Source organism: Apteryx mantelli, chromosome 14 (assembly GCF_036417845.1).
Source record: "Apteryx mantelli isolate bAptMan1 chromosome 14, bAptMan1.hap1, whole genome shotgun sequence".
NCBI classification, from domain to species: Eukaryota; Metazoa; Chordata; class Aves; order Apterygiformes; family Apterygidae; genus Apteryx; species Apteryx mantelli.
The window spans coordinates 1,492,398-1,614,293 of record NC_089991.1 but is presented as its reverse complement, the minus strand read 5'-3'; the positions used below and the strand labels follow the sequence as shown (position 1 = coordinate 1,614,293).

The 121,896-nt window shown below is 41.3% G+C and overlaps 1 protein-coding gene and 1 long non-coding RNA gene across 4 annotated transcripts; both read right to left on the bottom strand.

The window, feature by feature from the left end:
- Positions 1–277: 277 nt before the first annotated feature.
- On the bottom strand, positions 278–72,739 carry NR3C1 (nuclear receptor subfamily 3 group C member 1). 3 transcript variants are annotated; one of them, XM_067305128.1, is made up of 9 exons: positions 72,631–72,739; positions 69,212–70,400; positions 27,554–27,717; positions 23,181–23,297; positions 17,809–18,087; positions 14,622–14,766; positions 5,063–5,193; positions 2,142–2,299; positions 278–1,199 (listed from the first exon to the last, which is right to left on the bottom strand). In XM_067305128.1, exons 2-9 carry the CDS (start codon positions 70,384–70,386, stop codon positions 1,047–1,049), a joined length of 2,322 nt encoding a protein of 773 aa, XP_067161229.1. In that variant the 5' UTR covers positions 70,387–70,400; positions 72,631–72,739; the 3' UTR covers positions 278–1,046. The 3 variants fall into 3 exon arrangements, with proteins under 3 accessions (XP_067161229.1, XP_067161230.1, XP_013801434.2); XM_067305129.1 differs by lacking the exon at positions 72,631–72,739 and adding an exon at positions 72,492–72,517; XM_013945980.2 differs by lacking the exon at positions 72,631–72,739 and adding an exon at positions 71,402–71,574.
- A 24,787-nt stretch (positions 72,740–97,526) lies between these two features.
- Positions 97,527–106,814, bottom strand: LOC106487212 (uncharacterized). Its single transcript, XR_001293031.2, has 3 exons — positions 106,761–106,814; positions 98,820–98,906; positions 97,527–97,849 (listed from the first exon to the last, which is right to left on the bottom strand). It is a non-coding gene; the product is annotated as an uncharacterized lncRNA (long non-coding RNA).
- Between the last annotated feature and the right edge of the window lie 15,082 nt (positions 106,815–121,896).

Sequence of the window (121,896 nt, the reverse complement as noted above, 5' to 3'; positions counted from 1 at the left end):
ATGCATATTTTCCTGAAAATTTCCTGATGGGCAGTCAGGACTGATCTTCTTGGCATCAATGCAGCCCATGACTCTTAAAGTTATGGCTGTTGCATTATATGCAAAAATCAGGCTTTTTTTTTAATATATAAAATAACCTGCTCATTTACATCCAGTTAGGACTGGGTTAATTGTCTATGAATCTGCATATCCAACACTTTTGCACTTATACCAAAAGTATTTATTTCATTCGTATCTATTTAAATTAGATTTGAGAGTATTCTCCCACCCACCCTGACCCTTAAAAAATGCCTAATTTTTACGGTCTCTTTGACAGTTGAAAGCTATTAGGTTAGAAAAGCCCAACCCATTTTCACATGAATATCCTCAAGGATTAACGTCTAGAGGTCATTTAGGAAAGCTACGAGCTGCCCCACCTTAAAAAACCAGCTGTACAATAGGCATCTTGAAGTATTACAAAAAAATTATGTAAGAAAAAATGAACAAGCCTAGTTCACGGTATATAAAGTTAAAGGAAATTGCTAAAACCAGACAGTAATAGCTATAAAAGGCACAACTTCCCTTTTCTGATATACACTTGTAAACTTTCTTCAGGTTACATGCATAAACCAAAATGCTACCTTAACTTTAAAAAAAAATTCCAAAACACTTGACAAAAAAAAAAAAAAAAAAAAAAGCCTAGAAAATTGTCTCCAGCCAACTGCAGAAATTAATTAGCAGAATGTTCATAACACAGCCTCAGAGCTTGTCACCGGTGGTTTTGATGCATCCATGGTTGTTGCACAGGGGGAGAAACATAATTTCTGACAAATAAGATTTATTTTCCTTTCCTTTCTCCCCAACTCTTTCTTGAATGTGAGAAATCCGCTGCTTCTATAGCCTAAATCTTGGCCCTCTGTAAACCACATGTAGTGCATAATTACAAAAGAAACACCGCTGCAAGGACAAAATTAATGAGTCTGGTAGGTTTTTACTTTCTTTTTTTTTTTTAAAAAAAAAGCTATCATCTGACGTTTTCTTAAGGCAACCCTTTTGTATTAAGGCAGTCACTTCTGATGAAATAAGAGCTTCTTGATATTTCCATTTGAATATTTTGGTATCTGATTGCTGATGATTTCTGCCAACATCTCTGGGAACTCAATACTCGTAGATTTATCCAAAAATGTCTGGAAGCAAAAGCTCAGAAGATTTTCAACCACCTACAAGTGATAAAGCAAAGAATTACTTTCATAGGAATGCATACAGAAGCACTATTAATATAGATTTTTATTTCTTAGTAACTCCTGCCTACACTGCCAGTCACAGGCCAGAACTGGGACAATTTTGCCAGCTACCTTCAGTACTCCTCACACTACTCGGATAAGATTGGCGACGCTCAGCAGACGCACTCACAGTCATACCCATTTTATTTAGCAAGTCTTGTACATGCATCCTAATATAGAACAGGTGAATAGACCTTGCAAAGTCTTCAAAAATACTGAAGAGATTTTGTTTTGATTCCCATTTTAGCATGTAAGTAATACAGATGTGGATAATCTTAACAAGGCTTTGATCCAGCTTTTTCCAGGTGCTTGGTAAACTAACGAGAAAAAAGTGATTTCTAGAACCCGAGGTTTCTCCTGCCTTATTCGGTTTAAAGACTACTTTGGACTACATGTACAATTTAGACTACACAGCACAAGAGGAGACAGCCTGAATTATGAAAATACTTGCAAAATTAAACCACTACTAATACTAAAAATAGCACTGATTCATTACTTCAGCATACTTTCAAACACTTCCATAGATTCTTGAACATCTTGAATGTCTTTGAGACAATACTGTTTTGAAACTTCAGAATTCCCCCACTATTACAGAGTAATTTAAAATTTTTGAGTTAAGCCATTTTAAAGTAACATAATTTTTAAAAACTAAAGAGATTTCAATTTAAATTAATTATAAAATTAATTGCTGTGAAGTCCAAAAGTACTCTGAAAGCACAGTCAATCTCTTTCAATTTGTCTTCTCTACTTGGACAGGAGGGGAGCATATCTCCCAGTATTTATCTCTTTAAATAAGAAAAAAAAAGGATAGAAGAGATTACTGCGATATCCCTAAACTTATCTATCTAGCATGTTTACAGCTTTCATTTTAAAACTCACATCATGCATAGAGTCCAACAGTTTAGTCAGTTGATAAAATCGCTGCCAGTTCTGACTTGAGTTCCCTTCTCTCTTCACTATGGCCTTTCCCAGCTCTTTGATGTACGTCATACGAATTTCTTCAAACAAAGATTGACTCTTCAGGCCTTCCTTAGGAACTGTAACATTGACATTAAGCTTTAAGACATTACACATCTATGGACTGTGTCATTATGTAAGTTCTGTTACATTAGTTACACAAAAATGGCCAAAAGAAATATAAATCCAGGACTTAAATTCTGATTTACAAAATGAAAGCACATCTGAGAGACAAGGAAAGTGAGAGGAAATTGAGACTGCAGGACTAATTGGACAAATAGCCTTGGACCTGATAGCAAAATTTAAAAAAATTCCCCCAAACCAACCCAACAACAAATAGAGGGAAGAGACCCAGAGCACGGGAGGGAACAACACTGAGGGCTGGAACTGCCTCGACAAAGAACAACTAGGGCTGGGAATTCCTGTGTTCTCAATGTGTGGGAAAGAATGCGAAATTGGAAAGAATCCATGAAAATTCTGTGTGCAGAGGGAAAAATGAGGATCAAATAATGCGTCCAGGCAAGGGAGTAACAAAAAAACTGGACAACAAACTGGCTGCCGGCGCAGAAACCCTGGGAGTAGTCGGGGAGGAATCAGGTCTTGGACAGTTCTTGGGAACAGGGGTGGGAAGGCAGGATGGCACTGGATGGACAAGGAGCCTTGGATTAGAAACCTGGAGGTGGCCCATATTCAGTCAAATTCAAGTCAACGTTAAGTCCCTGTGCCCATGTTCTCTTATTAGTAAGGTCTTTCTAAAGGCCAAGAACTAGTAAACAGTAAACAAATCGGGCGTGTGGACCCAAGTGGTCTTGAAGATGTTCGATTCAAAGCCTTGGATCACCTTGGTGAACTGACAGGAACGAAGAGCTAAAGATGGAGAAGAGAGAGAACCGAGACAAAGTTGACTGAAGGTAAAAGAGGAGGGACAGTGGAAACAGGCCACAAAAAGGTGACAGTGCCCACTTCATCCTGATCTTGTTAAAGTTTTCTTTTTAAAAGAGGTGAGATTTCAAAAATGTTTAACCTCGCACATTGCAGAGGAGGACCATCATCGCATGCAGAGCAGTGTGCTGAGCACCATGCCCACTAGTCTCCCAATGGCCTGCCTCGCATCCAAAACACTTGAGGAATTGCCAGGAGGGATTTTAAAAACTGCTTTAAATCTTCAGTTTCAAACATCGTACACAACACGCAACAGCGCGGAGCTAAGCCTGGGCAGGTTTCCTTTCGAAAGGACCTTTGCCGCAGTTTTGGACGTGGAGTGCAAAGCTCTGCTGGGGGTGCTCTGCCGGGCCGCCGCGTGAGCCGCCCGGGAAGGGTCCTGCCTGGCCCACCGGAGCGGCGCGGGGCGAATAACGGCAACCCGCTCCGCCGGGACACCTCCCCTGCACACGTCCACGACCTCTCTGGTTCGCAGCGGATACAGTGTTTGGTTACAGGATCCTCCTGCGTTTATAAGGCAAAAAGCCTGGAACTACCAACATCTTGTTTGTTTAAAAGAATTAATGCTATTATTGACTAGAAAAATTAAACATACGGAATATTTAAGCCGTTGGTATTATGAACTCTTTAAAACTTTAAAATATTTGCTTTTCAACACGTGGGAGTCCTGTGCTAAAAAATCTGTACTTGTACTGCTGTTATTGCTGGATACTTTTAAAGCATACTACCATACTATGCCTTGTCACTGCACTAAAACAAAATAGTTTTCTGTCAAATAAAAGAAGCAACAACTCCAGGAAAACTACAGTCACTGCCTCAGAATTCAGCTTCGTCAGCCCTCTGGAACTGGGGGTATTAATACGATGCTTCAAATGTCGCACGGGATGGAAGTTCTCCAGCACAGATAGGCACACAGCTTTAATTGCTCAAGCAGATTGAACTGTGCAAGACACGGTTACTGATGCACGCCTGTTCACATATACAGAAACACGATTCTTTATCACTTTAAGCAAGTCGCTGGATTGCAGTAGAGCCAGGGTTAAAACTGAGGTCATTAGGTAGCTACCACTGTACAGCCCATAAAGAGAAAAGAATCACTAGGTACAAATATGAATACTGAATAAAAATAAAATTAACATTGTGAAAATTATTTGCATAATGTTTCATATTAGTGTATTTCTGTATATTCTAAAAAAGGACTATTTTGACACTGTACTTCGACATTTCATGCAACAGAGACCCATAGAGTTTTACTACATCAAGACTTTTTTTTTTCAACTACAGCATATTTCATTGAAAAACATGCAAAACCCATCACATATTATATTATATAAATACATCTTATGATATGTAGGATAAATCCACCACATTTTTTAGTTACAAATACAAAAAGTTGTAGTCGTATTTAACAACCAGTTTTTAAGTAACTTTTGGGGGAGTTAAATAACTTTTGGCAGGGGGGGAAGGGAAGAGCAGCTTCACTGGACCACAACTTGCTCACGGTCTTTTTTCTTTTCTTTTTTTAAGATTTTGTGAGCATAAAGTCATAGATTTGCCCATTTCTTGAGATCTTGAGCCACTCATCCAGTTTATGCTTATGAATCTATGATTTTTTGAAGCTTTTTAACTGCAGGCTTGAGTTAGGCCTCCCTGTTGCAGTCAGGAAGTTTGGAATACAATCCTTAATATCTTAGCATGAAGAAGACTCAGTAAAAGTCTTGCTATATCTGTTAAAAGCAGAACTTCCCTCAATAACGCTATATGGTCAGGTTCCCGTTGGAACATTTTGGCTTTTATTTACTGTCAGATACCTAACACAACATTAAACTACAGATGGAGATCTCATAATATTGGCAAGTTAAACTTACATTGTTTGCATATATATTTAACTATTCACCTACCTGTAGAGAGGAGAAGCAATGTTTTCATGCAAAGGTACTCTTCATATGAAACTTGAAGGCGGGACAGCTCTCGGGCAACCATAAGCATATGTTTGCATTGTTCATACATACAGGGTAGATTCATTCTCTGCCTGAGAAACAAGAGCATAAAAATTAGTTAAATGTCTAGATCTCTAAAAAGTCTAAATCTAAATTTTTCCATGCTTCATTCCAGAGCGGTGGGGGCTGTAGCGGCAGATGACAAGCTTGTATTTCATCTGTCTTGCAGAAAAAGAATCTTCCATTTTCTCCAGTGAACTCACTTAGGGCGAGTGTCTTGGTCACCACATATAAACAGTGGCCTTGAACAGTAACAACTAGAATATGAGGTATTCAATCCCAGGGGTATAAAAGCCGCCTGTCTTCAACAAGGACTGAGCAGTAAGCGCTGTCTTTTATCAACGGAAAACTTGTGCCAGTTCATCACAAACCTCACGCAAAAATCAAGTTCAATCACTGTTTGACAAAATTCTCCAAGTCTGGCAGTCCCGAAGTGTTTAATGGTTTAAAGAGCCATGAAGAAATGATACACTAGAGATGAGATTTTTCTATTTTTCTAGTTCTCCTCAATATCTTTGAGAATTCCACCTAGTCTTAACACATATTAGCTCACTAGTGGCAACATCAGCTTTTCTTAACTTCCCTATTTTCAAAGTGACTTTAATCTTTCACTTGTACCTTTTTATGTTCTTAAAGAGATGCTCTGCATTGCAATTAAATTTTATTATCTGTAAAATGTAACAATAAATTTTCTAACCACAACTAGAAAGAAATGTCAACAACCAAAGGAAAATCCTGGAAAGCTGTTACCTGGAATCAAGATGACAAACACTACATATTTATAGATTTATTTTCCTTTTAGTTTTTTCTATTTTAATGAAACCCTGCATCAAGATAGGAACTCCTCTTTTTGCTTAGTACCTCAGCTGAATTAACAATTCTCTTTACATGTGCTGTTATAACTGGCTACAGTGAGTACTGCAGGATTACAGTTTTGGGTGGGAAATAAGTATCAAGGCCAGATTAATTCTGAAGGACCTAAGAGATTTATGTGCAACACAAACTTTTTTCATACAAACTGTTGGAGGAAAGGAGTATGTTTCAAATGCAGTGATAATCCAATCTCCCTACAGTGATGCTAGCAATTTATTTTTCTTTAATGATGTGTCACCTCTTTCAAAACACCTATTCAGTGTTATAATCTTAAAAAGCAACAACAACCACCACCACCACCACACAACCTCAAAACCCACTTAAATCCCTGTATAACATAAGAGTAGTATTTGGTTATGAAGTTGCACCAATTCCTCCAAAGATGCGATAATTTTTCAGTTCTCCTTTCCTGAGCCCCACACGAGAATTACATAATATAACCTCAGAAGCATGCTGGAAAGCATCATAAACCTTATTAAAAACAAATACTAGTACAAGTCTAGAAAAGCCATCATTTCCAAATGCATGCTGTTGGACCACTCCTCCTGAAGCGCACTAGGACTATCTGTGGCACTACCCTACACGCAAATGGTATCTACAGCTACACACATGCATGCACAGACATGAACCTAGGGCGGTATGTTAAGTTCAATAATCAAGGAGTAACAAAGAGAATATGAAGGACTCACAAGATGTCATGCACAGTAGGAATAAATGTAAGATGTTCAGATGTAAGATGTTCCCTAGGGCACTTGACATAAAGCACTAAGCACTATTTGGCTCTTTGGCAAATTTTCTGCTAACCCCTTTGGGTTGTATCAAAGGGCATCTTACATATTTCAAATTGAGTAACTTAAACACATTCCATGACAGGGCTCAGCAGTTTTCCTCCTGTAAAAATATTACCACTTCTGGGCAGAAGGTTGAAATAAATATTATGAAATGGATCAGCCTGTCATTTATTTCCATCTGCTATAAATGCAATCACCACCACAAGTCTGAGAATCTACACAAAGGCATGCATTTTTTTTTGGAAATACCAAGGCTAGGCAAATTGCAGTCCTCAAAAAACTAGTGAAAAAACCCAACCCACCTCCCTTCAGGCAAGTCTGAGTAAACAGATGAGCTCTGCACTATGCCCTGGAGGGCAACAGACTGAGGCTGCGTCAGAGCCCGGGGACGCTGGCGCAGCGGATAGTCCTTAGCGCTGGAGAACAGTCTGGGAAGAGGTCCCGGACGTTCCCCTCGGCGGCCTCCTGGCACGCGTGCTCGGATGAGCTCAGCCGCTGCGGTGGGCACGGTGGTGGGAGGGCGTTGGGGAAGGACGCTCCTCCGCTAGGCGCAGACCCGGTGCGGAGCTACGACCTCAGGGCTCTCTCTCTTACCTCCTTCTCAGTTTCACTATTACCCTATGGAGGGCATTTCACAACTGTACGTGGTAATTTAGCCCCATGTAAGCTAGAGACTATGTTTAAACTAGGTACTAAGCTAATTAAAATAGGTACTGTACTTAGTGATGGCATTGCACGTGATTTTTTCTTAGTAGAAACCATTCACAGAACAGTGTTGACTTTGCAGAGCCTTCAGAAAGCTCTGGTGAAAACCAAAGCAGTTCATCCGCGGGAAGCGGCAAGGTTTGACAAGCATTTGCATTCTCGCAGGAACCACCGAGCAAGTGCTGAGGCCCGAGGCGACACCAGACAACCAGCCAGGGACAGCGCGAGGCGCCGGGCAGAGCACCGTAGCTCAGCCTTATTGCAGCCGTCTCCTTCCATCTACGCTGAGCCTTACACAGCCGACTGCTGACATTTTATCACGTTTGCAGCGATCCTGCTTTGGTGATTGCCACTCTAGTCTGATTTAAATCACCTCGTATTCCTCCTCTTTTTTATCAGGTATCTCAGAAAAGAAAACGCAAGTTAGGCACTAGGCGTACATTTTAGCTCAGTGAAAGCCTATGTAATCCACACTTAAGGTACAGATGCCTTCTGTGTGGGACGAATGTTGATGACAAAAGCATGTGATGATTTTCAACACTGCTGTGAGTCACTTAGTTCTGCTAGGTCTATGAAAGAATGAAAGCAGTAAACAAAATACTGCTATTCTGAAAAACAGACAATACTGATTCCACAGAACTAGTTACAAAAGAATGTTAAAAAAATTCTGGGAATAAGAGAACTGATAAAAGATGGTTCATAAAACCATAAAAGCTGTTATTTTCTTTATGTTCAAATAATGCCAATACAGATATTCAGAAGAGCATATACTACAAGTGAGATCAAGGATTTGACCTAAGAACAGCAAACAGCTAGGATGATGAGCATGCAAACATAGTCAAAAATCTAAGACACGGGACTTTCAAAAGCTTCTTTCTAAAGCTATGCAGCAAATAAATGACATTCTTCATTTGATGAATGCAACTGTACATTACTTACTGCTTCTCACTGTAATTTTATGTGCACTGTGACACAAATGGGAGGCCTTAAGCTGATATAATAGTAGTGCCAACTCTAACAAAAGCATGTTTTGAATCACAAATTGTGGAAACAGTTATACAATACTACAAAATCACAGGTTTTTACAGTCCCCAAATACTAAATGATGGTCTAAAGCCTAAAATTTATTGAGCTGCCAAGCTTTTCAACAACTTGAATTGATTTTTATATATATAAAATATATATTACATATAAAATTGCCAGCTGATATAGACACACCCACATAATAAATCATTTTTGTTTAAAATGTAAAATGATGAGCTTACTGAATATTCAGACACTAATCCACTAAAGCATATTATTTCTACCCAGAAATGAAGTACAGAAATCTAAATTTAAAATATTTTCCAAAACCTTAGAATAACTCAAAATATATTGTTGCCCCGTCTTGATTAAAAGCAGAACACAATTTTTTTTTTCATCCTACCTGTTTGGAGAGGAAAACCTGTCAATGGCTTATTCACACTTCTTTTTTCCTTGTGGAGAGAATTCAGTTGTGGAAGGAAATGCCAATTTTATGTACTAGAGGACTAAGCTGTGCCTATATAACTCTATGGCAATTTTTCTATCAACTGAGGTGGGAACTGGATCAGGCAGTAATTGCCATTCAACAGTTTATCAACTGCAGGAGAGCACTAAACCTTTCCCATTGTCCTGCCTAGGTTTACCATCACCAGCTCTTCAAAGTCCTTTATTCTATTCCTTCCTTAAATCCTACAGCTGGAAGTGGCTGAGTGAACCACTGCTACCTTCACTGCCTCATCAGAGGACCATCTGCAGCAAGTTACTTTGACTACCCCGAGCCCAGCTACCACTATTTAGCTTGTAAGAGTTGAAGAACAAGACAGAGGCCTTCATTTCGAGACTTCGATTAACTGGAATAGTTAGGAGCACAGAAAAATCAGAGACAGAAAGAATGTCAAAGTGACTTATATTCTTGCAGAAACGATAGCCGGATCTTCAGAAACTCATCTTCCCCTCTTCCTGGTTTCATAGACAAATTAAAAGCTTAATTTTACAGATGTAGCATCTGAGTTACTGTTTTCCATTTCCGCTTTCATATGAACATTAAGCAAATGAAATTTATATGTTCATCCTTTATGAGGCACACAAAGTGGAAAAAAATGCTATATATAATACTATGGATCAGTAAGGTGAAGCTTACAACTATGGCTCTGCTGTGGTGAACCATCCTGCAACAAATGCTGGGGAAATAATTTATCTTCATAGCACAGCAACTTTATAATTCATCCTACTCAACCCTACCAGACATATTACCTTAGGATAACCAATATGTGATAAACAGTATCCAAATATATTGGAGAATTTTTGTGTTTTTTTCCCTAAATAAATGATAAAAGTACAGACATAAAATATTCAATAGGGAATTCAATTTTTAGAAGACGACTGGTCAAAGAACTAGGCTGCCAGCTTAAAACTGAAGAAGAGCAGAGTTTAGTTATCTTCTCCACCATAGACTGCATTGATGATACTCCAGGAAATTCAGTTATGGAGGGTTCTACATAAGTATGAATGAATTGTGGCATTCAGCGCTATAACAACTAAACTTTCTAAGCACTAAGCAAAACACGTCCACTGATTTCTGTGAAGTTTTCTGTGCGTTCACATGGAAGACGTTTGTAAATGCTAAGGATCCGTTAGCTGAAAATGTAGAATGACAAGATTCCTAACAGGTTAGACAGGTTCTTTACGTACAGCCCAGTAACATGTGCTTGCCTGAAAAGCGTCCACGTGAACAAGTGGATCTTGCTATTCCATATCTAAGTAGTAGCAATAATTTTACAGGGACAATACTGCACAGGGCTGGTGTAAGGAAAAATGCATGAAAGACTAATGGTACTCAGATTCTGCCATGGAACAAGAGAAGGACTTATCACCACAGAGAATTCAGTCTTAGAAAAACATTTAGCACAGTTAGGTCTGCTTAAATCCCCAGGTTCTGAGAACCCTTCACAGAGAGAGTTTCTCTTCCTGAAGCTCAAAATATTGAGTTGTACCCAAATATGAGTAGGACAAATCTTCAAAACTCAGAAACTGAATAAAACAAATGTTTCTAAAAAAGCATTTAAAAATCAAAGACAATCAAAATACAGGCTATTGCACTTATCTTTAATGATACAAGTAACAGAGCTGAAGGGACTGTATTCCCCATTATTAACTTCCCCTGCCCCCATTAATAATAAGGATGGGACCTTAGCTCTCAGTGGGAGATAATCTGCGACAACTCAGCAACTTTTCCTGCATTCGTATCACCGAATACTTTACCTGCGTTACATTGCTGCAAGCTACAGGTAACGATGGCGCAAGGGAAGTGGTTTGAGACCAACTCTAGTTTATTACTGCAATGAAGATATAAAGGAAGAAGTGTGGTGATAAAAAAAAGAATGTGATTACAAGCTGCATGTCTATTTGGTTTCTTGATTTAGGATTTTTGTCATAAAACCTACAAATACTACAAACCAACACGTCATTTCTGGCTAGAAATGCACTCTGCAGTCTCTTCCCTTGTACCAGTCATGTTCCTCAAGTGTCACAGCATAATCACTGACAATCAGTGTTTTCAGGAAACTATTTCCAAATGCTAACTTCAAAGAGGGAATACCTATTAACACAGATTACAGGTTTCTCAGGTTTTCTGATACTAGAATTGACTTTGGCAATATATTTAGAATTATATTAAATAATGTAATCTTAACAAAAATACAACTCTGAAGATGCATTTAAGAAAAGAGCTGGTTTTTTACTCCTCAACTTGTTTATACTTACATTTAAGAAAAATAAATACATCTTCAATTTAAAGGCTGAAGCTTGAAGAGACAGAAGACCTCCTGGAACTCCTGTTTTCTAATTCAATATGGACAAAGAAATATATAATTTTGTTCCATTCCTCCACTGAAATGTCTTGAAACTGGAATTAATAAATACGAGGGCGAAACAAATTCTTAGTTACAAATGAAAAACGTTCATATAAAGAACAGATGTGTGGAAATGTCATTTGCAGATCCCCAAAATTAAAAGTTTGAGCAACTTATGCCTCTTTGTCTTTACATCGAAATTGGAAACTATTGAAACTATTGCAGACAGCTTCGGTTAACTGTAAAAATGACCCTGATCCTAAATTTCAGGCAATAAAAATTAAGGTTGTGATTCTGTTACACACGCAGCAGCTAGTGGTAACTGTCTAAACATCTGGTTCTCACATCAGGTAAAGTTAACCTACCCCTCTGTGTCAGACCTGTTCCTAGCATACCGTAAGCATTAAGCGGAGTAAGTGCTTTAATGGCAGAGGGGGTGTTTGCTGGATGAAAGATCACTAAGATGCGTCTCAGAAAGTAGCGTTAGTGACACCGTCTTTAACTCCGTACTGAATAAACCCCAGAATGGCTTTTAGAGGACACTGTGTGGCCGAACTGTCTTTGGAAGGATGCAGCAGGCAGAGAGGGAGGACACACGACTACTGCAATCCAAATGCTTTTTCCTTAGTGTACATGAAGCCTCTCTTGCCCACGTTTCAGCATCAGGAATAACGTTTCCCCAGCGGCACTGCCCTTCTGGTCTTCCCTGAAGGTGTTGTGCTTCATAAACTGTCTTATAACTTATGCAATGGTTTTATATATTATTCAGTATTTGCCATGCTTAACTCAGACGCGGCTGTATTTTACTGATGAATGGTATATACAAAGTTATAACCACAGAGAGATTCACGGGGAACCTGCAGCACATTGGAGGAGGAAAAGTCAGAAGAAATTGCAGTTCTCTCAGTGTACATGTTTTACTGAAAACAAATGTCATTTTGTATAAACAAATCTATATTCCAAAACCGTAACTAGAATAAAAATTGAAAATTAATACTTAGTAGAATAGGATAAGTCTTGCACATTTTTTTGAGAATACAGAAACATTCTTAACTGAAAAGCTTTGTGGTTTTGACCCTGTGATAAAACAGCAGGAGACCTCTGACTTAAAGCAAATTAGATGCTATTACTCTTATTAGTGACAATATCTGTTATTTGAATTAATTCCACCACATGAAGACTATTTTATTCCAGAGACATATTCTAAGGATTTTAATAAACATTAGTAGAGAGATGGGCATATCTCTCCTGCCCCTCACCTTTTTTTTTTTTAAACTAAATAATTACTACAAAGAAATGATTAAAGTTTATAAAAGCCTCGGCAAATACTTACACTGAAAACATTAAGGGGAATAAATACATGTACAATTAGAAAGGTCTGAAACATAAGTGGCTAATCTCTTAGAAAATATAAGAATTACTAGCTTTTTTTTTTTTTTCTAACAGAAAAGATTTGGGACATGTGACACTGAAGTGCAACAGGAGCAAAAATATTAAGACTACTATCTTAAAAAAAGCCAAAGGAATTAGTATTGCCTCCATTTTAAGGATAGAAAAATGGAGACAGTTAAATAGTCTGATCACACAGTAAGGAAAAGCTACAGTAAATTCAAAAATCTGAAATAAACTGGAAAGCAGTTGCTATCTGTGTGACAGGACAGCTTCCTAATCCACTCCTAAACATTGACCAACAGACCCTGCAACGTACCGTCTTCCCTATCTGTCTTTTCTGGACTGCAGCTTTGTAAAGCAACCTCAACTTTGAGCTGTAAGTTTGATAAAAACTAAGAACTCAGAAAGACCCAGCATGAATAACACATTGTCGCTTGTACCTCTTTTCAAATTATTCTCTGAAATTGTGATGCTGAGAAAGTTTTGTGACGTACGTTTCAAAAGCCCCTATACAGCCATGTTTAATAGTTTCGGTCCCCACAAACGGATAAGACAAATGGCAATTCCTTAGTGACAGAATCATACTAACTGAAATCTGCAGACAGATAAACTAAGTTTTGAATGGCTCCGGCCGGCAATCTCAAAGATTTACATCTACAGGCTATTTTCAGCAATTAATTCAAAACACAGACAAAATGCCTGCACAGGCTTTACAGATATCGCTGGCCTCTCTGGAATTGCAAGACTGAAAGATCACTCGAAAAGTTTATTAAAGACTGCTTGGACATTCTCCCACCTCCCAGAAGAAAATGACTTTTACAAATGAGCTGAAGGACACAGAATCTCAGAAACTGCTTCAAAGTAAAAGGCAGCACAGTATGACAGTCTATCAAGATTAATTCCAGAATACTTCCCAGGATAGGAGGGTTTGCAATGGAATATTTGCTCTCCAGACCGGAGGCAGAAAGGCATAACCTGATCTCATCTGTTACTACACCTTTTTAGTAGTATCTGGGGAGCAACATAACCATGCATATATCCACACAAAATGTTTGCAGCTATTGCATCTCAGATTAAGCCTTCTGTCTACCATCTCTACAATCCTGAATGTTCTCCTCCACTCCTGTACGACACAGAATTACTACAAAATTACTATTATTTACTTGAAAAATACAAGAAACAGGATGCTCAGCTCAAGAAAAAAAAGACCAAACATTCTAGAAAATTAAGTTCGTCTTGAAAATTGATATCAAATTCACCAAAATAAAACAGAGCTACATTGTTTCCATTTGTAATCTTGCTTTTTTTAGCCAGATTTTAAATCAGGTTTAGATAATTAGATCAATCCTATAAACGTTCGACTAATCAAGGATTCAGTTAAATTGAGAGAACCATAGTATTACTTTTATACAACAAGAGTACAAATATATAGAACATTATGCAATTTGCCAAACTTTGCTTTCCATCCCAAACAAATTTTTAGCTTTAGCTTGTTAGCTCAGATAAAACTAATAACTATAGTGAATGGTGCAAGAACATTTACAATATGGAACATTTTAGTACAAACACATACCCACAAAAACTTGATAAAAATAATCTTAAGATCTAAAATACTGTTCTTTCATATGACTTATTTAAAAACCTTAAGCAATCTGTTAAAAGAAAGTAATGTTGCAAATGACAAACTGATTTCTGACCTTTGCACGAGTTTGTTACCTAACGATACACCTTATGTAGGATTTGACCTCTAAAGCGCAAAACAGAAAAATACTACAGTCTAGTATTACCCTGATAAACTGGGAAGATGACTTATATATGACTTACTCATTAATAATCAGATCTGGTGCAAAGCACAAGAGACTTCCATTTGATTGTTTATATGATCTCCATCCTAAAGCAAAGGCCATCAGGAACATCCAAGAGTACTGCAGAAGGGTCATTTGGTCATCTAGATGTAAGTTTCGGAAACCTGGAAAAAATAAAAATTGAGGTTTGACAGTACTGGTTGCAAAGAAAAAAAAATTTTTAAAGTATCATGGTTATCATCAGTACAACCTATGTATTACTAATGTATATTACTATTTTAAAATGTGTATTTCATAACAATTTCTGTAACTGTGATGACAGCACCCGAAACGACAAAAGAATGCATGTCAAATTACAATCATTTGATTCTATCAAGTACTGTACTTTAGATTACATTCCTGGAGAAAGGAAAAAAGAATTTATAACAAACAAACAAACAAAAAAAGGTTTCTTATATGAAAGTTCTCATTGACTGAAACAAAATGCACTTTGAAAGGGGTGCAGAATTTCAGCGCCATTTTCCAGCTACCAAGGTTACATGCAAGTGCTTAGTATACCACTAAGGAATCCTTCGCCAACGCAAAAATTTGCACATGTAGAAATTAAGCACTGCAACCACAGAACTCAAATTATTTTTTCTGGGCAGTATGACAGACTACATATGAGACTTCAGAGGTTTGAACAGAAGCCTTTAGCATAACCCAATCTTGAGCTGGTTTGAATGTATAACTGTTGATGATATAACACAGAAAGATATGCAAAAGAAAGCAGCATAAAGAACTCTTGAACCTTCCATTACCCATTATATATGCATTTACAGGCATAAACTTTCAAAAGAAATTCGCAGGGTCCCACCCACAAAAGCAAACGCAGCCTGAAAGCCCTGGATTCTTACAGTCAAGAAGGTAGTTATCTTCTGGATGAATAGAGAGTGTCAGATGGGTATTTCTTCATAACTATTACAGATATTAGAAGGGAATGTAATATTAAAAAAAATAGAAGATGTGTGTGAACTTATCACTGGAACTGATGGTCAGTTAAAGATGGATTAGAAAGACAGTAATTATATTTAATATAGACTAAAATTCATTTGGCTATCTTCCAAAAATAACACTATTTTTTACTTCTTGAGACAGCACTTTACTGGGCAATAAATGGTTTAGCTTCAAATTTTGTTCTTATTCAACAGTGTTTTTATACTGAATTTCAAAGGGATGCCTCCCATTGCTCATCATCATTAACTACTCCTAATCTTATAAGGATATACAGAATGAATAGAAGCAATGAAGGCAACAAGGAAACATACAAAATCTTAAAATTGGTCCCTTGAGCAGGCTTAAAATGTAGGCAGCTTTTAATTTTCAAGAGTAGTTTTTATCAAGTCCTGCCTACATTTAACAAGAAAAGACTGTGCCACACTGAATCCTATTAAAGTCTAAATTCAAGTTGATTTTACTTAATTTCATTAGACACCTGACATCTAAAGAGTTCAGCACAATGCTGTTTCCTGAAGTTGTTTAAATAGATAGCATACAGTGGATTATTACATACCAAAATCTGGTATGTCTGAACAACTTCAAAAAAAGCTTTTGGCTTTGGAGACAGCAGTAACTAACATTTACTATTTCTAAAATACCAGCAAGGAATTTCAAAGTTATTTCAAACTTACTGCGTCAAATTTTCAAATCTTTACTCAAACCTTCCTCAGGAAAAAGTTGTTTTGAAATCCTAACTGTAGGATTGCAGGATATAGCACGCAGCAACCAATGCTGGATTACTGTTAGTCTGTTTGATGTGATACAATTGATAAAAGTATATATAAATTAAATATTCTCATGAAAAAGAACCTTAGTAGTCATAAATAGGACTATAAAAGACATATGAGAAGAACAGTTCCTATTAACATAATTATTAAGTAAAAGATTGGCTTCTCATGAATAGTATATGTTCTAACATGAAGAAGGGCTTGCCTACTTTGAGAAACTGTTCAGAGGAGATGATGAACACAAAACTGTTTCATAAAAATTATATCTGAATTTGTATTTCAGAATAGTAGATGGTCTCCTAAAGACTTACCCCAGAAGAAAGTATGCACATGTGAACTTTACCTAATGTGGGCTTAGCTAATCCAGAGTAACTCCCCTTTGCAGAAAAGCCCTGATGGACATATATATCTCTCTAGTCACATCTCCGCTGGCCATACGTATTTGGGTCTAGTCTTTCTTTTTCTTTATTAAAAAGACATTTTTAGTGGGTTTATTTCCCCTTCCTCAAAAGTGAGACCATGAGGTAAAATGGAAGAATAAATTTCACGATCAGACTTTTTTTTAGCTGGCAGACCTGTTACGTGGTGTTACGGTTGGGCAACACGTGCATTATGAAAGTGTGTTTGGCTAGGGTTTTCGAAAACAGATAGCTAAGAGTACTGACTAGAAGTGAAGGTAAGAAAAATATTTCTCGTCTTTGTCCCGTCAGTAACATACTGATCTTCAACTTTACTGTGTCCTTGACCTTTCCCACAGACATACAACAGGACGATATACATTATGTCCAAGGCTGAGATTTGACATTACTTCCTTCTTCTGTAAGGCAATTGCTAATTCTGTCTTCAGAGAGGAGACATAATAGCAATACGCCTTCCTATTTCCCCATGTGACAGCCAGTTTAATAGCATAGCTTCAATGCTTGAGAGAAAAGGAACATCTTGACTTCCACTCTGGACCTGGACACTCAAATGACTATTCCCAGTCACGAAAAAATTACAGATATGCTGAAGGGTAGGAAAAAAGAGCCATCCATGAATATAGTCCCAGGCAAGCCAGTATAAAGGATGGGTACTGCACCAGTCTATGAAAGCCATGAGAAACTCACTGCTAAAAATAATGAAGAAATATTTAACTGAGAATTGAGGTGGAACTACAGCTAATTAAAAATTAGTTGCCTATATTATTTTAAAAAAACAATCTGTATTTTAATATTTTTATAACACTCAATGGTCAAAGGGTTCAACTAAAAGGACCTCGTTTGTAATTTTTTGCACCTGTATTTTTTCTGCTTTTCCACCCCAAAAGTATTTGAGACAGGAATCAACTCAGATATTACTAGAACTTTATCTGTGAAGGCCTTGAAAGACACCAAATACAAAGACAGACTTTTAACTATAACGAAGAGACTGCATTTTTTAATTAATGTATTTGCATATTACCTGGTATTGCCTTTGCCCACTTTACTGCAGCTACTACTTGCCGTCCTCCTAGCATGTTGAGAGTGGACAGTATACGCCAGCTTGAGTCGGGCACAGTGCTGTCATAGCCTGAATACAGAACTTCTGGTTCAATGACCTCCAGCAGGGAAACAAGGGTGGGGGTTAGTTGTGGCAGTGATGCAGGAACTATGCTCTTGTTTGCAGGATTTTCAGACGCATCCCTCGTTCCCGTTACACTAGCCTGCTGAATTCCTTTTATCTTCTTCTTTGTTTTTCGAGCTAGGAAAGTTTTTTTGGAAGTCACAGGTTAGATAACGGAAAGAAACCACACAGTAACAGAAAGAGCAAATGCTGCTTTAATTTTCCTGCATTTGCAGGAAGCCAATTGAAACTTTTAAAGCATTTTTCTCATAAAATTGTAAATAATTTCACTCTAATGCCAACTAAATGTTTTGTGAAAGTACTCTTAAGTTTTAATGAAAGGCACATTTTCACTGATGTTTCAAAATGTTAAATAACATTTCTTGGAAGGCCTGATCCTAACATTTCTTTTACACACAAAATTTCAATGAGACTTCATGTAGCAGCATGACACCTGTTTGAAAATGCTTGTAGGACCAGGCACTTTATAATTTGCTTAATATATTAACTATAGAAACCATGCAGAGGAAAGGAAAGTATATAGGCAAGGGTGGGAAGTTAGTGAATCTGTGGAGCCAGGGAAAACATTTTTGGGAAAGTGCTGGGCAGGAAGAGACATTTTCTTGCCAACTGCCTTGCATATAAATCACTGCTGCAGTAATTAAACCATAAAATTCATATGCCAAATAAATAAAACATCACACAGAGATGTTAGCTGTAAGCTAGAGAAAGCTGAAGCAACAACTTATAAGCATATTGTCAAATAATGGAATCTCCTACTTGGCTTTCAGCTCTCTTGCATGTAGTCTGCAAAAGTGAATATACTATTTAACTGAGACTGAAATAAAACCCAATTCTTTTCCTATGTCTCAATTAATTAATTAATTGATTTCTATTCTGGAATTTCAGAGATGGACCAATAGCACATAAAAATATCATGTAATGTGGTTCCTTTGTAGGAACCAGAAATTTAATGACCAATGAAGACTCTCTAATTATCAGAAATTTATCACCTTTGTAGATTAACAGAATATAATAACCCCCTCCTGACCCCATTTCTCCCACTGGCTAGGACTGAATTTCCAGAAACTTAATTGCTAAAGATAACAAATTCTCTGCAGACCTTGCATAAATTGCAGTTTTTCAAAGGTTTATATACTGACCACATTCGCACAGATTTTCATGGGGGAACAGCAAGAGTCATTTCCCTGGAGCTTCTTGTTACTCATCTAAATTTTGAAATTGCTGCTCCAAAATCTATTGAACATTGTTCCCCCCCCCCCGCCCTATTACATTACCCTTGTTCTCAAAAGCAAATGAACTGCTTTAACTTAAATTTACAAACACATGCCTTCAGCTTAACTCTGACACCTGGTATGGAGAATTTCCAGCCCAGAAAGTCTGATAAAATTATAATCAAAAGAAACAGATCTGATAAGAAAAAGTATTATGCAAGAATTTATTAGGCTGTGCTACTAGACCTGACCTAGCTGCATAGTTACAACTCTCAAAAAAAGAAGGTTGAGATAATGTATTTCTTTCTAATTTCTTTTCAAATATAAAAAATACTACAAATTTAAAGCCAACTTCTTAAGGCAAATTACAAAAGATAAGCCAAACAGATAAACCCAGCAGGGAAATAAAAGTATCCAAGGTGTTTTGTTAAACAAACTAACAAACAAAACCCTGGAATCCAACAGCATCCTATGGGCTTCCTAGCGTATTGCGCTAACTGCGGAGCGCACAAACAGCTGCCCAGCGGGCACCTGGCCTGCGCATGGAAGCAGCGCAGGCAGCTCATGGTCTTAGGAGATGAACCCAGGGAGACAGAGAAGTTCTTCAGTTAAGTTTTAAGGGAAACTGTAACACCCAGGCTAAAAGCCCCACTGCAGATCAGATAGAGGCAGATATTGTGGCAGGACGGCATGAAGCTGGTAAACAGGGAAACAATCTCCCAGACGGGACCTCTCCACCAGACATGGCTACGTAGCCCCTGGCGCAAAGGATGGGTCTTCAGACCATCACAAGAAGTGGCAGGCAAGTCGGCTGTCATTTGTGATGCCATGCTGGCTGGCCTGCCAAAGGCAAAGGGGTCAACACTCATGAAGCAGCTAGACAGTCTCTTATGAAGCGCTGAGGAGGAGCCAGTGGTCATAATCCATGAAAGTGCCAGCGACACAGTGAGGAACAGGAAAGAAGTTCTGGAGGGAAAATTTAGGCAGCAGATAGAACGTGAAAGACTAAAACCTTCACGGAAACACTACCCGAAATGCCCACTACTAAGCAGAGGGCCAAACAGTGTCAGAAAGGCTGGCAGAACATGCACATCACTTCTGAAAATAGGAGAAAACAAAAAGGGTGCCAAAGAGTCTCTAGGGACATTTAATGATGAAAGCGTAAAATGAGAATTCAAAGAAATAAAGGCTATCGTAGGAAATACCATTATTCTACTGTATAAATCTTTGGTACTTATAGCTTGATAGTTGTGTATTTTTCCATCCCCCCCCACTCCATCTCAAAAAAAGCAAACAACAGAAACGAGAAAGTTTCACAAGAGTGCTAAAGAGGGTCAAAAATAGGACAGATGACTAAAAAGATTAGAATAGAAAACGATTAAGTAACATAGTTCTGGTGTATAAAGAACCATTTTTGTCTCAGTATGAGAAGAGATGAGAACTAAATTATCACATGGTAGATTTAAAACAGAAAAAAGGCAGTATTCCACGCAACACCTAACTGAGCAATTCACTGCCATGGTTTGCTGTAGATGTCAGAAACTTACATATATTCCAAAAGTGATTGGACAAGTTCATGGGAGAAGTCTACCAGCAGCTACTGAACATAAACTATATCCAAGAAATGCAGGAGGTAAAGATGGCTGGAATGCAAAGATGATGTATGTTGAAGAGAGGCTAAGCGAAAGGGACCTTCAGCCTGACGTGACAGGACTATTCTGATCTCTTGCTATTCATTAACTGGTTTGCTTATAATCATTATTTGGTAGTTGCTCAAAGTGCGCCTTTTATGCATTTAGGATACACCTGATGGCTTTTCAAAAAGAAATTACTGTCTAAAAAGTATGCAAATTTAATTATTATCTTCTAAACAACAGTAATTCTTGAACTGTGATCCTAAAATAGCCAAGATAAAAGGAACACTAACTTTTGGGGGTCTGTTCTGCACTTTATGCTGCCTCTCAGTTTTCTCTTCTACTACTACTTCTGTACGACCAATTTACCATCTGTTCAGATTTGTCTGATAAATCACTGCTTTCATAGTTCTTTCCTTTTCACTGTTTCACACTACCTTGGGTTCTTCCATTTTTTGCATTGCTAAGTTTCTAGGTCCCTTTTCCCTCTCAGTCAAAAAAGCTATTTCTTTTTTGCTTTTTCCAACAACATACATCATATCCATCCTCCAGAAAAATCAGTATTCTCTAGGACTCTCTGTGCCAAAATTCAGGCAAGCAAAGTATAGTTGGAAGGGCTCCAAACTACACATGGAAAAGTGGCAAGTGTCTGAGACATCGTTCAATTTTCATTTTCTCTGGTGCAGAAAGGCAACTCATGCAACATGTCCTAGAGCCTTTCTGAGGTTAGCTATATTGGAGTCTACTTTAAAAAGAGTTCACATACACTCATACAGGAACGAAAAGGCTTAATATTAAGTAGCATACATATAAGATGCTTTACTCATGTAGATTAATTTACACATTTGAAGTACTTCAATATACATATTTTTTAAACAACCATGAAGAAAAAAATAAGAAAAAAAAGTCTTAAAACAAAATGTATTCTTTTCCACCTTGAAATGAAAATTGTGCCTTTCTGTGTTACTCTAAACTTTCTTTAGGCTTTACTGGCCACAGCAACCCCAGTAGGGAATACACGTTCCTACCCTGGACACCAAGCCTAGGTAAGTGGACTCCCCTGCCATCACCTTTGAAGTGCAAGGTCCACCCGCTGGCAGAGTCTGGCAAGCTGAATCTAGCCCCAGTGAGACACTCACTCACAACCTCACTTACTTTTAGCATTTATTTTTGAATACACTGGTGTAGATTTTGGCTGTTAAGACACAAACCCTTTTTTCCTGCATACAGATCACAAATAATATGTAAACAAATCAACCCACCCCCACAAATTTCTACTCCAAAGTATGGGATTTATTTGTAAGCATGCGATATGAGGGGAAGCATATCAGACTGCGTTGGTTTTTTTCCCTTCTGCTGTGAAGAAAGGGGCATGTAGAGCCACCTGCAGGGCAGAAAAACTGATGATTCATCAGCCGGAGAGAATTTAAAGCAGAAAAGAGGAAGAAAGAATGTGCTAACATAGACTCTTCCATGAGCATTCTCTCTTTAACATAACTTTGCACTTACTTTTTACCAAAGAACCTTGCTTTTCCTGAAATGAAAACTCTGTTTATATTTGCATCAGACAAATACATTTTTGACATTTTAATTTTATCCGACAATTTTCATTGTACAGGTATCACCAAGATAACTATGCTAGGAAGTACTGTATTAATTGCTACAACTCAAGGAAAAAATATCGAGCGTAAAATACATCTTACAGCAGGAAGAATGTTTTATGCCATTTTACAACTGCTGCTAAATCTCTAGTTTATGCGGTCTTCAGTTTCTCATTAGCCATCCAGGATTTAGCAGAGAGCAAATACATAGTATATTTATATTTGTTTACTATACTATGCTTACTAGAGAGATTCTGACAGATGCTTAAGGACAAGAACCCACAGCCTGAATAAGAAGACCTTCTTTTTCTTCGGTTTGAAATAGAGGCCCCAGTCCAATTTTAGATCCATGTCCCTGGGCTTCCCCCTTCAAGTCGCTTCCCTAAGAACGGGCATGCACAATATTTCCTTACAAGACTTCTGTTAGAGTTCTGCTGTCTCCGATTCAGTGAAAAAGAAAACAAGATATGGATATGTGCTGACAGGAATAAGAAATAACCCTATTTTTTGTGGATGACTCACTTATACCGAACATATTGAAAGACAGAGCTATTGAGTAAGGAGACGAAAGTATAGGAGAAATCTAGATTAAAAAAAAGTCTTTTTTTTGCATTAAAATGCTTATACGTACTGTAAAATGTGATATGTAGTTTTAACACATTAAAATGGTGCTCAGATGCTTGGTTTAGCTTCATAAGCAGCATGACAGTCATTGCACATGACTCAAAAGAAAAAAAGGGATTTAAATATTTTAAAGTTACCTTCTAGGTTCATGCCAGCTTGAAGACATTTCCGGTAGCGGCATGCTGGACAGTTTTTCCTCCGGATTTTGTCAATAATGCAATCATTTCTTCCAGCGCACAGATAATTGTGCTGCCCTGTATTCACAAAAACAAACAAAATAGCCAGAAACCCTACAGTTAGTAGTCAGTATCCATATGATTTCCTACTTCTAAACATCCAACACAGTTCTTTTACTTATGCACCAAAGCCAATAAATGTAGGAAGAAATCTTTTTTGCTATTCATCAACGGGCAAAATCTATTTTTAAAACTATTTTTCTCTTTAATTTCTCAAAGCTATCCTCTAAATGCTTCCACAAGAGATGTAAAGAAATTCATAAACACGTTTTATAAGTATTAATTTCAAAGTTTCTACAGATATATGGACAGAACGTTCATTATTTTAACAGTCAAAAAACTTCCTCATTGTTTTTAGAGGCTGAAGTGGACAAACTTAAGTTCTCTGGCATTTTTATGGATTCACAGATTCAGAACAGAGTTCAGCATAGAAATATGGCAAACAGAACTAAAAATAATTGAATTTCTTAGCTCTTAAGAGTAGGGCAACAGTAGACAAGAATGCTATTGATTCTTAATTATTTGAATCGTATGAATAGTTGCCCAAAGATAACCGTGTAGAAAAAAATCTTATTAAAAGACATCCTCTTCCCAGCTAGGGATCAAAAAACCAGGTGTTTTCACACCTTTGATGGGGATAAAGCCGATCCCTAGGCTTTTACGTTGTATTTCAAGGTCTTGATAGTAAAATAGTGAGAGAAACAAAAGCATTTTCCAAGTACTGAGTTATTAACAACAGAGCGCGATTGCTGTCCTAAGAATCTTCTCGCAGAAAGAGCTTGATGATGGAACTTGTTCCAAACCAGCTATGAAAGTTACGGGTATGCAAAGTCCATTACTATGGCTTTAGTCAAGCTTCTTTCCAGCAAAGTGTTTCAAGTTTCTTGATATTCCAAGGAAGCCCTGAGCATCTTCCTAAATGAACCCCCAAAGCCTTTTCATTTAAAGAAGAGGAAGTCTTAAGGAGCCTTTTGTAATCTTTGTGTTCTAAGATAAATTAGTAAATAGACCTATCAATCATCGTATACCATTAAAAGTATATTAATACATATAAAGCAAATATATTTGTATACACACATGAAACAAACAGATAAATATTTGTAATCACTGCAACAGAGCAGGGAGTATAATTTCACGTTTCACAAAGATGTTTTACTCAGATCATGGTATAGTAAATACTGTAAATAAAGATACTTCAGCTGTAGATTTTTCTGAGCTGTCCCTTTTTTTTCCCTCACAAAGGGCTTCATCTTCATGAAAATATTGCTTGGTTTCTTACATTTACTATTTAGCCATTCTTGCCCTTTTTTGCTGAAGGCTACATTATTTCTTTATATTACATTACATTAAAACTTTCTTGCCACATCAACATTTTGTGAAAAAAGAAGGGAAGCTGATTCCACATTCTGCTTCACTTAGTCTGAACGCTGCCCAGAAGACATGCCATTTGCACAGAAGAATGCATTCCAGTTATATTTGCTGCTTAAAAAACAGACAACGATACCAAACAAATAATATAGCGGTAAAAATTGGTAGTGAGCAAACTGAGATGTTTCCAAGATAATTTACTGCAGAAATGAGCAGTCTACAGAGAGCCCAGAGTACAACCTTGTTCTACATCTTACAACCCGGAGCACAAGTATTTGGCTCGAGCTCTGAGTGCTTTGAAAATATGAAGAATGCAAGACTCTCTGGAAGAGAACGGGAGTAGCGAAAGGCTGTTCTGACCAAGCTTGCATAGTATGTAACCTGTAGTATAGCACTTAAGGTCAGTGTCTGCTGAGGGGCACCTGGCCTACCTGGTGTCCAAGAACCAGTATATAAGCTGCCGGCATTACCGGCATCCAAACAGAACAGGCAAGCATACCTGTCCTGGCTGGCCAGCCAGTCCACTAATCAATCGTTAGAGCATACTGGCTTATAAAAAGGTCAGAAATGGTGCAGAAAGGATTTGGAGCAACAGTGCTACAGAGACAGAATTAAACAGGCTGAAGCAGCAGCACAATTTGGAGCACAACAGGAGGCAGAGGTGCTGGGAGGGAATTTGAAGCACGGAGAAGGTGTGAGGAGCTGAAGCAAGGTGAAGAAAAGGAGGTGGGGAGGAGTGACGAAGATTTGGCAGGAGGGTGGGGGTAACATGTTGGAAGGTGAAGAGGGTTGATCCCAGTACTGGAGAAATTGGATCGTGAGGGCTCTGGGTTCTGAAGCACTGTGACAGTAAGAACCAGATAGCTCTGGCTGTGCCGGTTCCTCAAGACAGGACCCGGGGTTGAGTGAATAACTGTACATAAACGTGCAGTCACTGGTCCATCTCTATCCTCTCTCTTTTCCTCCGGTTCTGCTCTTTACTGAAGGAAATATACTTTATACTAATTTTTGAGATACTAATAGTTCCAGTATCCTGTTTTTGTCACAGTGTGTATGCGTATAGAAAAAAGCACAAAAAAGACTTTCAGGCTAAAGGCTGCATAACCAACATGCAGTTTGGTGGATCTGTACACTAATGGATGTCTAGTAGATATTAATACAAAGGATACTGGAGAAAAAAATTCTTTCTATATGTATTCCAAATAAGAAAAATGCCTATTAAGAGATAAAAGTGAATTATTTGTTTCTTAAGTCAATCTTAAAATGAATAGATCCTGAAAGAGCTCCTGAAAACATCCATGGTATTTAATCAGAAGAATTAAGGTTGAGATAACCTGTGAAACAATAAAAATGAAAGTGAAGGTAAGTCTTGAGGAATTTATTGCAATTCTTCTGCTACAACCTTGCTTTACATACTTAAAATTAATACAGTTTATATAAGATGTGGCAAGATTGTGTCACTGATCAAAAGAAATTATTGGATAGGGTTTTTTTATGTATCAATACTTTCCTCATTTCTTTAAGCTTGAGAAGGACAAAACTGTCGCTATGATATATATTCAACTCCTACAAAATACTTTTTTTAGGGGATATTCAGTGACCTTATTTTAATGCAAGTTACAGATAATTATTGGCTCCAAACAAAGAGCCTGGCTCTAAACGGGAGCACAACTCCAGATGGGACCAGTTGGGAGGCACACGGCTAGCTAAAGCAGCTCAGCAATTGCAGAGACAGCTCAGCGCTTTGCATTTGAGCTAGTATTGTCTCTTGTTATACTTCAGAAACAGCTCCGGCTTGCCACAGAACGGACATCCTTTTTTGCTGCGTCTAGCAGGAATGAACTTGACTTCTCTCATCCCTCTGAGAAACTCTGGAATTCCATAAAGTTTCCTACTGCATCATTAAGAGAGCTGGGAACTTGGAGGAAGCGCTTCTTCTGAGCACTGAATCCTGATATATCTTAGTCAAACACAGCCTCCCTTTTCTCATGTGAAATCCAAATTGCAAAATGGTTGCAAAAAATAATAGTCTGATTCACTTCAAAATATCTAGTAACAACTGCATCAAAAGGGCATGAGACAAGAAACCTTGTAGAAGATTTTTTTTAACTAATGATGACATAATTTTAGGATACAGGAATCACTGTCCTTTGAGAGACACCGAGAATATATTTCACAATTTGTCTGCATCTCTCTGGTTTGAAGCAGAGTCAGGCATTGAGGTACAACCTATTTCATTACCTAATGGCTACTTATGCAGCTCCCAAATCACACATTACTTACAGGGTCCAATTTAGTTTTCCAACATTTCTATTTTCTAGAATGATTTTCTTCCTGTTATTAGAGAGAAATCTCAATGGTCCAAAACCACGCACACATTTCTGTTACCCCTAGCATATCACACATGGACGTTTACGTAATATAATCAATACTGCTTACACAAAAACTGTACAACTATCGTGATCATGCATATGCGAGATTTACCAAGTTTCCTGTACAGTATTATACAAAAACCAGCTAACATTAAAATTAAAAGTCACAAACTTCATGAGTCCTGTCTCCTGCACACAGACACATATCTGTATATAAATAGGACAAATAAACAAAAACAGCACAGTCAAAGAAAAGGAAAGAAACAAAAAGCCAAGATAACAATACATCCTTTTACACTGTGAGTGAATGGGAGCATTTTATAAATGTAAATGCAATCTATGCTTCAGATAATCACACCATTATCAATGTTATTTTACTATGAAAAGAACAGTGATATAACGCTTGGGTTTTTCCAGTAGGATTCTACAAATAACATGGATTCCAGTGAAGTTATTAGACTGTTCAAAACAAATTATTTTTACGTATGTGGATTTTATGTTTTTAAACAGCAAATTCTTCAAAACATATCTTACCTTCCACAGCTCTTTTGAAGAACACTTTGCAGCTGCCACAAGTAAGAACACCATAATGGCACCCAGAGGCCTCATCAGAGCAAACCAGACAAAGCTTGGGAGGTGGTCCCGTCGTTGCTGAGGTCGTGGAGGGAGAAGAACTTACATCTGATCTCATTCCAGGGCTAAAAAAACAGCATAAGGATACTTTTAATTAAAATGTATGGATTACTGTCAAACATATCATGCATCACTGCAAGAAACTGATCGCCCTTATCCTCAAATACTTAAAGCTCTGTACGCTTAAGTTCACTAGACTTTGAAATTGTTAAACAATGAATTTTGTAATGCCTAAGTAAAGCCAGATAGATTTTTCACCGCCTGTTTGACTTGGTCAAATTACTTTACACATCTCTGAAGCCATGTTTTCTGTGGCATTACCCTAACCTCTTCAATCCACTCAAACACACGCTCGTTCCACACTGTCGTCATTACTGTCACATTCCCTGCAGTAAGTCCTACAGGAGTTTCCTTTCCACCATCATCATATGGAGTTCTGCTGAGACACTTCTATGCAAGAGGCTGTGCAAGTTAAGTTTATATACATCTATATTAATAAATAACCTTTTCTCCCAGCATTTTAGAAAAAGAATATTTATTCCTAATCTAAGGATCTGTTTTCCTACGTAAACATATACGCCATCTTCAAATGAAGAGTTAGTTTTTTAAACTATTGTTACTGTTAGAACCACAAACAGGACCCATCATAAACACCTTCAAGCTGCTCCCAGCCGTAAGGGCAGAACCAACAACGGTTCTGACAGAGATCACCGGCCAAACGTACCCAGCACATGCGAACGGTCCAGACAAACCTGATGAATTACCTATTTAAGGCTGCCTCAGCACCTCCTTGTTGAGTTCACTTATACAAAATTTAGACCATTTAAGCATACAGTATAGAAATTTCATTTAAGTGTTTTTCACATAAAATTTTGTCCAAGAAGGTTCCAGCCACTTTCCAGATGAGACTAGAAAATAACACTTTTTTTAAACCTTTGAAGCCTTTACAGGGAAATGCTCCAGGGCATCCATATTTCCTGATGTGGACTTAAAATTTTAGTGGGGGCTGGCTTTTGCATTAAAAATTACCTTTCCTCAAGAAAATCTGACCAGACTTGGTTACACATTTAAAAAAAATCATAGTTCTCAAACATTCACAAAAACTCAACTTCCAGTTCAAATTAGAGTGCTCCAACATTTCGAAGGCCTTAGTTTTGAATAGATCCCCTCCGAATGTCCCATCCCCACAGAGCAACTGAGAAATATCCAGCCCAGTGTTTCAGAGAGTCCAGGAACTTTCTCTGCAATGTTTGCTTACGCTCAGGAAGGAGTTAGATGATAAAAGCAGATGCAAAGAGCAGGAAACCTACAATTCAAATACCAAGAGGAAAAAAGTCAAATGAGAAGAAAGAAATGTTTCAACAAAGTCCGTACTTTGATGAATATGGGACAGAGAAAAGTGAAAATTACTGAAGCTAGAGAAAAAAGAATTAGCCATATAGGCACACAGAGACCTCAGGTACACGCAGAAAAAAAACAAAAAACAGAGGCTGAGATGAACTGGGGGAGAAGGTGACCTGGATCTAAGCTAGAGCAAAGACAGCAGAGCAATAAAAGAAAAAACGGACAAGAAGAGAACAGCACAAGAGGCTAGAACATGCTGGAAGAAGGGCTGTGATAAGAAGACTGAAGAACAGAAATTAGGCCAAATGAGAAGAATAAGACTGGAAGGAGGAGTGAAGGCTTCAATAGAAAGGGCTGGCAGTGAGAATGAAGTGGAATGAGTCAACACTGAGGAAAAGGAGAACAGAAAAAGCCATCGAGGAAATAACAGTTCTTTCCAAAACATGGAAAAGAACTGAAATCTGTCATATCACTCCTTTGCTTTCAGAAAATAACTGTGAAATACAGTAATGTTTCCTCCACTGTGTTCCTCTACAAAGAGAGGCTGACAACTATCACCACCATCATCAGCTACTCTGTCAACTGAAGTGGCAGTCATTTAATGATTCTAATCATGTCTATGATCCACATGATGGATTTTCTGTGTATTCTAATTACGTTTTCTTCTTTTAAAGACTAAAAAATTATGCAACTATAGAAAAAGAATGTTAAGGTTGCACAATCAAGCACTCAACATCTAAGCTCAGAATGTAATCCATCCCAGTTACCTTTACTTGGTGTCCTCACATACATGCATCTTTAATTACACGCTCATCATAATTTTTACAAAGCTTGTCTGCCTTCTTCAGTACAGAGGTGATCTGGGAATGAATAATGTAATGTAATGAAGCTGCTTTTTGTATGGTCCTGTCTCCCCCAGTGGAGGAATCAGCAGACAGAAGCTCATGGTTATGGGTTTGCAGGAAAAGAAACCTCATGGTGAAGGCAGCTGAGAACACAAACCTACTCTTGCCTCCACAACAAAGCTCTGCGTGATGGTATTTGATTAATATCAACTAAACTTTTGGGAAACAAGCAAATGGTGTGTTCCTGTCTTCTTGATGTAGAATTTGAGATCCGACATACGATTTGAAGAAACGCACATTATAACCAGAAGGCAACGGAGCTGTGCTTTGAGCACGCCACTCAGCTCCTCAGTCGAACAGACCATGCATTCTGCAGCTCTGCCCACCACACGCCTGGAATTAGTGTACCTTTTCGAAACAGATATGCGTATTGCATGCAGTAGGCAGGGCTGCTTTTCACAGCAAGTCCCGGCCTTACTTTGTATTCATAAAGATAAGTCTCCGTGCTCCTTCGGACTGCCTCAGGAAACACAGAGCAGGCTGCTAAAGCTGCCAGCGCAATTCATTCAGAACCACAGCCTGCTGCATAATCTCAGATTGCCTCCAATAATTGGCCATGTGTGGGCTGCAGCTTGCGTATCTCTGATCAGGATAAGACTCAATATCATAAGAAATCAGGTTTTAGGTATTTCAAAGTAGGGATTCCAAAATTACTGAATAAATTCACCTGAGTTTAGTATCTTTGTGCGTCAAATAAAAATTGAAGTCTGAAATGCTCAATATAGCCCTAAGCATCGAAAAAGCCCATCTCTCTGCAGAACTGGATTTATATAATGTGAAGCACATGAGGATTTTGGCCACACAATTAATTACAATCAACAACAAAATACTCACTGGCCTCTTACTAGTCGAGCCCAATTCGCTCTTTGCATTCCACGAAGCAGAGGTCTGGACAAAACGGTAGGTGGTCGATACAAGGAAAGGCTCTATCATAATGCAGGCCCAGACTGGGACCAATTATGGTTGCATACTAAACTTCTCAGTGCTTCGCTTTGCAACTTTAATGAAATTCTTTATATGTGTTTTGTGAATAATATTGCTAAGGTGTAAAATTTCCTCCTGCAAGAATGTACAGACAGAAGCACCCTATACCTAAACTGGTTTCACACGCTCTGTCACTTCAACAATCAACCTCACTTTCAGGTTTGAGACTTCACATAGCAATAGCGAAGAAGCTTTTACAAAGAAGTCTATGAGAAGCACATGCCAGATGCTGCTGACACTGACTGCTGTTTGCTTACAGAACGTGCATAAATACCAGAGATTACCTTAAGCATATGCAAAAGATAAAACTATACTTTACTAAGACTCCCAACGAAGAATCTTTTGCTTATAATCCTGTAAGTGTAGCAACGCCTTAAAAATAACACAGGCAATGTCAACATCCTAAATTACTATCTCCTTTACTATACTGCGGGGCAGGCCTGGTTTTTCACTAAGATTTCAGAAAGGAATCTGACGATAAGAGGCAACTTGAGGCTTGGGAACCTATATTTGATTCTTCGGTCCCTCCCAGCACTCCTGTCTAATTGGACAAATAATTTAGATGACTTCTTCAACTACAAAGCTTTCTTTCCTTATCATGTGAGACATGCATTAATTTCTTGTATTCTGTTTTTCTGCACCTTACAGATCTATTTGGAAAATGGAATTAAATTGTTTCTCTACTTTGTAGTGTCACAAGCAAAAAATTATATTACTAAACTGGGTGATGATTGCTTACCTCAAAAAGAAACAAAAAACTATTAAAAACAGTAGTCCACAGTAATCACTGACCATTCAAAACCTACTCTAATTTGCTTTATTTCTAAAGTTTTTAGGCCCAGTAGCTCCTTTTCTTATACTAAAACATCTCAGTTTAAATGCTGAAATATACAGCTAAATTTTCAACAGTGCTGGCAGTCTGTAATTTTAAGTGAGGAATATAAATTGAGAACTTCTGACCATTAAACTGTTTAAAAACAGAAAAAGATGGAAGCATCTTTCTAAAGACAGTTTGAAGACAGCTAATTTAGATACAAAATTTAAATTCTTTATACCTTATAAACTTATGACAAAAGCATTTTTAAGGAAACATTCATCAAGTGTCACAGAAACTATGGTAGTGCCAAAACATATTCTACTGAAACTGTTCAATCACCTTTAATTTTTAATAGGGCTCGTTTTCTTTATGAGCACCATAGAAAATGTAATATGAGAAAGAAAACAGATGATATGACTTACAAAACTAAAAATAAATTATTACATTGATTAATAAAGCAGTAGCCAGCAATCTAATCTGGGCTTCTGGCGTATCTTTTCAAGCTTGGCTATATCAGATAAGGCCACTATTTACTAACTGTATGGAAAACTGCCAGATACTGCCTGTTCCCTGGTTGTGTAAAATAAAATTCTGTCTGCCTGAAATATGGAGAACAGTATGGATTATAGAGCATAAGAACCAGATGCAAGAATTTCACATATCAGACTCTAAGCTAAAGTGAATATGTAAGAAATGTGATAGTTCTGTATCTAAAACAAACTGGCTTGAGGTTTAATACAAGTCTTTTACCTATACAGTATTAGGGTGAGGTAGTAAAAGGCAGGCAAACACATACTAAGAAAGGAATAAGAAGGGGAAAATACAATCCAAGTGCTATAATAGCTAGAAAGTATCTTTTTTATTATTAGCAGAAAGGTTTTTAAAGTCAACAAAAACCTAATAAACTATGATCCTTAACTAAATGAAAGAAAAAATAAACATGTACAAAAGAGACTGAAAAAAACTATTTTCCAAATGTATATTTCCAAATTTTCAGAGTACCAGATTCGTAAAACCTTTAATTGTTTTGGAAGGAAAGGTATTAGCTATTTAAAAGGTAGTGAACTCCATCCACATGTATTTTTTGAAATTATTTATATTATCTAACTTTGTTTGTATATTTGCATTTGTTTGCCATTTCTAGTCAAGGAAATGTGGAGGGAAAATGGAAAGACTTAAAGAAAAGAAGATGCAGCTACAGAAACTAGCTCTGTAGAAATTATGCCGTTAAACTAAAACCATTTCATTGTTAATCATTGACCAGAGACTTTCAAACCAGGCTCAAGGTTCAAGCTTTAATAACGAAGGGCGTGATAAAATTTGCGGTGGTGGGAATTTTTATTTCGCAGGGTCCTCTTCCACGGAGGGCCATTTTTTTTTAGCGGGATCCCGCCTTTGACGGGCCAGGCGGCCGCTGAGGGAAGGGTTAGGGTTAGGGTTAGGGCCAGGGTTAGGGTTAGGGCCCCGGCGGGTGGGTGGAGGAGGCTGGAGCTGCCCGGCAGGCGGGAGCAGCAGCGCTAACAGGAAAAACAGACAAGTGAGTCAGAAGCATAAACAACAACAAGCCTCTGGCAAGATTATTAAAACTGAGATATCAGATACGGTTGATCATAAAACTGACAACCCTGTAATTAACTATAAAAATTTGAGCAGAAAGATGTGACTGATAAAGTTCTTCACTCTTCTGAAGAAGCCTTTCTTCAGCTCGCTTGTTCGCTACTGGGAAAAAAATTTGCTTTTTCTTTTCCTGCTTTCTTCTGTCTTTACTGCGAAGATTATAAAATCTCGCTGATACAACACAGGATGCATACATTCCTACCCATGTTACACATCGATAAACACTATAATATTATTTAAAATACATACTACATTCCTGTTACTTTACGTTATTAAATGAAAAAATCTCCAATGAGATAATGAAGAGACAAAAACCCTTCAACGACTGTAATTATTAGTCATTTACAACCTACAATTTACAACTCTTTACTAGTGAATGAAAGCTTAGAGTTATAGCTTCAATCACATTTGATACTAAATCACGATAAGATCTAATCCACTCCGGCTTACAGAGCAGTGGAAGAAACACCGCGATGCCGAAGCACTGGCACCGCCGGCCCATGCTAAACTGGCATTCGAGCAAGCACAGTATTACGGGAACCAAAGACGCTGCATCCTAAACTCAGGTGCTGTGTACGAGACAGCAATTTAAATGCGAAACTCCTTTTAGTCCCCTTTTCGATCCCTTTAGCTGAAGTGAAATCTGAAGACTTGCCCTAATCTCTGAAACAGGACAGCATGGAAGGCAGTGGTCAGTTGTGAAAGTTAAATTCTTAAAAAAAAACAACAAAAAACAAAAAACAAAAAACAAAAAACCTAATAAAGTTAGCCCCAACAGCAAGTTACACATGTGCAATGAGAAAAAAAAACACTTGGTTAACAGTTTAAAAATAAAGTATATATAAGGAAAACAACTGTAAGCTACAGAAGAGGAAAAAGAGCATCTCAGGAAATCTATGGTGCTGCTAGTCAAAGTAGAAACTGTCAGCTCAGCATTTTTCACCTTCTAAAAACCCACCCAGAAGAAAAGTTCAGAGGAAACACATAATAAAGAATTTTCTCAGACATTCAGACAGCTAAGGTATTCCCTGGTGCTACCATAAATTACAAAAACAGAACACCTGCAACTGGCTCCTGAAAACCTCTAAGAAAATTTTACTCAAGTCTGATTGCCAATTCTGATGAAAGAAATGGACAGGATATATCAAGGGTGGGAAAAAAAAACAGCTCAAAGATTGACTAAATTTATCTAGGTTCCAAGTACTGTAAATAAGTCTATTCATTTTGTTCCTACTTCTAATGTAATACTTCACATATAAGAGTTGCATTCATTCCATGCTAAAGCTAGACCGCAAAATATTATACGCCATAAATCTTGGTTCTCCAGCATAAGCCACCTCAGTATTTAATTAACGTATTTTTAAAAGCAGGTTATTTATCCATATAAGTAGTATCATCAAAATAACAGTGAAAAATTACTTTCAATGTCACTGCCATCTGGGCCTCATTCTTAACTTTTATCAATAAGAATAATGTAAACATTCAGCTGCACACACCAACCAACTACATTTTTTGAATTGCTTATTTCTTTATTAACTAGAGAACTGCTAATTACTTTTTGATACCTTCTTAAGCAGGGAAGTAGTTTTCAGATCAAGCAGAAAAAATTGTAAAGCAACTCTACTAGAACTATAAATATCTATTAAAATATTAAAATAAATTATATTCGCCAGTTGAAAACAATCTCAAAAATGCATTTTGCTGAGTATTTAATATTTCACATATGAAAATACCATATTGTTGCTAATTTTCATTTCTTAATTACTATGGCATAGTACTATTTAGTATCAGATTGTACAGATTTTGCACAGAGAAAATAAGCAAGGGATCACATACAGAATGACGAGCTACTATTGCTCTCCTTTACATAACTACTTTGAGAGACTCCACTAAAACGTTTGGCTTAAGAGACTCGACTGCCATTTGGGAGATCTCTGTGACAAAGCCAGGACAGAACCCACATCCCGGTACTCTAGAGAAGCGCGTTACAACGGTCTCCTGTAACATAATCACTTAATTTGAAAGAGATTGAAAATTGGGAAGAGCTGTTAAGAACCAGTGTTTCCCTTCCGGACTGTCTACGAACTCCAGCCCATACAAGTCTCTACCCTTCTGTTTATCTGGTAACCACCAAGAATGCACAAAGCTCAAATATTGTCAAAGAAGATTAAATACACTGCAATTTATGTCAAAGTCAATGGCCTCTCGGGATGCTGACTCAAACATCCCTACTGGCTACCTGAGTGTATAAAAAAAATCCCCAAACCAAACCAAATCCAAAAACAACCCCAAATAACTTTTATACAGAACCTATCTTTACTTAAGCTATCTTTCCTGCTTTTTATTTAAAAACAGAACTGAATTGTTTTGGTAGAAGAACTGTTCTCAATTACAAGCACATTCCCAATGATGCCATAATAAAATAAATATCTAAAACAGATTACAGTATTTAACCAAAGTCTTCAAATAAAAAGATCCAATATTACTGTTCTATAGCCCCTCTGAAAGTCAAGAAGATTAACACCACTCCTTTATCACTCACCTAGATAAACGCCTTAACCATGAATGGACAAAGCAGGGAAGCAGATTTTGGATTAATGATCTTGTTTTGTGTACATGCCTGTAACAGTACTGATAGCCAAGATAACAACAACATGAAGAATGGGTAAAAGAGAGAGGCCATGCCCAAATTTGCTTCATTGCTGAATACAGAAACTCATTGCAGGAATGTTATTTTAGAGTCAGGTTGGTGGGTATAATCATGCCTCCTCCTGAAGTCGTCTCTACATCAGAATGTATTTTATAGCAAACTTAAAAGAAAATAAAGTACTAGGATTCTAATTCACAAAATAATTTTAAAATGAGACATACCTAAAGCAGCAAAGTCTCCTAATTAACCTCTGTGTCTATGGACCGACACATATCTTACCACTCACTTTAATGCAACTAAAACAGACTGTATGATTCATTGCTTTGTATAAAGTTGCCCCAAATTATGTAAACATTTTTTGCTTACATTTCCAACAACTCTCATATGTCATAGCAAGGACATTAACCAAAGCATCAAGACTGAGTTCAAAACAAAAAAGTGGTTTCAGACTAAATTGAGGAAAGAATATACATATATCCATAATGAAGTATTTTGTTTTCAAACAGCAAGTGTATTTTTATGCATAAAGCTAAATTAGAACGCATACCTTTGCCGTAAGTACTGTTGCACCGAACCACCCAACGCCTTGACACTGGCAAGGTTTTGATCTCTGCACAGCCAAGATTTCTTACGGAGAACCTGAACTGCAGACCAAAACTCCGTTCTCCGTACGTGCATGAAGAAATAATACTTAATTGAAAAAAAAAACAACGGTATATATAAACTCTGAACATATAGGAAATCACGCCTTTCCCCACGTCTGCGTCAAGCACGTGCCTCAACACGCAAAGCTCTAGCGAAAGCCATGGGGAGCGCGAGCAGCGGCAGCTGCCGGCACCAAGGGCCACCGCAGCTCGCGGAGCGGCGCCGCGCGCGCCCCATAACGCAGGCGCAGCACGCACGCGCACGCCAGTTCACACTGCCTCCCACGCCGCAGAGCTGGAAACATTAGGTGTAGGCGCTTGGTAGAGCTTCAGCGACGAGCGCTCACGGGGAGCTCATGTGTGTTTTTATAACGGTAGGAAGAGACGGCAGACACTGCCGCGCTGAGCGCGCGTCTTTCACTTCCTATCAATTACGTCCTATTAAATAAAAAGAAGCTCTGAAAGCACAGGCAAGCACCAATGGAATATAAAGAAAAGGAGCTTTTGCACAGGTTCTCTGGAAAAGCCCACAGAGAGCAAAGCGGCGGTATTCAAGCCGCCCAGGCTCCCCACGGACGCGGGGCTGCTTCGCCTCTTCTTCAGCTCCGCGTGGCATTCGTTCGACAACCTGGGGACGGCAACCCCGACCCATCGCAGGCCTCGTGGCCTCGTCTCAGCATCGCCCTTTAATTAACATGCCAACGCCAGGCGTCTGAACGAGCCCCGGGGAGCTTTCCTCAACCGCTGAAGTCGCCCGCCGCCGCAGCTCGCTCCAGAGCCGCGTGCACCAACGGCGCCGGTTCGACTTCCTTTAAAATGGCGTTTGCTACCATTTTAGAGCTCACGCAGGAGTGAAAAAGAAACACTAACGCAAGTGAGTGACGTGATTTTTTTTTTTTTTTGGATACTCTCCAAAATGTAAAGGTTTCAAGGGCACAGGCAAAGCTTTCTTGGAATGGATAAATGGTAATTGATGTTGCAGCTGCAACCTTAGCTGGAGCTCCTGGGATTTCAAATGTACTACAGCCTTAAAGTATTTATGACCAGAATATGATAATTAAGTTATATGTTCTAAACTTTTACATTTATTACAGTAAAACAGCCAAAAAAAATCTTACCTTAATTTCTACATGAATCAGTTTACTCATATTTTTCCAAAGGTCTTTTTTTAATACTGTCATTGTGCATCCTTGCTTCCTTAAATAAATAGACAGTAAAAGAGTAACAGAACATATTTCCCTAATATACATTTTACTTAAAATATGGAATCAAATCATCACGGGCCATCCTAATTCCTGATGCTTGGCTGGATGGCAAAATATGCATTTGATCGACATATGAATTTTACATATGGTTGTGGATCACCCAAGAACTCAAGTGCCAAGACCTCAGCCTTGCAGACGCATCCCGTCGTAACGCACGTGGGCGCGTTCTGCGTTTATAAACTAAGGTGCAAGCAGGTGTCTCGGCAGGAGGAGACTGCAGTTGGGAAGACGCCGCAAGACTATCTAACATGCAGTTAGTAGAAAAGGTACAAAAATCACTCAGAATTTGATTTATAAAGGTCTACTTTCATTTTAAACACAATATATGAAATTGTTCCTATTCCATTCAATCTCTAGATGCAGCAAGCGCTCTTTCTGATCTCAACGGCTATGGAGATAGCTGTTCTACATGGGTGGCTCCTTGTTAGAAACTGTTTCTTAGTTTTCTGATATTAAAACACTGAACCTTGCAAACAAACCCAAAGCCAATGTACCTGCCAAAAATTTAATATCTTAACAGACTTCCTTCAACACTCTAATTCCATTCCGTTAGAACACCAAATTCAACAAGACAACAGCATTCTTGCACACAGAGTTTGTTGTTATTAAAACAGACCAATGAGCTTGAACCAGTCACAGCAACATTTTGGTTTAGCCTATATAGTCAGCATGTATCTGAGAAGTATTTTACTTCTTATGACAGTGACCTTATTCATGTCGCACCACTTAAATTAAACTGAACTTAAATTAAAATACTAACCAGGATCGGTCCCATTAATGACCTCAGCGTGAGAGCTATGTATACATTGCTTTAGTTTTCTCAATGTGAGTGTTTCTGCCAATCACAGGACTATAGTCACAAGCTGCCAAAATGCTGTTGCTAGAAAAAAGGCTAGAGACATCTGGAAAGCTGACTGCAACGTACACAGAAAAAATATTAATGTTACTATAAGAAGTACAGTGAAAGATTTAACTGCAACAGTCAGAGAACAGATATTTTAAAAGCTGAAGGATAATACTGGTATAATATCACACTGAATCATATATATAAAGCTATAAACAAATTTAGACTTGTAATTAGAAAGCGTATTTCTGCTATTTAGAAAAAATCTGTAAGACTCTTCTGCTACCAGTATAATCCTACAACAGGAATCCTGACACTGATTTTTATGAATGCATATACACAATCCTGTTCAACATACCTAGTCTATATAATTATTTTCTGCTTTGCTGTAAAAAAAAAAATCAGTAAACAAAAATAAGAAAGTAGATATAAAAACCTAGCTTTTCTACGCAGGAGGAGGAGGAAGAGAAAGGAAAGAAGGAAACAGAGTAAGAGAAGCAGAAAAGAATTTCTCCTTCTTCTTTCTATACAACTTAAAAAAAGCTCTGTGTAAAAGTGGAACTAGCAGTACAAAAGTCAAGATGGTAAATTCTTCAGGGCATAACGTACATTTTCCTGTCCGTATAAAGCCTCACGCAATGAGGCTTTATTCCTGGCATAGGCTTTCAGACTTTGTCAACAAAAAGACTACATTTACATGTGAACCAGTTTATTATGGAACATTAACCAACGTGTTACATTCTAGGCTCTGCTTCAGTGGAAATATATGAAGAAGAGGGAAGGGAATGTGTGCCAATTTTAGATTTTGGCCTCTGTCCATTTGATATGGATCCAGAATGACTTGGTTGACTGTTGAGTCATAGGTTGTTCAAGTGACATTATTTTACATTTGACTAGTTATTGTTCTTTAAACTTTGAACAGGGATCAGAAGCTCAAAAAACACCAGCGAACAAAGTAAAAGGAGCCAATGCACAGTTTAAACAAGATTCTCAAACAGCAAAAAGGAGTTTCCTTAAATGACTACTTTTAACTGGGATAGCTAAAAGAAAAGATCCCACCACACAATTTAAAAACTTCTGTTATATTACCTAATATCTGTAACACACAGTAATAACTTCAAAATGTCAGAAGTACTTCTGAGATATCGTCCTTGTTAATATAAAGGTGGGAAAGAGAAGCAAAGCTTTTCCTGTCCAAAAACGTAGTGAGTGAAATGAGTACTATGTTTTTAAAAGATATAGCAATAATATATCCTGAATTATTAAATCAACAAGGTGCATACTGTTAATTCACGTTAGCCAATACTCATTATAAAATTGAAAATAAAAAAAAGAAAAATCTAAACATTACCATTTCAATACTGAATGTGTACTTCTAGTAGGGGTAAGAGTAGCCCATAAATAATATGGGTTTACATTTAACATAAGTGTGTATAATATAGGCATGATCGAAACTGAACTTATTGTACAGATGTACTGCTTTAACAACAGAAATTTTTAGTGAATCTTGACTGCTCCATTTATTTTCAACAAGTCCACTTGACTCATTTTTTCCACTCCATTTTACCCCAATTTCAGACAGCAGGTATGTTTTCAGTAGGTTTTGATCCCCTCTGAAGGGAATGTTTTACATTCAATTCAATGTTATAACCAGTTGTTTTCAGAAAAGCGATCAGTAGTTAAAGAAACTGCTGGAGGAAGAATGTTGGCCTATCTTTAATAAGAGAAATGCAGTGTAGTACAACAAAAGTAAGTATCAAGAGAGATTGGCTTTATTTCAATAATCTAGGAAGGAGGGAATCAGCTTTCATAATAGCTTCTGAGACAAAAAGAACAAACAAAAAGCAACAAAAACATGGTATCTTGGGTACTTTGCTGGAGGAAAAAAATAAATACTTCTGATGATTTTGAGATCTTAATTACAGATGAAGATGACTGTAAGACGTTCTTCATGGTGCGAGAGGCCAGAATCAAGGTTCAAGGCCAACTCAATTTAAGAATTTTGTAAGGTGCTAGCCCAGATGTGTGTAGATATGGCCCACACATATTCATGAGCAATTAAGTCACTTAAAAAGGTAATTAACGACTTTTTTTGCTCCATTAGAGAGAGAGCAGTAATTCTTGTAGGAAAGATGGGGAGCAAATCCAGAAATTCCTGGTGACTTAAAAATCAGAAAGTAGCTGAAGAACAAAGAACTATGATCTCATACTGCTAAGTTCCCCAAGGCAAAGGCTAAGCCCTACCACTGTGAATACTACTGAAAGGTTTTCTTTCATTTTTTAAGTTCCAGTCTTTGGTGCAATTTATTTCAATGCTTCTTCATATCCAGACCTGTGTATAAATACATGTCACAGCTTAAAGCTTAGCAAACCTGTCTAAAATGTATTCTCCTAAGTCTTATATAAATTTTTAATGCCTTTAATAATACAGCTTAATTTTATGTTTACCGGCCTCTGCCACCTTTGATGCAAAGAATATATACAAAACTACTCTTAAAAAACCCACATATGAACAGGAAAAAAAGTAATAACTTGTTTAATGAAACAGAATCAGCCACCCAAATTTTTGTAACATTTCAAAAGGCCAAATAACACATATTACCATAGACTTGTAAGAGGCCTATAGCTCTTGTACGTCATTTTCGTGGCACCTGTAAATCAACTTTATTGAATTATCTGGCAGAGTGCTTTAATTACTTTTGTCAACACTGTTAAGCAATTAAAGATAAAATTTCTGTTATAACATGCATACTTAGTAGGTTGTTATCTATTATGTGCTTTTATTTCCACTTGGCATCCATATGTCACACTTGAGACTATCAAGATGTTTCACCAAGTCCTTGTTGTTTCATACTCCTGGACTTTAGAAGAGCTCCTTTTCTCATCTTCTTTTTTGCCGTTATGTTTAGGCCTTGCTCTCTGTCTCTCTCTTGTATTTTTCATATTACTTTAGCCACTTTCCTCGTCCTCTTCCTCTCCCCCTCCTCCTTAGCCATAGGAAATTGCATTCGTGCCCTGCCGAATCTCGCATCGTTTCCTGGCCACATTGTTAATCTATGCCTCTTTGTATATTTTCTCTTCCTGAGAGGCATTCACAGCTCCTCCCAGTTTAAACTCCATCTGCAAATTTCATTAGCAGGCTGTTTACTCTCTCCCATGTAACTATCATGAAGGTGAACAAAAAGACAACCCGAGAATCTGCACACACCTATCTACATACAACCCCTTTTCTCTGGGAGCACCTTCTGTGTATTAAAGACTCTTCTGCACATTTTAAATTAAATTATAATGATAGTAAATGATCATTTAAATTTATCATTTCAAGTTTTAAATGGTGGGAATTCCAACATTCTTTTGGAAGGTTATTAAAAACTTTCCTGGTGAGAAACTATTCTTTCCTTTCCTCAATTTCAGTGTTAATTACAATAATATCCACCCTTATAAAGACTTTGATGGATATTACAAATCTTTTACAACATATCACTATCTATCATCATCTTTCACTCTCAGTCTGGTCACTCAACTTTGCTACTAGACCTGCTCGTGATACCTCAAACAGAGAATTTTAATTGATTGTAATAAGTCATGGTCATTGTTCAAGATTTACTTAATGCAGTATATATTGCATTCAGTTCTTCAACCAGTTTTTAAGTCATTGCTGCCTAGTTTACATACATATCATATTATATGATAATAGAATTATCATAACAATTATTAAACTATTAAAGTATGAAGATAACAGATTGAAAAGATCACATGGAAAGATGGAACTGGACCAAAAATTGGACAGATACTCAGCTGATATAGTCTTACTGCTTCCACACAGTTCTCTAATTAAAGCAGGTTCCAGTAAGACAGTTGAAGTGCTCCTTAAGAAATAAAGGAAAAACTATTTACTATTGAAATATAATATAAGGTTGAATTCACCGCATGATGATTTTAACAAGAAGAAGCTAGAGATCATGCTACTCACCATCTAAAGAAAACAGATGTTTGATCCAAATTTTGGAGTCTATCAATTAGCCACTAAGTCTTCACTATCCTTAGAGAATTATAATTATAAAAGCTACTGTAAAAACAGGTATTTCATCAGCTTCTCAAGTTTTTCAGGAAACTGAAGCAATGTACAAACACTACTTTTTAAGCTGCATCTAGGAACAGTTTCAAGGCACAGAAAGTGCTATAAGAAACTGAAAAGTGCATACGTAGGACCAAAATCTGGCAAAGCCAAAGACACAGGCTGGAGGGAGAGGGGAAGAAAAAGGATGGTTTATCTGTCAGCTCCTTCAAGCATTTCTGCTACCTGTCAGATGAACAATCAATCAATCCTACCTTTTAAAAATAGTTACATAAAACAAAGAAAACAAAGATACCCATGTCAATCAAACATCACTGAGAGCACCCTACTGCAATACAGCGTTCCTTTACATAAATCCTAGCTTCACATTCAGCTTTTCCCCTAACGAGTCCTACAGAGGCAAAACAAACCGGCATTCAGAGCTCCACGGCACAGGACCCTGTTGAAGCGCAGCGACAGCTACGCGTAAACGAGTAAGAGTCCAACTCCAAATAATTTACTGTTATGTTTTTAGTTAGTTGAGTGCACCTTCTAAGAAAGAAAAAGTTTAAGAGTATAAATGCACAAACATTTAAGAAGATTTTACTGCTCTGATGGACAGTCCAGCTGCAGGCAATGATCTTCAACCAGCATGTGCTGACGCCCTTTTCCTAGGTATATTAAAGAAAGATGCATCAACACCCTTGTCCAAATGACCAAGAGAGAATCTTCCCTATAGAAAAGGTCAAATTTCTTTTCCCATTAATAGCTGAAGGTTTAGTATGGAAGAAGAACCAAAAGGAAACAACTGAAACTCAAGAAACCATGTTCTTGATATAACTGTAAACCACAAAAACAATAACTATTTTTTTCATAGAGGTGGAAGTTCAAATATAGATTTGTTTCAACGGATGCACTTGTTGCTGCCCCTTACTATCAGGATCAGATGGGTTCCTCGCTCCTGCTAATCCACCAGAGCATTATTCCTTTTTTAATTCAGATTCTCAGTAGCCTCTGATGACATGTAGTTATCACAGAACGATTTTTCAGGAGAAATAAATAACTGCAGGAGCACAAACTTGCATTATTTCTAGTTTGTGCTAAAATTTTATTAGACTATATAGTCTTTGAAGTAGTGACTAAGACACGTCCGACATTTCTGTTATATCACTCACATGTTTCATCCGAGAAACATTAAACAAAGGTCAAATTGATAAACAAGAAAGTTTGCTGATAGGAACAAACTGAACATTGATTCCACACTTAACTCTTTCAGTAAACTCCTCTCAAGGCCTGTGGTTAAACACATGCTTTAAAAGGAATTCGCTCTGAATAAATTTATGGTTGTACATGCAACGCCATGGTTCTTACGCGGTTAGGTATTAGCTGTCAATGTGAAGGGCACTTGCCCTTCCTTTCCCAAAAGCAGCCTACAGATTTTTCTTTTTTATCACACAGTTTTTTTTAGTTTCTAACTTGCCTAAAGGAAGTTTCCTCAATCTAACACATTAGTGACAATATAATAAGGGGATCTAGCTGAGAGAGATGAACTAGATTTTAAAGGGTAAAGTCATATTTGAATCATTTAAAATGGATACAATGTTAATGTTTCAGTGTCAAGTTTCAGATTTTTTAAAAATAACTGAGACAACAACAAAAAACCCTACTATCTCTGAAAATGAAAAACAAAAACAACCAAGAATTAATACATCCTAAAAAATAAAAATAAAAAGATAAAAATGTAAGACAGTTTTGGTCCCAATTAATTTCACCTAACCTCAGGGACCAAAAGAGGTACTTACTTTAGAAGCATAGCTACAACGAACACTTATCTAGTCAAAACAGTGAAACACTTGACACCAAAGAATAATTCAAGCCCTTTTCTCCCCCCACTGCCTAATGTAGGGAACTGAACTTCAGATAATTATGCTCCTAAATTAGAGATCTCAGCACTCTTAAATTTAGATGAGATTAACTAAGGCCTGAATATAAATTATACACGAATTACAAGTTGTTATTTTAACAGTATAAATATTAGCATAAATATTGCCCTGATATGAAGGAATTATTTTCTTAACTGTGGGCTCATGCATCAGTTCCACCATTCAGCTGCAAGTGCAGATATGCAGGTATTCACATGCATTATAAAAGTTTCACAGTATTTTTTCATCCATTCAATGCATAATCATTCTATATAGTTTTTCCTACACATACAAGAGATTTTCCTGTTAACTCATATTCTATTATTTAAGGAATAAGAATTGATTCTGAAAGCTGTAGAACTATTTTCACTTCTCAGTAGCTTCTAAAGCTGTTCATGCTGATGCTCGGGGACTCTGCAGTTCCAGAAGAAAACCAAAGCAAGCGCCGTCAGAGAAACGTACCAATTGGCCTCAACTGATAACGCCAAAACGACGAAACTGCAAACTTTCCTTATTTAAGCTACTTCTCTGTATTTTGGAAGCTGCAGTGTTTTAAGCAGCTCAGAATGGATGCAACTTTAACCAATTTTCCACTGCAACAGTCCATGAAAAAAATGCCAAATAGAGGCAAAGGTCTGTATTTTTTCATCTTAGTTGTAGATGGCTTGAGTGAGGCCAAGAACTGGAGATAAGCAGGCCAGCCTTTTCAAGGAAAGAATGATAAGTGTTTCCCTGGATTGCTTATTCTTGCAATTTCAATCACAAGTCTTGCAGCAGCTGGCATTTTTCCTTTAGCTCTGCTTAAGAGTTTACAATTGTTAGAATCTCTCTTTTTGGAAGAAAATCTGTACTGAGCTGAAAAACATATGCACCAAAGGGTTAAAAAAGCAAAGAAGAACATCCACTTGAGTATTTTTCTGCATCTCATGATTAAGTCAAGTCTCAAATCCTGGTATTAGTAGTACTTTTAAGTTTTAAAAGTAAAACTTAAAACATTAAGTACTTTTTGATGAAGGGGAAAACAAACGGCCTGAGGACTGGTTCCACAGCTTGCTGCTAATACTGTTTGAGAAGATTCCAGCTTTATACTAATCGAGCATGTTGTTACTGCACAGTAGGTGGTTATGGACCAAACTTGGGTGCATATTTGTGTCCATGTGCACAAACCGTATACATACATGCAGGCATTTTCCAAATTCTAAGTATTAGGAGAATATAGTATGTTCAGATGCCTGAAAGCACAAGATATTACATAATGCAGAGCCTAACAAAGAACTAATTACAGTCTTAACTTAACTGCATATAGTGTGTGTTCATGTTCAGCTTTCTACCTAAAATTCTCTTCCTACAACTCTCAAGACATGAAATAAGCTGTTCTTTACTGCTTTCATAGTGTAGCACCAGTAGATTGCTAACTACACCTTACAGTGTTCTCAAGTGACCAGCACCACAGAAATAATGAAATTTATTCCTTTTTGTTGTTAAATATTTTTTAATAAAGCCACCAATTAGTAACACAGCTTTCTAAGCATGATAAGGACTGCCATTCACAATAAAGAACGAACTTAACATGACCAAAGAAAGCGCTTGAGAAATACTGACTTGATCATGGAGACCGGAAATGCACTGGGTATGCTTTGAAGTGCTAATATGGAACATTTATTGTGAAGATAAACATTCAAAATATTTAGAAATAATTTCTATTATCTCTTTCAAAAGCAGTTTCTTAATTTATTCTGAATTATGATACAAAAACAAAAGTTTTCACACGCAGGTTTAAAGGAAAGCTTCCTCCACACCCTTCTCATAAAATAAGCATTTTACTTCAAATTTATTTGAGATAACCAGAAACAAGGCTTCCATATTCAATCCTAAGTCTTCTAAACATCTTCACTGTTTTGATTTTCAAAAATACAGAATGTTAGGTCTCTTCCTTAGACTTGCTAAAGCCTTGTAACAAACTCAGAAAACGCACCCATTTATTCAAATCCAGAATTCCACTCCCTCACCACTGCTGCTGCAAAGCAGTGCTAGTCTCTATTTTAGTATTCAGCTCTCTTACCCCCAAGAAGGCAAAACAAGCCCAGTAGTTGCCAGAAGTACAACTGCTATTACAAAACAGTATTACTTGGATGAGGATAGTCTTGTTTGAACAGATAAGCATTTTTACAGATTACAGAAAGAGATAAAATTAAGTTGGAAACCGGATTCTATACAACAAATAAGTAAATTAACCACAAAGAATATCCGTGTTGCTGTTTCAATTGTATTGCCAAGATACTCTCGGATTTTCTTTTGACTTCAAATTAAAGGTCAACAGAGATTGTATCTAAGATTGCTGTTTAAGAAACAATTACTGTAAAATTCCCTGTAAAAGCACATTTGCTTTAACACCCAGTCATAATTTCTTGGTATATGTAATATTAGGTTAAAAGGATACCACTAAAATAACCTGCCCATACAGCCATCCCAGACTGAAGAATGCATGAGCTGGAAGGAATAACACACACATTGTGTTAGTGTCTTTGCAGAAATCCTTCCCTGTTCAGAGACAGAGGCACAACTGTGAACCCTAATCCCCGTGTTGAAGTTTTTCTAGAGTAAGGATTTGCTTAGGAACACCTAAATAATATTTTGAAGGGAGGAGGGAAAAAAAGAGATCCAGGAAAGGGAGCAACCTTCCTAGCCAATCTATAGTATAATTACACAGGCAACAGGATCAGTTACAGGCATTCATTAAGTCTGGTCATTCCACAGCTTACAGTGCAGCTATATTTAACTTAACATTACAGAATTAGATCACTCAGATACTGGAAGAAGTCTGGCCACACAAGTGCAAAATGCCAGGTTACTGAGGCTGGATACGTCCTGCTATCTAAAGCACTTCACTTAATATGTTCTCGGTAACCTTCTCCTACCTTGTAGTTCAAAATAAGCAGAAAATACTATTAGGAAAGGTAATTTTCCAAGTAAACTCTCAGTTTCAGCTGCACTAAAAGCTGGTGGTCAAGGAGTGAGCACAGAGTGGTTCGGCACGAGCGAGTGACTGACTAGCAGGCTGCACACTAACCTCCTGCGCAGGACAAGCCCCAAGCAACGCTCATGTCTTCTATGCACAGAGCTCCAGCTATGAGTTTTTATGTACCGTGAATGTCTTAGTAAACTGGGTCAAAGTTAGTTTTCACAAACAACGAATGGCTAATCGAGGTAAAGAAAAGGAGCGTAGAACTGCTTCACAATTCTAAGGGAGACCAGTCTCAAGACAAGGCACTTATTTGCGATACTGTTTCTTAAAGGCTTCCAAGCAAAGACCAAAAGCTTCCCTCCAAAAGGTATTACGCCTTAATGTCTGATTAGCCCTAATATCCTTCCCCAATTTAATATTTATGCCAGGAAAGCTATTTAATTGGAGGAAAAAAGTTTTATTTTTTGTATTTGAAAGGAAAGGAAATGACCAAGTAAAAAGGCATTCTTCTAGGTCTGAATGCAAGTCACAAGTTTCAGGATCGCAGGAGGCCAGCTGGCACAGAGCCTATTTACAGTAAGTTGTTTACTTGTTGTCTAACCAGCAATAACTATAAAGTGGATCCATGAATCCAAAAGAATTAAGGTTGCTGTTGAGAGAGGAAGGAAGAACAAAGCAGACAATGATTAAAACATTCACAGCTGAAGGCTGCTGCAGTTAATTCTGTGTTAGCACAGCACAGCGTTTTTTTAAAAGGTGCTTAGCAAACTTTAATATTAAATTAAAACCCTGTTGTATCTAAGCATTTTTGCCTTGTTTGACACAAGTAAGAACTGTATTATTAATGATAAACAATCCTGCTTGGTATATATTCCTTATTTAAAAGTCCACTGCTCTGGGCTCTGTATTCCTTGAGCAGGGTGCAGGTAAGCAGTGAGCAAGTACAAAGTCATGCGACTTGCCTGAAGACAGGCAAGTTGCATGATGTTTCCGTTATGCCAGGCATTCTCACAGCTCTTGGTTATTTAACAGCAATGTTTCTTTTGTTTAGCCCTTGTGATTCAAGAGGAGAAAAAAAAAAAAATTGTGGAATGGGTGCTTGTAAATATTCCAAATGACAAAAGGCAAGTGAAACCAGCCTCACGTACAACGCTTTCAAGGCGGTTTTACTAATTGCGAGATTTCAAACGAGCAGGACTGCCGCCTAGGCGTTAGCTTCGTCAGTCCTGCTGATCAGAAGCGCAGTCCTGGGATGGCTCTGCGAAGCACAGCCGGGGCAGCAAGGCCACGCGCGGGAAACATCCCTCCTCTCTCGTCCAAACGGGGAGAACCAGCAGCAGCAGCTCAAGACTCCTTGAAGCAGCTCCTTCTCCCTTGTGCTACTAGACGGGGGCAGCAGCTTCAGGGGCGAGCTGCTCGCTGACACAAAGGCATTCGGGTGGTGGCTGCTGCTCGAAGGTGTCCAAAGGAGCCATCTAGGAAGAAGACAGTGACACAACGGCAGCATCCTGGGGGCTGCCTACCAGTCCCCGGGACCGGTATCACAGACTGCTGTAAACCCCTCTTGGTCTGGGCATTTTTAAGCCAAATGAAAGTCTACTGTGTAAAAGCATTACATCTGTAACTTATTTTTTAATTCTGCATAGATATCTCACTCTTCTTAATAAACCTAAAAGGCTTCACAGATTTAAAAAGCTACTGAGTATGAAGTTTGACTCTTACTCTGTTACTCATTCATAGAATAGCAGGTGCTAATGTGTTGAACTTGCATCTGCATTTGATGTCAGCGAGCGCTAAGCCCACTCATATTATTGCAGTCGGAAATCATGCCTCAGAGGAGGCTCATTAGCAACACTCCGACCAGGTCTCACGGGCTGGGATTGATCAACGGACTTCAAACCCATGCCTGCAGATGCTTTCCTTATATTTGCATATCTACACTAAACTAAAACTGGTATGTTACCTATTCAAATAATGTTGGGTATCAAATATTGTCCTTCTATATGTACATTTAATTAGATGATAGATTAGAAGGTAAAGCTTCATTTTGAAAATAGTAAAATATTCTGGTCCACAGCTACAGTAATTGCCAGCTGCTGGCATAATGCAAACAAGTATCACTAGGATGGGAACAAAGCAGTTTTCAAAGGCCCAAAAAGCCTAATGATGTGAATTCCACCACACCTATTCCGACAACTGCAATCCTATTAATTGCTTATTTATCAAATGCAGTAGCACAGTTTAGAAAGACTTGCTTGAAGGAAGTTAAAATTTGGAATAGCAAAAGAAGGTGTCAAGACAAGAGGAAGTGGTGAAGCCAGAATTTGCAAAGAGGAGGTTGGAGGTAGTTATCAGACAGGAACCAAGTGCAGAACAGCAGAGAAGGCATCTCTTTAGCTCCCCCCCGCTCCTGGGAAGGAGGAGTTTGCAGAGACTGAAGAGTCAGAAGGTGACCCTTGGGGAGGGCGACGGGCCACGGGGCAGAGCTCCAGCCGCCTGCAGCCCCGGAGCACACGCAAAGGCCGAGGCGGTGCCCACGTGCCGACTCCAAAGGCTTTAGGAATTAATTGGTTGGGTTCCTTGACAAACGTCTTGGAAACCATCAGTAGAGGAGACTCGGGCAGGTGTTGTTAGTGTTGTACCTAGCGCTGGCTTACGGCAAAGGGATGACCAAGGAAAGTATTACCGCACCAAACAGACAGAAGACTCTCTGCCTCAGCAATCTGCAGTGCAGAAAAGCAGATATTAAATGTAGAGGGACAGGAAGCAGAACATTTTCAGTTTCAAGAACCACAGCAGAAAGGAACGGGCAGACATCTCTCCCGCGGACGGCCCGGACGTTTGCACGGAAGCCAGGGAAGTGACTGTGCGACGGCTCAGCTCGGTGCAGCAGGGGCACGGTGACAGGTAGCTGCGGGGGGGAGCCCCGGAGCTGCACAGAACGAGGAGCTCACGCAGCAGAGGGCCGATGTTACTTATTACTTGTGCACGCACACAAATAAAAAGACAGGGGAAGTGGACTATGCGGAAGAAAAAAAAAAATTGTCCGAATGCTGAATATAGTTTAGTTTTCTGAAATAATGACAGTCATAATTTTTTAAGTTTGGCATTCCACACTGAGAATTCACTTCATATGCCCACATGCCTGGCATAAAGGAAATCATGTACTTAAAAAAAATTAAAAAAAATTCTTACTAGCTTCTCTTTTTCCTCCCCTTTTTCTTGCCCTTTCTCCATTCCTCCCTTCCACTCCCCTTCTCCCACAAATCATTATATCTCATCTTGATTTTAAAATAGTCTGGTATACACCTGGCTCATACCTCTAAACAATTTTTTTCCCCCCAATATTTGTAATTCCCCCATATGTAAATTCAGATTAAAAAACCACATGCGGACACACCTCAAACACACCCTCTGCTTAGTTTTCAAAGACTTTTTTAAAGGCAATTACAAGAAAGGATTTATTGGAAACATTGTCATCTAATTTCCACCAGTACATAAAAGGAGATACAATTCATCTCGCTTTCTTTCCACTGGCCTTCCTTAGGAGCACTAAAAAGATTAAAAATAGAAAACTTTCAATAGCTTTTTAGAAGGACTAGACTCATCGACAGTAGAGAGGTAGAAGATATCACCATCTGAAAGAACAGCAATATCCTTTTGCATGTACATGTACAAAATTCTTACATTTTTCTGCACAATTGCTCATTCACGTAAACTTCTTTTATGCCAACAGCTTCCAGAAGAGCTAAGCATTAAAATACATAGAGCTATATTTAAAAAAAAAAAAAAATCCACTCAGAGCAGTACGTATACACTAAGAGTGATCTTGTCTTCACTGCATCTCTAATAAGAGAAAAAGGAAGCAGAGACTTGACTAAACCAGAGATCCAAACCAAAAAAAAAAGTGTGTTGATGCTAATAAGTGTTATAAAACTGCTACAAACATCAGATATTAGACTCGGATTTGAGATGCAGGATAGTAAAAAAAAAATATAATAACCCCATTGCTCCCCCAAGTGCCAATGGTATCACGATATCATTTTTTTAAAGCAAGATCCTATAAATAAATAAATAAATCAGATAACAAAACCAGACGACAAGACAGACACCTGCAGAAAGAGGAAAGTGGTAATGTGCTCTAGTTTACATTCATTTCACCCAGGAATGTAAACTGAGAATAATGGAGGCGTAGTAACAAGAATGCCTCTAACTGGAGAGGTCAGCGGGATCCGACGGCACGGCCCAAGCGGTACGGCTGCGAGGGACGGATCCCAGGAAGCCTAGGCACGTGACAAGGACAAAGAGCTCTTCCTTCCTCAAGAAACTGAGGTATAAAAATGCAGTTACGCAACCTTGTTTTTACATTACTATGAACAAAGTTGTGACATATAGTAAAAACCAGGCTGCTCAAACACTAACAAGCAAAAAACCCCACTTCTTTTAAAGTTATCTGAAAATATCTATTGACTCAGCTCCAGGAAAAAGAACCAGAGAGCAAAGCAATGGATAGTGGTGTGAAGCAACATCCAAGACAACGTCGTCATTAGCTTGCGCCCAGCCTAGTCTCATTTATACTCACAACAATTTCTTTAAAAAAAAAAAAACAAGCTGGAGGAGCTAATCATAACAGCTGTAACAGCAACGCTTACCAAACATGTATTAGCCATTAGCTTGTGCGTATTAGGGTTAACTTAGTTTTCACACTGTATCAAAGGCCAAGTCCAAGCAATTAATACTGTGCATTATCTACATGTTTCGCCTTTGTAACTAATCCGTTTAGCTTATTTTCCAATAACTGGTGCAGACAAGAAGCAGAACAAAATATACCTTGTATTTATTTATAGCAGCTGTTTGTTCTGCTGTCCTACACTCATTCTCTATACGTTCACTGTGCGGTCGAGCTGGAGGGAGAAGCGGCAATATAAGTTGAGCTCTTGCCCTTGTTGCTATGGTGTCTAAAAATCTAGAGATCATTAATGTATATCTTCATGATACTGCACGAGCTTGAGAATTCTTCCTCCCTTCTCCTTTAATTAAGTAGATAATAATCAAGGTGCAAAGACCAGAACCAAAGTTTTTTATGGGATACAGGTAACCAGAGATACAGATAGACAGGCTTTTAGTGCCTACTTTCAGCCTTACGTTTCAAAAGTCACACAGGAAGTTTAGGGAAAACAGGACTTTAAGGCAGTCACCTGAGACCCGGGTTAACTCCCATCCTGTATTTCATTCCTCCTGCAAAAAAACAGGAGGATACCAGTAACACTCCATACGCACTGAAGCCCAATTCTTGAAGGTGCCTTGGAAAGTGTCGAAATGGAAAAGGTGAGTATTTGCTAAGCCTACTGTTAACTTACAAAAACAAGTTATTTCCACACTTCTATTTTCTCAACGAGGAAGAGTGGTTCCACCAGAAAATGAATCAAAGAACTCGCTTCCAGTCCTGAATTGCTGGAGATTAACGAGATGCAGATCTTAGCTAGAAGGTAAAGCAAAGAAAGGATATTTGCTTGTTAGCCTTCAAGCAAAGAAGAAAGAAGAAATAATTAACATGATACCTCTTTCTGCTTAGAAAGAATCAGAAAAAAGAAACTCAGGACAGAAAATACATTAAGGATTCCAAAATACATTCACTGTTTATGCATCAGAAACAGCTTTACTCACTAAAATTACAATTCTGGGACAATTGTTTAGGATTCCTAATCAGGGAAAATTTATAGAAATATTGAAACTTTGTGTATGTTCACCTAGCATACAATAAGTTATTCAGCCAATCCTCTTAGATTAGTGGTGAGAGGACTGCCTGGATCCCATGGGAACAGCCCTGTTATTTTCCTACTGGACACCAATGACTGTCCATGTCCATTCCAAAAAAACAAAAACAACAACAACAAAAAAACCCAACAACCCCACCACACCAAACAAACTCCATGCTCTTTCCCAATATCCAGCTCTCTCATCTTGCAAGGAAACTCACATCGAACCCATCTTTGACATGTGAACTTTAAAAGTACCAGGAGGTATCACTTACAAAGAAATAAGAAACAATCACATTCTATATGAAAGAGTATCTATAAGTAAGAGCACTGAATTTTATCCTTTGGTTTTAGAAGGCAAATACAAAGAGTAGTATTAGAATGGCTATGATATTGTTAATCTCTAAGTTTTCTTGACTAAAACTGCAATATACACTGTATTTTTTGAAAATTTTTCTATTAATCTGTATTTATTGTGTTATTATAAATGTAGTGCAGTTAAGCTGAAGAGAATGCGGTGACGTAAGTGCAAAGAATTTCAAGTTTTGCAGGAGCGAGGGCCTGACTGGTTTTGGTCGTTACAGCCAGGCAGCACAGAGCAAAAACAAAACTCTTGAATGTTGCTACAGCAATCTGAAGTGGGGGAACAAGGACAACCTGGGAAAATCACCGAAGATAATATAGGTGACAGAGTTATCTAACATAATAGAAGACTTTAATGTTTAGATATCTTTGGAACTATGACTACTACATGAAAAAAAGTGAAGGACGGTTTCCAAGCATTTCCCGAGGCAGCGTTCCGAGTAGCCTGCTTTCTAGAATTACCTTGATTTACTTGTAATTTTTCAAGACAGAACAAAGTATGAAAGCAAACAACACACACACAGAAGTAGAGCCCTGTTTGGGGTGGGTGGGCAAAAGCCGTGTCAGTCCCACAGAAGAAATTTGCCTGGAAAACTGCAGTAACTGACGTGTCCGTGGAAGCTTCCACAACCCGGGGAAGGCTGCCAGCTTCGCAATCCCATAAATATCCTTAAGTAGTTCAGAGTTTAGTTAAGGAGTTTCTTACAACATGATGGCAAATCATTGGTGCTGAACCACCACTGAGATTTTAAAGTGTCCAGGAAAGGTTACCTTATAATTAGCAACTGACGGACAGGCACCATTTAGTAAGTCACAAGTGTTTGGAAGGGCTATTTCAAAAGGACGATTGCACTTATGTGGGAGCCAACTAACCTTTACATCTTTGAAGGGTTTTGTTTTTTTTTTTTTAAACTCTAGAGATCTTTCAAATACGCAATCAAAAGACCAAAAAAGCTATTCCATTCCGCAGAAGAGCACAGTCCTGTGGCAGCATTTGCAATCCAAGCGGCAGCACGCACCACAACTCTTTCAGAGTCATTATTTCATTTTCCATCGCACAGACTCGGATGGAGAGTTATGCCATCTTCACAAAAGCAGAACCACTACAAATAGTTTTGAGCGGGAAAAACTCAAGTGAACAAAGCTTTATTGACCACATCTCCTTTCTTTTACAGAGAACCTAGAAAGAAACTCGGACGCAAAAAAGAACCCAAGTTTGTTCTTAAACAAAGAACAGGCCAAAAGAATATCCGTCTCTCCTCAAGACCTGAACAGTCTGGGTAACAAACATTTCTGCATGAAAACCCCCAAACTGTCCCAGACTTGCACAAACAAGTGGTAAACTGGATGCTCTCCTACTCAAAGACCTCCGAGCATGCAGATTTTTTTTACAACACTTACATTTTATACCAAAAATTCTGGCACAAAGTTTCATTTATATTAAATCATACAAATAATGTTCAAATAAGTTGGGACTTCTTTGAACAGACTTGTCTCCTCTAAGCTATGGAAAGTTAATTCATTACAAAACTTGCTAAATTGTTTTTTTTTTTTTTTATTAAAACGAAGGTGTCAGAATAGGTTGTCAGATTGGAAAGCAGCAGAAATGGGGATGGGGGAGCTAATAGAAATAGATTCTTGGAAAGGGCAAAATCCATAAAGTAAAAAGGAATGAATATCAAGGAACTTTGGAACAAACTAGGACTTGGATTTAAAAAAATTACTATCTCCCACTGAAATCAATGGGGCCGAATGACCTTTAAGAAGCCTGGTCTGAATTGTAACAAAACAGAACAGGCTAGATAAAATGTTTGGTATTTTTTCCTGAAAGAAGCTAGTATTAAAGTAGCAGCATTTTTTGTCTAAAGACTATATTTGTGATATAGGATCTCTTCCATACTTCCTGCTACTTCAAATAAGAGGAAGAGAGCAAAAAAATTTAATAACCTTTTTTCTTTTAAGCCTTAAGCTTATCAGTATCATTTGATTTTGTCAACACAAATAATATAGAAAGCATTACAAGAATCACACTCCTTTCCACCAAGAAGGAATGACGTAATATAGAAAATTAAAGAATGATAGTGTGCCTTTTTTGCCCATCACAAACTGCATTTTAATCTATGTTTACTTGGGAATTTGAGTAAGGTAGTAAAAGCAAGCTTGCTTATTTTATTCAAAAATAAGTACAACTTACAGCCTTCAACTTTCTATGTTTTATTCTGTTTCAAACTACTCTTTTTATAGCAAGTACCTCTTTGATACAATAATTTAACAAGTTCATAAGGCTTAATCCTACCAAGCTAAATGACAACACAGTAATTTATTTTCCTGACATTAAAAAAAAGAGTGAAAATAGTACCACGCTTCCATCTCAGCACAGCTTGTTTCCTCTGGAATCCACCAGAGGTGATCACTGAAACAAATAAATGAATACAGCATTATAAAAATAACTCACTAATATGTCTTTGGAGTTTCCGCATCAAAATATATGCATGTTTTAAGTTAAAACTTGGTAGCAGAACAGTTTCATGCATTCATGACAGAACTGTTATTCAGAGGTGAATCTGTTTGCAATGGTACTTATGGTAAAACAGCTAACTTCCTCAGGATATTAAAAAAAAAGTCTTAAGATATAAACACAGGACAGTCTTTAACTCAGTCTCTTACCACTGGAAACATCTATCTTCTGCTTCTTCAGCACAAACCCTTATCTTCAACCCTTTTTCTTGGCAATGAATCTTGCCTTTTTTCTGAGCCCAGTGCACCTCCTTCCCCTTCACTTACGAGCATGTATGAAGCACCAAACGGGGTTCCTGCAGAAAGCCCTTCCACACCAGGGAAAGGGTGGGTGAGGCTCTAAACATCTGGGAAAAAGAAAGCTCTAGTACTATGCATCTGTTCTTCCCACTTTCAGTTTCCCTTTGACTGATGATGAGCTACAGACCCATACATTACATAATTAAAGAAACTACCTCCCGTATTTGATTTGCATTTGCATTGTGGAAGACTGATAGCGAAGCTTCCTAAGAAGCTTCCGAACGCGCAGGCAGCTCAGACTTCCCTTCCGATCTGAGCTGAATTCAAACGTAAGCATCTTGCTGGTGCTGGTCACAACGCTTGTTCTCAGAAGTCACACCAGCAACACAACTGTAAGCGTAAACCTCTACAAAGCTACAATAATAAAATCCATTCTGATGTGACGTGACAACTTTACGGGCCTACAAATAAGTGAAGTACCGAATAGAAAATCTTCCTCTATCCTATTTGGTGCAAACTCTTCGCCACGCTTGTTACCGCAACATTTTCGATAGGATTTGTAGGCTGCATTTATTATAAAGGTCCAGCAACAGAAAGGGTTTGATCTGAGGCTCCTTTCTAATGCCACCATCTGAATTACTGCAAGCACCAACAAAAACATAATATGGCTCTTTTCCCCTCCCCCCTTTGGTTATTTGCTTATGCACTTACAGACTTCTCGCTGCCTCGTTTTCGCAGGCTGCTGATCCTCGCCTTGCGAGCTGGCACCCTGCCCCAGTTTCCAGGTGACTCATTCGCCTGCTCTTCAGCCTCGCCGAGCGAGCGGGGCCCACGCTCCCCTCCCCTCCCGAGCCCTGTCCTGCAAGGAAAAGGGGCGCAAACCCCCCGAAACATGGTCCTCACTGAAGCCTCTCGCTGCTGCGGCCTCATCGAGAGGCCGCTCCGGTCGCGGCTCGGGTGCCGGAGCAAAACGTCTTGGGGAGGCAGCGAGTGGCTCGAACAGAAATGCGTAACGGTGCGAAAATCACTCGAGATTTTGTAAAGAAAGATTCTCCTCCAAACGCTTAAGCCAAAATTTTCTTAAAGAAATCCCTCACAACCCCCAAAAATGTAAGATCGAGATTTTTGTGCATATATAAACAACAGCTTTCAAAAAGCTATTTCTAACAAGCCCTATAAAAAACAGCATTGGAAGTCTATTAAATTACAGACTTAAAAGCTAAGGTTTTTTCGAATATTTAAGCTTTTGAATGATCAAATCTTTCTAAAGGAGTAACTAGAATTCACATTACTCAAATATTTCCATTTAAAGACAGCACTAGATATATTTTATCAGGCTAAAGAAAGATTACATGACCGTTGCATTGCGAATCCGGGATTACAACAAACCAATACAAGGTAACAGTGAAACGAAGACAAAATCTTTCGAAGTGGTTAGAGAATTTTGGCACTTAATACAATGCAAAATACAGCAATCTGACTAATGGAGTTTGTAATCCAAGAAGCAGATACACGAGAAAAAGATTTGAAATCCAGGGAGATTACATTAGTTCAATGCCACTTTCATTGTCAACCAACATAATTTTAAGCTTGTGAGCCTTAGAAGAAGCGGGACTTTAGCAGGAGCAGACATGAGAAGAAAAAACACAGAAATAACTATTTTGTCATATTTAAACACATGATGCTGCAGAAAAGAAAGTGCAAGCTAAGTGTCATTTGCAAAACCAAGGAAGGGTGAGAAAAAGAAACCAAAACACTTTTGCACAGAATGTACGGATTTAAGGTTAACCCAGCTGATATTCTGTAGTTATGAGTTTAATTATTTAGTTTCTATATCCACAATAACGGCTTGTTTTGTCTTTGCAGAAAGTTTGAATCAGTGTTAACATTACAATTCCAAAAGAGGGGACCACGCGAGAGAAAGAGAACCACTATCAAGTAAAAGGAAAAATAATGCCATCAATACATGCTTGACTGTGTATTTTTCCACTACTCCAGCAATGCCATGACGCTTGGCAGATTCTTCAAACAAGTGAAAATTCAGTTCTGTACTGTCTTTTCTTCTGTGGTTTACATTTATTAATAAGACAATACAATACAAAATGGTGGGTCAGAAGATCCATAAGTTCTTCTCCAACCACATCATTTATCCTACTTTCTCCCTTGAAAGTCACAGTTCTTCCAAGTTTGCACTTCCCCTACCCTCCTCCTCCCCCAACACACCCCATAGCCAACAATTTCTTCAAGGTCCCAAAAAACCCCAGTATTCATAAACCGATGGAAATAACCTGTTAACTGAACCGTCTTTAAAAAGACAGTGGGCACCTTTCAGTGCCAAAGTACAGCTTAGAGATGCAATTTTTCTTTTTTGATACTTGTTTATTTAGAATCAATGTTACTAGATCTTTGGTTCAGTAAATGTTTTCATTGATGTTTCAAGATGCAATTGATTTCATCCAGCTCACTGTTCACCTGCCGATTTGATCTTCATTTTAAATAAAGTTTTCCTCACTGGTTAAACAGAAGGACATGCTCCTAAGGAATTCCACCATTCAGAAAGAATCTGAATTGGTCAGTTCATATGCAGTCTGCTATTATTCCAATAAACATTTTAAATCTATTCTCTAAATAAATAAAAAAGAAAAAGAAAAGTGTAAAGTGAAATTCCACACTCCTTCACTCATCTCTAGCATTTTAAAGCTTTTCTGGGTACCAAATTCAGTATCTCTAGTGTTTTTAAGCATTTTAAATGCCTATTTTTGGTTAATACTGTTCTTAAATATTTTACATCGGCTTGTATCAGATCTGACCTACTTCACATTTTAAGAGGACCAACAGGCTAAGTTCTTAAAAAACAACAAAACAACAAGTTATATCTCTATAGATACATCGACTTTATACTGGGACGATGCAATTAATTGTAGAGCAATTCATATTGACAGAAGACTAACAGAAATTCAACAGGCTAAACAAACCAAAGGACCCGGCAGCAAAAGTAATCCAAAAAAAAAAAACCTGTAAGAGAGAAAAGCACACACAGGTAATATTCAAACTGAAACCACGACATGGAACTATACAGTCTGCGAGTATGTATTTTTAAATTAACATGCATGAACTGCACTCCTGCACAACACAAATCTACATGTGTGCATGCAGCATATGCACATACTTTTAGTGCTGTTAAAGCTTAAGACCACGGCTTTAACAGAGAAATAAACTAGTGCTTCAGAAAGCAAACAGACTTGGTAAGAAACAAAAATAAGTGAGAGAAATAATATATGGGTACACAGAGATATACTATATGCCTATGGAGTAGATGTGTTGATTTAAATATATTGTTAACAATTTACATCTTCTGATTAAAATGGAAAGCTACAGAAAAAAAGAAAAAACTACATATCCCATTTATGATAACACACTGTAAATGCATTCATACACATCTAATTTTAAGTGATATTAGAGATTATTCATATACTGCATAATCCTTTCCTGAAAGAGTATTAATTTGACAGTTAACCTCCTTCAAAAGCATACTACGCATCCTTTTCTCTTAAACTGCTACTGAATGAATTAAAGGTATTTAACACTCGATTAGGAGGCCCGGAGAGAATTAGGTTCCAACACAGACTATTAAACCTCAGTGGCATACCAAATTCAATCCACCATGACAAACAACACAAACTGTGACTCGTGTTTTTATGGAGATGCTCTACCATGACATAATTGGCATTTGTACTGATTATCACGTTCTACCACCGTTACGGGGCAACGGTTCCTCTTTTACTAATGGTTTGCTACTGTTTCAATGCAACTTATATTATTATATATTATCACATACAAACCATGCCACGTCAAGTGGGTTCTTCGAGTAATGACAACAAAAATAAACTGCATTGGCTGTTCTTTTCCATCACAGATACCGAACTCTCAGTAAGGGCACTGTACACAGGCCAGCTACCCTTTTGAAGCTTAGCAAGAAAAATCATGACACTTCACATTTGTAAGCTCAAAAGCAGCATACAGTGGCATGTGAAGGCATGGTTTAGAGATCCATTATACATGATTTAGAAAATTCAAAGGATGGGCTAATGCCAAAAACAACGCCAGAAGCCTAAATACAGCGAGCAGCAGTGTCCTTTCTAAACACCAATCTGAGAAAGAAAGAAAAACCAAAACAAACACCAACCCCTCCCACCCACCGAACAGAGTTCACAAAATGTCGAAGAGGAGCCATATAAAGGCTGGAAGATTCTGATCCAAGACCACAAACTCATTTTCTGAAAGCAATACAGAATTTCAGAAGTCGCTCTCCCCTCCCACCCCACCATGCGCAGATGACCCAGGCTACTGCATACTTGGGAACAAGGGCGGTATTGAGTTTTAGAAGAACTCTTCTCAGTGAAAGCTTCCAGGAGAAGCATGTATTCAAATATTCAGGGGAAGGCACACACAAAAAACAGACAAATTTCCCAGTACAATGCAGGACTGAAGTCCATGACATAGCCAGAAGTCTACTGCAACAGGGTTTCCAAAATCCTGATTTGTAAAGGACAATTACTGGTCTTTCTCTAGCTTTCTAAGATGCTAATAAAGTTACAGAGCTCAGATCCTCCAGAGAAAAAACAAAACAAAACAAAGAAATCAAGCCACAAAGCTGTAAAATCACGTCTACTATTTGCTTATTTTGATATGGTACATAGTTCATAAATATTTAATTATTCACTCTCATCTGACAGTACAATGAGTTTCCCAAATTTCACAAGTCGTGTTTTATGAGGCAGACTACTCATCTGTGACCCAATTTCCTTTTTAAAAATCAAATTAGAACCCTGAATGGTACTTACTTATTGAAAACTTATTGTTATGAAAAGGAAAGCAACATTGAATCTGAAATATCCGAATAAAGCAACACAAGAGTAAATTGTGCCCTGCTGCTAAGAAGCTTCATACTAAATCTTGTGTGACCATGATGCATAAATACGATCATGATCTCCAGCTGCTTTCTGACATACACAGTAACTGTAAAATCTATTACAAATAGCATGAAAAATGTATTATTGTACAATCTAATGTGGAACTCAGTTTCTTAACTAAATTACAGTAGCAGTGAACTCAATTCAAGAAAGACATCATTATTATTTTGAAAATCCTTCCCCAAAAGCAATTCTGCCTTTGAGATCTCAGGAGAACTAAGATTTTTGATCAGAAAGTGGAAGTTGCGTCTCCACAACAAAATATTAACATCTTATCTGATGTTAATTTTCAAAGTGCATCGGAACTATATTTTTCTAGAGAACCTTAATATGGAGAGAGAGCTCCATCAGTATAGGTGGCATGCTAAGTTTTAATTATAACAGCTTGATACAGACTAAATTAAGAATGTAGTTGGCTGGTACAGAAATACACTCAATAAGAAGAGGCCAAGACGGCTTTTGACAAGCACCGTTTCCTCCAGAACTTCACACAACTGTCGTGACTGTTGATTTAAAGAACTATTACTATAATAATCTAGTACTGAACATGGTATCCTGGATAAGTAACAGTGTCCTAGAATCTAAACTTAATTCTCATTTTTAAGAGCAGCATGAAAAACCGACACCATCTACATCACAAAACTAAACTCCATGTGCTACCCAGCACTACCTCTCGAGGCCACAAAAGCAGAGGGAATATATTTTGTCACATTATACGTAATTACATTTCAAGACACACAGTGTGTAACTTGAGCACACACAGACACCGTTTCAACCAGGAAAGAACGAACTCTGGTTAAAAAAAAATATACATGTATTATGTATATCATGGCAGAGATTAGTGTAAGCTGATTAACATCATTTAGGGATACAGGAAGCATGCCTGCAACGTTAGACCTTCTTGGTAGAAAACGTGAGGTAAGAAGAAAACCTCTAGGAGAGCGAGTAGTTGTGCTAAACCGCATCGCACAGGCGACGTGCCACCCCTGGAAGAGCAACTGCCCCTACAGTCCTTCACAACACCGGACGGGTTACGGGGTTGAAGAAACACACAGCTACTACAGGTTAACGACTGTTTAGGTTCCCTCGTAGGGCACCGGCAAAGCAGCAATCGCAATTTCTCTCGCCCTCACATACGCGCGCAGAGAAACTGTAATTGTTTTGCTTAGATTTTTCCTACAGATGTTTGAAAATAGTTGACGTGAAGTCAGTGCCAAGACAACGAGCTGAGAGAAACTACTAAAAAAAAAAAGTTTCAAGCGTGTCAGCTATTCCAGCTGTATTGGTTCATTTCTATCCCCTGGGGATGAGCCGTTATCAACTGACAGTATCTTCTTATTTCCAGAACGGGATTAACTCCTGGTCTACAAGTGTCTTGGCTCTTTAAGCAAATGCTGTATTATAAGTGGATTTCATACTACAGTGAATCAGTCAAGAAACCTTTGTTATGAAAACAATGCAAATACTCTGTATATGCAACAAAGTATTACATTAATACTTTGGTAAATTGTAAGATTAAATTTGAGTATACTGCCAGGCTCAGTGAGACAAAGGCTATAAAACCAAAGGCAGTTTAATACAACAAGCTCTCTGGATTTGTTGTACAAGGGACCATACAGCTAAACATTCTTTCCAGAAACTATCTTTTTCCACATACGTATTTGTTTCTGTGTTTCTAAGAACGGGTACAAGTTGAAAATTTTATGAAACATTTTAAAGTTAATTTCTGTATGCTACAGACTACACACCATATGAGTTATTTTAATAACACAGACAAGATAATCACATCTGTAGCTCTACAAAGTTTTTCCCATTGTTTATAACTTGGGTTGAGAACAGGATTTTATTGATACTTTATCTCAAGACTAATGACATTGAAACTGTTTGCAAAACATGTAAATTCTGATGTTATACTAGCACATCAGTGGTAGGATATGTACTCAGGCAGCCTTAATCTGCCCTAAAAAATGACTGTAAGTGTAATTACGCCTTGCCATATTCTGCAAGCAAGGGTTTAGGGAGAAGAAAAAAAGTTATTATCAAGAAACATATGTTCATTTTCTCCAAGACAAACTCCTCAATGTTGAGCACTTGCCCTCTTCTTGTAAGACTTGTAGACAAGACACTGATCATAACATCCAATGCTACAAGCGTGGGTGTTTCTCAGTTCAGTGGTAAGGAGATTTAACAAAATGCCCTACAAAAAATTCTGCAAGTCTCATTCCAGACTGAAGTGCCAAAACTTGATCTTTCTGAAGCATTCTGAAAAGACCCAGAAGCTGGAGACTACTGAAAAAAAATGTTTATATATGTACTTATTTATGACTAGCTCACAATAGGTAAGAGGCTAATGAAATTAACAGATAATTTCTTTCCTGAAGGAACGCTATACATCAATAAGGAAGAAAATGTAAAGGACCTTGGCTAAAATTTTTGCAACCAGCATTTATGAGGAGTCAAACTAGTCAAAGAACACAAAACCCATTCCATTGAACCACATCTTTCAAACTAGACGGTGAAAAAGTTGTGAAAGATATCCTTACTTAAGCCTAAACAAACACCGGTATGAGAACCACCTTTCCCATCATACTTTGGATTAACTGTAGTGTGTTAATTGCTGAAGCAACAACTACTGCCTTGGAAACCAAACGAGATCAGGCATACATGCTGGAGAACAGTGCTTATGGACATGAAATACCGAACTGCCACCAGCAAAGGTGAAGAGCAATACCCGGTTTCCCCATGGAAACAAGACAAACAAGGCATCTTGATTTTGCCTAATGCACCACTGTAGATAGTCAAACTTTTGCTATAAGCATTAAAGACTGCAACGGCAGGGTTTTATGTTTCTCGCTGTTTGAAGTTAGGCAGTTTAGAGGGATCCACCAAACGCACACCTGCTGGACAGTGGCTAGAAGAGGCCTCAGTAACCTTTCAAAATGTAGAAATAATTCTAGTTTGCAGTTACGTATATGCATAGAATAATAGTCACTCTTTTTATTACCAGAATAGCAGTAATAGAAAAAGAGGAGAATTTCCATCTCCAACAAAATTTACTCACACAGTGTAAAAGAGTCATCTTGAATACAGTAAATACATATCTTGTGCAACTGCTACATCATATATTTCACCTTCATAAAAAGATTCATGAATAGAATTGGTTTAAACTATACTTTTGCTGTTATTGCCAACAAAAGAGTACAATGGGGCACCATATAAGTTTCAATTATTATTTAAGATAGATAAAAAAAGAAATTCACAACAGGCAACAAAAAACAATTTGTTTTCTATAAACTAGGAGCAGGCTTAAAACAGAGGAAATATAGGGGGAATAACTACTAGCTAGCTGCTAACTACTAAGTTATCAATTAGCTGAATGGGCCAGCTAAAATGAGGAAAAGCGGACTGGATCTTACACGAACTAACATTTACCTAAGTATCTTGATTTTTATAAGGCCTTATTTTGCATGCTCCAGGACATTCCTGGTCCAGTCCTTTCTGCCAAAAAAATGAAGCTCTTTTTGCTCTGTATTTGAAAGATTCAAACACCCAGTACAACATTACATTAATCTGACAAATCACAGCATATACTATCGATACCCAAAGCGCTCCCTCCAAATAACAACTCTGTTTAATACTTTTATTTTAGTATTAAAAAAAACCACACACACACACACATTTCAGCGTGTGCCATACATTACATACTGCTGAGTCAGATAACATTTAAAGTACTATATTCAATGGTGCCAAGCCACTGGCCTTGGCCAAAAGCCAAGCCACAACAAAGAGGTGAGACAAAGGGACAACTGACCTTTACCATTTCCAGCAAAGGATCACTTCCACCCCCCCTTCCATCTAGTAAATGTCTGCCTCCAAAAAAGAATCCCAACTAAACACGCATAAAAAAGGCAACTTTTCCTAGAAGAAAGTCTTTAAGACTTCTGCGTACAACTGACCAGAAAAAACTTTTTTCCTCTCTCTTTTTTTTTTTTTTTAAATATTCTTCCTCTTGTCCTTTCTTAGACTTCCTTAATGATCCTTATCCCCCTCAAGCTTAAATACTAGGAACAATTTCAAATGTAATACTAGAAGCTGTAACACTGCCAATGGGGCCCAGTTTTTGTAAATTCTGGCTGTAGGCTAAGCAGAAAAAAAAAAAAAAGCCTGTGTTGCTGTGTTGTTTCTTATTATCTTTCATTCCCCCCCCACACACACAATAAGCCACATCTCCAGGAAGTCAGAGGAATAAAAAATTTGAGCAATGGATTTAATGCATATACCACTCAAGAGTTTTATAAGCATGTATTGCTAAAATTATTCCTTGAAGTTTAACAAATTTCACTGGCATCTGTGGGATAAATCACAAATAAAATCAGATTAGGGACAGATACCATCAAAACCTCAAATTCTTCAGTGAAACATTTGAAATACTTTCAGTTTGTTTTATTCCTCTTCCAGATACTGTCCTACTTCTTCTATTAAAAAAAAAAAAGTCAAAGGCAAATTTTCTGTTATTCTACTTTCTTCTCTTATTCTTTTTCTTAACTTGTTTGATTCTGATTGATCAACAGTTTACATAACCAGATCAGAGATCTCTCCAAAGTAACTCCAGAATGAGGCTGTCCTAAATTTTTGAAAGTTTTGCTGCTACTCAAGTTGATTTTGAATATTAGCTATTAAAATACTGAGCTGCAGCTCTAAGTTTTGCACATCAGCACAAGCATTGATTAGCTGCATTAACTTTAGAATACTTTCTACTGTTCGCAGGCAAACTGAGTATTTTTCTCAGCCCTGATTATCACTGATCTCATTACAGACAACATGCTGCGTTTCCATCAGATGTAAAAATACTCAGATTACATGACATGAATTCAAGACTGTGTCTGTAAAGAGATCTCAAGTTTTTCACAAAATCAGTAAGATTAAATACTATCTCAACACCAGAACAGAACTGTAGCTTTTCTTCCCATATGTTTAATATATAATTAACTTGCTATGAGCAGTAAAATAAAATGACCAAACCCAGGAAATATTTCCTATAGGAAATGCAATTTTAGTAATTGCCAAGATGCCAGCCCTCACCTCGCGGGATCGGTACCCTTACAGAAGGGTGACCACAGGAGCCTGGCCAGCTAGCTGGTCTTTTGTGTCCGAAACAAATAGGGTGTATGACAGTTTTGTTAGCTCTTCTGCAAGATAAATAAACAAATCCACAACACAGCACCTTAAACTAACCGAGCTTAGACCAAATGTTTCTGACAAGGTTTAGGAAGAAGGAGAATTCCTGCTTTAAACACCAGGAGTCTAAGATTCATTAGCCTCTCAAAGATATTTAAGAAAGAAGAGTTGCCTCTATTTTACACAAAACATCCAAAGCAACAATGAACAACATTGTTTTTAGAATTGCAAGTTGTGGCTTTAGTATTTTAAAAAATGGTTGGTAAGCAAGAACAGCTTCCACGAATGCTGAAAGTAAAGCATTTTAAAGCAAAACTCAGCTACGAGTCCCTCCCCCAAATTCTTTCCACATTGTTTAAATTAAGAAAAAAAACTCCATTATCTCAAGTAAGGCAAAAAGAAGCACTAATACGTAAGAGAGCCTTGCAGGAAGCGAGAAGGTGAGCACTTAGAGAGCGACGCCAGCAGCACCGTTCAGTGGCCGAGGCAGACTTGCCTGCAAGGCTCGCAGGATGCTCCTGCGGCAGCAGCGCGCCTGCGGACCGCCGGCCCCTCGCTCCCAGCGAGACCCTTCCGAGCCCCCTGCCCAGCGCCGCTTCCAACGGCGGCGGCAGCGCCTCGCGCTGCTGCCCCTGTGACTTCGGGATCAGATGTATTTGGTGCCCGTCGGTAGCTTTAGCGGGTGCTTATCACGACGTTATCAGAAACAAACTTAGTATGTGAAAAATGGCGTTTGGGAAATTCACCAGAAGCCTGGCAAACATTTAACTGTAAACCATTCGCACCGCAATGCATTCGGTTCCAACTGATTAGTTCTGTAAAATAAGAAACAATCCACGAACTTCACAGAAATATTCTCAAAATGGATGTTTCCATTATCTATAAGGAATCTGCTTAGACATTGAAATTAATCTCCCAAATTCAGAAATAATTTTCTTGCTTTGAAAAAGATTTTTTTCCAAGTGATTGCCATTAAAAGTGCAGAGAGACCAAAAAAAACCAACAGCAACACAAACCCACAAAAACGCCCAAACACAAACTAGAACATCATGAACTGGTTATGCAAAAGGTTAGCACAAAGGACTTCTACTTTGTCCAAAAAAAAAAAAAAAGGCACATTCAATATTCATATATCAAAATGGAATTTCATCATAATTATCCATTCTCCGTTCTGGATTCTTTATACTACAAATTGCTATAAGCCTTTCAAAGGAAATTGCATCGTTATTTCAAAATCAGAAACTACTAAAGAAATCTAGGAATGAGAGTGAGGTGGAAGTTTTCTTTCTGAAACCAAGAAGTCTTCCTCGTACGTCTCATTTCAGACGTGGGAAAACCTAGCTAATAATGCGTAACGACAGCAGTCAGACTGACAGCTAGCAATCAGGGGACTGACTATCACTACGGCAATAAAGACAAAGTTAAAACAGGTATTTCAGTAGAATTTTACACTGGTTTTATACATACTGACTTTAACAGACATTTTCTCACCAAGGCTCCACAGAAACATATCAAAAATTCTTGCTCAGTTGAGACCAAACACAGTGTTTGTGCAAGGATACGTTAAATAATAGCTAAGAAAAACGCACAAACAGGCATCCATACCGAAATCAGAATCTGGCCTCTGGCTGTGAGAAAAGACACACGCATGTACCCATTGAGAAAGCTGCCACTATTCTGTTTACCAGAGAGGAAAAGTATTTTCTTAATCATTGAAAATATACCTGAATATCTACACTACCGAATTAATTTTAGAAAATGCTACTAGAAAGTCACTTATTATTAATTAATACTAATAATATAATATTATTAACAACATAATAATCATCTCTCCCTAATACATCTTTCTCTCAGAAAACCACCTATAAGAAAGCCCTCCTAAAGCTCTATTCGAGAGTTTAATTTCAGGTACAGTCAATTCTTACTGCAAATATTCTCTTTAAAAGTAGTTATTAAACAAACTGCTGAGTATTTCCTACTTGGAATCTTGTTGTCCATGTAAGGTAAATGCAATATCAAGCAAAGCTAAAACTCTAGTTCAGCTTAAATGCAACTCCAAAAATTTACCCAGCAACCAAGTTATTTTTGTGCTTAACGTTTAAGTAACACTAGAAAAAAAATCCACAGTGATAGATCCTCTAATTCTAGAGAATATAGTAATTTTTGTATATGCTTAAACACTTTTCTCTATACTGCCTTGTGAACATACCCTCCTACCACACACTGTTTTTCCCTTCAGGTCGTATCTTACAATTTTTGTCTTTAAAAGGATGGCCGCTCCCCTCCTCTCCTCCTTCCACTACCTACAGTTGAACACCTGGTTAAAGTTACTATTGCACTATATAACAACTCTACATCAGCGATGTCTGAGCAGACAGCCACACGCAACAAATGAGAAAGAGATGACCAACTTGGGGAGGGGAAGGGGAAAAAACCAAAACAAAACAGCATGCATGCACGCAGTTACGCTGAACATACTTGTAGTATTTTAATAAAAGCAACAAAAACTAATTACCTTGAATAGCCATTAGAGAAAGCAGGTCTGCCAGAAAGGTTGAGCGTTCCCAAAGGAGCTAAAGTCTCATCTCCTGATCCCTGGCACCTATTCCAATTTTCTGAACCGGCAGGAAGAGATGGAATGATATTAAAAATTGGTTTCTGATCCTGCTGCTGAGAGAGCGACGCAGTATTTAGATCATAGTGATACATCTGTCCCCCAGAGGTACTGACACCATGGATAGATATGGCAGAGACTTTAGTACCCAGTATATTAGACCCAGAGAAGTTTGCCTGACAATAAATTGGGCCCATGTTTTCTTGCTTTATGCCAGGAGTACATAGTTCAATGAAGTCTTCCTTTTCTGTCTTCACTTGAGGCATTGGCATTTTGGGACTGGGTAAAAGGTCACCACGGTCACTAATTTTAGGTTTAGTGTCAGGTAAAATAGGAGGCTTGCAGTCTTCACCTAGATTCCCTTCCAGGAGAAACGCATCATCTGCGGATATGGGGGACAGCAAGCCACCATCATCCAGCAATGGGTCAAGTCTCCATGGGCTCCCATTTGGCTCTTTGCCAGGCGAAACCGGTGGCAATTCTAGATCCTGGAGAATATCCAGGGTGCTTTGGTCTTCGGGGAATAATTTCAAGTTGCCACCATTAGAGCCAACCTGGCTTTGGACTGAAGTTCCCGACTCTAAAGGGGCGCTGCGGCCAGCCATGACCGAGAAATCCTGCTCAAGCGGCACGTCAGAAGGTATTGCTCCCTTCGTGTCCTCTGCCAAGCTAGAGGACCTGTTCAAGCTTGCAATACTTTCTTCCAGGAGCCTGAAGTCCGTTTCTCCAGAAGAGATGCCAGTTTGGCCCTGCTGCGAAAATCCAAGGTCATTTCCCATCACTTTTGCATCTGTTTCACCCATGTACAGTCCCATTGACAGCGATACCGCCTTGGATAGATCTGGCTGAGGCACATTGTTTGCTAATCCTTTTGAAAAGTCAGCCAAAGCAGGTTGCTGATTGGAATCTGACTGAGAAGACACAGGGAGAGGAGACGTAGGTCCAGGGGCTTGTACAGTAGCTCCACCCCTGAAGGGTGGATGAAAGTCCATCATAATCCCTCCTTTGGTACTGATGAGCGCATTTTTCCTTGCTTCGTCTTGATCTGAGGAGTTAAGCAATTCTTTGGAATCCATTACTTTAACATCAGCTATAAAGAGATCAGAAGCATTTAAAGTTAGCACAGGAAGGATATTTTCATAGAGGCACAAAAAAAGTCTAAATCATTAATTCGGTGAACCTGGTTTAGCTACTCTGAGAAAAAAAGGCACAGCAAACAACATTATGAACTGACACGCGCCATATCTTTCTCAAAGCCACTGATTTTTTTCTTTTCTAATCCTCACGGTAACAAAAAATTGTTTTTAAAAATCTTTGCTAAACCTGGATTAAGCGGTAAGTCAGTCTGCATACTACATTTCAGAATCAGACTACAACACAAGACACCTTTCTCAACACACACTCTAGCTCTAGCATGCGTCTTAGCAAGTAAGGAGGCAAAAGAATTGTTAAAGTACCCAATTTACAAATTTGAAAAAAGTACTCTTACGTTGTATTTAAGTCTTGAGCAGGGAAAAGGAGAGGGTTATTTACTGCATTTTACAAGTCAGTTTCCTCCCTCTCTCTGGGGTGTTCAGATGCATCACTCAGGATAGAGAACTGCAAAACTTCCCAAGCTAACTCTCAAATTTAGTATCTACCAACCAGACAAAAATCTAAATGTTTTGTTACTGTGTTGCTGTATAACTTTTCCACCACAGAACACAGCACATAACAGTTTGCTGCCTTTGCGTAAGTAAAGCTTAATAAGCAACTCGTGAATCTTGAAATAAACTCAACGCAATTCTTTAAATAAATCTCATTTTTATAAATAAAACTTAAGTAGAATTTTCATTAGCTTCAAACACTTTAAAAAGCTTATGCTTATCCTCCAGAAACTTTAATACTGAAAATAAATATTGCAAGTTTCATCTGTTTGTATTTACTGTATTTATTTTCGGCACAGAATAACTGCAAGTTCTTGTGCAAACTTTATACGCGGCTCGGTTATGGCCTAGCACTAACTGCAAACAGCCGACACGACCAGCTCGCGCTACGGCCAGACCCGACCCGTAAGAGTGGCAACGTTAAAGTTAAGCCTCACAGAAATACCTATTGAGCAAGAGGGCAGAGGAGCGCTCGCAATAAGTTCACAGCCGTCTTATTTATAAATATCCCCCGACTCTGTGGCCCATTAAATCCGGGCTGCCGACGAGCGCTGGTGCTTTTTGCGTGCCCAAGTCAAGCCCGCAATCAGCAGAAGTCTCCATGCGCAAAGCGTTAAGGTGGCCCCAGCTACGTACGGCCCGGGTAAAAACTTCCCCCGGCGGGAGAATTTTAATAGGAAAACCTTCCTTAATCCCTCGGCGTTACTGCTGACAGCCTCAAGTGAGGCTGAGCGGAGCCTCCCCCCCCCCCCCGTCCTCCGCCCCGCGCGTTCCGCACGCCGCTCTGACAGCTGCCGCGAGCCGAAACCAAAACACCGAAGGCAAAGCGCGAACATCCTCCCTTCCCGGCGTTTACAAACACCGCTAAAACACTGCCTGGCCATTTAAGGGGAGCGCGACAACAAATGCTGAAGTTTTTCTTTTTTTTTTTTTTCCTTTTCTTAAAAAAAAAAAAAAAAACGCGAAGGGGAAGAAAAACGAAGTTACTCCATTTGACAATTCCCCCAATGTCAAAAAAGCAGCAACCCATCCGGAGCAGGGAGCTGACAAAAATAAGCTGCACGAGTCCACGGAATGGAGGCGAAAAAAAAAAAAAAAAAAAAAAGAGAGAGAGAGAGAGAGAGAAAAAAAAGAAAAAGCTGCTGCAACTACTTAAAAATCGCCGGATTACAACAAATTCTGTTCGGTAAAGTATAGTTTTCAGAGAAATGTGTCGAGACCTGTTGAGCTGTCTCCCTGGCACACCCACTTCTGCAAAATAAGACCGGCCCATTGCTGCAAGGCTCCGCTCCGGGCTCGCGACTCCCCCTCCTCTTTCTGCGCCCTTTCCCTCACTGCCCCCCCCCCCCAAAAAAAAAAAACAAGAAAGAAAAAACAAAAAAATAACCCGCAAACATCCACGCCGGCTTCTCCCTCAAAAGCCACCGAGCGCAGAGGGGCAGCGGCCCAAACGTCGAGGAAGAAGTCAGGCGAGGCGGCCGGGGGGCTCCGCCGCCTCCCGCCTCGCCGCTCCGCTCTGCCGCGCGCGGACCTACCTGCGGCCGGGCTGAGCCGAGCCGAGCCGAGCCGGGCCCCGCTCCGCTCCGCGCTGCTCCGCGCCGTCCCCCCCCCCACCCCCCCCCGCGCCATGGCTGAGGGGGCGCCGCCGCCCCCGCGCCGCCCCGCGGCCCTTACCTCGTCCGGGGGGGGGCGCTGGGGCTCCTTCAGCCGCCGACGGCCATCGCGCCCCCGCGGCGGGCAGAATAAACAAGTTGGCGGGCGGCGGGGAGGGTGGAAAAGGGCAGGCGGGCGGCACGCACGGAGGGAGGGAGGGAGGGAGGAAGACGGCGGCCGCCCCTGCTGCAGTTGGGGAGGCAGCGAGCGCCCGCTTCCCTTCCCCCCCTTCCTCCTCCTCCTCCTCCTCCCCCCGCCCCTCCCCCTGCTTTAATTAGCGCTAATTGCCCCCGCAGACTTTGTCCCCTGCCGCCGTCTCCCCACCCCTTCCCTCAGGCAGGCGGCGACGCGCGCGGCGCTCGGCGATACTCTGCCCCAGCCACAAAATGGAGGACAGCGGCGGCCTCCTCCCCCCTCCTCCTCCCTCCCTCCCGCCTTCCCCCCTCCCGCCTCCCCGACGTGGAGAGGGAGTGGAGACACCGACACACACAGGGGCGGCAGCGCCGCGCCGCCCGGCCCGGCCTGGCCCAGTCCGGCCCGGCCCGGCCCGCAGGCGCTCGCCGCCCCTCACGCGGCACCGCGGGGCAGCGGCCGCCGCCGGGCCCAAGCGAGGGGGAACGGTGCGACCTGTTGGCTGCTGCGGGCAACTGCAGGCTGCGCCCGCGGCGAGGAGGGCTCCGCCCGCCCGCTCCTCCCCGGGGGGGGCTCGCCGGCCCCTCGCCCCCCGCCCCGCCGCCGAGGGCGGCCTCTGCCCGCGGGTCGCGCCCGGGCTGCCGGCGCGGCCGCGGGCGGGCGGAGGAAGCCACCGAGCCGCCCCGCTTCTTTCCTCTTTCGCTTCCTCGACTTCCTATCGCGGCGGGGGGGGGGGGGGGGGCAGCGCGGCCCGCAGGGCGCCGGGGCCGATGTCGATGCCGCGGCCCGGAGCCCCCCCGGGGGGCGATGTCGATGCCGCGGCCTGGACCCCCCCCCCCCGGGGGGCGCTGCCTCGGGAGCGGCGCGGCGGGAAAGCGGCGCCTCAGGTGACGGGGCGCCCGCGGGCAGCGGCGGCGAAAAGCCCCCGGAAAGGCGCTTTCGAGAGGAAAAGCCGCCCCGTGGGGGGGGCCTGGGGCCGGGCAGGGGCCGGGGGGCGCCCGGGGCGGGGGGCGCGGGTGTCCCGTCGGGCGGAGCGGCTCAGCCCGCGCGGCGCGGTAGCGCGTCCCTGGGAGCTCTGCGGGTTCGGGCTTTTTAAATAGAAAGACCAGAAAAAAAAAAGGGGGGGGGTATTAAACTGGTCTAAAATTGGATTCGGGCTGCAGAAGCGTCAGAAGAATAAACTCTGATTGCGTCTCTCTCTTCTACGCCCGTTTGCAGGGGGAAAGCGTGAGGGCGGGTTGCTTTTAAAGCAGAGGTGTTTTTAAAGAAAAGGCGGCGCGGACGAGGTGCCGGCGGTGCCACGGCGGCTGCCCTGCGCGGTCCGCCTGCCCCCCGCGCCGCTCCCCGGCGGCCGCTCTGTCGCGACAGGTCTCTTGGGAGGAAAAGCCGAGGAATCGGCGCTGGCGGAGGAGCGCGGAACTTCGCAGCCGCGTGCAGCTCCTGTCAGGTAGCGGGAGCGGACGGGACCGTCTATTTCGCCCCGTTATTAAGGCAGGCCAGTGAAAACCGCGAGGAAAAAGTCAAAAATAGCGGAGCAGTAAGATAATAAAGTAGAAGATTCCGCTGCCTGGGAGAAACGGAGACCGAGGTGGCGGGAAGCGGGCTGCCCCTTCGGTGCGGAGCCGGCGATCCTCTCTCCTCTCCGGCTTTCCCTGGAACTGGCAGAAACTTAGGCGATGGAGGGGCAGAGAAACAGTAATTACCCGTTTATGAAAATATCGATCAATGTGATTTAGGGCAATTAAATGCGCTCGGAGATAATGACCGGCTAATGCTCGTATTAGAGCTATGTTGACATGCAAACAGTATCACATACTACTAGAAATAGTTATTATGGTGCCTGAATTAAAGTTATTTAAATAACTTTACATAATGCAGATTACAGTCATGAAATGTATTTTTGCCTTTCTAGATGTTTGAATGCAGACTTGGGAGTTTTTCCATAATGAAGGAAAAGAAAAGGATAAATAAAAGCACATTTTTTTAAGCACCCTTAATCTGCCCTTAGTTTTTTTTTAAATAATACATTTTTTCCATGTTACATTTGCTTTTGGAAGATATTGATTTACATTTAAATATGCAAAATAAATGCATGAAATATTAGCTTCATATTAATTTATGCTGCACATATTACAAAAAAGGTTTAAAAAAATCTAGATATTCCTCTGCAATCTCTTTTAATCTAATGGATTTTTGAAAGGCATACTGTAAAAAGCATTTAAAACAGTTTTTGTGTGCCTTTTGAATGATGCAATGAATTTATAAGTTCATTCAAGCTAATAGGAAACACTTCTTCCCATACAAGCGAAACAGAGTAACAAAAGTCAGATTATTTACAAGTGCTAAAAAAGTGCTAAAATTTTTGTTAACCAGGTACTGGAATGTTGTACAGGACCTAGGTATTAAATAAAAGCAAAAATGCCTCTCAGTGTATGAACCTCCCAATGTTTTTCTGGGACTATACCTAGAAAATTTACTTCAATTTACTGCTCTGTAAATATTCTTGCATCTGGGGCCCCTGCTACCTAGAAGAACTCTGGAAAGCTCAAATACAGGGTCTATGTGTAAGCACATCAGTCTGCTTAAAAGAGCTACAATACCACAGTATATTAGCATCACTCCTAACTTTCTGTAGTTTGGGGCACTTAAATACCAAAGCTGTTTATTTCTAAGACATTTAGAGGAGTACATCTGTTTATAAACACGCACTCAAATGCTTGATTACAGCTGGGGTTTTTTTTCATGGTAATGTGTAGGACATTCCTCTTCTAATGAATAATTCTATATCTTGATACCATCTTTTATCTAAAATGATCGGATTTAGATTGCTGTACAGAATTTATTCACCAGCATCGCACAGTGGCAATGTACAACAGCGCAAAACAGCAAGCAAAGAACATCTTACAGATTTTAAATGAAAGGAGTATTGAGGTGAACCAGAATGTCATATATGCAGAAATGGAACTGGATCAGGACAGAATGATTTATGTTCTTTCTTTGGTGAAGGATGTTTATTACTTGTTGCTAAGCGCAGGAGCGTTTATTACAAGGTCGTTGTTGGTAAACCTCACAATTCCTGGTAAACGGTGTAGCACAACCGTCCCGTTTAAATAGGAGGTTAGTTTTGTTCATCATCGTCAGGTTGCTGCCATACGCGTGAATTCTGACTTTTAAATTAGTCCCCTTTTAAATATTTGTATTCAACCGAGCAGATGAAATAACTCAGATATTTTCTGCTTCTAATATATAAAGCCGGGAAAGGACTATTACCGATTCCCACCTCTTTTAGCTACAAGTGCTGCTGACCCAGAAGGGGTGCGAAGCCCGCGGAGCCGCGCACAGGGCTGGCGGAAGAGTAGCTGCTTCGCCTTGCTCACCTGTCCTTGCATTAGTTTCTCTTGCCTCCTGTGAGTGATCCTGTGCGGCTGAACAACGTGAACATACCTTCTCCCTTTGCTTTCCTTCAAACGGAAAAGTTCCCTACGGTACTCCAACATTGTCAAAATAAATTCAATTTAAAAACCCAGTATATTTTGGCCAATATTTCAAATAGCAGCATGGTGCTCCGCACATAACAACATAAAAATGTATTACACGATGAAGGTCAAACTTAGACCAAACCCTTCTTTGCTAGTTTATAAATTTGTGTCAATTAAGTTAGGCTTTAAAAGAGTTACGATTTTTGTTCTGGTTCCTTCAACTGAATGTTTAGAAGTTCATGAATTTGGCTGGCTGAAAGTCTGTGGCTTGCATTATACTGAGGAATATTTTTGTCCCTTCCCTAAAAATCTATAATTTTGTAAACAACACCTGTTTACAACTTTTCTTGGAAATAAGCTACCTGCAAGATACTTTAATTACTAAGCGTGAGTTTCTGTTTCTTGAGTTCAACCGGTTTTGCTTTATGTTCACATTAAAAATAGGTAAATGCTTATGGTCAGATAAAAGTAAAGTTATTCTTCGACTTCAGAAGCGAGTGTAGTGTTCTGACAAACAGCGTCATCCAGATCCTCTGTCAACCCACTTCCCAGCCTTGCTATAGCGCGGCACCGTGGCTGCCCGGAAAGCAGCGCTTGCGCCGAGCAGAACGCTGCGGCGGCGGCGGCACCGCTGCCCTGGCCGTGACCACGCCGACCTCGCTCGCTCCCCGCAGGAAAATATTAACAGCTCTAGTGTAAATGCAGCCTCTGAACACGCGCGCGTCAGGCCAACGTAGGATCCCTCTGTCCAGCCGAGACTGTCAACGTATGTGTGAAGTTGTCTTTGGGATAATAGTTTTTATGGCTTTGACTCCTGTCTGATGGAAATGGTGAGACTACGTGCTCCACAAAAAAGTCCTGTGATGATTTTCTACTAACCTGAGCAGAATGGTGGGTTCTGCAATATAACAATCATCGTGCAAATGCTGTGGTTGTTTTACAAATAAGTAATTAGCCAAAAAGTTCAAGTAAAGGATTTTTTTTGTCCATCTCAAAACTTCTATAAATTGCATTATATTAATATTTTGTGTAAATAATAAAATATATTTGGACAATAAAGGGAAGAATTATTTCCTCAAGCTAATATATTTGAATTTGATGAAAAACTAATAAATGTCATGAAAAAACAGGATCAGAAGAAGGATTGAAATTTGGTTTCAGCTAACATATTGTATTGCCAATGAAAAATTAATAGATATAGCAATTATTAACATATGAGTAATTAAAAGATACATAATAGTAATAGATTAAAACATATAAATGATTACATTCTCATCCCACAACATAAAAGTATTTTAAAGATAATGACTCATCCTTAACAAACACAAAATATTGGCATCAAACTATATATAAACTGGATATGGTTATTAAATCATTTTAATGTCGTACAAGTCATAATTATGACTTGTATAGAGGAGGTCAGGCAATTCATGGAAACCGAGAACCAGGTTCATATACAACATTCCAAACCAAACGTCACAAGGAAACATCTGAAGCGCTGAAGAGCACTTTCTTGACTACCAGATGCGAGCAGAAATCTGTCTGTCCAAGGGTTACAGAGGACAACACAGAGGACCTTCAGATAAGCAGCTCATGATACATACGACTTTGAAGTGAACATGCATAACGTCATCCACAGGAAGCTATAGGTACGAAAATGGTCTGGAGTCACACTGAGAAAAAAAGAACATTCTAGACTCAAGGAAATAATGACAGTAAAATGATCATGCACGAGTAGGTTTAAAATACTGGGAATTTTCTTTGATTACAGATTGTCGATAGGCCCAATAAGAGCAGAACTGTCCCTGCTGGCAAGCATATATAGGCCACTGAGGATCTGAACTAAATCATTCTTAGTGCCAGAAGCAGACTAGAAAAAAATGATTGAAGTTTTTCCAGATAAAACATTTACTGATGTGCTCGTGGAATAGAATAGCAACAATTTCCTCTGTAACCTTCAAGAAATTAGTGTATAAAATGGTGGCTAGCAATTAATGGAGATCAAGTTCCATTGAATAGACCTACTTTATCTTGGTAGGACAGAGAAGTTTGCAAGCTAAGTGATTGATTTACCAGTATTTCAGTCAAAGTACTCAAATAGGCCACAAATGATGTCTTTGATCGCTGAAGCAATTAATAAAGATAAGCTGAAGGAAAAAACAGATGCTGAAGAACAAGAACTTTGTACCAAAGACAATGGGGAATGGAAAGAATTTAATAAAACCAAGGATGTAGTAGCAGCAGTGACCAAAAGTCACGTTAATGAAATAAAGTCTCAGGAAAGAAATATTTGCAAAGATGGAGGATGATTATTCAGAATTATACAGAACAAAGAATTTGGACTTTTGGAGTAAATATTATATAAAGTCTACAAATAACCAACCATTACTGCCTTAAGTACTTTCAGAAATAAGAGAAACATTGCCTTTTCCTACAAAATGTTACTTCCGTAGCTGAGTATCCAGGACAGCTGGCGAAAAGCTATGGTTTTACAGAGAGTACTCCTCCTCTCTTTGCAATCCGCTGTCTCTCTACAAAAAGGCAGCGACGCACCCAGTATCTAATGCTCTCCGCACGGACACTAATCTTTTGGGATCCTGGCTGTCTTATAAGGACATCTGTTTTATTTCCTATCAGCTTTTAAGTAATTTTGTTCAGTTGTTGAAGAAACATCAGTCATTCGGACATTTTCCAGCTAAGCCAGAGTGGAAGAAGACTGTTCCTAGCTGCTTCTTCCACAGGCGGAGGAGCAAGTTTCCTTAGGAGCGTGTCATAAGCAGCATCCTCATGACTGCAAATTTATTTGTCTGACCATACTCCCAGGTCCAAATTCAACCAAAGCATGCATTTGCTGTTAATTTTAGTAGGTCACAGACTGAGGCTGGCGTTTCCAATCACAGAAGGTCTGTGCTATGCCCTCCTTGATCCTCTTTAGGCTAGTAACTCTTTGTATGTTTTATACTTTCTTCCCTGTCTTTATTGGCTGTGCTAGTCCTTCTCCCACAGCTCCCATCGGGTCCTTCACTTCCACGTGAACCACTCTAGTTCTCCTGCTTTCCCGTCCTCCTTCCTATTTACATATATTGATCTGCTTCATCTTGAATCCCCCTATTCTCTTTCCCTTCTCTCCCACAACCTTCATTCTCCATCAAGCACTTAGAGAACAGAAGATTCCCCACTGGAGTCCTCAAGCCTTCTCCTTCCTTCTCCCAAAGTCAGGGTTTGGCATGTCTTTTCCTAGACCACAATCATCTTCCACTTGCCATGTGTTCAATGGCTTGAACGGAGATGTCTTGGGGTGCTGACCTCAGCCGGCTTCTCCAAGCGTGCATTAGCTTATAGCAGCTGTGATTAGGTCGAGGCTAGCGAACGTTAACCTGCTAGTTAAGAAGAGTGAACAGTAAAAGACTGCATGCGTGTTGCCTGTTGCAATATGGGTGTTAAGCGTTCAGGTCTGAGAAACGCAAAATGTTAGCCATGGAAGGTGAAGTCCACTGGCCCTTCTCGGGCTCATGCCTGAACAGAGCAAAACCGCGAAAGAAGCCTTTAGAAAGAGAAAGGAGTCCAGAGTAAAACTTCATGTATAACAATACCGTGACAGAACTCATGGCAAAATACAACACACCTCCAAACTTCGTCATAAATTTACACTGAAAAAAAAATGAGGCTTGTATCCAATTGATAAAACACCGCATGGGGTCAGATCTCTAGCTGGCGTAACTTCACATCAACTGGTTCTAGCTCCAACAGCAGAGAATTTGGCCCTCGGTGTTTACTGAAGTCATTAGAACAATTTTGAGTGGTGAATCCACTAGTCTCCGGATTTGTATTGACAAAACACTGAGGGCTGGTTTCTTTTGCAGCTGTTTTGTGTAAAGAAAAAAGAAAAAAGAAAAAAGAAAAAAGAAAAAAAAAATCTCAGCTGCAACTGGTAATTAATCAGAAAAGGTTGAGGTTCTATAGAGCCTTTCTGAATGCTAGGGTATACATCAGTAACAGACAGCTGAAATACTAAAATGCTGTGACAAATAGGCGATAGAAATGCACAGTCCACAAATTGGAGGAGAACTAATTGAACTAATTTAGGAGGAGGAGCGCTTTGAGACAGCCATTAGGGGTGAAGTCATATGCAAGTGCACACAAATAACTTTGTTGTTTTTAAGTTTTGCAGAAACATCTGGCAACAACATGCAAGGAAGAGGAAACTTTTGTTTTACGCATCAAGACCTCTCTGTGAAGAGAAGAAAACTTTAGCTAATTACAGGATGCCTGCAAGAAAGGAACCTTTGATTTCACCAGTATTTTTTCCTGCAGCACAGTGCCTAATAAAATCAGCAGCGAGCGCATGGAGATTCGGATGCAGTCTAGGATTTGTGGCATTACTGACGATCGCACGCCCTGGACAGAGAGACCGCACAGGCTCTTTTTGCTACAGAAATACGTCCTTCCGCATATTGCTAACAGCCGACTGCGATGCCGTACGGCAAGGAGGCGCGTGCGCTCTGGGCCCCTGCATGCTCCTAATATTGGAGGGCAAAAATGCCAACCGAGGGGCAGCCGGGAGCTCAGGGCCCTGAAAGTTGCCTTGCCGCGTGCCGAGGGCGCGGGGCAGCCCGTGCCTCGCTCTGCAACGTCCGCAGCAGGGCGCCGCAACGTTGCGCCTCCGCAACGCCCGTGCGCGGCGGAGGGGCCGGCGCGGGAATTCCCTGCGCCTCGGTGACGCCTCCTCGGCTCGGCTTCTTTCACGGAGGCGGCGTTATCTGGTCGGGCGAATCCTCCTGCCGGATGGAGGCCCGAGCTCGTGCTTCTGAGAAAGGTGCCTCTGCTGCCAACTGCTAATCAAGTGCAAATGGCAAACGCGGGATTTGATTTTCCCTCGCTCGCTCCTGCGGAAGAGCCTGGAATGCTCTAGCAGCGACGGTGCTAAAAAGGGGCAAAACAAGGCGCCGCTGCAGAGCAGCCGTGTACCAACCGGCTGGAAACGGGAGCGAGTGGACGTGTGCGACAGCGCAGCTCCCACGCCGCCGATCGGCTTCGGCAGTGCAGAACTCAGGGGACGTGTTTTGTTTTCAAGCGAGTCGCGCCTTCCCGTGTCAGTAACTTCAAACCAAGTTTTATAAATTTAGGGCTTCTCAACAATAAAAGAGAATTATGTGCAACTGCATTTCCTAATGAAAAGGAATTCGGGATTTGACCTTGTGCAAGTTTTAAGCTCAGACTCATAAGTAAAATATATGAGTATATGGGGTATGCACAAAAGGGAAATGTAACCATTAAAAATCTATTTTATGAAATGTCATATACCTTTTAAAACATCTTTCTTTACTGGCGAGAGATATGACACCTCCTTAAATTGAAAACAAAATTCCAGAGTATGACACATTTAGTGCAGCAGACGGGTACTAATTTAGGGTCTGATCCAAAGATAGGAGTCCATGGGAAGAATTCTATAAATTGCAGTAGATGCTGGATACAAAGAAAGAATTTTAAAATCTTTTCTTAAATAACAAACCTGAAAGAATTTTTGCTTAAATAACAATCCTGAGGAATTACTAGGGAGTTAAGTAAAGAGATGGAAAATGACAATGAAAATGAAAATGTTTTTTCCTGAAAGAAGAAAAAAACACAGTGAAAACAAATTTGATGCAAGTTATTGATCTTCTAGGTACTTATAGAAAAAGTATTCACATACAATCATCTTCTACTTTCTGTGTTCCCCGTTACTTACTCCCTGTGTTCTAATGTTCTGGTTTTTACAAGAATATAGCGTTTAAAGGACTTCAGTTCTAAAACAGGCTTCTTCTGTCATGTTATTCAGGAGATCTAATAAAAAGCTAATGACATAAAGGATCTTGGCTCGTTAAGATTATACTTGGCATCGGTCTGACATCACAGCAATCAGTGCTGAAATTGCAGTGACAAAAAGAATTAATCTCAGATGAAAAATAAAAAGAAATTATGTTGCCTGATGTTTAAAAGTAAAATAAGTTTAAAGATAACCTAAACGTTATGGTAATGCAAAGCCCTTTGAAACAGGTGCATTTTGCCACCTGAGTGTCCACACGTCGCCCGCAACACTGAGATCTGGCTCTCAAGTGGGTCCTAAACACTTCAAGGAAACAAAAAAGACAAATGGCAACTGGTGTCAAAGCCAGTTTCAGATAAAATATTTTAAGGAATAGTATCTCTCCTACTTTTTGGTCAGAAATAGCCTGAAACCAGCAACCTTCAGCCCATCTTTTTCCCCCGAATCATGTGACGCTGGAGGAGGCTGGGTGATGTAATATGAATATCTTGGTTTGCAGCTTGTGGTTTGCAATGAATTACACATCTGTGCTTTGGCTCGGTCTGGGCATCTGTTTTTTGTTTTGTTCTCTGGGTTTTTTTTATTTTTCCCCCCCTTCAAGTTATCTCAAAGGATGTGGGAACCACGGCACACCTGCCTGCGCGCTCTCACCTGGGCGGGCACCGTCTCGCGGCAGACGGAGCAAAGCTCGAGGGGACGCGCAGCGGCAGGGACTCTCGCCCCCTGCTTCCGACGGCGGCGGACCCAGCAGCGCGCGGCAACGCGGCGGCTCAGCCGGATCAGGCCCCGCGTCCGCCCCGGCTAAGGGCTGCTGCGGGAAGCAGCTGGCAGCGGCAGCGCACGCCGGTGCGAGCCAGCGCTGGTGCCGGCCGGAGCAGCCCTCATCCACGCTGCCCGCTGCCAGGCAGCTAAACACCTCTTTTCCACCACGGAGACGAGTTTGGGGAGGAAGGAGCCCGCAGACCCAGCGGGCGGCCGGGCCCTTCCTCGCGTTGCCCGACGCCGGGCCGCTACGCCCGAGCTGCGGAGGCAGCTTACGGGCCGTGGGCTTGGGGACCCGTCTTTCCTGAATTCCTCTTTTTTAAATATTTGATTCTTTGCCATCTGCTACGTCTTGCAGCAGTAAGTTCCACGGTTTAATCACACGTTGGGTGAAAAAATACTTCCTGCGGTTTGTTTTCAGCTGCATATGACAATTTGACGCCGCTTATTCTTACACCATGAGAAAGAGCAGGTAACTGTCCCCTGCTCCCATGACAGATGTGTCTTACGGAGGTCTCTTATTTTACCGACCTCCCTTTGCAACCCCGTTCCTCATCCGAGGTTTCTTTTATTTCCAGTCTCTCAGAAGCTGTTCTCCTCCTCTAATTACACTTCTTGACCTTTTTTAGCTCCAGCTTACACTTTCTGAGATGGGCAACCAGAACCGCGTACAACGTAACAGAGGAATAACACAGTGAGGTTCTCCGTTTTGTTCGTTCCTCCTTCCCTAATAACTCCTAACGTTCTGTTTTCCTTTTTTTTGACAGGCAACAAACAGGGAGCGTATGTTTCCATAGAACCATATACCTCTAGTAAATCTAAGATCTTTGTTCCTTGGTAGCACTACTTCATTTACAGCTCATCATTGCTCACATACACATACTTTTTTTCATGTGTTTTGCTTTTCCTTGTGTGTATAATTTATAATTTACTTGCACTAAATTCAGCCTGATATTTTATCATCTCGTCACTCAATGTGGTGAGATACTTCGACAACTCTTCACAGTTAGATTTTAGTTTGGGGTTTTGAATAATTTATTCTCAGCAGGCAACTCTGTCACCTCCTGCCACCGCCTCCCCTTTTCCACATCATTTATGAATACCTTGAACGGCGCAGGTCCCTGTGCCCATCCCAGTGGGACTCCCCTAATAATCTCCTTTCACTGTGACATGATCTTTTTCTTCCTACCTTCTGTTTCCGTGTTTTTAACCACTTATTGACCCCTTGGAGACCCTTCCCATTCTCCCGTGATAGCTCAATTACTCTTACATGAACACTGTACCGAAGCAGCAAGAAGTAGAAGGAGAGGAACGAATCTGACCTTTTCTTAGAAGAAACAGCAAATTAAAATGACAGGCCCAGTTCTGCTCCGCGGTCTATCGGCGTGAATTTGGAGTAAATTCAAGGAAATCGCTGGGTTCGTGCTGCGATGAACAAGAGCCTCGCTTCCTCCTGCACACAAACGCAGCGATCGCGGCTCCTGCCTAATTAGCACCAAGGGGAGCTTCTGCCCGAGCACAGACTCACTTGCAGGATTTAAACTCCTGAACCTGCAAACTTCTACGTAAGGGAACTTTAGCGAAGTTAAGTGAGTTACAAAAGCTGCAGAATTTGACTCTCCTGGGTCAACACATAACTTTCTAAAGTGATGTTTCTCCTGTGAAAAAAAAATATTTCTGTGTTGTTTCTCAGGTATCATGTGAAACTCCTCGTTAATTGGCAGGTAACAGGCGGACACACCTATTCTGTCGTAACGGGGAGCTTGTGCAAGGCAGGAGCTCTGCAGGTGGGATGATTTACGAGCCTTACCATGGAAGCAGAGAAGTCCAGACTTATTACTGCTGTGGATTAATATAAACATTTCTTGCATAAAGTTGGTGAGACTGAAAACGCTTCCTACACGTTTTGAGCGGAGCTTGTGCATCCCACAACGAGCCAGCAGAGAGGACAGCAGATCCGGCCTGGGCAGCTCCGAGTCCACGCGCCCTTCGTTCAGGAAGCTGCTGCATCTCTTATGAGCTGAAGTCCACCGGGTGCTTTGAGCAATCAGACACTGAACCATGCTACAGCATGCATCTCCGAGACATGATTAGCTACAAACCGAATATTTACACCCCTTGTTTCCCTGTGGTGCTCTTTTGTGGGGATATTAGATAGCAGCCATACAACGTCACCTGCATCTGCAGGCGCAATTTCTTCAAATTATTCAGAGTGCTCTCAGTGTGCATTTGGCTTGTCTGAGAAAGCAAAGGAAAATGTTAACTGCCTTATGGTACTGATCAAGGCCATTTGGGATGTGACAAATTTGTGGAGTGCAAAGTAAAACAAACCAAAGAGGGAGTAACAACAGAGAAGAGAGAAAAAAAAAAATCAAATCAAAATGAATACGATTGAGGATGCTTTCAGATGAGAGCTTCCAGAAGATTGCAGGACGGTAGGATCAAAGTACGGCATAACTATCGAGCTGTTTTCTCAAACCTAAAGATACTTGGCCTTTGCAGCACACTATTATTAGACACAGATTGTGCATATGTGTGCGTAGGAGGAGCTTCGGCTCTTCCTGCAGCTGCGCTGTGCTCGCACGGCTCTACGGCAGTTTTATACCGTTGGTCGTCGGGCCGGCTGGGTAGCAGGCGTAGCTGAGGCAGCGCTAGTTCTGCTGGAGGGCATCAGGGAGCTTTAGGCCTTTCTCCTGGAGACCAGGTCGCTGGAGAGCGGCTGGTGTCGCGCAAGATGAAGCGCTACGGGGAAGCGGAAAAGGGAAAGAGAAAACGAGCAGTTTTAGAGAGTGCGAACCATGCAACTCCGAGAAGTGCTAAATCCCTTCTCTTGCAAGACCGTCTTTTGGGAACGCAGAGGCGAGGGGTGGGCACAGGCAGCGACCGAGCCGGTCGGCTTGCTCGAAACGGAGCTCCGCTCCCGAGGAAGCAGGGGCACCGTCCCCGGGCAGTCGGAGTGGGTAACCTACGACAAGCACAGCTGGCTTGATATAAAAATACACAAAGAACAGACACAATCCAGGAGAGGATATAGTGGCAAATTTACCCCTTATCTTTTCGCTTCAGATCTCAAGAATTGCCTTGGTGTTCACACATCCCTATCACAGAATTTAAAAACTGCAGGAGTGCAGTAAGTGATCAAGGTTGAAGGGGAGGAGGCTTGATGCCTTAGCTCTCCCTTCTATAAACTCACATCACTTCACAAGACTAATGTAAGATTCAGTTTGTAATTCATTAATATTTGTGAAGCTCTTTGTGACCTGCAGAGGGTAGAGGCTGGAGAAAAATGTATTAATAAAACAATAAATACTAATTTTAGAATGGCTTTTGGTCATACTCAAAGAGCAAGGAAAGAACAAAGCATGAACTCTAACTTATATACGGACTTTTATAGAAACTACAGGAATTATCAGAGGTTAATATATTGCCTGAAAGGGCTCTTTTCTGCTTATAAAAAAGATCAGTATTTGACTCCTTTCAATATTGCAGTAACAAGGCACAAGACGTGAAAAGATTGCAAAAGAAAAAAAAAAGGCATTATAATATATAGTCTCCTCTCCAAAACTTGGTACAGTTACGCACGTAACCCTCAAAGAGCTGAGATAAGAGACAAGAAGCTTAGAGGCTGGATGATGGCAAACGCCATCGTCTCTCGGATCAGTCTGACTAGAAGCTAGCCATAGGTTGCAAGTGCTTTCCGTCACTTATTTATGCGGCCACCTCCTGTGCAATGGACATCCCTTCGGCTTCTCTGAAACGGCAGCTCTTAAAATGGTTTTGCCATGGATGAGGGCAGAAATCCACTAATAAACTTATTCTTTATAGTTCTGTTAAGACATTTCTACAAAGCGATACTGAAACAGCTACTATCATATTTGAGAGTATATATTTCCCCTTTAGCCAGAGCGAAAGTGAAACTGGAGAAGTTATTTTTGTGTCCTCCTTCTAAACTCAGAAGCCAGACAAAACCCCTCCTGCATTCGGAGGCAGGGAAGGAGGCAGAGCTCAGCCCGCGCGCGAGCGCAGCGACCTCCTTCCGGCAGCGGGTTTCTCTCCAGGGTGCCGGGCTCCATAAAGAGCCTTTTCCCTGACGGGACCGATGAGTGTTTTGGTTAAAGAGACTTCTCTAAATAACTGAAACAGCAAACAGGAAACCACAGCGCTGTGGATTGCAGCCGGACTCCTTCTCATCTCTGTTACTGCTCCGGCCAGTCTTAGGCAGCAGACGCTAAAGGGGACGCTTGGGAGAAGATGGAGTATATCTACTAAATTACCTTATCTTCGTACCTGTAGTACCCTGACCAGCGGGTCACGTGGGATGTTCCCTCAAAATTCGTATGACCCTCATATAGTCCAGTCCTCAAGGGTTAGCACTGGAGATAATGTTCCCAGCAGGTCATATCGAAATGGCCTTGTTTCAGTCGAATGGCAAGGAAGATCTAAAGCAGCACATCTGGGGCAAATTGCTTGGGCGCGGGACAGAAATTATAGGTTCTATTAGCTGGAAAAGCAATTTGCTGCCAGTGTCTTCACAGGGCATTGTATACCCTTGGCATTTCATAAACAGTTAATAATAACTGCTTCAGAGAACCAGAAACACAAATCAATGTACAAATTCAATTAGGGAGAGAAAATAAAAATAGTATTTGAATTACTAAGCTAACCTGATACATTTAGCCTCGAGTTTAAAATTTGTTTGATTTTTGATGAAAAGTTCTAATCAGATTTAAAGGAGGCTTCAAAAATTAATAACAGATGTGAATGAAATAGATAATGATTTTCATTCTTGATTATGTGACTGAGGTTATATATAGTGGGGAAGGAGTTTAATGAGCATAATTTGGCTAGCGTTCTTACAGCTTTTCTGATACAGATTATCACCTTACAGATCTGTCTTATTTAGCAAGGTGAAGAGCAATCAATTTCCAGCCGAGCTAAACACATATATAAAAATCGACAGACTCGATCTCACGCTACTTTCTTCAGATCTAATCAGTAACCAAATTACGTAACTTGGTTCCGCTGAAGGACGAAACGCCTATCTAGATGGAAGCGATGCCGGGGTTATCCTTCAACGCGAGAGGATGCCACCCCTCCGGACCGGCGCGCGGCGGCAAAGCAGCATCGTCGCCCCGAGCCGCCTCGGCGGGAGCCCGGCGCCTCGCTCCGTTCCCGCGCCAGCCCGCGCTGCGGGACGAGCCCCGGGGCCCCGCGAGCAGCGCCACGCGCGCGCTGCCCCCCCGGGAGGGCAGCGTGAGAACATCGTGGCTGCGCGGCGCAGAAGTCGGAGGCGGTGGCGGTGGGGAGGAGAGAGAAATGGCTATTGCCGAGCTGGAGCGGGCCAGGGCCGGGGAGCTGAGCCCCTCCTGCGGCTCACCCGAAGCTTCGGACCTCCCACGCGACCGACTTCTGCTTCGGAAGCTCAGAAATTTAGGCTGAGGGATTTGCTAGATTAATTATCAGAACACCCGACCAATAGCCTCACGGTTAGTAAATGGCTATTTTTTATCCTTTAATGCATATTTGAAGACAGAGGTGTGATTCAGAGGTCAGTCTTATTTCCCACTGTTTGTTGCGGCCAAAGACACTTCCACAACATCAGTCAATAAAGATGCACGTAAAAGTAGCACTGGGGGCTGATATACCCCAAGAAGCAGAAGAAAGGGACAAAATACCAGCCAGATTCTTGGAGAGGGTTCATCACTGCCATTTACCGAATGACACCGAGCTGCGCATACTGATCGTGTGAGGGTTTACGCTACCTTCAAACACACCCAGTACGTGGGTTCGATGAGCGCACGCACGTATGATGTCGAGATCTGCTCTTCAGAATAAAAGTTTTCTTGATGAAAATCTGTTATGGTTTCAGGAAAGAAAAATTAAATCAAGTATTAACAACAAAAATATGCATGGCAGACTGAGAACCGTCAATTGGCTTCTGGTTGCAGAATGGAGGCCCAGAGACGGTCGAATTTCGGGAGCTATTTCCTTCTGCATGTACAAGAAGAGGCGTTTGTGGATTGATGCATGTTACTATAAGCAAGGTTCCCAGAGCGAGAAGTTGGGCTCACTGGGGAGAACCCATCACACATTTCCTGGCGTTCCTCTCCCGTGCTAAATAAGAAAAACGTGACTGTAAGAAATCTTGAAAGAGCCCATGAAATGGAGGAGGAATCAGGATGAAGGGGATTGGTGAAATTCAGAGAATTACAGCATCATTCTTGAATATCTATGTAATCTTCTTTGAGCATCATCAGATTACTTTGGCTTAAATAATTAACTTGGAACAGTACCGCTACTTCTTCCCCTCTTTTGACAAAGCCTCTCATAATACATTAGATGTACGCGTAAAAGCCTTTGACCCTTGCATGGCCCTGAGGGCTCCACGCCAAGAAATGCAAGCTTGCATGCGAGGGGATAAGACCGGCCCCTGCATTTTCACAGTACTTTATATTATTTTTAAGAACTGTATGTTTTCAGATGTTACATATTTCTTTGAATATTCAAAACTACTCAAGAACTTTTGTATTTTGTTAAAAAATGCGATCGACCTCTTTATAACACGACTGAGGTGATAAATGGAGGGTTAAAGGAGCTTAACGATCTCTGCCCCTTAGTTGCTTTTAGGATATTTAAGCACTGAAGTGAAGAGAGAACAGAGAGACAAATATGCTGTTTGTTTTCCCAGTGCCAGATGGATGGATTCAATTTGCAGATTCCTCAAACTGCCAACATTGAAAAGTCTTTAAAAAAAAAAAAAAAAAAAAGCATTTGTTTTAAAGATCTGTCATGGTTCCTATAAACTGCACAGAAATTTCTTGGCGTTGACAACGCCGACATTATACGCGCGTTGTATCGTTTCCACCTCACGAAGTTGTATTAGTAAGAAGTTCCGGTTAGGTGTATTGGCTAACTCGGCCTCAGCCTATCGCACGGGAATAGCAAGGACCCTCGTCGGAGCGTCTCGGCATCCCGCACGGAGCCACCGCGTGCGTGCCCAGGCCGCTCGGCACGTCACCTCCTCCCGCGCTCGGGACGCACGGCTTCAGCGCCCCGGGACATTTCTCCTGTCCTTCGGGTCGCTCCCATCCGCTGCCTCTTCCGCGCTCCCTGCGCAGAGCGGCGTTATGGCAGGGGCGGCCGCGCTCTGCCCGGATCCCTCCTTCCGCGCCGCGGGCAGGGACGCCGTCTCCAGCCAGCGCATCCAGAAACCAGCCCCGGGCTGCGCTGGGCTTCGCCTCCGGACGCGCCCTCACCCGAAACGGCTGGAATCTGCATCCGATGGGGTTAAAAGCCCCCAGGGGCTGCATTTCCCTCTCCTTCCCTCTTCGAAAAGGCGGGCGGCAGCGCCCTGCGCCGCGACAGCCGCCCGGGGGCCGCGGGAGCCCCCGCGGGAGCCGCTCGCCGGGCGGAAACGGGCCTGGAACGTGTTTAATGGCAGAAGGAATAAATCCTAGCATGCGTCTGACTGAAGCAGCACCGCTTTCCAAATGGAAACCCGGCATTCATTTCAGTCCGCCTCTTGCCTTAACCAATGCCGTTTGACGAGCACAACTGGAAGAGAGTGCAGAGCTACACGCATCGTGTATTAGCTCGAAAAGAGGTAATTTTTTCCCCTCGGCACTGAACACTTTTCACAGCTGCGCGTTGTAGAAAGAGGTGAGTTAAAAGGATGCTGGGGAAGCACACAGGAAAGAAAGGTCGTTACTGTGAAGTTCTTTATTTCCCATCTTTAAGGTCATATTAATTTAGGTTGAGATTTTTTAGACAAAACTTTCGGTCAGTGGAAATTGGACAAAAAGTTCCTCCGCTTCTCTGGCAATTTTCCTCCCTAAATAGGGAGACCCCTCCGTTCTCCCCCACTTTCCAAGTCCGCTTTAGGGCAGTGTTTTTCTCATTCCCCACGTTTCACCAGGCGCAGCCCATGGGCAAGGCACGCGGAGGAGCCAAGCAGCGGGCACGGATACCCAGCGCGGAGGCAGGCTGCTCCCGGGCGGGAAGCGGAGCCAGTTGCGGGGGGCAAGGAGCAGCTCGCTCTCACGGCCGCACCGGGGACGGACGGCTGCAAGCGTGCTCAGAACAGCTCCCGGGATAACGGGATCAGGATCGCAGCACACAGCGAGCAAGTCGGCGCTACCGCCAGTGAACCGCGCAGCCCGAGCGCGAGCGTCGAAAACCATCACCGGAGGCTGTGCAGCTTCTCGGGAACGGGGCAGCCGGTGTTACGCACGCAGTAATAATATATCTATATGTAAAGATATCTAACTTTAACTTGAACTTTTTCAGCGGTAGGGAGCTCTGCACAGGAATTCTAGCTTCTGCTGCGGTAAGTTGCCTTCAAAATTAAAAGTATAGGCCTGTCTCCGCCAGAATTAGTCTGACTGACTTCTGGGCGTTAGAGCTCATTATACCCTTGTTTTCATGACGGAAGGCCGTCAGTTTAATAATCTGGTGGTAAATCCATGTGCCACTTGACGGGGTACGCGTTTCATTGTGAGTAAGGAGATTTAATCACTTGGAACGAATAGTGCGACTTCTGGAATAAGTTTGATGCATTTAAAATGATGGCTGATGCATTAAACTGGAAGGCCTGGAAAGCATTTGTAATTCACATTTTACTATATTCTAATAGGGAGCACCTGCAAATATATCGGCTATGGTCACTCAGCTCTCCCACTGTCACTTTAACAACGCTTTAGTGCCCAGAAAGGTAGGACATTTACAGGACAATGGCGTATAGCATTAGTAAGTATGGCTTGTTTCTTGCTATTTTTTAGAAAACAGGATAACCAGGTACAAGTTAAACAAGTATCAAGAAGTTACATTTGGGAAAAATTGAGTATCAATAGAAAGCAGTAATGTAACAACAACAACAAAAAAAACAGTTTTCAATACAGTTTTGATGACCCAAACTGCTTCAATCAGTCTTTCAAAACTGAAGGTGAATACAGTTTCCTTCTTTCTATTGCTGTTATATCATAAGACCGATTTTCTATTCTAGCTTTAATCTTAACTCACAAGGACTTAAACAACAACAAAAAAATCCCTTTTATGCACTGAGTAAGCTTTTGAAAAGCTGTATTTGAGAAAATCTAACCAGAAAAAAAAAACCATATCTCAGCTTCCCCTGGCACGCATCTGTCTCTTTTTTTCAGTTTCATTTCCTTAAAGGAAATAAACTCATTCTGCTTAAAGACCTTTTATTCGTCCCGGGTGTACATGGCACAAAAGGGTAATTAATATGTAATCACAGACTAATTAAGTATGTTCTTTTGTGTTCTGCATTTATGAATCATGCCTAACAGCCTGAACTCCCGGGTCACTGGACATCCTTTATCCACCACAGTTGTCGTGTTTGCTGTATTCCTGTTGCTTTGCTTTGTGTACTTTGGAAGCGCTATGCTGTGCATTTCAGATACGCGAACACAGTAGTTCATACTGGTCTGGGCAGCTCTTCGAACAGAAGTGGAAGAAGAGGGACCGAGGCGAGGAAGCATCTTCCTCGGTTGCAGCCCGGTCATCCTGCAGCCTAGTCGCTGCCTTAAACTCATTCAAAAAGACTTGCTGAGTGAGCAAATACCGTATTAAATAGTAAATCAAATGGTGATGCCCAGTAACCTACCTCAGCCTAATTCCCTCTTTTTTAAGCATTTTTTTCCTTCCTAATCGATTTAGGGGTAAATCTTCTGTTAGGCCCCCTCAGTTGCTCGAGGGCATAAGACCAGTCCTTTTAAATAACGCGCTTAGCCACAAAACCCAGGGCCCTGCAGACTGCACGTTCTTTGCACGTGAACAGGGTTTCGGCAGAAAAAAAATGAAACTCCATTGTCCGTGTCTTCCCCTGCAAGGAACAAACTTACGTTTTTTGAACACAAGAAGAACCAAAATAGCTCACAGGACCCCGGCTCTTGCAGCTAATGGTCACTCCAGCTTTTATGAGGATCTTGCTCGTTTCGTAGTCCGTGCTTCTTTATCTGCCTGTCTCTAATAAACCTCCCAGCTCGCCCGGGGGGTCGGTAGCGTCCCCGGGCTGCGAGGCAGGAGCCCACGCTCTCCAAAGAGCGCGTGGCAGCGATCCGCTCTGCGCTCCCCAGGGCTCCCCTGCGCCACCTCCAAAGGCCCCGCGTCTCCATCCCCTTCTGCGAGCGAGCGCGGAGGAGGCTGCGGACGCGGCTCAGAGGGTGAAATCTCCCCTGCGACAGCGAGTAATTAGCCTCCATCAGGGCTGCAGAAAGCCCTCAGAAAGCAGAAAAACTGCACAGGAGGCTCATTTTAGAATGCAGAAGCTTCACTCACAAACGTACTGTGTAACCCTTGGTGCATTATAGAAGAGGAGTCGTCGCTAACAGTCTACTGAAGTCTTGTGTGTATCACTAAGCCATCACAACAATCTGGAATAACTGGCAGTTTTCCACTCAGAAAACCTATTCTGTTTAGCTTGTGTCTGCTGGGCCTGAAAAGAGCTGTTTTTGTACAACATGCAGAATTCCAGGAAAACCTGCAGTTCCCATTACCCAGTAATTTCTCAGTTTCCAGAAACAATCTGCCGCTAGCGAGATAAGAGTCTTTTTTAATAACTCTGCTGGCGTTGTCACTCTTGCCTGCTACCTGGCTAATGCGTGCAGCAGCCGGGACGTTCTCCTCCTCCTTGCAGTGAAGTTGCGTAGTGAGGTTAATGCCTCCTTCGAACCTCTCAGGTGGTTCCTCTCCCAGTCACCAGCGGTTTTCGCCTCCTCTCCGTTCACGCCTGGCTCCATCCAAGCACGAACACGCTGCTCTTCGCGGCATAACTCCGAGTTTCGCAAACTCTTCCGTCCTTGTAAACACAAAACATGTTGAACATGTAAACACTTGATTTGTTACTGTTTTTCTCGGGGCAAAGGTTTTTGTAAATAGTCGTCTTTCGCGGCACGGCACAGTAAACCACAACAACGGATTTGTCTCCTACCGCTGGGTTGGTCCCTGGAAATTACGTAATCCCAGGTAAATTTCCACCGCCGGGACAAATTCCTGCCCTGTGGAAGTCAACAGGAGTTTTAGCACTTGACATTTTCGAAGCAAGCTTGTATCTTATTTAAAAACCTTCCACAGCAAGTATGGTGCCATACCCATTACGTGGGTCTTTTCTAGACAAAACCTCCTTGCCTTGAAAAAAAAGAAATGAAAGTGCTTTGCCTTCTTTTATCTTCCCGTTTCCTTTTGTTACTTCGCTCACTTTGTACCAGACAGAACATCCCTAACGAAGGTGAAGCGGAGGTCTGGCTGCCAACGTGTCCAGCAAGGGCTGCATTAACTGCATCACTTTATCTAAAATCCTCGGGTCTTTTCAAGTGTCAAAGTTACATGGCACGCGTCACTCCGAGCCATAAGCTTGTGCAGCGTTAAGTGACATTACGATAATCCAGGGAACGAGTGTAGTTTCAGCTCACGGCATCGCTGCATCCTACGAGCAGTCATCCACAGCTCGCGCGTGGGCAGGGCTCCCGCGGCCCTCGGCGGGCGACTGGGGGGCTGCTAAAGCCCGCGTGCTCCCACGCAAGCTGGAGACGCACGCCACATTTTTTAAAAGAGGCCAAGGCACACGAAGCAGATCCTGATCTCTGCAGGAGATCCCGGTCTAAGACTGAGGAACTCGGAGAGAGCATCGAGAGCTGAGAGCAGGACCCCGTAAAACATCATCTCGCCTTTGCCTGGGCCGACGCAACGCTACGGCACGGAAAAGTGACGTGACAAGGCAAGGTGGCAAAGGTGCAAACATGATCTGGATTTTTCAGATCCCAGACTTTTTCCTCTCTCTAGAGAAAATATGCATGCCTGAGCATGCGGGTTTGCAAAACCAGGCCCTTCGCACCCGTGGATTAGATAAAGCCGATGAAGGAAGCGGAACTGAAACTCTCCTCTCCCGGCGGTGTAATGAGCAGGGCAGGATTTCCCCACTGAAGTCCATAGGAACGCGACACCCAACACACATCCCTCAAGGTCAACACGCCAAGACAGTTACTGACTTTGGCCAGAAATCCCGCTTCGGAGGGACGTTCAGTAGGAGTAATGGAGATGTTACAGCGCAAGGGATTTTAAAAGAGAGCTCGAGCGTTTTATGAAAGGATGAGGGAGAACCCCCTTCCGGCCCTGCGGGGTTTCTAAACTGCCGAAAGACCAGCTGCAAAGGGAGCAGCGGTCAGAGGAACCCGAGCTCTGCTCTCATTGCATTAGTCTCGCCGCGCGACCTCGCGCCAGGCAGCCTCCGCGCTGCCGGACCTCCGCTTGCACAGCGAAATGACAGACGCCTGGCAGGTACGCAAGGTGCAGGCACCAAGCGCTTCAGAAACAGAGGCTACTGCACAAATTAAAGGCAGTAAGTGGCTATACAGCATCTCTAATCCGGGCGGACAGAGCGGTGCCTTCGGGCTGCACGGTGTTTCTGGGCACGAGGAACGCAAACCAGCTGCTGAGGAGTTAAAGCGCGCTAAGGTCACAGCAAGAAGCATCTGAACTACAGTCAATTCATTTATGAGAGTTTAAATAGTCGCCGAATGACACTGTGAACTATTAAGTTAATTGCCTGAGCGACCTTTCAGAGGACGTGCAAACCGTTTAGGGGAAGGGCAAGCGGGAAAGCAGACCGAGCACTGCGCACCCGCGACCTCGTGGACGCGTCCGCACCGCCGTCGGGACACGCTCGCCCTGGGGACAGGGGTGCTGGAGAGCGGCTGCTTGGGGCAGGAAGGCTCCCTGCAGCCCCAGGTAAGGAGACGCTTCCTGTGGCTCTCCACAGCGAGCCAAAAACACGTACCTCGAATAAGGAACGTCGCAGCCTGCCAGTACCGAAGGAGCTGGCAAAGGACAACAAGCTTTTTCTCTGGAAAAGAGATCCGGTAGTTTCATGCAGGAAAAAGTAAAGAAGTCAGCAGCCATCAGTACAGAATTATAAAGCTTGAGGCTTCACAGCTAGATATCCGGCATGAAAATCAAAACCAGTGATGCAGATGCCCCGATGCTGAACAAATTCAGCAGCTCTACCCAGGGCGTAGAGGTTGCTTACGCAGGAGTCTGCTACAGCCTCCTACTATCCACTCTGTGTGCTTGCGAAAAGGAACGGCCATTTTTCGGAGAAAGTATGATTTCAACAAAATTATACACAGGCATAGCCTGTACACATGTTTAAATTCTTTATACAGATCAGGTAACTGCACCTAAAAGTAGACGTAGGCGCGTGCACCCACCGGCGGCCGCACCGCAGCAGGGCAGCGCCGCGGCGAGACCCTCGCCCAGAGCAATTGCAATGCAAAAAAGGAGGCACAGTGACAGAACTGAAAACTAAGTTTTATTTACAGCTTGTGCTGAAAATTGAGCGTTTTCTAAGACTGGAACATTCTGAATGAAATAACTCCCCAACGTTTTAGTTAAAATTATGAAGATACTTTAAAGTGGATGCGACTCAGAGTTCAAAGAGTTAAGTCAGTTTTTGAAGTAGGTCTGCAAGGTCTCAGCTGTGAGAGTGTAAATTGTTGGCAAAACAATTCAGTGCTGTTCAAGTAGAATTATATAAGCAGATTTATGTGTATATAATCAGATAATAGTGCCAAGTATAAGGCGCTCTCAAGCTGTTTGTATATACAATTTTTTCTTGCAAAGAGAAGTATAATACAAAAGACCCATTGGTACTAGCGCTTGCATATAGTTTGTAAAGTTACATGTGAAGTTTTTTGGTATGGTAATTGAATATTTCTAAATCTGTAAGGCTTAAAACTGGCTTCAAATGACTATTTAAATGTAACAGTTAATGTAATATGCCTCTTTAAAAAAAAAAAAAAACAAAATGAAACCAAAGCAACTTTTACCATATATCAGCAAAGAAGAGTTACATAGCTCGAGCAGCAATAACTTATGCATTGGTGACTTACATGGTTTTTATTCACTTATTTTCTCCAATTCCATAAGAAATGCATATTCACCATGGCAACCTCTTCACCACATGCCAGGATTCCAATTCAAATATAAAGGGTTCCTTTTCCAAAGACCCTCTAAGGTCACTGGTGTACTAAAATCCTTTAGCGACAGAATGTACACAATCCAATATGATTTCTTCCTGCAAAAGTAATATACTGCAATTTTTCCTTTGTTAGGAGAGATTTTTCCTCCCCTTCCCCAATCCCTCTTTTTTTCCCCAAACACATAGCAATAAGAGGATACCTATAAAGGTTCTTGCCTGGTTAAAACATAAGTCACAAAAAAAGGGGGGGGGTGAATTATGTATATATATACACACACATACACACACACGTATATCTATGTATACTCACCCACTCTACATATATACACATATTCCAGGAGTTTAGACAGATATTAATTAGCACTGGGGGGAAAAAAAGAACAGAATTTAAAGTAGCAACTTAACCTTAATTTGTGATGGGAAGATTTGGTAGAATATAGATATTTGATCCAGATCTCAGGTTTGCTTTTTCTTTGCAGTGTGACTGAAATTCACGTTTGCCAGAGCAGGGTGTTGTTGGCAAGTCACCCTTGGCCGGGGAACCTGAGCCTCGCTCGACGCACGGCTCCTAGCTCTGCAGAGAGCTTTTCCAAGAAACGGAGTTATGATGAATCACGGTAATAGTCTGTCAGTGGACAGTAGCCCAACAAGATAAGAGAGAGGAGACTTCACTCCGCAACTAAAATAGTTTCTTTCTACAGTGCATATTTAATTGCTATAGAAATAGAATAGTTTTAGACTGCAGACAGCTAGAGGGACGACAGCAAGAGGGATCTCCGCCTAACATCATTAAGCGGTGAAACCCACTGAGATACGACGCTGTGGCCGTCGAAAGCATGGATGGGTCCAGTAAGGGGCTGACCAAGCCTGAAGGTGACAGGCCTAACCGTGGCGCTGAAACACGATGTTCCGGAAGCAAGAGCTGGCTCTGCCAACGCACAAACACTCAGGTGGGCTCGTCGGGAGGGCACGCTGGGAGAGGATCCTGCTCTGCTTCTTCCGTACTCTAAGCATTGGCTCGTCACTGCTTCAGATGAGACACTGGCATGGATGGGTCCAAGGCCTGATCTGTTACGGGAATGGTTATGTTCTGATGTGTGATAAATTGACTAAATTTGCCAAAATGTTATGTATTTCAGCACATAGCCTTGCTTTTCCTTTGATTGGCTTTTATAAATTAAGAGGGACATTTACTTACCTGCTTGGATGACCTAAATATATCTTACGAAGGAAAAAGAAAAGGTCTTGCATGAATGCAAGTGCAAACTCCCATTGCAATTAAAGCTCTGAAAGAACCGCGGCCCGGGAGCGCCTCGCGCCCCTCAGCAGGGACAGCCACATGCGGGGCAGACACCCGGCAGGTGCAACCGGCCGCGGAGCTGCGTCCCAGCCCGTTCCTCTCGGCCCCGCGCGCATCCGGCTCCCTGGAGAGGCTGCCCCGGCAGCACTTCCACAGCACGAATAATTTGTCATCTTTCTTTTTTTATCATTTTTATCAATTTTTATCATCTTTCTCAGCGGTAAGGTGTGTTTTACTATTTTCCCCTACTTGGAGCAAGTATTGAGGAAAATCCTGCGAGTTTATTATGGTGCTCCTCCTGTACGCCTTTCTTGAAGGGCTTTTAAGGTTGTCCAGGACATCTAGAGAACTGGAGACAGGCCGGGCTGCTGTTTAGCCGGCAGGGAGCTGGTGGTGACGGTTCCCGAGCCCCGGCTCTGCCCCGGGCCATGCAGAACGGCTTCAGGGACGGCACAAAACTTCCCAGCACCTCCCGGCCAAGCCGCACTGCGCCCCTTGGTACGAAATTCAAATCACATTCAAATTGCATTAGTAGGTCTCCATGACTCATGCGTGACTGCTAATATGAAGAACATGATTCCTGTCATGCAACAGCAATGTTTTTGGGTATTACTGAGCCTTGCTGCTCCCGCAGAACTGCGTGCACGCACGCCGAGCTCTGCAGCGCCGGGCAGTCCCGCGGACACCGGCTCGGCACACTGTGCCTGCTGAGGGGTTAAGCAATACGAGGGCACTTACCCAGCGCAACTGCTAGCTGAAACAGAAGATGCATTGCATTTCACCGTCTGCATCAGGGTTCAGATGGACACTTGAAGAAGATAAGATCTGAGTTAAAAACAAACAAACAAAAAAGTTTACAGCAACTGTTCACAAATAGTTTCATTCTCCGGTGGCAGCCCAGCCTGCATAGCTGTGAAGTGACAGTGAATGCTAGCCAGATGTCTTGTAGTCAAGTAAGTTGTCTGCTAGAGGATTTGGTCTACACTGCGTTTACTAACAAAGCTGTAGGGCATTTCCTTGATGTTTCCCTTCTTCCCATCAGAACAGGCTTATGCAGGGAAAGCTCTCTTCCTACCCGGGAATATCTGTTGCTTTCTTTCTCAGAAGGAGTTAGCCATTGGAAGAGCACGCATTAAATCCACGTACATTAAAGTGCAGTATCTACTAGTTTGCTAACTATTTTAAGTGAAGGGGCATAGCTTAAATGGTAAGCACATTAGCAACCCAATTTTGTCACATAGTTTTACTGATCGCCTCGGTGGATAAGCCATGTAAGGAGCAGTGCCGTGTTCCCTTTCGAGACGGCAGTACCTTCCCGAAAGAGCAGGGATATCGGCTAGTTGTCCCCGCTCTAAGGCAACTCCCTGCTCCGGCTGCTCTCGCCGGGCAGCGCTGGGAAAAGGCAGCTGGGCCGGCTACACCACCCACCTGTTTTTCCCTTGTGTGCCCAGTCTGTTTTGACAATCTCTTTTCCTTAGGTAAAAGCTAGCTTACGTCCGAGTCCAAACAAAAACTTTGCGAGTCGCAGCAATGTCCTGCTCACCGAAGAGCACAAAGCAAACATTTGCCCCGGCTGAATCCAGACCGTGTTCGGCTCCATCCAGAATATACAGCGAGTTCAGGCAATTCGTGCCCTGCAGAAGCAGGGAAATTCAACCTGCTATTTCTAATTCATGCGAGTAGTCTGGCTACAGGTAATGTCATGAATTAGATGAGGAAGGTGATTTATCTGAATGAGAGATGGTAGGAGCAATCCTAGTAGTTTGGGATTCCGAATTTTCTGCATTCCGGATTATACAGTTTAAAATAAAATGCAGGTTGGAAATTAGATCAGTCTTCTTCCTGTACAGCACAGGAGTTTTCCAGGTCTTAACCTGGTTTTGGGGTACTACCCTGGCCCGTTAACCAAGAAGGAAACACAATGAAGTTTGAAGCACCATACGTCTAAGAACAAGCCTGTTTTTGTACAATTTACTTTGTGTTTGTAAAAAAACCACATTCTGACTTCCCCGAGCCAAAAAACCAAAAGAAAGCAATCCACAAGATGATGATGCATTCTTCTGCACTCACCAAATTTTAAAAAACTTAAAATACTTTATAAATCAAGCATGAACAAATCTGTGATGAAAGACTAAACCTGTTAAGAGAAAGATGTTTTTGCTCAACAAGGCTGTGCACTTAATAAGAAACTTCCAAAGAATCTGCTCTTTTCATCTTTAGAAAAACGAGTACGTGTGTCAGTGCAACCACGCGTTGCTGCTGAAAAGAGGCAGACAATTATGGATGGCAGTGGAAGAACGCTCACGGCGCTGCGCCTTCCAGCGTAACTCACAGGAGGAGGCGAGACAAGTGCACACTGTAGGATGCTTTAAATCTGAAAATAATATTAGTGGGTAATGGAAAGAGTAAACACAATCATGACAGCTCTCGATGCTTAAGAAGTTTCAGGGATGGAAGTGTCAACACCCGGGAGCAAAACTAAAGCAATATTTCCACTGGTAAATGTTCCACATTCCCAAGCATTCAGGTGCTTGTGCTGCAGGTCTTTCTCAGACTAAATTCTCATCCTGCAAACTTCAAGAACTGCCTTGCCTGAACACTAAATTGTGCATTAAATCTGTATTTGAGATTTCAGATCACATGAAACAAAGGAAAATTAACTTTTTGGTCGGGTACAAGATTAAGCAGCAGGGGTAATTTGCCTTAGGAAAAGAGAGGGCTCAAGTGTACTTCATTTTCTGACGGCAGAAGAGGCAATGCCACTGCTTTCAGAGGACGTGCTTGCGCAGCAAAGTCTTAGTGTTATGTTGGTGGAGGGCTGCAAAGCACACTCGATAAAAACTTGCCAAAGCAAGCGTTTACACCATGGAAAAAGTTCAGAAATGCATCAGTAAGGGTTAAGCTGAGAAGTCTTTTCACAGCTGTTAGACTGCTTTGTTTGTGGCGTCACCTAAAACCGATACAGAGCATCCAGAAAGGAGCTCTTGGCACCTGATAGTTTCTCATTCGACAACAACACTGTTCAGACAGGTGGGAAAGTCATGTAGCTACAAGATAGCTGCGATATCAGCCACTCATCGCAAGGCATTTCCCACGGAGCTGCCGGAGAGGTATTTATATGCATAGCGGGGATGGCTTGGGAGTTATATGATAGCTAGAAAGGTAAAGAGAAAACGTGCACCAACCTCATGTGCGACACAGAAAGAGAAGCCTTCTGCTTGACTGGAATCAGCCAATGTGACTTGTGAAGAGTTTCTCACAAGCTCTTAAAGATCTTGCTTGGCTTTTTTAATATTTAAGAACATGACACTTTTCAATTCATCCCCAGGTTTAATGGCCTTCAGCAATTAAAGCTGAATCTAATTTGTATTTCTGTTTTTTTTGCATTTACAGATGAGTTTTTAATTATGGAACTGAACTTATAAGGACCAGGAAACTGGCCCAGAATACATCTATAATATTTTTATACATGGACTTGGGGATATAACATATTTTAAATCTAGAATATTGCTAATTTGGTCTTCAAACCAGCAAAGTGTTTTTAAATAACATCTGTTGCTGGCCTTAGACTACCATTAAGTAGTATACTATTTAGTATACTGAAAATATTTTAAAATGAAACCTGAATCTATGCTGCCAACATACTACTCTGTTCAGAGACACTTTGCGCTGGAGACGAACTGATAGATGTTTGAGAAAATAATGGCACAGCGCACTCGCCAATCCCAATTTTGTTACCTCAGCCTGCACAATTACATAGTTTCTATTTTCCCTTTTTCACTTCTACTAAGAAAAAAAAAAAGCAAGCGAGCAAGCAAGCAAGCAAATAATACCAGGCTAAAGCGCCGAGACACACGGCACTCCTAGATGTGCCTTCACGGAGGCAGGGAGGGTCAGGCCATGCCCCACGGCACCTCTCACCGAGCTCCTGCTACGCTTCCAGCCACGGAGCGCCAGGTACCACCACCACAGCCAGGTACCACCTTCGCGTTCGCCGGTGACCCTCAAACACTTGCACTGGTTCTTCCAGTGCATCATGCACATTCAAGACAGAATAGCAACCAGAGGCACCTGTCTAGTACCATAGTTTGCCGAGACATTAACCTTCCTCGAGAAGGCTCGTGGCGATCTGCGCATTGAAGATGCGTGGCACCGAGCATGCCGGAGGCTGTCGGGTCGGGGCTCGCACCTGCAGCCCGCGAGCGCGAGCTGGGGCTCCCTCCTCTTGCAGCGAGCTGCGCGGTGGCAGGCTTCCTCGGGGATCAGCTCTGGATGCCTCAGCAGCTGGCACAAGTTTTGAAGAAAAAGGTGGGAGAAATCCCAGTCACCAGCTCCTCCAGGTCACCAGCACCTCTCCAGCCTGTCCGTTTAACCCTGGGCACGTCTCAGACCGCAAGCCAAGCCGGGGCCTGAAGGAGCTCAATTCCCTAGTGTGCTACGGGAACGCTCAGGGATAAGGTAGTCAGAAGGGGATTTTTTGTTTGTTTAGGGAAATCAAAGCATCCCAAGCTGGTGTGGATAACGCCACTCTCAAGAGAGTTCAGTGTCCTGCCTGGCTGTATTTGTCCTATCCTAAAATACCCACGTTTGGCTGGGATACGGGTTCCCGCTGGGTGCTGCTGAATTCAAAGTTTTTAGCTAGATTCACAGAGCTCTGCCCAAGCCCCCCACAAATCCTGGCGAATCCACTTCTATTTGGCTATTCCGGGGTCAAGTTTTCTTTCACTCCCTTCTGCCGGAGGGGCTCCGCTTTTGCGTAAACGCTGGTGGAGCAGCAGCCTGGATGTAGGTCCCTCACGGGCCAGACGACAGCTCCCGTTACCAGAGCATCGTCTCTCCCCGACTCTGAACATTTGTTTACACAAGTGTAATAGCTCCAGAAGACACAGAGATACTTAAACGAGAATGGCCCAAAGCCCAGGCACAAGAGCGCGCTTGCTCCGCGGCACGCTTCCCCGGCTCCGGCATCCCCCGGGCGCTCCGCCGTACTCCGCGTCCGCTGCGGGAGCGCGATGCCTCCCTCCCCGCACCTCCGCTCGCCGGCTGGGATGCCGCGCGGCACCGACTGGGGTCCCTGCGGTGCCACCAGTGACGCTAGAGATGAGGCAGGTCCATGCCTGAACCTGCTGCTCCCTGCCCCGCTTCTGCTATCTAAACCAGACAGTGAGTCTTCACTATTAAAAAAAAACAAAAAAAACCACCAAAAGTTATTTGGTGTGGTATCAGAAGTGTTTTCCCGTCATATTATACCTGTGCAATACCAGAAGATCTAGTTACGCACACGTGCTTACACTTTGGGGCACTTTCCCAGTGCTCACTTGCAGGAACGAGTCCAAATTCTGCTGGGTCTGGGGGAGCAACGGCCTGCAATACAGCATTGACCACTGACAGTGGATTTTAACAGTTGTTTCTGGAATAATTTGTCTCTGGCACATTAGAAAGTCACTAAACAGAGATATGTTAGAGAGAAATAATTGCCATCCCCATCAAAATGAATACAGATGTATGATCAACAAGACATGGTATTTATATAATATTCTCATATCATGTAAATAGAGATGATGCATAAAGGTAAAGCCTGTGAATCATTCATTTGGTTTATGAGACTGAATAAGTTCTGGCTCTATCAGTATTATCATCACTGAAGAAACAAGCCTGGAACTGGGAGAAACTATTCATCCCAGATTAGTAGAATTATTCTTTTCAGTTTAGACATAAACCAAAATACATCATTTCAAATTATGTCCAGAAATAACTACTCTCAGGTTAAGCATAAGATAACAACAGATGCTTCCAAACACTGATGCTCTGAGCAGTGTCCTAAATTCCTTGCTAAGATTTTACCTGTTTTTGAAGTCAGTGGAACTCTGAATTAGGGAGAAAAAACAATTGCCAGAGGTATGTTCATACTGCAATAGTCAAACGATATGCTCTTTCTAAAGCGTCCCACTGATTTTCAGATAAGCCCGTCTCAAGAATAATACTATAGCAAATGTCACTTCTCAGGAACCAAACGCTTTACCAGCGAAACAGCAGGCAAGCGTCGTGCTGCCCGAGGCTGCAAGAAGCGGGACACACTTGGCACCTCACCTATCGTGAGCTGTACACGCTGGTCTAGAGATGGATTTAGCTTTTGGCTTTACAGCTAACCGCTCCAAGACCCGAGTCCAAACAACCCCCCGTAGAACTTCCCTCCACAATTTCTCACATATAAAACCCCACAGAAGGACAGGAAATCTGAAATGCATTTATTCGCTCGTTCAGCACAGATCCATGAGCTGCAAACGCGGGAAGAGTCCAGCGCAGCAATCGGCTGCGTGCCCAAGGTCCCCGAGCACCAGAGGCCAACACCAGGAATACTTCCATAAGACTGAGTCCCCATGGAGTCGGGAATTAACTTTCTGAACCTGCAGCCCGGAGGATCACGCTGGCAGCACCAGCAGAGCAAATCCGAGTAGACCATGTACTAAAATAACATACAACAGAAGGCATGTTCTATAAAAGTGACTGAACTAGGGTCATCCAAGCTGAATCCATCGAAGCGAAAACCGCCTTTTTCTAAGTGGAACAGGATCCCTCCCACACAGGCGCCCTCGTAAGCACCACCAGCGGAAGGTTATCTCTGAACTCGCGACGCGCCGAAGGACCAGCTCCAGGAACGGCCGCCGCGGCCACGCCGAGCCCACCACGGCCACGCCGGAGCCAGCCCTCACGGGACCCACAGCAGCTCGTTTCCCCCGAAACCTAGGTAGCTCTGCTGAATGCACTGCAGTTTTGGGGAAAGCCATAGAGAAGCTCCCTTGGACCCTAGCTCTGGCGCCGGCTTCGAACCTGCGGCACTTGCCGCAGCTCCCTGCAGCGCTCTCCGGGCCAGCCGGCCTGCTTCCCGTCCATCCCCGGGCTGCAGAAACCTCCTCTGGCAATTGCTGCCTTTCTCCGTCGTAGCATTCTTGTATCACGCACGAATCATAAAAATCAATCTGGGTGCTGGTGTTCGCTTATAATTGCCGGTATTTCACAATGTACAGACTACCCACCGGGCTCGGTAAGCTCTGCATTGCTCACAGTTTACAGCATTCGCTCCCATTGTAGAATCCTCTGCTTTTAGAGTGAAATATTTGGCCTTGGCTGCTGTCCTGTAGCTTACTGTACAGCTAAGATGCAACTGAGAGGTTACTAACTGGTCACAGTTTTGTTGCAATCGTTTACTGGCAGTTTGTGAAAAGCTCAAATGCATAAAAATGTTTGAATGGGAAACTTTCATCACAACAGGAAGCATGATTGCAAACCGAACAACGAATTGCTCTAATTTAGATTTGCTTGGGTGATTTTTTTTTTGTTTTTGTTTCCGTTTTGACCATTTTCCTATTTTGGCTACGAAGTTTGGAAATCCTGCACGATTACATTGTTACCACATCAGCCGCTGTGTGGGGGCACTGGTACATGGCTCAAATCCCACATTTTGGTGAAGGATGCCGTATTTCCCAGTCACATCTAATTACTGTAGAGGGCTACCCTGCAACCAAAGGGACAGATATTCCCCATCTGATTTCAGTGCTGGCAGGAAAATGCATTTCACCCAATTAACATCGACCAGAGTTATTTTATCGCTGACCTTGCTCCTGTTCTCACTGTAGGAAACAAGGGGAGGATCAGGCACCAGGACCCTGGCTCAGGAGCGCAGCAAGGTACACGCTTCTTCCAGCTCCGTGCAGGGAAAGCCCTTGGCATACTTTTAAAGCTCAGGATGTCCTTAAACGTTCTCCTTCATTAGGGCTTGGAATTCCTTAAAATTGTTTCTGGCTGCCTGGGATTGTTATTCATTAAAAAACATTTTTAAACCTCAAGTGACTTACAGCACAATTTTAGTGACTTAATATTTTTGTATATATTATCTAACTCCAATGAGGCTGCAGAGGGGATTACAAGACAGGCCAGAACATACTTCCAGCTAAGACAAGCATAAGAGCTTTTAAAAGTATATAATTCAATACCAAATGCATCATTAGACAAAGACTGTAATAATTAGCTGAGAGGAGAAAAGCCACAGAAAAATAGCTGGATAAGGAATTCCATATCCCGCTATTGTTGGAAGGGTCTAAAGAAACGAACATTTGTATTCTACTGGAATATACGCGTTATTATTTTAAAGAACTTCCAGAAATATTTAAACAAACATTCACATATGAACAGACTTAAATATGATTAAGTATATCTATGTAGTCACTAAAGATTAATTGACTATACTTACACTGCTTTATAGAAGTTCCCTCCCAATGTCAAGTTTATTGCTTGGTGTCACAACGAAGTTTATTATTCTGAGAATGCTCTTTCTCCCTCTAAGCTTCCTGCCAGAAGATATTAGCTAGTATCTGCCAAAGAGACTTCGCCAGACTACATGGAAATCACTTGCACCCCGGTTCTGCACAATCCAAAACCTTTTGGGTGATAGACATTGGTATCAATCTGTCCCACTAGTTGATTTGCTTTTTTCATGGCAAATGAGTAACTAGCACTTCTTAAAAATCATCCTGAAATCAGTTTCAAAGATAAGCAAGATAAGCACAAAAAATAAATTCATTTTTATTCTGCCAAAAAAAAAAAAAAATCAAGCTTAAGTGCACTGGAAATAAAATTACAAGAAGGTGAAACAAAACAAAATACATCATCAATAGCTACCTGAAACTTCAGGTCTATCCTTGGTGTCTCCTTCACGATTCAAGGGATGGTTGGTCAAAAGGGCTAAGCAAAAATGCTGGCAGGCGCTTCCCTTGTCAGAGTATTGCTGCAGGAAAAAACAGGTCATCGCAGCCGCTGAAGCTGAGGGCCTGACTCATAAAGCAGCATCTGATCTGCAAGATGTTGCCTTAGAGAGCATGAACTTATGCTTTGGCTGCAGCCTTCTCTCTAAATCTCCTTTTTGCTGGGATAGGCATCGAGTGCAAGGGAAATTACAATAGACTTTTTCCTACCTATCCTACTTAGTCAAAATGCAGATGTAGCATCACCAGAGCTGTTTTCCCAAACAGAAGATATTTTACTTTCTGATAATCAATATGTTATTTCACATGGTAATTCCCTATCTTCCTTCTCTGCTTCTCTTGAGAAGGTGATTTCAGCTGGATCCTCCTCCAGGCAGTATGACAAAATTTAGCTTAATTTTCAAACGTCAAAATTATACAATAAATCCTATAACCTTATGAATCCTTGAAGATGCTTAAGTTTACATTCAGATTATGCAAGAAATATTTGTAATATGTAACGGTGATTTTACAACAAACTAATAATGTTAGTGTAATGCAGATAGAGGAGATGCTCTTTTCATTATCTTTGCTATTCAAAATACTTAAGAATCCTATTACTATACCTTATGAATCATATGCACTACATGAAGCATTCATCATACAAACCACCATAAAAGTGCTCTATGTGCAAAATTAACTTTTAATATCAAAAGTTTTCTTTTTTTCTTAAAAGAAGAAGAAAACATTATGGACAAAAACAGAAATTCAGTTTTGGATGAATAGGTTGAAAGTACCCTTCACAGCCAAAAGGGTCTTTTTGTAAAAGAAAAAGCAACACACTTTTTTTAGAAAACATTAAAAAGAATGATAGAAAGTTTTTACTGGCCTCATTTCTAATATTTGTAACTGGCCAAGAGGGAACAAACGCATTTTATGGTCCTTAGTCTTTCACGTGTGGCATGTCATTTCCTAATTTTTTCTCAAATGAGGCTTGGATCAAATGGCAGAAGTGAATACTTCAAAGTTCAAGTAAATGAAAGCCAATGAATAAGCTAACTCATTTGGGTAGTGAAATTATGCAATTGTTTCTAGTAATGCAGTGAAACAAAAATGCATTGAGTAATGCAAGTTTAACTAATCTTTTGATTGCAAGAATTTCCTAGTTTTGTGGCAATCTAAGAAAAGAATCTCAATTTGCTTCTAGGGAGAAAAAGGAGAGAATCACTAGGACTTGGTGGGACTGACTGGACACAGATTTGCGTTTCAGTTGCTCTGGAAAGACGTGCGGGATGATCTTTCTACCACCGCAACGGACGCTGCAGAAGAGGTCTTGCCTCCTAAAGGCTTACTAAGGAGGCCAGAAGAACAAAAGCATGGGCAGCATGACAGCATGGGCAGCCTGTTCCAGGACCCGGCCCGGTCCAGCCTGCTTTTCACTCTCGCGCAGGTCACAGGACACCGACTGTGTCGGGAGAGAGTAGGTCCCCATGCTGCTCCAGGCACCAGGCTCCTCTGGGGACGACGGAGAGGACCTTGGTGCCAGCATCAAGGGAGACGCGCATGAACACCGGGCCTGTGCTCTACCAGCTCAGCCCACGGCAGAGTTAATGGCTCAGTTGATCACAGCACGCAACGCCGAGCTGACTTTTGACTTCAGGTCAGGCAATCAAACACCACTTGTCTGACCAAGTTTGCCAGGGCATGTTTACCTCTTCAAGATTTTTTGGAACAAAGTTAAGTTGGCAGAGCTAGCTGGTACATGGTTCAGTAGTTTCTGCCATGCAGCTGTCGCGTTCTTCATTTGGTGCCTCTAAAAGCAGTACTATGGGACAACAAAATTACAGCCTGACTGAAGCAGTTTGGAAATCTCTCTCCTCTCCCCATTACATTGGGGCTTACTCATAAGACCTAGGAACTCCCTGGATGATCCCCAGCCTCACTGGGCACTGGGTCGGTAAAGGGTCCCCATGCCCATTTTGTTCCAGATCTGCCACTTGCACTTTTTTCTCCCTGTTACACCTGGTCACCAGGTAGGGTGGAAAAAAAAACCCCAAAAACTATCAGAGCAGTTACCCGAATAGTAGGAAGGAGCTTTATACAGCTGAGGATTCTTTCATATTCATTACGTCTGTTTTACTTTTGCCTCCTAACAGTGAAATAAGTCAGCTTCTCTCTTCTGTAGTTTTTTTTAGTGTGTGTATGTATATATATATGTGTTAAAAATATCAAACATTGCTGCATTTGTGACTGATTCTACAACATTTAAGAAGAGAGGGGGCACAGGAATCAGTCGGAGGTAAAGAGAGAACAGAAACCACAGGCTCAGCACTGGAAAAAGGTCTAGGGAGAGCATAGCCATTTGTAAGATTGCCTCAGATGCTGATCTTTTCTTTGCGAAAGTGTAAAGGCAGCTCAGATTTATAAGAGCACACATCTGGCAGCCTTGCTGGTTTCATTTACCAATCGGTTCATGCCACTGGCACCCTTGTTAGCTGCATTCTTAAGTCTCCATAAGGCTGGACTCTAGTACAAAAATGCACAGACCAATTTGAAAAATACAGTATCTTCACCCTTTCTCTCACCTCTGGGAAGGCGGAAGGCAGCATCAGTTGGCAGAACTAAGCCATGTGAAACAATACAACCTTTGTCTCCGTAAAGATTGTCTTCACCTTCTTGGCTTTGCCTTGGTTTCTCTTTTCTAGGGATGTTGAGCTACAGCCAGACTGCAGACATGCATATTTTCAACAGCTGCCTCCCTTCTAGCTAACTGATCGTATGTCAGCTCTACTGTACGCCTTTATCCCTCCTGCAGCTGGCAGGAGTTTCCCTCTGGGCTTTAGCTCTGGTGCAACAGCCGTTCACAGCGAGGCCGCTGGACAGCACAGTGGAAAGGGAACTCGGGATGCTTTTCCCTGTTGCTCCAGAGGGTCGTCCCCCCATCGCTTCTGGGGAACAAGCTAGCTTCCTCCTGGCGGTTATGTAACAGTCCTTGCTTACAGAGCAAGCATTGTTCTGGCAAATAATTAAAATATAGTATGTACAAATACCTGAGTATTCCTGCAGATAGAACTCCAGAATTTGCTCTCTGTTCTACAGCTTGCCTCGTTCCACCTCAGCCCTGCAAAAGGGTCAAATGCAAGTGCACAATATATGTATGAAATATGAAACCTCTTGGCACAGAAAGTTGAGTTTTAATAACTGAGTTGATTATTGTTTGTTATATCATAAGCAAACCCCACTGAAGATATAAAATAATTTGGATGGTATGAAGAATGGCCCATGCACAGCTCATGGCATCCAAGATAATACATTGAGACTGTTGAATAGTGAAGAAACCCTATTATCATTAGCAGACCTTCCACAGACTCCTCAAATCACAAAATATGGAACTGTGTTGCTCTATTGAAGAGCTGTCGTAAAAGGGAGGTTACACAACAGAAGATTAGCAGTTTGGCCCTATCAGATATTCATACACATAAGACCCCCCCCAAGCTTTGTCTCCTCCAGGTTAAACAAGTCCTCTCCTCATTATGTGAGATGCTCCAGTCCCTTAATCATATTTGTGGCTCTTCACTAGACTCTCTACAGTATGTCCATGTCTTTCTTGTACTGGCTAGCCAGACCTGGACCCAGCACTCCAGATGTGGTCTCACATCTGGGAGGGTAGAGGAGAAGGATCACCTCCTTCCACCTGTTGCAATACTATTACTAATGCAGCCCAGGATGCTGTTGAGCTTTTTGCTGCAAGGGCACACTGCTGGCTCATGTTCAACTTTTTGCCTACCAGAACACCAAGGTCCTTCTCTACAAAGCCGCTTTACAGCTGGTCAGCCCCCAGGCTGTACTGGCGATGACATCCCATAATAGAGAGTCCAGAGAAGGTCACTGTTAATAAGGAACTTGCCCTTCAATGTCTGACTCCTAAATTCTTCAGCGTTAGGACCCAGAAAGTAATAATAAATAAAGTTTCCTGCACTGTCCATTTTAAATATTAAATCCATTAGGCCCATGTTTGTCTGGAAGAACAGGAAGCATCCACGAACGTGCTCATACACACCAGAGCAGGGGAAGGTATCTTGAATGTGTGGACAACCTGGGGATTTTTCAGAGAAAAGACTTTCCGTTGGAATAAACTGATCTGTCCAGAAGAAAGAGGCCCTTCCCCCTGGAAACACGCACTTTTGAGGGCATATATTGGTATGAGCAGGCTCTATGAAGGAGCATGTTGGGTGCAGAATAGGGTTTCTGACATAGTCCCTGTTATACCCCAGTTTATGGTGCTTCCCGGACATCGCGCAGCTCAAGGTTGAGCCCCTGCTCAGCATCAGTTGCTTGACTTTATGCCAAGCTATGAGGTCAGCCTCCATCTAGCTTAACAGATATTTCTTCCTTGCATTTCCAGAGGATGAGAGTTACAAGAACCAGTTCTATGCCAGAAGATAGAAATATCTCGGATTCAAATTCCTGTTCAAGTCTAGCTTGAACTGGACTCAAGCCCAGTCCCAAAACTTGGGACTTCTGTAGGTGTGTGGCACAGCCTCGTGATTCTGTTATTTGGGATTTGTGTGCGCATTCACGAGCTGTGCATTTTTCACTACAGTTGTGGCTGATGCACATCAAAAACAAATTTCAGTCTCAGTTTTCCCAGAAAATGACGTTCTTGTGTTCTAGCCAGCCCTACTCAATGCTAGTGAATACAGTATTTTGATAACATAGTTAGGGCTTAGCATAGTTGGATGAGTAATAAATTGGCCAAGAAGTGAAACTGATTTTAAATTACCCTTTCAGAAGAGAAACCCTTTCAAGAAACTATTAATGTTCTTTTCACACTTGAAGAAATGACTTGAATCTTTTATCAGTTCTATATCTTTAGACAAGCAGAAAGAAAACCAGCCTTTCACGTAGGCAGAGATGACCGTTTCGATGGAAGTACGTGCTGTAGAGCACATTCATTAACCTTCCCGGGGAAGCAGAAGTTTCACCACACATAACCCAGGAAAACCAACCCCCCTCATTTGACAGGCTTCCTCTGCGCTGTGAAAATTTAACTGAAGATAATGGGGGGGGGGGAAGGAATATCTCACAGAAATAGTTTGTGTTTTGCTCTGCACAGCCTTCCTGTTTTAGGAATAAAATTGATAAAAGGTACCAGATGTAATTACTGATCAAAAAGGTGATCCAATAAGTCCATACTATTAACTCACCAGAGCTGGCACAGCAAAAAAGGAAGGGGGAAAAAATTAAAAAGAGGGAAGGAAAAAGAGAAAAGAGAAGGTAGACTGGCCAGAAGAAAGATTCAGATTAGAATTTCTCAGAGCTGCTGAAGGGAGATAAATGTTACTGAGTATCCCTATCTTACTGCTTAAAAACTATATTTTTTCAGTTCTTTATTTTCTACTGTATGGGGAAGAATCTTTAAGTGATTATGTGCCTCAAAACAGGGGGGAAGTGCATTCTCTTTCCCCATACCCTTAAGCATACACTAACATCTTCAAGGAGGCTCAAGTGAATGAGCTGTTCTTCTTGCAGCTGGCAGATATTGGAAATGTAGGTGCTTGCCCTGAAGAGTGTCATTTCTCACCCTCAAACTGAGAAAACTCATATAGAGAAGTTCAAAAGGCCAGATCAGTGAGAATAACTCAAAACAGCGTCCTGACTAACGGCCTGCTCCAGAAACTGGATTCAAATCCATTTTCTGCCTTAGTTATCTGGAATATAAGATCACATATTTTTAAATGCTTAAAGTGTTATAAAATTTAATTGCTTTATACTCAAAAAAAAAGTGATATTCACTTCTTGGTGCCTAGAGTTTGACTATATATGGCTTGGATTAGAGGAGATGCATACCTGGGAGGAAATCAGGATTAAGACTCTTTATAACTAAGAGTAGCTAACTCTACATTTGCAACATTTTCCAGACTCTTCCCCAAATCCCTAACCCTGTAGAAGTCTGCATGCCTACAAAAGCTCACAAGTTCTTCAGGCACTGCACACAACACAGCGCTAAGCCCCAGATGAATCCTTCTGGAAGATGTACAGTATACATGTCCACAATTGCCAAAGGGTGAGGTCATTTGGGAAGGAATTTTATTTATTCAGGAAATATTTCTGGAAATATTTACATGTCAAGATTACATGTTTAAATTCTTGACAAAACAAGCTCTAGGCCACATGCACATTTTCTAAAGATTTCTGCAAGTATTTCTTCAGGTTTCCTACATGCAAAAGGCTTTACCTTTACATTGTCATTCTGCTGATAGCAACAGATCTTTTCTCTAAGTTAAGGGGATAAAATTCAGCTGAGAACTTGAGTCCTCAAAACAGAAAAGGAGGCTGTAATTCCTTTTCAGTGCAAAGACATCAAGGAAAGGAAGCAACTTCATACAGACACTAAGATCAGGATATGCAATCAGATCCTCTTTATCAGTGTAGAGGTGTAAATTAAGTAAGGTTTCTGCATATGAATGGGTGTTCAGGACTGCCAGGATCAGCCACATCAAATTAGAGGCAACACGATTAGTTATAAACACTTCTGGGAAGAAAGTGCGTCAAATAGACCTGTGCTGATCCACGGATTTCGAGCAGGAGCCAAGCTCCCAGCCCCACGGGAGGTGCAGAGCTCCTCCTTGGGATCTCGATGATGCTTTGCTTCCTCGGAGTGGATCTCCCCTCCTGCCGCCGCTCCATCTGTCGCTGTACAGCCTCCTGCAGCCAATGCTGCGCTTTATAGAGACCTCCAGAAAAGCCCAGGGAAGCTGCTCTCGTTCCAGTTTTAGGCAAGCAACTTGGCACCTGCATTTAACCTTCCACATGGCAGGCTTGGGTTAGGATCATTACAGCCAAGCCCTGTCCTGTGTCGAATTCACCGTGCAAAACACACTCCTTGCAGCTTATCAACTATCTGTGCCATACTTCAGACTCAAAAGACGTCATCTTCAGCGATTACCAAGCTCTTCCAAGAGTTTTAGATGCCCAAGTGACTTGCGGACAAACCCCTCAATGGCAGTATGTGGAATGAAATTCTATCCTGTTTGAAATGCCTTAATTTTTTTTTAAATATTCTTGTAGAATTGCAGACTATTACCTAGTAATGAGGACAGGTGCTTAGAGGTAATATTTCTGCTCTGGAAAAAGACAATCCCTCTATTGAGTTTTCCATTCATGAGGCTAGCTTAATATTTTACTTGATCACAGTAGAAGGGAAGAAAATGATCAGGAAAGGTATAAAATAGCTTCCATGTGAGAAATGACCAGACAACTATGACTCTTTAGGCTGCAAGAAAGATTACTGGGTGGGGGACAGGGAATATGACAGAAGCCTGTAAAATTATGAGTAGCACAGAGAAGATGAATAGGGAATAGATTCATCACTGTGTCCCACAGTCCAAGGACTAGAGGCATCAAGTGAAGTTATCACACAGCAGTTTTCACATGAGCAGGAGTTCACAACACAGTGACACTGCAGAAGACACTGCCACAGAAGATACCACAAGTTCACTTCGGTTCAAAGGTCTGACAAATTTTGGAAGAAAGAAAGAAAAAGTACTGACATAGTACTGTAGTCTTTTTCTCTGTGGACCTCCACCCACGCATAAAGAAGATAGTTTATCTATACCACAAGTATACCACTTCTGTGAGAAGAAATATGTAAATCCCCTTATTTGCTCTATTATCAAGTAGTAAATTATTTTAAGCCAGAAAATGAAGATAGCATGAACTTATGATGGTGTGAATTGATTATCATTTTCCAACATGCTGCGATATCTACTGTTTTTCCTCAATTATTAACAAATTTGAGAGGTTGACGCCTAATTCCCGGAAGCATAGAGGAATTGTGGCACAGCAGTCTTAACAGGTTCAGTGGTGTTATTCCTGGAGGTGTGTATAATCTCTCTAAAACTTATATCCAGATCTAAGTCTCCATACTCTAACTGAAAGGAAGAAATTAGGCTAATTAAATACTGGAACAGAGGATGACTACACAGTAAGATTCTGATTATTCAGAGAGATTAGGGCAATATCAGCTTATCTGGTTAATAATAAGTCACAGTCTTTGTCATGAGAAAGACATACAAACAGTTCTTCAGACTTGAAAGCTTTGGACTCATAACCTCCACTGATGGCTCAGCTTCACAAAGTGCAAATTCACTGTGAGCAGACTCAACCATATTCAAAGTATTCATCGAAAAGGCTTTTTTTTAAAAAGGGGAAAAAACCCCTATGTTTTTTAAAGTTAGTTTGATTTTGCTATGCATTCATAGTGAAACATCAAAAACATTTCCACCCGAGGAGCTACAGTTCAGTGCTTATTTTCCATTTGAGCTACGTACTTGAAGACTATAATGAACATCATGCACCACCTCTCCGTGAGACCCTTAGAAGAGGGAAAGGCATCTCTGAACTCTTTTCTCAACCTGTCTCTGCCCTGGGGCTCACGCGAGAAGCAGCAATACCTGCTGCCCCTTCAAAGGCCTGCAGACAGCTGGTGCACAAGAGCACAAGCAGCAGCTATACCATATCGTGCATTATACTGCCCAAAGCAAAGTCAGAGCAGAAACACTGGCTCTGACACAGAAGTGATTTGGAAGCAATTATCTCTGGCCTAAGTACTCTTCCCCCCCCCCCCCCCCCACTCTCCTCTTTTATCACCTCTTGCTTGTTAGTTGGGGCACTATTCCAGGCCTTCGGTTTTCAATCTGAAGAGGTGCAACTATCAACACAGAATTTTTGTTGACACCAATAATAGATTTCCTTACTATCTCACAAGTCTCAGAAGTAGACACTTGGAAAATATACTAGAAAGGCATTTGTTCTCAAGGAAGTAGTTTTTGAGCATTTTAGAAGGGAAAAAAAACCCAAGTTCTCAACATTCTCCAAAATGGGCACCTGAAAAAGGTTGTGACTAAACACTATAAGACAGTATCATAAGACATTTAAACAAGATGCCCACCAAAATAAAGACTTCCTTTAGCCTCCCATGATATTGTTGCTCCCATTTCAGCAGTTGCCCAGCTTCATCTTACGCTATGACAACCAAAGGCAGGGAAGAGGACAGAAGCTGTCCCCATGGTCCTCAGCACTCATTTTGCCCAGCACTGGTTTAGCTAGCAGAGCTCTGAGACTCTGGAAGATTATCTTCCCACACTGGTCTAGAACAGCCCAACTCAGCGACCTTTCTGCGCATCTTATATACAGCACCTGCTTGGATTCCTCAGAACTAGAAATAGGCTTTTTACATCATCTTACACAAAATTTGAATAAGTTAACAGAGAGAACTGGTTCTAGGACCTGAGCTATCTACCTTTGAGTACATGAATATTTTACCTTTACATCCCCCCAAAATCATTTCTCCAGCTCTTCATGTCACTGTCTGTGAATCCTCCTGCACTTGAATTCTTCCAGCTTCTTCCCACAGCCCTTTCCCAGGGGAGCATTGCCCACTGAGACACATCACCCACACAACTCCCCCCACAGATCCTTTTCCACTCAAGACTATTGCTTAACTTTTATCAGCTGACCTTTCCAGTCCCATGATTATTCCTTGATTACCTTTGCTTCTACCTTATTAGCTGGGTTTCCCTTCATCAGGACAGTTAACCTGCATTGCTAATTGAAAGGAATTAGCATCTGCTGTTGAGGTGAAGCAGCTGTATGTATTTTCACACGGGAAAACACTTTCTTACAGAGAAAACAGATATTTTTAGTCAGAATTTACTTTTAATGTCCATTAAAGCAACAAAAACTAAGAAGAAAGGCAGTCCACATGAGGAAACAAAGTGTTGGTCCCTTTTGAAATAGCCTGGCCTGATGGGACTGTAGGATGTCAACTAATCCCTGAGATGGAGGAGATGTGGAAAACAGAATCCATACAATCAGAGCAATCACGCAGCAATGGGTATCACATGCCGTTCTTCACGTCTTCATGAAAACAAATTAAGCAAGAAATAAAATGGGATTGCAGAAGTAAAATAAGCTCAGTATATTTCAAACCGGTTTGAAATCCTAACTATTGCCTGAATGCTCATCAGCATTATTTATAGGACATGTATGAAGATAAATGCAAGAATATATTCTTGCAAGAATATAATTCTGATGAGATTGGGGAGATGCTAAAATATAGGAGCCGTGGGATTAACAGACTGAACTAATATTACAATTGTCATCACATTAGAATGATCTCAGGAGACTGGAATATTGATGTAACTATGGTGTGAAATCAAAATCTTGTCATTTATAAAGGAAAAAAAATGTTCCTGGCATGCAGACAACTAGTTATGCACGAGTGTAGCACATACAAACCACAACGTTAGAAAAGCCCCAGGAGATGTGATAATTCTGCAAATATAACTATTCAGTATATTCAAATGAAAAAAAATCCATCTTTACCACACTCCTCAATCAGTTATTTACATAATTTCAGGGAGCTGTTATTCTATCTATTTTTCCTTTGATATTACTTATTTCTTATCATCACACATTTTTGGTAATTAAGCCACATGAAAGACCTTCATGTAAGCTAAAAAACATTGTTTACATGACCGTGAGGGACAGTAAACAGCAGTCATTTGCTACCATAAACAACTTCATTATAATTATCCGTTAGCAAAGAGTTGAATTCTGAATGTTTTCATTTCTCTTAAAAAAAAATTAAGTTTTGCCTGCACAACCAATTCCTAGCACAGTCCACTAAACACCATTAGCAAAGCTACTTCACCCAAAAGCTCATTTTAACACCATTTCACCAGCTCGTAATTTCTAAGGAAAAAAAACAATGAGGGAAACAAACTACTTGCTATTCTCTGGTTATTTTGAACGCAGCCATCTCTCCGCACTCTTATCAGGCTTCCAGAAACAAGGGCCAGAACTGCTCTGCTGCAGCTCGTGCCTGTTATTCTGATGGTTTACGCCACATAGATCAGGAAATTATCAGCCAGATAGTCACATCTTACGTGCGAGTTTTAAATGGAGTTAACAGAGTGTATGCATCCAACTAATTGAGATGCTCAGCACAGGGGGACTGTGACCTCAGGTCCCTGGTATACTTAATGGTCAAAGACATATATGACCAAAGGTAGTAAGTAGGTCTACTTCAGATGTGATCTCTCTGAGGCGCCTTTCTCTATATATACGTGTATCTCAGTGACTATATGAACTCAGATCAGCTATGCTCCCCAAATAGGCATTTTGGGTACCTAAAGTTAGGCTTCATGTCTGGCAGCTCGTTCCAAAGGTGTCTCTCGTAATTGCACAATGATTTAGGATGAGGGAGTAAAGTTGTTTTTTAGAAACCTCGATGGTCAGCAACAGAAGAACATTTCTGCATGGAGGAATCAGGTTCCACTGGCCTTAGAGAGTAAAACATCCAAATAGACCTTCTATTTAGCAAGAACATATTTGGTTTCTGAACAGATGAGATCATGGTTTGAGATAACAATTGCATTCTTTTTATTCCCATCCCAAACAAAATCTGGGTTGCAGCCACCTGTGTAAACAGTGCTTGGCTGCTACCATGAGATCCTGAGTGCATCCTTGAGAACTGTCCCTTACACATATATTGCTACTACCCAAATTGATTCTGATGTACAGATAACTTAGAAACCATGCTAATTCTGGCCTAGGATTCAGATATAAGGTGGACTTAACTGTACTAGGAAAGTGTTTCTTGTGATTAAGCCTGGGAGGTGAATGACTGCAATTCCACCATCCCCATTTTCTCCTACTTCATGATCATGAAACTGAGCTATAAGATGTTTTTGTTTTAGCTGTCTCGGTTTCCGCTGCATGTAGAAGGCAGAAATCTAACCCTCCATTAATCTCATTACAAGGGAGACAGGAAAACGCAATGACTTGGATACTCCTGAATATGTCCCTTCTGAATACTCATCTGAAAATACAAGTAATTTGAATAGAGAATTTGAATAGAGAAGCTAAATGGCACCTGTGGTCTTTACATTTTCCCAGCCTAAATAATAACACAAACATGAAATCCGGATGCTTATTTTAGAAAAATGTGTATCTATAATGAATTAAAAGTGCTGACAAATGAAGTAAGAAGTAAGTGAAGTGCTCATTTCTTCATGATTCGGAGGTAAAATGAGCAAATAGATATTTTACCTGCTAATATTTAATACGACTAAAAGCCTAACTATTCCATTTGTCAACATGTGGAGTGAAATTAGAATTATATTAACTATTTTATTTGTATTGTCTCAGCTTGGAAAAGAAAACTGATTTGAGAACTCTTTGATTTTTCCATGAAGGAAGGCTCAGTGGAGCAGGGAAATGCCAAGGTCTATGAATCGAATAAAGTGCTGCAGCTATTCTAGCGCTCTCTCTTAGAAACACATCATTGTAAGTGGAAATGCAAATACTGTATGCTCTTATTGAGGTTGTAATTAATGTATTTGGGAAAAGAACCAATATAAATTACTTTTTATAACAGTGAGCCTTTATATAAAGTTGGACTATTTAAAAACATGTACACTCTGTAAAGGCAAAGAGTGAAGTGTCACGCCGTATTTATGAACAGCCAAGGTTGAGCTGATTTTCATAAAAATCTTCAGTAATGGTTTCTAATTTTGAGGCTCACCTTAAAGGCCCAGGAGCTTATTCCTTCTGTAAGGCCAAGCACTTGGAGGGCCAGTAAAGCATTTTTAAAATTGAGACACGAGGTTATGATGTTCTGCATGCCAAACCTAAGGCAAATTTCAGCTCATGGAGATTGGAAAACGTGGCCCTAAGCGGGATCTACCGGTGAGGACGACAGTGGTCTGTCCCCAGCATCTCGCGGGACCCGCCAGGCACGAGACCAAGCTGCGCTGATCCGCGGAGAGGACACGGACCTCTGAGCCGCCCATGGAGCGGACGGGCGGGCAGCAGCCCCGAGCGCGAGCTACCGCGCTTCAGAGGGGGCCAAATTACCCATGCCCGGCTCCCAGCGAGCGGGGAAGACTGGTACAAGTTTCAGCTAAACTGCTATTTTAAATGGCTCTAGCTAAACACCTTGTAAAGCCTTTGCGTCAGCTAGACCTAGGAGGCCACGGCTCAGGTCTGGTCTGTGTCTGCACCTGCAGACCACAGCGGTTTCCAGGCGGACCATCAGCACTTCACGGTGCGACTCGCTGCAGGCATCGGCACGAACGCAGGGAGCCTTCGTCCTGCTGTGGCCACCGGGAATTTTGCCACCGCTTTCTAAAACACGAGGATTTTACTCACAAAGCATGGTTAAACTTTTAAGGTTTGCAGCGACCGTACCTAAGCGTCTGCCTTGGCTTTGTGTTCCTTGGGACTGCAATCTGCAGTGGAAAACCTGGGGAAAGGGGACCTTCCGGACACACACACTGCGGTGCTGCGAAACCGGCCAGCCACGACCAAACGCCCGTTCAGCTTGCTGGGGAGCGTTAGGTACGCTCCCGGAGCGCGTTTTCCGGTTTCGCTTCATTTAAACGGAGTCCAGCGCGAGTACTCCGAGACGCTCCACCACGGAAACCAAAGCACAGAAAACGGCCGCCCTCTCCGCTCCCTCACCCGAGCCCCGCGCGCAGGGCTGGACACCCCGGCCGGCCGCTGGGGCTGGGAGAGGCCACCCAGAAACACCGATCGAAGGGACGGATGGTGCTCGGTGGTGCTCTTCATGTTGAAATACATTATTAATATTAATAGAGTTAAAATCTGGTGAAATGTGCTCTTCATAAAAAGGATTAACTGTACTGGGATTCCACCGGCTAGCTGCGATGCAGGGAGGTTTGCAGCTCTTCGCCTTGTGAGCAGACGACAATTCCCATGCCTCTGCCCCTCCAAAGGGAAACCCAGCAGCAGACTGGAGGGCAGTCGGAGCTGTTAGACGTCCCCCGGCGTGTGTGTGCGTGCACGGGGGCGTGCAGCCACGGCTCTCCGAAATGCTGGCGTGCACTTGCCAGGAAAGGAGGAATTAATACTAAAAATTTCATGCGTCAGAGGGAGATGATTAATTTTCTTCCAACTAATTAATGAAATGAGATAATTCTCCACCTACTATAAAGAGCCTGATCTAGGGTCCAGCAAGATCAGCAAAAAGACTCATATTGACTTCAGTGAACTTTGAACCAGTGTCATTTCATGGCTTACTTCAACAGAATGATACACTTATATTGGGAAAGGGAGATTGTAGGATTTGCTAGGAACAAGATCATTTTTCAGAAAGAAGGATGTTTACCTACATTTTCTCTGCTGCTAAGGCAACTGAAAGAGAGCATTGTTTTGTTTTTAATTAAAGTTTTTAGCATTCATCTCAGCCACCGTATTGGTTTTTTAATATATGAATAAATATTAAAAAGCACATACATTTTATGCTCCCTGTTCTGCATTTATTCACTGCAACTTTCAGGATTCTCTCCAGCACACTGAGTTACACATTTTCAAGAGCATCCTGCCACATCTTAATAAAAAAGAAGTAGGGCAGAAAGACCACCGCGTTAACCCGCTGTGTCCCAAAATGAGAGTGTGCTCAGTTCAGAACATAACTTAACCATTAGTAATTATGTCACTTGTTTATAAGGAGAAGGCTGCAGCATTTCTGAAACATTCTGTAAACAATAATCCTCAGAATACCCCCATAATGCAGCCAAGTATCATTCTCCTACTTTGGAAATATGGAGGTTCATTCCCAGACACAAGTATCAGCACTTAGATACCGCAGTGATGGGCTCTAAGTCAAAACCAACTTAGCGATTGATGGAGCTCACAGCAGAAGTAAGGATCCCAAGTTCCATGGGTTGGGGGTTTCAAAGGAAAAAAAAAGGAGGCTTTTGTTAGAAAATGCCACTTGATCAAAACCAAAACAGCCTGCAGAAGCATTTTGGTTTTGATAAACTTTCAACAAGCTTATCAGCAACGTGCCCGGTTTCCTGCCCGCCCACCTGCCATCTCCCCGGCGTGCCGGTTTCCAGCCTCTGGCCAGCTCCTGCTGAGGCCTTTTCACGCAGCCTGCCTAGGTGTCGAGGGGCACCAACGCACCCAGAACCCGCTTTAATCGGCATCCTGAGACATCTGAATATTTCCAGAGTTGACCCTTTGTGCCTATGAATAATTAG

Coding starts and splice junctions, on each gene's coding strand:
- NR3C1 (XM_067305128.1), bottom strand. CDS start 70,386: ATGGATTCCAAAGAATTGCTTAACTCCTCAGATCAAGACGAAGCAAGG. Junction 23,298..27,553: donor CTTCAAAAGAGCTGTGGAAG/GTAAGATATGTT, acceptor TTGTGAATACAG/GGCAGCACAATTATCTGTGC. Junction 2,300..5,062: donor ATTGCTTCTCCTCTCTACAG/GTAGGTGAATAG, acceptor TCAATGTTACAG/TTCCTAAGGAAGGCCTGAAG.